The following is a 125,863-nucleotide window of genomic DNA, read 5'->3' as shown; positions in this document are numbered from 1 at the left end:
GTTGAGCTAAAATAGGAGTTTTGGTTTTTAGAGTTTCTCTGTTAAATTTCAATAGCAAATACTTACACAGCAGCAACTTACAAATTTAAACAACCGTAGGTGCCTTATTCAAATGAAATAAAAATTTTTAAAAAAGCAGGAGCTATAAACAGTTTTGCCTCCAAGGGTTTCTGTGTTAACAAGAACTTCTCACTATTTTAAAAAAAAAAAATAACCTTGCCCTTCCCAGTAGAAATAGCCGGGTCTAACTCTTAAAAGGGATTCAGGTGTCTAATTCTCATTGGGAGTTAAGTGCCTAAATATCTTTGAGGTTCTGGACCTCAGACTTCATCCTGTTGCAGATGATTAACATTAAACAGATGATAGTCCGATTGAGCTAAATGGTACTACCTAGGGCCTGATTCTAATGATCATGACTAGGTGACAACTATTAACATAAGAATGGCCATATTGGGTCAGACCAATGGTCCCTCTAACCCAGTATCTTGTCTTCCAACAGTGGCCAATGCCAGGTGCCCCAGAGGGAATGAACAGAACAGGGCACTTATCAAGGGATCCATTCCCTATGGTCCAGTTCTAGCTTCTGGCAATCAGAGGTTTAGAAACAACTGAAGGATGGGGTTGTGTGTCCCTGACCATCTTGGTTAATAGCCATTGATGGACCTATCCTCCCAGGACCTTATCCAATTCTCAGGGTGGATATGATTTAAATCACTAGTCAGAAAGACTCAATTTAATCATAGTTTTCTACTTAAAAGTACGTTCTTGTTGGTTGTTATAACCTTAATACATATTCTTCACAACACAGAGATAGATGTAGGTTTCATTTTAGAAGATACACTGTACATTTTTACAGGTTTCAGAGTAGCAGCCGTGTAAGTCTGTATTCACAAAAAGAAAAGGAGTACTTGTGGCACCTTCGAGACTAACAAATTTATTTGAGCATAAGCTTTCGTGAGCTCAAATAAATTTTTTAGTCTCTAAGGTGCCACAAGTACTCCTTTTCTTTTTACGTATACATTTTTAAACAGTGATTTATTTTGAAAATTTTTCAGATTAGTTTTACAGCTATATCAGAAAATGAATGATTGTTTGGTTATTTTATTTACCAAAGGTAATTGAAGCTGATATTTCTGAAGTCATTGGGAGGTGAACTATCTCCAATTCAACAGGATAATCGTTAATATTTGGATGATTTTCTTGCCATGCTGTATTAGGAGGAGAACATCACCAGAAAGGCATTTACATTGTTTCATTTAACTAAAACAACAATATTAAGTATTCTGGATTTTTTCTTCAACACAAACATCTAATACTTTAACAAAACAAGCATATGTCCCTCACTTCTCACATTTATTTCCAGACTTCTTCTCCTTGTCCAGATCTATTCTGCCCCCAACAATCTTCTATTTGTTGAACTTTTTGAAACTTTGCACTTTTAGAGAGAGGTAAGGGATTGACTCTGTGTACACAAATTTGCAGAGGGACAATAGGGTTGAGGTCTGTTATTTCTCAACTCTATATATTTATTTTAAAACATTTTTGCTGTTAACAAGTATGTAACCTCTGGAGATACAAATCCACAGTTTGAGAAATGCAAAACTAAGCATCTCGGATGGTATCTTCTAGACTGAGCACTGAGTCCCATTGGGTACATAGAAAGATTAACCTAAAAAATTTATACAGAAGCCTGTGAAACCCCATAAGACTGGGTCCCTAATCCATGAACTATTGGAACTCATTTATAAAACTTTTCTTAAACGTTACATGAATATATTGTCTAATACTATAGAATTAGAATTTATAATCCCTATTCTATGATGAGATATCTTTGAGCTATAATGTATCTTAATTAAAACTACCTTCAGATAATTTTTTTCCTCAAAAAGCATTTTATCAAAAAAATCCGATTTAAATAAAAAAAATCTGATTTTTTTTATTTTTTTTAAATCATTGATTTTTATCAACCCTGCTAATTCTCTTTTGAACCCACTTTTGTCCTTTACAACATCCCATGGCAATAAGTTCCACAGGCTGAATGTGCATTGTGTAAAAAGAAAAGGAGTACTTGTGGCACCTTAGAGACTAACAGATTTATTTCAGCATAAGCTTTCGTGAGCTACAGCTCACTTCATCGGATGCATTTGGTGGAAAATACAGAGGGGAGATTGATATACACAAACGGAGAACATGAAACAATGGGTTTTATCATACACACTGTAAGGAGAGTTTTCAGAGTAGCAGCCGTGTTAGTCTGTATTCACAAAAAGAAAAGGAGTACATGTGGCACCTTAGAGACTAACAAATTTATTAGAGCATAAGCTTTCATGAGCTACAGCTCACTTCATCGAATGCATCCGATTAAGTGAGCTGTAGCTCACGAAAGCTTATGCTCTAATAAATTTGTTAGTCTCTAAGGTGCCACAAGTACTCCTTTTCTTTTTGTAAGGAGAGTGATCACTTAAGATAAGCCATCACCAGCAGCGGGGGGGAGAAAGGAGGAAAACCTTTCATGATGACAAGCAGGTAGGCTATTTCCAGCAGTTAACAAGAATATCTGAGGAACAGTGGGGGGGGTGCGGGGGAGAAATAACATGGGGAAATAGTTTTACTTTGTGTAATGACTCATCCATTCCCAGTCTCTGTTCAAGCCTAAGTTAATTGTATCCAGTTTGCAAATTAATTCCAATTCAGCAGTCTCTCGTTGGAGTCTGTTTTTGAAGTTTTTTTGTTGAAGGATAGCCACCCTCAGGTCTGTAATCGAGTGACCGGAGAGATTGAAGTGTTCTCCAACTGGTTTTTGAATGTTATAATTCTTGACGTCTGATTTGTGTCCATTTATTCTTTTACGTAGAGACTGTCCAGTTTGACCAATGTACATGGCAGAGGGGCATTGCTGGCACATGATGGCATATATCACATTGGTAGATGCGCAGGTGAACGAGCCTCTGATAGTGTGGCTGATGTGATTAGGCCCTATGATGGTGTCCCCTGAATAGATATGTGGACAGAGTTGGCAACGGGCTTTGTTGCAAGGATAGGTTCCTGGGTTAGTGGTTCTGTTGTGTGGCGTGTGGTTGCTGGTGAGTATTTGCTTCAGATTGGGGCGCTGTCTGTAAGCAAGGACTGGCCTGTCTCCCAAGATCTGTGAGAGTGATGGGTCGTCCTTCAGGATAGGTTGTAGATCCTTGATGATGCGTTGGAGAGGTTTTAGTTGGGAGCTGAAGGTGATGGCTAGTGGCGTTCTGTTATTTTCTTTGTTGGGCCTGTCCTGTAGTAGGTGACTTCTGGGTACTCTTCTGGCTCTGTCAATTTGTTTCTTCACTTCAGCAGGTGGGTATTGTAGTTGTAGGAGAAGTAATTCCTTTCATTTGTTTTAAACCTGCTACCTATTAATTTCATTGGGTGATCCCTGGTTCTTGCATTGTGTGAAGTTGTCAATAACACTTCTCTATTCATTGTCCAATCCTATTCATGATTTTATAGACCTCTATCATATCCCCCGTTAATCATCTCTTTTCTAAATTCAACAGTCCCACTCTTTCATCTCTCCTCATATAGAAGCTGTTTCATCCCCCTAATCATTTTTGTTGGCCTTCTCTGTACCTTTTCCAATTCTATTATATTTTTTTTCAGATGAGATGACCAGAAATGCACTCAGTATTCAAGTTGTGGGTGTATAATGGATTTATATAGTGGCATTATGATATTTTCTGTTTTATTACCTATCCCTTTCCTAATGATTTCTAACATTGTTAGCTTTTTTGACTGCTTCTGCTCATTGACTGGATGTTTTCAGAGAACTAGCCATGACAACTCCAAAGTATCTTTCTTGAATGTTAAGAGCTCATTTTGTATGTACAGTGGGGATTATTTTTTCCAATGTGCATTACTTTCCACTTGTCAACACTGAATTTCATTTGCCATTTTGTTGCCCAATCACCCAGTTTAGTGAGATCCTTTTGTCACTCTTCATACTCAGCAGTGGACTTAAATATCGAGAGTCATTTTGTATCACCTGCAAATTTTGTCACCTCCTTTTCCAGATTGTTTCTGAGTATGTTGAACAGCACTGGTCACAGTACAGATCCCTGGGGACCCATCTATTTACCACTTTCGATTGTGAAAATGACCATTTATTCCAACACTTTGTTTCCTATTTTTAACCAGTTACTGGTGAGAGGACTTCCCCCTTGTCCTATTTCTGCTTAGTTTGCCTAAGAGACTTTAGTGAAGGATCTCGTCAAAGGCTTTCTGAAAGTCTAAGTGCACTATATCGACTGGACCACCCTTGTCCTCATGTTTTATTGACCCCCCCCCCTTAAACAATTCTAATAGACGAGTGAGGCATGTTTTCCCCTTACAAAAGCCATGTTGACCCTTCCCCAACATATTATCTAGGTTTCTGAGAATTCTGTTCTTTACTATAGTTTCAACCAATTTGCCTGGTTCTGAAGTTAGACTTACTGGCCTGTAATTGCCAGGATCACTTCTGGAGGCTTTTTTAAAAAAAACAAAACAAAACAGTGTTTCATTAGGTACCCTCCAGTCATCTGGTACAGAGGAGATTTAAGCAATAGGTTACATACAGCACAGTTAGCAGTTCTGCAATTTCACCTCTGAGTTCCTTCAGAATGTTTGGGTGAATCCCATTTGGTCCTGGTGACTTATGGCTGTTTAATTTATCCATTTGTTCCAAAATCACCTCAAGCTGGGACAGATTTGTCACCTATAACAAATGGCTCAGGTTTGGGAATCTCCTTTCTCCCTTGCAGTGAAGACTGATTAAAGGGATTCATTTACCTTCTCCGCAACTGCCTTGTCCTCATTGGCAAATGCATAATGGCCGTTACATTTAGCAACGGCATCACTGTGATACCACTTTTTAGCTTATTATTAATGCTTTGGGACACTTCTAGTATGACAGATGCTATTGTAAAGATAAATTCTATTCTAATGCAAAGCTAAAGGGGTGTGAAAACTGATTAAGAAAGAAGGGATTGATGAGAAAATAAACAGGATTACTAACAACTAGAGGCTCTCCCCTGTCTTCTTCCACTTTGCATTTTGATGAATATGAAATTTCTGCATCTGTTCATTATAGAAATTAATATTTAAGTTATATTCCCTCAGAACCCTGAGCAAAATACAGATCTGAATTAAATGTATTTTCCACCATAAATCACAGTTTAACTATTATATATCTAACAACAATAGGATTATACTGAAGACAGTGTGGTTCAGTGAAATGTGTGTGTGAATGCACATTTGTACATACAGAAAATCCACTTAATGTTAGTCAATTAAATTTGAAACACCTGATTGAAATTCCTAATAGCTAAGGTCTCCCAGCCTTATCACTGGATAATAAATCAAACATCATAATCTTGAGTGTTCTGAGTGTCATTTTGGGTCAATTGGTGAAAAATAATAGTGTACAAATTTCCTTCAAGAACTGATCTCAAGCTTCTCAGTCCAGTTTATTTGCTGATTTTGTCTTTGCTGCTGCAATGGGCTGGATTTATAACAAAGATAGATGAGGAAAATTGCACCTCTTCCCTTCATTTCCTCTTCACTCTCCAAGAGGAAATTGTTTGAAGACACACCCATTAATAATTACATTTGTTTGGCCTCAATTTAGAATAATTTAAGAATATCTGATACTGGAATTTTCCAGAGCAGATTCATCACCATCATTTATAGCTTGAGGATCTGCAGCCACAGACTTTTTCCCTTCATTTTCAACAGAAAGAACTGGCTGCTGCCATCTGACTAAGTCTTAAGTCTGGGTTCATTCCGCTTTCTTTCTAGGAGACAGTATTGCCTTATGCTGTAGGGCATGCCTGCCCTGTAGTGGCCCCTGCTGAGTTAGCATGGCACTGCATGTAATCCCTGCCTCAGTTTCCATTCTTACAAAGTCAATAACTTCACTTCAGGCACTCTTGGCTCAACAATACCCTCCTTAGGGCTCATTACAAAACTTCATACAAAAAGGAGACATAACACTGTATCCCAAATAAACAAAAGATGCTTCTGGCTTTCAGGGTTCCCCTGGGGTTGATCCACTAAACTCTGTTCCGAGTCCCCTCAGAATGCTCTTTCAATCTCTATGTCTCTCCTTATAGCAGGAGTCCCTGGCTTCCTCCTGGAGCTTGGGTAGCTTCAGCAATTATTGTTCCTCTCCTTACCAGGATCCCCAGCTCTTCTCCTAGAGCTTGGTTGCAATTTGTCTCCCTCAGCTCAGAGGGCTGGCAGCCTTCTCAGGCTGGTGTCTGCTCTTGGCTAACTGAGGACCCACCAACAACCTTCTTACTCCCTACAGTCATCTACCCTGCTGGCTACTGTGAAGGAGGTGGCAGCATTTATACTGGACCCTTCTCCCAGCTCCTTTCTTATTGGCTGAGAGGAGTCCCTGCCCCACTCTCTGCAAGCCTCCAGTCCTGGGCCCTTAAAGGTACAGTAACAGGATTCCTTCTAAATCTGAGGACCCCTTTCCTCATTTCTCATGTCACCTCAGGCTGTGTGATCACCCAAACTCGTAAAAGGCCCATGCCATGTATCAGGGAGGACTGACCAGTAGGCAGTACTGCCCTTAAAGGGCAAGACACCTCCCCTCACATCTTAGCCAGAAAGGATCCATTTTTCCATGACGCTGTTTGGATTGCAATCTGTCCCCTGGCTCAGAAGTGTATGGCAGGGTATCACATCTGAACCTCATCTCAGCATTCCTAAATTCCATTGATGACTGAATGGAGCTCAGGGCTAAGGAGTGTGGATGACTATGAGCCTGATCAATGGTGCAGTCAGGCCCTAGAGCACTATCGTCAGAAAGCCAGATTCCAGAAGCCTCACTGAAGCTGAGTGGTTTCAGAGTAGTAGCCGTGTTAGTCTGTATTCGCAAAAAGAAAAGGAGTACTTGTGGCACCTTAGAGACTAACAAATTTATTTGAGCATAAGCTTTCGTGAGTTACAGCTCACTTCATCGGCTGCATAAATGCATCTGATGAAGTGAGCTGTAGCTCACGAAAGCTTATGCTCAAATAAATTTGTTAGTCTTTAAGGTGCCACAAGTACTCCTTTTCTTGAAGCTGAGTGGGATCTTACCCCATCACTAGTCCCAACTTTAGCCAATCACTGAGTTAGTACTATGCAATGTGAGTCAGGGTGGCAGAATCTGGCCCTGTAATTGCAGAGATATAGGACAAAACTGTGGTAAACAAATGAAATACAGCAGAATTATTGTCTAACATTTAGAGTGTGCTGGTGCCCAGAGACCCCAGCTGAGATCAGAGTCCCGTTGTGCTGTACCTACACATAATCAGAGACTCCAAAGAGCTTACAGGGTAAATAGACAGGCAGAGTGGGAACGGACACCCAGGCCCCGAGGGGTGAAGCGACTTTCCCTGGTCACATAGCAGGTCAATGGTTCAGCCAGGAGTAGAACCCAGCTCTTTCAGTCCCACACCAGTCCCTATCTACTGGACTACTCAGAATATAATTAACTGTCCTATGGTGTTATTCACTTTATTTACAATTATAGGTCTCCACTTCAGTGAAACACTTAAGCATGTGCTTAAATCTATCCATAATCTGCAGCGCACCTAAACCCAACCTGAACTGTAAGCATGTACTTAGTAGTATAGTTTGCATTGTGGTAGCACCTAAGACCCCATTGTGCTAGGCACTGTATAAACACAGAGACTGTCCCTGCCCGAGAGAGACAACAGGTGAATACAAACAGACCATGGGGGAGCACAAGGAAATAAGGAGACTGCTGGCCAGGATGATAGGCAGTGGCTTTTGCATACTAACTGCTGCCTGTTCCTTTTTTTGCAGGCATCATGGCTTCTATGTCATAGAGTGGAAGGCCAGAAGGGCCCACCAGATCATCTAGTCTGACCGCCTGTACATCACAGGCCACCAACCCCACTCAGCAGCCGCACGCTAAACCCACCAAGCAAAATTAGACTGAAGTATTACAGCCCTCAGCAGACTAGACTATCATGCAGGCAATGCCTCCTGTTGGATTTAAGCGCTCCATTGAATTCAGGGCCATAGTTCACAGACTCTGAAATTAGCGATGGGAATGATTAGTAAATCACCTAGTCCATTCATCTTTCCAGCCAGTGCAGTATAGCTCAAGGATTGTACACTGTCCCTCCAGCATGGGGACCTCCCCTGGGAGATTATCCCAGTCACAGTTGAAATGTTTTGTAGATATTCCACCTGACTTTTCCTTTGATTAATTTCATCCCATTACTCCTAACCCCTCCGTACCAGCCTCAGAAATCCTCCTCCCTCTTTGGTCTTTATACCTTCAGGTCCTTACCTGGTTATCACATCCCTCCTTAGCCGTACTTTGGCCAAGTGTTCTATACTTACCTCTTTTAATCTTTCTTCATAAATCACTGTCTTCAGACTCTCGCTACACACAATCCTGCACAGCCTCTGGATTTCCCCAACTGCTCAGGGAGATTTAGTACCATTTTCTTCTGCTTCAGGGCTAACCACACAGCATCTCTGAGCTTTCTAAGGGTGGCGGGAAGCATTAGAATTGAATGCTTTGAAGTTTTGCCATTTCCTAAGCCTGTTTAATTGTTTTGTTTTAGGTTTCAACAGCCTTTTTTGTCTGAGACAAGGAGAACATAACCGCTGGCTAATAACTTCACTTCTGTAGCCCAGATCAAGGAAACAGGAGGGAGCTCTGCCTTCTGAGAACTAGGGCAAAGGATGGCAAAATAAGGGCCTGCAGAGTGACGGGGAATTCCCAGCAATTACAGTGCATGTGGAGAAAACTGGAAAGAAGGTAGAGTTCCCTCAAATGCCAAGCAGGAGTGGAAGAGGAAGTATGGTCTTGTGGTCATGAACCAGACTGGGATTCAAGAGATATGAACTCTATTCCCATCGATTTCTTGTGTGACCGAGGACATTTTTTCTCTATGCCTCCGTTTTCCCAACTGTAAAATGGGGATAATAATCTGTTCTCTACCTCTACATCCCATTCAATTTACATATACATGGGAGGTACTAAGACACTAGAGTATCTAGCTATATGGAAGAAAGAACTGGTGATCAACAAATGTCTGCCCAATGGGGAGGAGCTGGATTAAAAAAGCATTGAAATAATGTTTGTGATGAGAGATTATTGGTTGGATCAGATGGTTTCAATAATGTGGTTTAAAACTTCCAGGGCTCACTTTGGCTGGGAAGTGGGACGAGGGGAGCTTTCACTTAACTCAGACAATGCGGTGAGTACTTGTAGAGTACAGAATAACACAGGATGGAACAGTTCTGAAATGAGTACATGTACTCAAGTGTTTGGGTGACAAGCAAGAACTAGAAGTGATATTAAATGATTTAGTGGGCATTAACAAGGCCTGATGAGATAGGTCTCAGATCTAGAATGCCACAGGTGTATACATCATACCAGAGGTAGAGAGGCATCATACATCAGAAGCATTAGAAAGGCCATTAGCTCCTGTTCAGCAATGAAGAGCACGGCAGTGAATTCTTTGGAGAAGCAGCCAAGGAATGGAAGACAAAAGGAGAAACTGAGGGCATCTGCTAGAGATCAATTCCCCTTAAAAGGAGAGTGGAAAAAAAATTCCTGGATCTACGCTCCTAGTTCTTGAAATTACAGATTATACCACCAGGAGGAATTTTAAATATCCAGACATCTGCTGGGTAACAGAGCCAAAATTGCAGTAAGCCGAGTCTCAAGATAGAGGACATCGAAGATCTTTAAGAAGAACATTCAATCAGAGGCCATGATCTCCTGGATCTAATTTTTACTTACAGGTAGATACCCGCTGAAAATGTGAGAATAGGGAAGGAATTGGTGCCAATGATGACATGCTACTAAATTTCACCATGAGTTACCAAATGCCGGAGAACAAAGGTACTGGATTCCGGAAGGACACATTTTGGGGAATTAAGACATCTGAGTGGCCACATTTCCATTGACTTAAATGGGGCCAGGATTTCACCCTTAGGGAGCAAAATGTAATGGAAAGTTATATTTAAATCCCATGTATGTACACTAAAGAGTGTAAGTGACTGAAATGTCCCTACTAATGTAGGGAAGTTCTAAATGAGACATAGGGACAACACACTGGTCCTCTGGACAATGTAAGGAACAAGAAATGTTTCACATGGGGAAACCCTCAACACATTGTATTGGGAATGGAAAAGAAATAGGCAACAAAGAGCCCAGAGTCAGTAAAGGTTTGACTGAAAAAAAGAAGGGCAGCTGGACATAGTCCGAGTTAACAGCCAAAGGGGCTAAAATGAATGAACAGGATGTTGACAAATATATTGGAGATGGGGGTGAGTATTTATCAGGTAGCAGCATTAATAAATGAAGAGGGAGATGAAATTAAACACAGCTCAAAAATGACAGAGTGAATTGGTCTTAAGAAAAATAAAAATAAATGTATAAAGACCTTGGAAAAATGGTACCAATAAAGGCAAGGGCATATTTGGAAAATATGAACATACCAGATTCACAAAGATATTTAGGTGCCCAATTCCCACAGATTTCAATGGGAGTTCGACAACTAAATACCTTGTATGCAGTGTTGTTGTAGTTGTGACGGTCCCAGAATATGAGATAGACAAGGCAGGTGAGGGAATATCTTTTATTGGACCAACTTCTGCTGATGAGAGAGACAAGCTTTTGAGCTCCACAGAGCTCTTCCTAAGATCTGGGAAACTAAGTACCTTTGTGATGCTGTGATTCACAGATTCCAAGGCCAGAAGGGACCATTGTGATCATCTAGTCTGACCTCCTGTATAACACAGGCCATAGAGCTTCCCCGAAATAATTCCTAGAGTTTGTCTTTTAGAACAACATCCAAGATAACTCCACCTGATGGTAAAGACCCTAGAATGTGGTTCCAATCTTCATAAAAAGAAAAGATTGTGAGATGTATTTACATGGTAAACTCTTCAAAGCAGGGACTGTCTATGATTCTGTTTGTACAGAGTCTAGTGCAGTGGACCCCTAATCTTGGTTGGTCCCTAGGCAGTAGCATAATAAACATGATTAATTAACAACCAAAGAGGGATCTTGGTTCTGGAATTCTGGGCTTAAGTTCTGAGCATGTCATTACCAGAAAGATCTGAACAAATCAAAGGGAATTCAGAGAAATGCAACTAAAATGATTAGTGGGTTGGAAGGATTGATTTACAAGAAAGATTAAGGCCCTGATTCAGCAAGATGTTTAAGCAAGTGCTTAACTATAAGCACTTGAGTAATCCCATTGGCTTCAAAGCACTTTTTATGTGCTTTCCTGGATTGAGTCCTAAAGGAACTATGTAGTTCAGATAATAAAAAGTGAAAGGGCAAACACACTCTCCAAATATTTGAAGACTATTCTCCAGTATGGTAAGGAGAAGACTTAATTAGGGTAGAATGTTGCAGGACACAGAACTAATAGAACTGCATGAAATTCAGAAAGGAATAATTTACAGTGAATATTAGCAAAAATAACAAGGAGTCCTTGTGGCTCCTTAGAGACTAACAAATAAAAACAAGGACTCCTCATTATTTTTGTTGATACAGACTAACACTACTACCACAGTGAATATTATCAAACTCCCTGAAAGTGAGATCGGTTAGGCTGTGTTCCAGGAGAAGTGATGAATGCCTCATTGCTGGGGACATTTAAAAATAGATCAGCCATAAGGCTAGGTATCCTACTGAATTTCATTGGAATTTGGTTGCCTAACTCCCCTAGGTTCCTTTGAAACTCTCAGCTATAACAGACAGCAAGGAGCAATTCTGCACTGGCAGAGGGATGGAGTAGGAATCTGTGGGGCCTTTTCCATCTATACTTCCTATGATTCAAATAGCAAGACATTTTTACAGCCTGTGCTATGGAAGCATTTTATTTAAAGAAAAAAAATCTCAAATTGCAGCACAGCACATTTTGACTGGAAAAGGGCAAATCTAGTGCCCATCTACAAAAAGGGAAATAAGGACAACCTGGGGAATTACAGACCAGTCAGCTTAGCTTCACTATCGGGAAAGATAATGGAGCAAATAATGAAGCAATCAGTTTGCAGACACCGAGAAGATAATAAGGTGATAAGTAACAGAAAGCATGGACTTGCCAAGAACAGATCATGTCAAACCAACCTAATAGCTTTCTTTGACTGTGTACAAACCTTGTGGATAGGGAGGAAGCAGCAGATGTGGTATATCTTGACTTTAGTAAGGCTTTTGAATCCGTCTGGCATGACCTTCTCATAAACAAGTTAGGGAAATACAACCTACATGGAGCTATTATAAGGAGGGTGCAGAACTGGTTGGAAAATTGTTCTCAGAGAGTAGTTATTAGTGGTTTACAGTCAAGTTGGAAGGGCATATTGAGTGGGGTCCCAGAGGGATCAATTCTGGGCCAGTTCTGTTCAATATCTTCATCAGTGATTTAGATAATGGCATAGAGAATACACTTATAAAGTTTGCAGATAGTACCAAGCTAGGAGAGGTTGCAAGTGCTTTGGAGGGTAGGATTAAAATTCAAAATGATCTGGACAAACTGGAGGAATGGTCTGATGTAAATAGGATGAGATTCAATAAGGACAAATGCAAAGTGCTCCACTTAGGAAGGAACAATCAGTTGCATACATACAAAATGAGAAATGATTGCCTAGGAAGGAGTACTGCAGAAAGGGATCTGGGGGGGTCATAGTGGACCATAAGCTAAATATGAGTCAACAGTGTAATGCTGTTGCAAAAAAACCAACCAAACAAAAAAGACCATACACCATTCTGGGATGTATTTGCAGGAGTGTTGTAAATCAGACACAAGAAATAATTCTTCCGCTTTCTTTGGTTCATTTGGCCTCAACTGGAGTATTGTGTTCAGTTCTGGGTGCCACATTTCAGGAAAGATGTGGACAAATTGGAGAAAGTCCAGAGAAGAGCAACAAAAATAATTAAAGGTCTAGAAAAGATGACCTATGAGGGAAGACTGAAAAAACTGGATTTGTTTAGTCTGGAGAAGAGAAGACTGAGGGCTGGGGGGGGGAACGGGACAACATGATAGTTTTCAAGGACATAAATGGTTGTTACAAGGAGGAGGGAGAAAAATTGTTCTTCTTAATTTCTGAGGATGGAACAAGAAGCAATGGGCTTAAATTTTAGGTTGGACATTAGGGAGAACTTCTTAACTGTCAGGGTGATTAAGCACTGGAATAAACTGCCTAGGAAGGCTGTGGAATCTCCACCATTGGAGATTTTTAAGAGAAGTTAGACTAACACCTGTCAGGGATGGTCTAGATAATACTAAGTCCTGCCTTAAGTGCAGGGGACTTGACTAGATGACCTCTTGAGGTCCCTTCCAGTCCTATGATTCTATGATTTTTCAGTGTTGTCTGGTGAATTAATACAGAGATCCAATACCCACCATCTGTAACATCTTAAGCTTTAAAACAGTGGAGGCAAAACTCAATCTATCAAACCTGAAAAAAATCAACAGATTATATAGGAAAAATAAAAGACTGCCAGGATTTGGAATTCAATAACCAATTCTGCTGAAAGCCTTCCAAGGAAATGTAATAACGCTTGAAAAATGAAATGTCGGTTACAAGAAACTACATTTGTTTTTTGAATAGCTTTTTCTTATCTCTTTCTGTGGTTTATGTAAAAGTCAGGCAACAATCGACAGCCATTCTGCAAGCACTCGTTTCTCAATAGTGAAGTTAATTTATACTGGGCAGTACAGCTTACAGTTATTGGGAGTCTCATTTGTCTGAAACTTCCTGCTATATAAAATAGGGTCACGTCTTCCAGCGGTAAAAATTAGTGTGATCATCACAAATCTTGATTATGTGAGTTTATTCAGTGGTCCCCAATGCATTCAGATAACCAAGGTTGTACCATATTTCTTAATCAAATATGTAAAAAATCAGAAACCCCAAATGGGTGAAATTCTGGCCCCACTGAATTCTATAGCAAAACTCCCATTGCCACCAATGGGTCCAGGATTCAGAGATTACAAGGCCAAACAGGACCACTGTAATTGTCTTGTCTGACCTCCTGTATAACAAAAGCCATAGGACTTCCCTGAATTAATTCCTCTTTGAGCTAGAACATCAAACTTTTAGAAAACCATCCAATCTTGGTTTAAAAATTTCCAGCGATAGAGAATCCGCCCCCGTTAGTAAGTTGTTCCAATGGTTAATTACCCTCATTGTTAAAAATGTGTGTCTTATTTTACCCCATGCCTGCGAGTGAAGTTGCTGAGCAAGACAAAGGCATAATCTCTTCTCCGACGCGTTTCCCAGAATGTTTAGAACTGAAAACAATTCAAATGAATCATTATTGCTTTTTTTGCTTAAGCATATGTAAACCAAAGGGTTCCTCTTCTACATCAACACAAACAGGATACAAATCCTACAAACAAAACACATATTAAAAACAAATTCTCTTCTCAAAGTGGAAATAGATTTGCTAGGCATAGCATCTGAAACCCAAAGGGAAAAATTCCCCTTCCTCGAGCAAAACGACCACTGAAGTCAGAGTTCTGCCTGAATAAAGGCTGCCAAATGAGAGCCAAAGGGTACTGAGAAAAGTGAACCCAGAGACATCTAAGGCCCCAGTCCTTCAGAGATCCCTGTATTGTGGTAGTGTTGAGAAACCCCACTCATGGACCACGACCCCATTGTGCTAGGTGCTGTACAAACAGAACAAAAAGACGGTCTCTGCCCCAAAGAACTTAGGATCTTAATGCACATTCTTAACATTATTCATGGGAGTCGTTCCATTGACTTCCAAGAGACTGTTCACTTGCCTAAAGTTAAGCAGAAGCACATGTGTTTGCAAGACCATGAGCTAATCATTAGAAGATTTCAGATACAGACATTTGCACTCAATACTTTTCTTTGGGACTGGTATTGAGTAGCAGTCAGGGCACCTCGTTAAGGAAACATCAATAAATTTTACATTTACAGGCATGCTGAGTGGTTAACGGAAAGATCATTATTTTTGATGCAGCTGTTGAATTTCAGGAGGGAAAAATTTTTTATCCAGAAGTCTTTTTGACCTAAGAAGTATCATTTATTTTTACTGCAACATCTAAACACTTGTGCAGAAAGGAAATGTGATTCGTGTTTTGGGAAAGGAAAAATAACAAGAACAAAATCAAACTAGACAATCTGAATGAAACGCCAAGAATCTGTGTTAACAGAGTTGGAATGACGCTTTTTAAGACCTTGCCAGACAGAGTTTTGGTTACTCATGACATTTCTTAATCCGCTGCAAAAATTCTCTTGGGGTAAGCTTACTTCCCAGTATCAAAATCCCTCAGATAAAATGACTCACTCCCAAGACTCTTATTTACCAATAATCATCCCTCTGGGCCAAGCTTACCATCCAGTATCTTTACCCCTGGGATAAAGGGTAAGTCCTCATATGACAATCTTCTTCCCCTTTGAGACTTCGACAGGCATAGATTTAAAAGCACATTTTTCTTTCCCAAGTTGCTGAAGAAACCAATCAGCATTTCACAATATGAGAGAGGAACGTGTCTAATGCAAAGTATCAGGCAGCTTCTGAATGATCCAGAGCTGCAGGGGAAAGGTTGTCGATGAAACAAATAAATCAACTGAACAACTGAAGGGGAGGATACACAGCTAGGATCAGCTACTAGAGAGGAACAAACAATCAAGGATGTGAGTGAGCACAAGGTCCAATTCTGCAAAGTGCTGATCATGCCGAGTTCTCGATCAATGGAATTTGAGGGCACTCAGCCTCTTCCAGGATCAAGCCCATAACAGAGCCCAGAATTGTTCTGAAGCAGAGGATCTGTGATTCTCAGAGCCGGATTCTGGCACCCTGAATCATAGAATATCAGGGTTGGAAGGGACCTCAGGAGGTCATCTAGTTCAACCCGCTGCTCAAAGCAGGACCAATCCCCAACTAAATCATCCCAGCCAGGGCTTTGTCAAGCCTGACCTTAAAAACCTTTAAGGAAGGAGATTCCACCACCTCCCTAGGTAACCCATACCATGGTAAACCCATTCCTAGGTAACCCATCATGAAGGACTTTGGATGAGCTGTCCTCCTGAAAGTCAATGGGACAACCTACAAAGTAAGGTACTTCTCAGTTCCAAAACCAGGATGAGAATCTGGCTCCATTTTCTCCCCTCCTTTTTCTCTCCTGTAACTTCATCCCAGAGATAATTACAATATAATGAGGAAGAAACTTGGATGGGGATTTTTTTTTTTTGGCTAGGAAATAAGACATTTAATTGAGTTCTTGCTACCTCACAGTTGAACAATGAATAAGCAAGTTAGGAGAGTTGAAGAAGGTTGGAATTATTGACTATACACTTGCTTGATTATTCTTGAAATAAACATTTATTGTCAATTATTCTCAAAATCAACCGTTACTGTCAGCTATTCATTCCAAGAATAATATAGCAAGTCTTTGACAGTTATGGATAGCTGGTAATGTCGGATCAACCCAATTATGCTACTTATTTTACAAGACCTTTTATTCTATTTCACAGATTTGACTATTACAGCAGTGCAATTTATTACAAGTGACTCATAACATTTAGTTCCAAATAAAAGTAGAAAACCACAAACGTTATAAAGGAAAGTTACATGTGATGCAATGTTCTGTAAATGTGGGTTTAAGAGCACAGGAAAAAATATATAAAAATACATTTGAGTCAAGAATTTTGCAGACAATTTTTGTTTCAGTTACAATGTTGACACCACTTAGAAAGCACTGTACATTGAAACCTGTACTTAGAAATATGATAAAATCCAACTGTATATAAAAGGCAACAATCAAAAAGAAAAATGAAAGGAAGAACAAGGGGGAAAAAGTCTATTGTATGGCAAACTTCCCATCCTTTGGCCACTAGAAAGCAAAGTCAGTGGATTTCATATAAATTCTCTGTATAAAGGAATGTCCATGATCTGTTAATAATATGGCCCAGAATCAACATCTTGTCACCAGGCTAACAGATCTCCTCATAGAGGAAAAGAAGGTGCTTATGTCACAGTTTATTCTCCTCAATATAATACTGTCCGGAATTGGACTAGTCCCCCAAAATACCATTTTAGGAACATTGCTAATTCCTTTAATGGAAAGGAAATGCAGTAACCCGCTAGAGAGTGCTGCCGAAGTAGGGAGCTTGAGTAACAACATCATTATTGCACGCTTGCTTTAGCTTTAAAGTTCGTGTGGTTCACCGGCAGTGGGTGGGCTTCCGTGTTGAATACCCAGTCTTCCAGAGACAGCACATCATCGTCACAGAACAGAATATAGAGGTACCTGGAGCCACATGGCAGGAAGAGAGAAAAGAAAAACCGATAAATTGGATTACAGAAAGACTCTAATGGGATTCCAAGTGTACATATAAGGCCAGATCCTCAGGGCAGCAAATGGCATAGCTCGATATCCGTAGAGCAAAGTTGATTGAAATTGATTTAGCTGAGAATCTGGCCAAAACTCCTGTTAAATACAGTGCACAAGCTGAAAATGACAGAGCACTTGGGAAATTATAGAATTTTATCCCCAAACATGTTCACCTCTCTTTATGTAATTGTTCTGCAGAAGAGACACAAAAAGCCTGCTGTAGCCCATCATCTTCCACAGTTTGCTCTGCAGGGAATCCAATGCTTTCTAAGATGAAGCTATTGTATATTTTGCATTAAGATGACCCACACTAGAAAGACTTTTGTGCCCTGAGAGGAGATTTATTCTGAAAGCTTTCTCAGGATGCCAGACTTACTTTAATGTCTCTGCCAGAAAAAAACTCTGTTGCATGTTGTCATGGCTTGGGGTGGTGGTATAAACATCTCGGATCCCGGAGAAGCCTGCTTCTACTCTACAATATTTTTCCAGTGCCTGAGAAAAGAAAAGAAATCTCAGCGACACACAGCTACATGGAGTAATCCGTTAATCAGCATCAGCTGTGTTACAAGTCAGGTTTACAAATCAGATTCAGGTTTTATAGCAGCTTCACTCTCATTGAAGAGTTTGATCATTACCCAATAGTCCAGGAAAGATGCTAGTTCTAATGACAACAGCTGGAAAAAGGTAAACAATGTAAGCTTATGGATTGCTTGGTGTTGATGGTACCCCCATATCAACAACAGCTGTCAAATAGTAACTTTTTGCTTTTACACAACACCTTTCCAAGACACTTTATGAATGACTCAATGCTGCCAATGAAATGCAACCACCTCTGGGACGCAGAGGAGCAGCCTTGTGCACATCACATTAGAAAACAGTGATGGAGTGAGAAGACATTCTAGCCGGGAAGTCTTTATGGGATCTTTTGTGTCCTCATAGCACAGGGAAGATCTTGTCTTTTACAGTCTCATTCTGAAGATCCAAATATAATATTTGATGCTTATATCTCTACCTTAATACGAGAAGGGCTGAGTCAACCCTGCAAGAATATGAAATTATGGTTTCACAGAGCCTAGATAATTCCAAATGTGCGGCTCAATCCACTACATCTGACATTACTACATTCATAGCCATTACATTGTCTGAGGTCTGGAGCTCTTTTTTCCTCCAATCCCTGTAAGATTTATTATTATTTTTTTTAAATAAAGCCCAGACATTTTCAATGATCAGCAAAGAGACAAAAGCAAACTAGGTTTCTCTTTACGTTACTGTGCTTTTACAATACAATTAAAACTCTGCTTATCTTTTTCCTCCCCTAGGAAAAGATGCCTGTAAGAATCCAGGGCTCTGTAATGGTTAATACTGCATATTTCATGATCATACCTTTACAACTTCCCAGCCCCACTGTCTGTATTTCGGATCATGGGTCAGCCTCCACATGTACATGTAGCTTTCTACCACCTCAGGGCGCAGTATATAATAGCGCTCGCTGAGCCTGGTGGCCATGGCTTCCGTTCCAGAATCAAAGCGAAAAGCTTCAGGGCCAAGCTTGGTATCTAAGCAAGAAAGAAAAACCCCCACGCATAATAATCGCCTTTAAAAATTCATAACCAACACTAATGGGTTTTATAGGTGTTGTTATGCTGCATTAATACAGCCAAGGCTTGCTATGGGGTGCAACAAACAATCCATCATGTCAATGCATCAGTATAAATTCAGACATGGTGTAAAACAAGTGCAACTCTGCTGACTCAAAGAATGAGCTTACTTATCTCAGCTCTGAATCTGGCCCACCCTGTGCAGTAAAATATTTGGATAAATACCAAAAGTAAATTGAAAGTGCTTCTGAAAACAGCAGCCTGGCCCATGGCAACAAGATCAAAGAGTCACATTCAACCCTAGTGTAAGTGTGTGCAAGAAGTCACTGGATTTTTGCCTGGGCTGAATTGGGTCGTAAGACTCATGAAAGCTCTCAGAGACATCTCTCACACACAGTATTAGGGTCATAAGCCCCTCACCCTTCCACTGCAGTCAACAGGAGTTGAGAGGTGCTGAGCACCATTCTCAGGATCAGGCCCTAGTGAGAAACATCAGCTAAAAAGCTCCTACAGCAGAGCCCTAGAAAAGGAAACTCTTCAGAGACAATCGAGCCATGCTGTTGATACTCCAGTGCTTCTCATGTTTATAGGTTGTCTCAGGTAGGGGTTTCTTGACTTCATGGTCATTGGGCCCAATGGCCCGAACAATCATTAAAGGATAAATGTAAAATACTCCACTTAGGAAGGAACAATTAACTGCACGTGTACAAACTGGGACATGACGGCCTAGGAAGGAGCACTGCAGAAAGGGATCTGGGGGTCATAGTGGATCACAAGCTAAATATGAGTCAACAGTGTAACACTGTCACAAAAAAAGCAAACATCATTTTGGGATGTATTAACAGGAGTGTTGTAAGCAAGACACAAGAAGTAATTCTTCCACTCTGCTCTGATAAGGCCTCAACTGAAGTATTGTGTCCAGTTCTGGGTGCCACGTTTCAGGAAAGATGTGGACAAACTGGAGAAAGTCCAGAGGAGAGCAACAAAAATGATTAATTGGTCTAGAAAACATGATCTAGGAGGGAAGATTGAAAAAACTGAATCTGTTTGGTCTGGTGAAGAGAAGACTGAGGGGGGACATGATAACAGTTTTCAAGTACGTAAAAAGTTGTTATAAGGAGGAGGACAAAAAATTGTTCTCATTAACCTCTAAGGATAGGACAAGAAGCAATGGGCTTAAATTGGAGCATGAGAAATGTTTAGTTTGGACATTAGGAAAAACTTCCTGTCAGGGTGGTTAGGCCCTGGAACACTTTGGCTAGGAGGTTGTGGAACCTCCACCACTGGAGGATTTTAAGAGCAGGTTAGATATCAGGGATGGTCTTGTTATTACTTAGTCCTGCCTTGAGTGCTGGGGACTGGACTAGATGACTTCTTGAGGTCTCTTCCAGTCCTACAATTCTAAGGGCTTGGCTACACTTGCAGATGTAGAACGCTGGGAGTTAAACCAGCCTTCGCAGAGCGCAGCAGGGAAAACGCTGCCGTGTGTTTACACTGTCAGCCTCAGGCGCATCGGCGTGGCCACAGTAGCAGCTTTTGCAACGCCACAGAGAGCAGTGCACTGTGGTAGCTATCCCAGTGTGCAAGTGGCTGCAGCGTGCTTTTCAAATGGGGGGTGTGTGTGGAGTGGGACAGGGAGTGTGTTGTGTGTACGTGGGGGGAGAGACAGTGGGTTTGGGGGGGCAGAGAGTGTGTCAGCATGCTGTCTTCTAAGTTCAGACAGCAGCAGACACCCCCCCCCCCACACACACTCACAACAGCAGCATTCCACAGTAATGGCTGCTTTGTCCCGGAGCAGATAAGCAGCCGGCTGTCAGAAACGGAGCTTTGAAAGGGGACATCCACATGCCTGCAGCCAAGTTCAAAACAATGTGAAGAGTGGCCACTTGACTTCAGGGGATTATGGGATGTTTCCGGAGGCTAATCACAGCACAGTAATGCATCCCCTTGTTAACACTGACGCCCGGGCGTTTCAGCCGGGGCGCACCAAGCTTTAGGCTTCTTGTGGAGGTGGATTACCAGGAGCGCTCCAGCTGCAGAGTCCAGGCGCTCTACGTGCCTTGCCAGTGTGGACACGTCGGGAGTTAGGGTGCCCGGGGCTGATTTAATGCGCTCTAACTCGTAAGTGTAGCCAAGCCCTATATGATTTTATGATCATTACCGTACAGTCATGAGGGATGTTTTTCAAAAGGATGATCAGAAGTTAGCTGGAACTGTGTCTGCCACCCTTTTCCCTCCTTTAGCTTCTGGTACGTTAACTTTCCTTTTGAAAAGGAGATCACTATGAAATAGGATGGAGTTACTTTCAATTTTATTTTCTGATTACAAAATAATAAAAAAACTACTTCTGCTTTGTCCTTCTCAAGTGCCTTCCATTTCAGGATCTCAAAACACTAACACACACTCACAGAACCTCTATGAATTAGAAAATCTAATCACCTGTCACCTCTATTTTACAGATGGGAAAACTGAGGCCCAGAGGTTGCCTGAGGTCAAGCAGAACCAGTGACAGAGTTGGAAACAGAATCCAGATCTCTTGGCCCCATGGCTGGTGCTGTAGCCAAAAGACTATCTTTCGCATACACATTTTGTTTCTTTACACACCTTATTTGCCCTACCTGGACCATGTTATAAGAGTGAGAGAATGGGGATCTTACAGCACAAACATCTCCGCATTGTTTCCTGAGAACCAGAGAAAAGGTTAAGGGCACAGCCGCTGATCCGACAGCAGGGTAGCTGCTAATGGCACGCTTAATGCTGTCCTTTTGATGGTGACAGACACAGCTGAAGGTGAAATGGCTCCAGGCAGTTGCAGCCCGCGGGTTGTTAGCTCAGATGGCCTAGCTGCAGTTCTGTAAGCGCTGTGAAAGGAGTTTGAAAATCCAGTTCCAGCTTGGCTTGAAGTTTGTTAGAGCTGCTTTAGGCAAATGAGCTAGACGCAGCTCATAAATACGTGCTTGTTGATGCAGGTAAGACGTGAAACAATCAAAAGGAAGAGTTATCAACGACAGATACATTGCAGACAAGCCTCCTGGACAGCAGACTGCAACTGCACATACTCAGATGTGCTTGACAAATGCTCATAAAGAAAGGAACAAAGTCCAAATAATTACAAGCATGTTGAAGCTGGGTGTGTGTAGAGCTAACTACAGCTCTCGAGTCATCAGCAGAATGTTTTTGATATTTGATCTTGTCAAATTATACACTATAATAAAACCAATACCTGCCACTTTTATAAATGCTTTTAATCTGTAGATCTCAAAGAGCTTTATAAAGGAGGTGAGTGTCATTATCCACATTTAAGACGAGCACGTCTAGCTTGAACTGTGACTTGCCAAGGGATTGCCACATTTGTCCTGTTGTTAGCATGGTTAGTCTTTATATGCCTGCACTCAATGCCTTACATGAAAGCAAATATTCAACACTTTTTGTTTGTGAAGCACACTGTGTCAATGAGAAAGATTTTACTGAATATGGGGAAATATGGAGAGACTCGTACAATCTTCTCTTAGGAAGGCTGCAGTAGGGATTTATGGTTTGGGTTCGTTTTAAGAAGGAATAACAGAACTCAGTTCCCTGTTTCTAACACTCTACAATGCTCAACTGACCATTTAGCTTGTGTCAGTTGTATATTGTGGGAGAAATTAAAGGCAGATCAGTGCTTTACTCCATTTATTATGGAAATACCTCAAAGTGCTGATATATAGGAACTCAGATTACTCCTTTTATAGGGAGAAAGCGTGGCTTTGTGATTAGAACACAGGGACCGGGGTTCAGGAGATCTTGGGTCAGTTGCCAGCACTGCCACTGGTTTCTTGTATGACTTTGCAAGTCACTCAACCACTCTATGGCTCAGTTTCCTCAGATTCTCAGTATCTAAAATGGGGATACCAATATTGATTTTTCTCACAGGGGTCCGGCAAGGACAGATGAATGTTAAATGCCCTCTTATTTTGATGGAAGATGCTGCAGAAGTGCCAAAGAATTACTGCAATCCTTTCACATGCGAGATTCAATTTTTTAGCAGCTGTAAATCCTTACCTACCACAGTAATTTATCAGCAGTACTTTAATCCACAATGCTTACCTGAGCGTGCATAAGATTCATGACACGTGTGAGTAATCTCTGCAGCTAGATCCATATAATGTTGCTTTTTCTCTTCCACTGCTTGTTCTGCTCCAAGGGCTATCATGCCACCAGAGAAGCAAGCCAAATGGCCCATTTTGTGATCCAAGATGCCACCTCTCCATTCTGCAATGTAGGTCAATCCTCCGGCAGATTTTTTAACCAAATGTTTTTCTATAGCCTAAAATGTATTAAAAATCAATATCTGAACATATCTTGCAGGAAGGGAAAAACAAACTGTTTTGACTAACATTCTGGACGAAATATTCCTTATAAGAAATACAGCTGGAGAGGCAATCGAACTTACCTCTAGTGCATCATTATACATCTTTTTAGCTTGAGTGTCTCTCTTGTCTGACATCAGCCAGGATTTGATCAGATATTCATAAAAGCTGTCCCCAAGGCCCCCAATGGAGACGTGGTCTGCAGTGATGGAAGCCAACAAGAGACTGCTGCATAACTACTTTTGCACACGATCTACGATACACAGTTGCTTTACCAGACAGAACAATTCCACCCTTATTAAATAGCTTGACTCAATTCTCCCCCCTTTTTGGTTTCCTGTTGGAGGCTAGCATTACATTTTTTAGAAAATTAAGAAGGAAAGTGTAACCATAAGGAAAACATTCTGTCTTTTACCAAGTGCCAGTTGCCCTTAATAAAACTACTCAAAGCTTTTACTTGCCACGGTTATTTACATGATAAATTGAAGATGCTTCCTGTTTATGAGATAAAAACCATATCTCGGGCTAACAAACTGAGAGCAGACACATACATGGATGGATCTGCAACTATGCATGTCCACTAAACATCACAGGCCAGATCCTCAAAATATTTAGGTGCCTAACTCTCATTGAAAATAATGGGAGTTAGACACCTAACTACCTTTGAGGATGTGGCCCAACCTTTCCCTCTTTCCCTCATGGAAAGGGGGTGTAACAAATGGAGGAAGGGGAGAATACGAATTGGATATCGGCATCGCAGCAGAAAAACGATGATTGGACAGAACTGCCAACAGAGGGCACCCTGGCTGCTAACGGGGAGTGGCGGTTTCTAGTCTCTGCCTGGAGTGTAGAGTGCATGCAGAAGTCCTCGGTTTCTGGTATATTAAAATAAAGCCAGGTGGGGAGGTGTGCACTGAATATTTACTTGTGGGGAATCAGATTTCCAAGGCTGCCTGTTCTGACTGCATAGTGGTACGATCTTACTGAAGAGGAGAATGCTAAGCAATCACTATGGGAAACAGGTCTGACACCGCAGCTGCAGGTTTCTGCCTGGGGAATCAGCATGGGAAACAGCTGGACACATTTATATCTTTAAAATGCAATGGGGGAAACCCAACACTCCTTCTTTGGAGCAGCCAAATTCACCCTTCAAATGAGCAAGAAAAAACACTTCTCCTAGCCATTTAAATATGAATCGGACTAGACCTATTAACTAGGGGTTACCCACCTACATGTCTGCATGATTTCATTTTAAACGTTAAGTAGATACAGTAGGTTTTTCGGATTAGCTATGCTGTTTTTCCACTTTTCTGTGTGTGCATATCAAGTCCTGAGGTTTATTTTGAATACTAAATCCTATCTAGAGGCGAGATCAACAACCCCACATTTGACTGACCTGAAGAGCAACATCCAAGATAAATTTCAGAGTAGCAGCCATGTTAGTCTGTATTTGCAAAAAGAAAAGGAGTACTTGCGGCACCTTAGAGACTAACAAATTTATTTGAGCATAAGCTTTCGTGAGCTACAGCTCACTTCATCGGATGCATTCAGTGATAAAGTATGTGGCCAAAGAACTGCAGAATAATCCATGGCAAAACAATGAGATTAGAAACCCGGATTCAGGAAAGAGGACAGAATATTTTACAAATACAGGCTGCAGATTGTCTTTAATGGAAGCGTATGATCCTAGGTGTGTCAGAACAATCACCAAAGCAAGAGCGCTAGGGCAGAATTGTTTTCCTCATGTTAAAAGCAAGGCCAGAATTTGCCTCCCAGACCCTCTGTGTAAACAGGTCATTAATTTCAGCAGGGACGCTGTGCCTTAATTTTCAAAAGGTAACTACTGCAGCTAGCAGAGTTCCAGCATTCCTTCTCATTGGGGTGGTCTGATAATTTGCTCTGGGCACAGTTATACCATTTAGGGAAAACATGTCAATTCTAAGAAAAAGGGCTTATTGCAAACAGCTTTAACAAACGGAAAGAAAATGAGAGACTGGCACCTATGATAGTCCCTGTGGCAGGCAACAGCTACAGTTTCTCTCTACCTTGGCATCTGCCACCAGCTGACTCCTAGGTCCACCAGAGACTTCCTAGGCTGAGCAGTCTCTCAGCTCCCTGAATATCAGATTCGGATCATGAGGCCAGCTTACATAAGAAGTTTGAGGTGCCACCAAGCCAGCTCCTGGCTTAGCCAACTGGTGAATTTTAATCTTGTCCTGTGGCGTCAACTATGCCTCCATCTCACTCCAAAGCATCTAAACAGGCAGTTATTAACCAGTGTGGTGCCCCAGCAAACCCCTGGGGATCCCTACAAGCATTACAAAAGGTGGGAGCAGAATGGTTAAAATGGATTAAATTAGTGGATTTAAATGGAACTGAATTGGTGGCCAAAATGGATGAACACTGAATACCCAGAAGGTATTCTATACACTTCAATCTGGTCGCTTACAATTAGAAGAACATGGACACAGCTCTTTGGGAAGTGATGCATTAGCAACGAATGATCAGAATGAAAGACTGACAAAGGTGAGTCATATTATTTTCCCCCCTCTGTACTGCAAAGCAGCCAGGGTTGGCACTTTTGTCTGGGGAAATGAACCATGCCAATGCAAACAGTAATGACCTAAAGAAAATATCATCACAAGGATGTAGCACTAGGATGCAAGATTAATTTTTCCAGTGGAAACGTTGCAATAACTCTACAAACACAAATGTGAAGGGACAGGTTAAACCACTTACAAGGGGATCTGGATAATTCAGAAAGTCAATTAATGGGACGAACCGGGGAACTGACTTTTTTTCTCATTGAAGTTCTGGTTTACTGGGACAACTGTAATTGTTCAAGATGTTTTGCTGAGACTATTTTCAACACAAGCCTTGTCAATTACTGTTAAGAGGTGTTGCTAGGGCAGTTAAAGGTGATGGATTGATCACAGCTAGTGTTCTCTCAGTTATCTAATACAATGGCAGCTGTGCAACTGCCCTCTCAATTACAATTAGCACAACTAATATAGTGGTTAAAAAGGTCACAAGTGATCCAGAGGAATGAACAGAGTTGCAGAGACTTGAGGCAAAAATTATTTCAATGAACTTTGCTTAATTGGGACCAATTTGAATCCACTGAGGAGGCCAAACTAAAAAGCAGCCTCTACTTTACTTCCTGATTTACTGTAAATAGTAATGCCTTGAGTAAAATTCTGCCATCAGACCAGTAATACAATGGGGTGGGAAGGGGAGAGGCAGGGATTCTGCACAAATGGGGAGAAGTGGAACAGAGGTGTCAGGATTGACGTACAAACTGGAGAGCAAAATTTGGCCTTTGAACAACAGAAGAGATGTTGCCTGGCCTTTTTTCTGGATACTGGAAGGGTGAAGTGGCTTAGGAAGAGGCAGGATCAGAATAAAGACACTGTTCCTACTGTCCTCATGATCCCGCACGTTCCTCCCTCTTGCACACCTGTATTTTCCCCCGGACCAGTGTTGCATTCCTAATAGTGATGCAAGAGACAGACAGACACATACACTCATTGCATCAATAGGAAAATCCAACAGCAAATACCATAGTAATGGTAATGCGTTTGTGCATGTATGAGACTGGCTAGAGGGATAGCACGGCAGGCTTCCTTCATTCCTTATATTCCTCATTTTTTTTTCTGGGGAGGATCTCAAACTCCACTTTCTTACTGCTTCTCCAGATGATTTCTTACTTGATGCATTAAATATAGTAACTAACCAAATCTCTTTGGTCTCATCCTGTAGCTTTCATGTGTAACTCCCTGGGAAGACAATGGGATCACTGAAGTGAGGATGGGGGCCTTAAAGAGACGTGCTGCATAATCCTACCATGTGTAGGACTATGGGTCCTAAACCTCACTTTGGAGGTAAGATACTCACTCAGCTGGGAATAAGACTCCTGTGAAAGATGATTATACGGCATCTTCTCAATAAGGTTACCTTTATCTAATCACCATGGATAACGAGTTCCTTGACCAGCATTAGTGAGGGCTTTTATCAGGCAGATGAGAGATGTCCTTGGCTTGCTGTTCTTGCAGTTACAGATCACCTTCTAAAGAATAGCGTAAATGCTGAAATGCATCAGTAGCATTTCCTGAGCACAGCTCGGAATAAGAGAGCGATACTTACGCTGGACCCAGTTCCCAGTGACCGGGCTGAGAAAGTTAGGATACAGGCCCTGTGGTTTCTCAATTCTGTTCAGGACTTTGCGGATGTTCATCACCTACAAAGAGAAAATGGACAAGACACTTTCTATTTTTCCATTAAGAAATCCAACATTTCTGCACTATAAGTGAAACTAGCTTAACTCTGCAATTAGAATCATAGGACTGGAAGGGACCTCAAGACGTCATCTAGTCCTGTTCCCTGCACCCAAGGCAGGACTAAGTAATAACTAGACCATTCCTAACAGGTATTTGTCTAACCTGCTCTTAAAAACCTCCAATGATGGAGATTCCACAACTGTCCTAAGCAATTTATTCCAGTGCTTAACCACCCTGACAGTGAGGAAGTTTTTCCTAATCTCCAACCTAAACCTCTTTTGCTGCAATTTAAACCCATTGCTTCTTGTCTATCCTCAGAGGTTAATGAGATCAATTTTTTTTCTGTTGGCTTTAACATCCGGTTGGACAAGCAATGGTCCAAGGACAGTGTCTTTATTGTAAATGCTGCTATTGTTTTAGGATTGGGAAATAAAAACTATCATACCCCTTAGGGAAGGGTCCTCAAGAGAGTGACCTTTCTATAGGAATTCTGAGGCCCAGGGGATAATATTTGTTATTAAATTCTATAGGTTTTTAGAATAATTTCTAGTCTCATCTGCATCCCAGTTCCACAAGGTACATAAGCACTTGCTTAATTTTGAATTCAACAGGACTGCTCACATGCTTAAATGTAGGCATGTGCGAAAATACCTTGCTGAGTCAGAGCCTTTAATTCCTAGAACAGCCCCACTTAATTCCTATAGCGCCTTTGTTGGTTTCAACCCTATTAAACACTACAGGACTTTTATGTAATGGATGAAAATAAATTGTGTGCAGCATATATATTCCACTGTAACCTACCCATCAGCTTATATACTCTAAACCTTTTATAAGATTAGACAATTTATATGCCAAAAGCTGGCCACACAGATTTAAAGTCAGTGTTTCCAAGGAAGTTATCATGCTGCCCGACGTTTACTGAAGTTAAGTAGCATGGCACATTAATGACCTGTTTGAACAAAGATGCAGATGGCCATTATTCCCATTAAAAATCACACAAGTCCCAAGCTGCATGCTAATGAGTTGATTTGCTCCTCTGAAGTCATTTCCCTCCGGATGGCTGGCTAAGCCCATATCCTCCTGGGCTTCTTCTCTCACATGGGGTTATCTTTAACCCCATACATTTGCGGCGGAATATAAAGAGCATGTTCAGGGTGAGAGAAGCCACTACAGAAAGGTTCTCACCCTAATTCATTTGCTGGGGTTTCATCCGGAAAAGGGGAATTTGATTGGCGTCCGGGGAGATGTGGGGGGACAGACTGTGCCAATACAGCACAATTTAACAACAAGGAATTTGGGATTAATCCTAGATTTAAACACTGCCCCCCCCTTACCCACCCCTTGTGTTTTTGGCACACATCTGCCCTTCGGTTCCTCACTCAGCTCTCCTTCCCATCCACCCATTTTCCTTTCTTGTATCTCTCTCGTCTCTCCCTCCTCTTTCACTGTTTTCTCTCCTTTCTGCAATTTATCATCATCATTTTCCTCTGTATTATTAGCCTCCCTTCTTCGTTCTACATTTCCATTTTTTCCTTATCTTTCCCATTCGGTTTCCACTTTTCCTTCATTTTCTTCTTATCACTTCTATTTGACATTGTCTCTCTCCATTATTTTTTCATGGTCTCTGTTAGTTTTTCTCTACTACACTCCCCCATCCCCTTTCCATTCTGCATCTCTCTCCCTGACCCCAAAATCACTGAGCAAGCAGGGTGGCAGGCTAGCACTGCGAATCATCCTGTGAACAGGCTGTTCTCAAGCTATTTCCCTGGAAATACAGGGAGAACAATCTAAGTATGTTCACCACATACTGGTGCTCTGGGTGTGATCCGTTTTCATCAGACTCACAGGGGAAGGTCTGATTCTAATTGGAGTGATTTGTCTCCCTCAGAGTAAGTTCCTTAGGGAACACATGAGGAAAGCTAATGATCGCTAGTATCTTACAGTATATTAAGTTGCTCTCACATGCACTATACGATCACTTGGAAAAAAACCCTCAAGGTAACGTGTAATATTCATAGATTTTAAATTTAGAAGTTACAAAAGCAATCCAATGTGTCAACTGTCAGACCTTGCCCACATAGGAGACCTTTGCAGAAATCCTGATGGCTGGAGCATTGCATTTAAAGTCAGTTTAGAGTAGCAATTCTCCATGGCTGCAGTGCAGTAATATTAACATACCAGAGTTATTAACCATTATCGTTATGGGATGCACCAGACAGGTTAATATAGCCTGTGCCTCTGTATTTAGGACTAGCTTTTTGCCTCAACTGAGGCACAAAAAAACTGAGGCATCTGCCAGTCATCACCCACTGCAGGAAGCAGGAATGTGGAAGGGCCAAAAAAAAATGTAAATAGAAAAAAAAAAACTTAGGAGTCTTCCAACCCCAAGTGGAGCAACAGAACCTCAGACAAATAAGGGTGTCGTCAATGCACAGGACTGATGCATAGATATGAGACCTAGTCCTCAAAAAATATAATCAGTGCTCCAGACTCCATCACAGAAGGAGTAGTTAGACTCACCGGCATGGTGCATACGTGAGTTGTTCAGTAAATGCTCTCACACTTGCTGTAAAGACATACAGATCCTACAGTGGGACAGTCAGCACAGTGCATATTGAGTCAGGAGTTCTGCCACTGGAGGCTGGGATCAGCTGAAGTGTCTGTGCTGACAGGCTGGAGACAAGGCATTTGCAGTGGAGAGTCCCTGGCTGCCGAACTTACTCCCTCCAGCTGTCTGCCAGATCCCATTAGTGATCCCCCGCCAGCCCGCAAGGCACCTATTTATGGTCCCATGTCTGTCTCTGGATCGTCATCAGAAAGGTGTCTCTTATGGTGAGCTGGGGTGGTAGAGCAAGGATGGCTAGTTGCACTGTCTGCTCTGGGCAGCTGCATGCAACATGGTACTTTATGTCATAAGCCCAGAAGCCAGGGCAATGGGTACATAAGAATCATTTCAGTAAAGAATGAGTAGTTAAGTACTTGCCTTTTCAGTAAACACTGGGTTTCCAGAGAGCTCCGTGAGGTGCAGGAATTCTAAATGCAGGGTGCCAAATTCCGCTAAGATACTGCTTCCTGCAGAGGCCCACCCCCAACTCCAGCTCATGCCACTGCGAGGACAAAATAGGGAGCCTTCATTACCCAGCAAACACAGCCCGTTTCTCTACAAGCCTGGGGCAAAGCTCTCCCTCTGTATCCCCCAGGCAGATCCTGCATTTGCTCTGCGGTGTGGAACCCCTACTAAAGGCCCAGGGTGTGGAGAGTTTTGCTTTTAACCAATATGGCTACACGGCATTCGCAGGTTTGTAGGGAGCCTGTGCGTCGAACAATTAGTGGCACCGAAGAGTTCTTAGCTTTATAGGGGTAGTTTGGCCCAAAGCAAATAAGCCGACTGAGCAGGTCCACCGGACAAGGCAATCTCAAATAATCACAGTCTCCTACATAGAGATGGGCTTGATCCAGCCCCGCGGTGCAAACTCACCCAAGTGCTGCATTGGCGGGAGGGCACAGAGGGAGTACCGAATCTGAACCCAAGTTTCCCAGCTGGCTCATCCCTACGATGGGCTAAGCCAAAGCCCCGGATTTCTGGAAGTGTGGGAGGCTTGAAAGCCTAGTTTTGAGGTGCAGCACTACCTCTAATCTGACAGTTATACAGCGCCTTGCCCCAAAAGGAGCCTCAAATGCTTTGTACGCCTCTACATTCAACACCACAGGAGGGGTGGGTGGGTGGAGCAGCAACCGAATCAGCACACAGGCTGCACAACACTTGAGAAGGGAAAACACCCACAGGTATTGGGCCAGATCTAATATCCAGGCAGCCCAATGTTCTACTCTGAGACACCCTGACTTCCTGGGTCTCATTTTACAGATCTTGCAAAGACTGGAAGGGCCAGATACACCTAAGGAAAGCTAGCAGACACTGTATAAAGCTAACTGGTATACATTTGTTTGGATCTACACTCACCAGACCCTTCCCCTCTCCCTCCTCCCACAAGCCACTATTCTGTATGCTAATCTCCAGTTCTGCCAACTCCAGGCAGAAAGGAAAAAAATCCCCATCTCGTTATTGCATCAGCACAGTGTGAGTAAATGGGGAGCATGTTCTAACGGTGAACAGCAGTGCATACACGTGGGGGTCCTGTGGTGATAAGGCCTCACACTGGGTGGAAATGGATTGCCAAGGGGGGAGCTCTCTGATCACGAGTATTCTCATTCACTCTTTACTTGGGCTTGCTTTTTCCCTTGACCCTTTCCCTGCCCCAGCCCACTGCTATAAATTACAGCTCTCAGCAGTGATTCTGTCTCTCCCAAATCTACACAGACAAAAAAAGTGACCTATATCTTGAGGGACGGATCCCAAAATAGCCTCTGCAGGGAAGCTCAGCGGTTCTCTTTCCAGCAGTGACACAGGCTTGATCCCTCGAGTACCATGATCCTCGGTAGATATTGACAATATTGCCTATTTCCAAACACGCGTCTTCCCTTTTTACAGCAGCCAGAACCATCGCTGAAACTGGGGGAAACCACTAGATGCCAGAAGGCTTCTGTATCAGAAGATAAGGATTTCTGCTATTGATCAAAGGCTAAAAATAATGACTTTTCACCAGAAAAATGTTACTCTTGTCTGAAAAATGTAGAAAACATTTTTAGGTGCAGAATTATTCCTTATGCTGCCAGAGAAAAGCAGCAAACCTTTCAGTAGACAGCATATTCCCCTGGTAATTTAAACTGATAAGAGTATTCTTCTCTTTCTGTCCAAAGCTGGCTGCAAACTTTGTTGGGTGCAGTTAGAACAGCTGTCCCAGAAGTGATTGTATTTCAGCAGCAGGAATCCCACTGTCCATATTTGGAAGAAGCGCATGTTATACAGTAAATGCCAGCTCATTTTGAATGAGGTTAAATGCAGTATTAGTTTAATATTGGCTATATCTACCATACAAGACTATATCCTGCCGTTGAACAGATGCACTATTAAACGATCTCATGGGTGTTTCCTGTATCTGCCCACTAGGACCCTAATCATCATATTTTCTTTATCTGCTGCATTGAAAGAATTGGAAAATACGATCTCACAAACAGAAATCACCTAATAAGCCGCTGTGACAGATAGGGCAACTTCCTGCACAAACCTTCCTGAATGAAGTTTAAGTTCCTTAGATGTTCATTGTATTCAAAATGCAGATATTTATGTATTATTTTGGGATTGTGGGTAATGTCTCGAGGGGGGAGATAGCTAGTGTAAGCCTGGGATGTGCTATGACCTTCAAAGGACTCTTTTAAACAATGGCCTGACAAGAATGATTAAGTGGTTAAGTGGGTTTCCTAGGAAATCTCTTGGAGAAGGTGAACGGAAATGTAGCCTCCCATCTCCAGTTACACAGCACCACAGCCTTTTGAAGCTATGCCCTGGGGAAAGGTCTATTGTCTGCTGATCAGCTGCTCCAGGAATCTCAAGAGCAAAGACCCCCGCTATATAAAAGACAGGCCAACTTGTTCAAAGGGGTTCTTGTTCTGAGCAAGAGGTGTTATGAACTAGTCACCACAAGAACTTCTCTGTGTGTGGCTGAATGATTGACTCCAACCAGAGTCCTCGTTGGAGATGGAAATGATCTCTGGTCAGCTTATTAGCATGTGTTTAGATTCTTTTATTGTTTTAATATGTTTTCTCTGGAATGCTTTTCACCTTAAGAATAAATGTGCTTGCTTAGGAAAAGCTGCGTAGTACCTTACAACTGTGGGCAATTACACTGTTCATAGGCTTGGAAGAGAAAGTAAAGTTCAGCTGCTGGACATTTTGGCTGTCGGGTTTACTGGGGAAATAACAGGGCGTTGTGCAGCCTGGAAATACCCTGGTCAGTAGGGAGTGAGATGCATGTCTCACCTAAGACAGGTGACAGCTGGGAAAGGTTGAGAGTGGGTGTCATCTTTGGTGGACCAGGAAGAGAAATACAGGTGCAGTGGACCTGAACTGGGACAGCTGCTTCAAACTAGATATGTTCTGAATCAACTGGACAAGGCTAAAGACTGTGCTGGTTATGACAGAAGTACTCCAAGCTGTCAGGAGTTGAAAGAAATAGCCTTGAAAATCTCCTTCCCAAATGCTTTGAGTAGACCGTTGGCCGAAAGGCTGCTAAGGGTTGGTCCACCAAGGACTCAAAGTAGGACTTAGAGAGAGGTTTGTTAATCAGACGAAGAAGCACCATCATATAGAATCAGACTCCACCTTCACCAGCCCTCTGGATTGAAGACAAGCAGGAAGTGGCCCTCTACAGAAAGCATGTTCTAGCAGTAGAGCTCAAATGGACTTGGTCTTCCTTGCTAGCTTCTCTCCTAACAGCTGAAAAACATTCCTTCCAAAGACTGTCTTGACGATGACACTAGCCTTTAAGGTAAGGGAAGATGTGCAGCTCTAATAGTAACCTTATTCCAAAAATACATGCTGGTATTTAATAATGATCAAAAGTCTTTTAGCATCGGACTGGGCATCTCCACAGAGATTTGCTAACAGAGACTAAGACAAATCCCTTGCCCCGAAGTGCCAAAGTAGGAAAGAAACAAAACACACAAGTCAAGGCTAATCACTCAGAGAGATTATTGCTTAGAGAGAAGGATGGGGTTTTGGAAGCAGTGGGTTTGAGAAGAGATGTGAAGGGGGGATTGGGGTCTGGCAGGCAGGAACAGGAAAAGCCCAGAAGGCAGCAGAAGACAAAGCAGGAAGCCTGGAGTGCAAAAAAAAAAAAAAAAGAGACCAAGGGATCAACAAGGAAAGGGGACTGGAGGGAGTGTGGGGACCTACTTGAGGGGGGAGAAAGGAAGGATGGAGGGCCAGAAAGGAGAATATTCCAGTAAACAAGACGATCAAGGCATGGGCCTGGGTTTCAGTGGTGGGAATAGTGATGAAAGAATGGATTTTGGTGCTTTTAAAGAGGTAGGAGTTGCAGGATTTAGGAAGGGTCTGATCATGAGGGGAAAGAAAAGAGAAGAACTGAAGACTGCACTGAGGTGACAAACCTAGGACATGGGAAAGATGGTGGAAGTTGTTAATAATAGAGAAGGGGGAGCGTAGGAGAGGGACCTGGAAGTTCAGTATCAGAAAGAGTCAGTTTGAGATTGTGGAGGAACATCCAGGAGGAGACATCAGAGGGGGAAAGGGAGAGGTTGGTGCTAGAGAGCAAGTTATGGGAATGGTCTATGTAGAGAAACCCGTGGAAGTGGATGAGATCTCTAAGAGAGAAATGGCGCTAGAAGGCGGGGGGTAATGAGCACAGAACCTGAAGGTTCTCAACAGACAAGAGAAGAGTGATCAGCACTCAAAGGAGACGCTGGAGGAGTAGCCAGCAAGGTGGGAGGAGAATAAGGAGAGCAGAGTTATGAAGGCAAAGAAAGGACAAAAAGCTAAAGAAGTGGTGATCAACTGTGTCAAAAGCAGAGTTATCAAGAAGAACCACCACCCCTTGGTCTGAGAAAGGAGAAGGCTATTAGTGACTTTGGACCATAGTGTGAAGGCAGACTGCATTAGATCAAAGAGGGTGCAGGAGGAAAGGAAATGTAGGCAGCTGGAATAAACAGCATGCTCAAGGACCTTGGAGCCAAATGGGCCAAGGGCGACGAGATGGTAGTTTAGAGAGGCTAGTGGGTGGAGGGACGGATTTTTCAAGACATGACAAGACAGAGCATTCGATGGCACAAGGGACGGGCAGGCACCTTGCAGGATTTGAGAGTGCAAGGGCAGGAGGTGACGCTGAAGTGTGTGGAGGAGATAAGGCCCTGGGAATAGAAGCAGCCTGATTTCTCTTCACTTCATTAGAACTTCTACACAGAGCTGGCCTTGTGCAAGGTGTTATGTTTGGTTTGCTCAAAACTTCAGTAAAGAACATTCCAAGACAGGGTTTGTGAAACTTCATATGGCCTGGACACTGTTGGGTTTCTGTGAGTTAGCAGATCCTGGTTGCAAAAGTAGAAATAAAAGGGTTGAGAGACTGGGCTTTAGTTAGGGAAAAACCTTCTGTTGGTTTTGGCATCTGACTGGTTTGAAGTCTGTCCCGATATTCAGACTAAACAGCTCCTCTTTCAAGGTCATTCCATTGCTCCTACGTACACCTCCATGTACTGTATCCCACCGAACAACTCCTCTCATTCTGGGAAGCTTTCACCCTTCAGATGCAGGCTGTTCGTTACGTTCCAAACATAGCGAACCTACACACATTTAGCTCTTTTCATCTTTGCTCCTACATTGTTACTGGTGGCCCTCAATCCGTTTCAATGCTCTTCTCAGAGCTCTAGCCAGTAATGCAGACTCTTGGTTTTAGGAAGCCTCCGGCTATTTTGATTTTCTTTCATATTAGCCAAGATCATCAGCAAGATATTTCAGGACATCTGGGCAGATTCACTCTGTCAACTTGATTGTTTTTGCAAAGGGTAGCGTGAGATATGGCATTTCTGCAAAAGATTAGCCAGTGCTTGTGCTTGTATTGAGGAAGAGGCACCACCTGAGACTTTATCATCCAGCTACGAAGCAGAATGTCATTCCTGGAAGGATATAATTAAGGTGGTGGAGACGTTCAAAGTTTTCATTGCACGTAGCGTTAAGCAGAGGGCGACAGTGACATTTGAGCAATGGATCACCCCGGGTTACATGTTCAATGAAATCTCCCACTTTACAGGGAAAGGAACCCAATGGCAGATGTGGGGTAAAATGTCCCCAGCTGCTGCTCTGAGTGCTGTGGCAGGGAGGACGAAAGGGTTTTATTAACTCATGTTTCCTTGTCTCTGTGCTGTAGCCTGTGTGCAGGTTTTAAAATCCCAGGGACTTTAGCTAGTTGGCATCAAAATGAGCCAACGAGTCCTGATGGGCAGGAAGTGTTGTGTAGTAGTTAGAACTGGGGATGGGGAATGAATACTCCTGGTTTCTACTCCTGTCTCTTTGGGCAAGTTATTTAACCTATCTGCCTCAGCACCCCGCTTTATGTCACATACCTCAGAGGCAGTGTTGTAGCACTAAGGTCTGGTCTACACTGAAAACTTGCATTGGCACAGCTATGTCTCTCAGGAGTGTGAAAAATCCACCCCCCAACAAGAGATGGGCTATGCCAACCTACCCCAATGTAGACAGTGCTAGTTCAATGGAAGAAGAACCTAGCTACTGTCCCTCGGGGAGGTAGATTAGCTAAAGCCATGGGAGAACCCCTCCTGTCACTGTGGTGAGTTTCTCCACCAAAGCAGTTCAAGTGTAGATGACGCTTAAGTGAATGTTGTGGAGTCTAGGCAGGCAGAAAACTCCATGGGCTGTGGCTATTCATACACATTTGGATACAAAACTGACATTTGCCACAAAGTCTATTTCTCAGCTTCCATGCATGGAACTGCACAGATCCAAAAAAGTAGCCTCATGCATCTAGCCTGGCGTGCTGCAAAAACGTGCAGAGCAAGCAGAGTTCTAAATGCAGGGCCCACCAATAAAATTCAAAGGCAAATGTGAGTGGGAACATCCTGTTCCAATGGGGCGGCTCTGCCAGGAAGTGAAGGAAGAAAATGTGGACAGGTAAAAAATGAATAAACCACAGCTGGATTTAATGAGTCACCCTTGATTACAGCCAAGATGCCGCCTGGAGTTTGAGTTGCCAAAACGAATATCCTCCAAGAGTCAGGAAGGGAGATGCTACAGAAAAACGCTAAAAGAATAACCGGGTTAAACAAAATGAATAAATTCATGGAGAATAGGTCCATCAACGGCATTAGCCAAGATGGTCTGGGACACTATCCTGTGCTCAGGGCAACCCTAAATCTCTAATTACTAGAAGCTGGGTGTGGAAGAAAAGGATGGATCACTCCATAATCTCCCTGCTCTGTACACTTCTCCTGAAGCTCTGGCCCCACTGCTGAGACAGGATGCTGGGCAAAATGGACCATGGTCTGACCCAGTATAGCAGCTCTTATGTTCTTAGAGGCAAAATACCCCTCAGGAACAGTTGTTACTCCTTTACAAGTGTCAGTACATAAACCATAGAATCTCAGGGTTGGAAGGGACCTCAGGAAGTCATCTAGTCCAACCCCCTGCTCAAAGCAGGACCAATCCCCAACTAAATCATCCAAATTCCGCCCCCCCGATCCCTAAATGGCCCCCTCAAAGATTGAACTCACAACCCTGTGTTTAGCAGGTCAATGCTCAAACCACTGAGCTATCCCTCCTCCCCAATAAGACCCACTGCTAATGATGAGAAAATAATGAGGTGTGTCTTGCCTGCCCAGATTTATGACACCTCGTGGGATACCAGTGGGTGTGTTAAAGGCTGGTAGAAGTTTCTCTCCAAGTTCTAGAGCTTTGTTCTTGAATACCTGTTAGACAAAAAGAGTAAAAGAAAGTTAAAATATACATTGTATTGCTTGCTAGTATCAGTCATGCTGGTTTTCTTAAACTTCACTTTTCCATACACACCCAGACAAACACAGTTATAAAGTGGGTAAGAATAATGGGACATTACAGGGCTTTCATTTCCAAACAGTGGGGTAGCCCTAGGCCTACATATTGGGATGGGCCTGAACCAAACCCCATGAGGAAGTTTTGATCTGAACCAGAATTTATATATGGCCCCTGGAGATCCACAACAGACCAGTCTAAAATCCTGGATCCAAACGGGCCTCAGACTTTGGATCTGTCTGTGAGCTTTGCAGCATTGGCTCACATTACAGTAGAGGAGATCTCCCTTTCTAATCAAGTTACAGGATCAGTTCTGTTAACTTCTGACTCAGAGTCCTGGGTTAATGAGTTTGAAAGTTCCCAGTTGGAATATAACTGGCATTAGGACATTCGGCAGTTTCAGGGCACTGGGGTTTGTGTGAACCCTTTTCCTTTGGTTTTGGTTCTTATGGACACATTCCTTGTGAGTTTTACTTTGAACCCAGAAATTCAAAGTTAAACGGCCAAAACTGCCAAGTTTTTCCCTATTACGGGACAAACCCACCATGTTTTCCATGGCTTCCTCGTGAAACCAGAGATCATCCCAGGATCATTAAGTGAGCTCAGCTTGGGCGTGGGGTTTCATTGTCCTAGTTCTGCACAACTCTAACCACTCTCAAAGCTGTATGCTTCCCATTGCTTAGAGATCTTAGTGTCTGTATATGTACAGCCGCCCATTGCTACATCCAGCTGTTCTCTTGAATTTCTGAAACCTTCTAAGTACTTTGCCTGGGAACTTGAAGTCAAGTTCTGCATTAGCTGGGGGAATAGTAGATAAACTGGATTATGCATCTGTTTCTTGCTTTGGCACAGATCTCCAGTCCCTAAGCTACTGGAACTGCTCCTTTAACCTACTGAGCAAAGACCAATTTCTTGGGTCAAAAGTCTCCACTTCTAATGCTGCTGGCTGCTCTAACACCAATGATGGGCAGCAGGCTGGTAGCTTTGCTCAGAGTACTGTTACGAAAAACATGCCCTTTCTGGGCTGATTTGAGTTGATCCTGCAAAGCATGCCTTTGGAGACAAAGGGTCTCCTTTTAAGAACTTGTTGTAGGACAGTGGGAGAAAACAGAAGTGAAGACATCAAAATTAAAGTAGATTTCTAAGGATGAAGCATGCTATGGTTTACAAAGCAAGTTGCTGATAGCTCACATGACTTCTAATTTCAAGAACACATATTTTATACACACATACACACACACACACACACACACACACACACACACACACACACACACACACACACACACACACACACACACACACACACACACACAGACACTCCTTTAAGTGCAACTGATTTCCAGAGAGGATCCCTGGCCTCATCATGGCTAAGTTATCACCCTTTCCATTCCTAATTTCTGAGTTATGGGCTTTCTAATCAAATGATAGCTTATGGGGGCTGGTCGCACAAAGCCGCCAGACACAATTATTTTGGGACAAACTGATAGAAGCAATAATCTGTGCTCAAGAGATTTGTCTTGAGCAAGAGAAGCCTGTAAGTGACAAGAGATCAAGCACAAGCATTTTACCTCCCTAGTTCAGTCCAAGCTGTCACAACAGTTCTAAGAAAGCAGGACATTATTGCTCTGAGAAATACAGCATGGAGGAAATCCGAACTTGCCCATGGGCTTTGAGGCCTTTGTCACAGTAGAGGAAGGTATAGGGATCTGGTTCAGAAGGGAAAACCATGAGGAAGTGACTAGATTATTGAGGGGGGAGGCACTGAACTGACACAGGACAGACACTGACCTGTCTGATGAGCTCACTCTCTAGCCTGCTGCCCAAGCTTTACGGTTTCATGGCCTCTCTTCCTTCTCTGTCAAGTTGAAGTCAATGGAAGCTGTGAGCATGAGGGGCTGCAGCACAAGGCACTAGATCTTTGAGAGCTTTCCCAGCAGGGAAATCCCAGGAGGAACAAATTCCTGTAACTCATCCAAAATGCAGCCTTAATTATGGAGCTTCTCCCAGGTCTCCACAAATCGATGGCATCACAATACAAGGACCAGTCATTTCCTTCTATCATGGGCAGCTCCCTCCAGCAGAAGCTGCCGGCCTGTAGCAATATGGGAGTTGCTTGAAAAGGTTATTTACTTGTTGCTTAAGGCCCAATCCTGCAGCTGTATGCTAGCAGAACTCCCATTGAGATCAGTGGGATCAGGCCTTCTGTTTGCCTAAGATATTCAGGGTAGAGGAGTAATCTCTTGATCTCCACACATCTGGTTTTTAAATTCCAGCACAGCTATATTATGAGACAGGTTATGTGTTAAGATATGGCCTACGTTTGGGAGGTACAGGTGGGAGAAAAAGAGAGCCGTGTTTTCAGTGGGAACCTTCTGATTTAGCCAGAATTCATTGCGGGCCTAGTGCTCGTTGGAACGCTGCTCCACCACTCTCGGAAAGGGGTGCCTTTCCCCAGAAGTCAGCTCAACTCTGCTGGCTGAGTGGGGAAACCAGGGGTTGGGGCAGTTCTACCAAACATACTTGCTTGGATCAGTCCTTGTGTAACCCTGTGGTGAGCGTGTGTTACAAATCCCCCTCTGTGCTGATCCACATAGGATAGGAGTTGTTACCATCCTGACCTACGAAGCCACAGCTCTTCAGCTCAAGCTGCAATTCAGACAGATATCTGGCTCGATCCCCAGTGTGTTGGCCATGGGGGTGGTTGTCACATCAGTCACTACCTCTTCTTAAAGGAAGCTGATGGCTCAAATCCCAGATGAATCTCCATGTATGGCCAGCCCTCTGGGTTCACACATGGGGATTGAATCGGGAACCTCAAAGCTAAAAGTGTGAGTTTTGACAGTCTGAGTTAAAGAGCCATGGCCCGGTAGCTGGGGGGTTGTAACAGACTCATATCCACTGCGTACTGGCACAGAGGGGGGCTTGTAACACACACTCACCAGTCCATGACATTTGCACACTAAAGAAAGACTCCTTGCACATGGATGGTGTTAGCCACAACCTGGCCCCCTGTTTTATCAGTGCAAACTTTTGCTACACAAAAAATATAACACTAATTTGGGGTTTTCACAAATAGCTGCCACCAATAAGCTAACACTTAGCCTGCGGGGCTATTTGGAGTGACCCCAAAGCTTGAGCTATTGCCTATATTTAGGCCACAAAGTAACAAGGACTGAGGGAAAGGCAAAGATCACTGCAAATCCATTTCACTGGGGACCAATGCACCAACCTGAAAAACGATCTTGCTAAAATTGTCCGTTGGAGAAAAGATCTTTATAGATGAGCCAGGCATGGCAAGCATAAGGTAATTGTGCGAGGCTTAATTAAAAAGACTGTTAGTGGGAGTTCAATATTCATAAAAAAAGGTTTAGCCTCTTGTTACAGAGGGATTATTTTATGTTCAGTTGAGCACTGCTGGGAGCAGCCCTATCCAGCAATACACCTGCACATTCATTATTTGAGACCGTGAGAGATACGCAGGATGTGTAGAAACAAACCTCTTCACCGGTTAGGTAGTACGTCGTCAAGAGCCCTCCAACATAACGAATGTTCACTTCGAACAAGGACGCTTCTCCATTCTGAAAAGATCATCATCAGATAGTAACTGGAAGGTACAAGTGAAGCCTTATAGCAACCATGCGGACAGAGGGCCAGTGAGAGTGCCTTGGAATAATTCTAGGCACGTTCACAAAACTCTTCAATCCTTATTCACAGTTTAATAACACTTTGCCTTTTTATAGCATCTTTCATCTAGGATCTCAAAGAGCTTTATACATGAAGCCGCACAACTCCCTAGGAGGTAGCTCAAGTGAGCTATAGGGATCACTTTGCTACCACTGAAATGGTTTCTGGGTAAAACACAGCAACTGTTTAATAGCAGTGAAACACTACCCAAAAGGTTTCAGAGTAGCAGCCATGTTAGTCTGTATTCGCAAAAGAAAAGGAGTACTTGTGGCACCTTAGAGACTAACAAATTTATTTGAGCATAAGCTTTCGTGAGCTACAGCTCACTTCATCGGATGCATTTACAGCATTTACATCCGATGAAGTGAGCTGTAGCTCACGAAAGCTTATGCTCAAATAAATTTGTTAGTCTCTAAGGTGCCACAAGTACTCCTTTTCTTTTTACTACCCAAAAAGTTACGAAAGAAAGTGTGAGGAAGTGTACTTCCTCCATTTGAAAATGCAAAGGAAATGTAGGTAGGCAGAAAATAGTTACATACATTGAAAGCTGGACAGGACGCTGGAGTTAACACCTCTATTCTTACAAGAAGGGCAGAGGGATTTTGAGAGACCACAAGAAGTCAGGACTGGCTTTTAATGGCCAAAAGATGGCACCCTCCTGTACTGAGCCTTCTTGCACCATACGGGAGCATTCCTTCAGCACTGACTCAGTGGGCAGAGTGCCACCTTGTGCATCACCACAACAACTTCCTGGACTGTCCAGATGTTCTCTGGAGGTCTCCCATTCAAGGACTTACCAGGCTCAATCCTACTTCGTTTGTAAGACCTGACAGGACCACAGCCCAGGGTGGCACAGCTGCTGCCACACTGAGTGGCAGACAAACCAACCAGTGCCCATGTGCCCTGCTAGGAGATGGTGAACATGCAGTGATGTGATTCACTGAACCTCCCAGGAAGCCACTCACCTGGAACGAGTTATGATCTATTTTATTCCAACTCCCGATCAGCAAATGTCAAAGCAATTGCCTTCAAACTGTGCTTTTTAAACTGTGCTCCTGGACTGTGTACCTGCCAAGCAAATTATTTCTTCCCCTCTGATAAACACATAAAACTACCAACAGGAGGCTCTTACAAGAGTGCAGCAATTTCCGCGAATGGGATAGAGGGATAGGAATTCTTTACCCACTGCATTAATCTGGCTCTTCCAACAATCCCACTGGGTTACACATGAAAACAGATGTCTTCTCCCAGGGAAGGCTGGAAGGATCTGAGACACAATTTGCCATCCAGAGAGGGAGGCAAAAGCCAGAGGAAGCAGCTCAAGATCATGCAGGAAGTGTCAGTATTGTAAAGGGGGAGAGAGAGGGAGAACCTGAAAAAGGCTGGACCGGAAGGAGGAGAGAAAGCAAAAGATCCAGGTTGGGAAATAAAATCAGTGGACCTAAGATAGCTGCAAATAGCAATTAATGATTTGTTTGCTGGGCACTAGTTCTTAGGCTATAAATTAACCAGGATCATGGAGCACTGCTGTACACACAGCCTGCTGCTGGTTAACATGGTCATCTGTGCTGCATTCCTTTTAGAGTTTGGTGATTATTTTTGTTCCTCAGCCTCACTGTCTCATGCTTCTCTAAGCTAATTTGCACTTCCCACATAGTCGATGGTCTGTCTAGGTATCTACACCACACTTGCCACTAGTCAGTAAATCCAAATAGCTGCTCTGCCACAGACCTGAACTGTCTCTTCTTTCCCCACTGCCTGAGTCAGACCCACCCTGCTCAATCTAATTACTGAGAGTTCCACCACCCCTGAAGACAGCAGCTCTCCTGGGGGGGACCTTGGTTGCAGAGGGAGGGGCCGCCCGTCAGAGAGTTCGGGTCTAGCCCACTGAACACTTTAAATGCAAGACTGGTACCTCCAGCTTGACTGTGTTTTATGGGCAGCCAGTGGAACAAACAGCACTGGAGTGACATGTTGCTGACAGCTGATAATACAGCTTCCTCTGTTGAGACTCTTTGCTTTGCAGCTCTGAAACTGTTTTTACTCCCCATGCTGGCAAATTATCTCAGCAGCGAATGTAGCTACTTTTGAAATGACACCCTCTCCTTCCTCCTCATTTCTCTCTTAAGCCTCGCACTGAATTCCCCTCTCCAGTCAAGGCCACCATCCCACCCCTGCCTGACTAAGTCAGCTTCTTGTCTCAAAGCCCATTTTTAATTAATTTCAACCCTTCTCTCCCTGAGCTGCACATCTGACTCCAGTGATCAATCAATAACATTCATTTTAGTCTTTGCTGATCAATCTATTGTGTGGGCCAGGAGTAAAAGCTTTTGCCAAATCCAGATAAATGATATCCCTATTGATTTTGTCCCTTGTTTATCGATTCAGTAACATACTTAAAAACATTCAAGCTAATTTATCAGATGTGATCTTCCTATTATGAATCCATGATGGCCATCCCTTTCCAAATGATACTTTTCTAAAAAGGCAGCTGCATTCTTTTTTCACATGGGGAGAACCATTTTTTCCCAACTAGGACAGACATAAAGAAATTAAAATTTTAATGGCATTTTGAGCTTAATGGCCTCCATAGACGACCACGTCAGGCTGTGGTCCCATCTCGCAAGTGAAGAACGACTCCGTAAGTAGATGGGAGACCTTCAAGGAACGTACAGGAAGGAGTGCTGGCCATTCTGTAGGTGGAGCTCTTCATTTTTCATACTTATCCAGTGTCCCAGCAGTGTGGTTGGGGTCAGGCCTGTCGAGAGACATTTAGGGCCCCACCCCCTTCCCTTTCACTTTATTTACACAGATGTTACAGACATTTTGGGGTCCCCTAGAACTTAGGGCCCTGGCACAATTGTCCCTTTCCCCACCCTTCCCATTCGCTTTGGGGTCCTATGCTGCCTTTGTATAACACATAGAGGTACTGATCAATAATTTATAAGGAGAGGTGTCAAAAAAATTCCCTCCCTAAGAGCAGGGTGATCAGTCTATAATATGCAGAAAGAAAAACTGATATCATGGGGAGGGAGTTCAATCTGGGGGACATATGCTGGAGGTCTCCTGTTCACACTGATCAAACTTCCCTGGAGTTTCTAAAAATTAGAGATGGTAATTTTCTAACAGAAAGAGCATTACACCCTGTTCAGGCTAATTCTACTGAAGACCTCAGGAATTAAGGATGGCTGCAGGAATCACTGGGTGGAGTTCTATGCTCTGTGCTGTGCAGGGGGTTAGTTGGATCACAATGTTCCCTTCTGGCCTTGCAATCTATGAATCTGACTCATTTCTTGCACTGACGTTTTCAATTACTGACTCACCACATTCAAGTCCAAGCTCTTCTCCACCCAGCTTTTCGCTTCTTGGAATTCCTCCCCAAGCTCCATGATGTACAGAGTATCTAAGGCATCCACTATGGTAGCCCCTCGAAGGCCCCCTATATCGGCAAACAAAGAACAACTTGGTTAAATCTTATTCACCTTCCGTTTTTGGATATCAACTGATCAGATTCATCTTCATTTCACCCTTTTAACACTAAAGGTGACTGTGCACGTTGGGGAAGGTGTCAACACGCTCCCTCCCTGTTTCCAACTTTAACGATGGGGTAAAACAATAGCATGTTTGGATAGGATGAGAGCAATTGCTGAGATGACGTAAAGGACTGCAATGGTACATGGTTGTATACTAGACGCAGCCCACACACAACTCCAGGTGGGAACTCCGCTGAACTTTGGGAATGTTCCGCTTGGCATTTGGACCCGAGTTAAATGGACAGAGGCTGTGCAAGGACCTTGGACCAAAGGCTTTCAAACAGGACTAGTGAGTTTGGGATCTTTAAAAGGGGCCTGATTTTCAGAGGGCAGAAAAATGGGGCCGAAGTTGGGCACCCAAAATCACTAGTCACGTCTGCAAATCTTGGCCTTATTTTCCAGTCCTGGAATGTGCCTGAAATCAGGACAGCTTGTGACATTTCAGCCCATCAGATGCAGAGCCTTGCCCTGACTTGGCCACATACCCAAACTGCAGTCTCTCTCTAATCTGATTCTGAAACACAGTTGCCCAGCTCCCCAGTGAGGTCATCATCAAACATGCATAGTCTACTAGGGACCATTGTGCTAGCCAGAGTGACCACGGTGGATGATGTTGCAACAGACGTCATGCGGTGATGTTCCTGGATCTGGATCAATCCTGCAAATCCACCAGGTAGGGTCAGGGTATGCACCCCTTCACGCGTCAATGGTGAGTTTGAGAACACAGTGTGTGTGTGTGTGGGGTGTTTCGGTCCATCCTGGAGACACGGCTGAAGAGCACGCATGCAACGCAATAAAATGAATGACTGAAGAGAGGCCAGATGGCATCATAGTGTCCGTGTACAATGGCAGAGGATCTTGCACTATGTGTGGCAACTACAGGCCAATCTCATTGTTTTCGGTCCCTGAAAGGTCTTTGTTCATGTTCTGCTGGGAGGATACAGCTGCTCCTTCACAGACTTTGTCATCCGCAGCAGTCAGATTTCATGGCAGGACTGTCAACAATGGACACTGGACTTACCCTTTGGATTCTGGCTGACATAGAACTTGCTTAGCACCCACCGGCAGCCAAGCTCCCCTCCCTTCTCCCCCCAGTGCCTCCTGCCCATTGCAGATCAGCTGTTCTGCGGCATGCAGGAGGCACTGGGAGGGAAGGGGAAAGAGAAGGGATGGGGCACGCTCGGGGGAGGGGCAGAACTGGGCTGTAAGAGGTGGGTCTGGGGTGGAGCAGGAAGAGGTGGGGCGGGGTCTTGGGGGAAGAGGTGGAGGGGTGGCAGGGCCTGGGGTGGAGTGGGGGTGGGAAGAGTTGGGGCGGGGACTTAGCGGGGGTTGAGCACCCCCAGGGCTAGTTGAAAGCCAGCCCCTGTGTTGGCTGAACTGTACAGAAGATTTAACCAATCTGCTTCATGTGGCACATATAATCGACCTCAAAGTGGCTTTCGGCTCAGTCGACAGGTCAGCACTTTGGCTTGCACTGAAAGGAGTTGGTGTTCCAAATGTTTGGCTAAATCTAGTATATGATCTTCACACGGATATTGGTGTGAAAGTGTGCCTTGGTTCGTGACTTTTGCCACATTTCTACATAACCTCAGGTGTGCAGCAGGATGCATTCTCCCCCAGGCACTATTCTGTCGAGCTACTGACTAGATGTTAGGACTTGCCGTTCCTCTCATCGAAACCAAGGTTGGTCAAGAAGTGTTTCCAACCAATACTATGCTGATGACACTGCCTTGCTTGTGGAGAAGTCACAAAATTTCAGCCCCGCTCACCACGGTCTCCAAGACGCCACCCCCACTGTGAGATTGAACATCTCATGACAGAAGACCAAGGTCCAGAACTTTGGAGCTGGGCCACAAGAACCCCTGGCACAGGTGGGGTTGAGTACCATGGAGAACTGGTTGGTGAGGGCCAAGAACAATACTTTAATTTGTGAAAGACGACGCTCAAGATAAAGTAATATTAATATATTGTTTGTTCTGTGGAACACTAAGCCTACATTTGTGGCATGCGGTGACTCACGGTTTCCCACTACAAATGTATGATATATGGCATTAGGTGGCAGCAGCGTGATTAAAAATGAAGCCTTTGGACGCTTAACAGAGACCTGGTGAGCTCAAGGGACAGCTCCACTCACTTAACTAACAGAATGAATTGTTATCGAGGTGTACGCAGACAAAGCACAGTCCCTCACAAGTACGTGGATCTGCCATGTCAACCACATAAAAACCCATGTCAGACTTTCCGTATAAAGTAACTGGGACTACACAAGAAGACTTTCAACAAAAGACAGCGACACTGTATCGTGTGCTGAGATGTGGAATGGTGATATGTGGAACTGTATCCCATGCAAGCTCGGATCAGCGTGATTTAAATAGTTCAGTACTGTGAACAGCAGCAGAGATATGTTCTCACAGGATCTCAGTGACACAGTTTCATTTCTGCCCTTCTAGTCATCAGAAGGCAACGCAGCAGGGGAGGTGAAAGAAAACATGGGTCACTGCCCTGTGTGCATGGACTTTGAGATTGGAGGCCACTGTTTTCCTTTGTAACCCAATATACACCGCTCTTCACTTGGAAGCTACCCATTACCCAGCCCCCAAAGGCAAATTAAAGCTTCTCCATCATTTCCTGCATTTTTCTGAACGCCCACTGGAGTAGGACTTCTGTGTGAAGTTATTGGTTTGCCCTTGCGTCAAGACTAGAGGCACACAAACATTGCTTCATTGCTGCCACAGCTCTCTCCTCTGTCCTAAGAGAACCGGACGGCAGGGGTGGGTGGCCAGATTCAGCGTTCGTTTCTGCAGAGGGTGATGCTGCTGGTGACAACTCTCTTGAATACTGCGTGCAGATGTGGTCGCCCCATCTCAAAAAAAAAAAAGATTGGAATTGGAAAAGGTTCAGCAAAGGGCAACAAAAATGATTAGGGGTATGGAACGGCTTCCATATGGGGAGAGATTAATAAGAATGGGACTTTTTAGCTTGGAAAAGAGACGATTAAAGGGGAATAGGATTGAGGTCTATAAAATCATGACTCGTGTGGAGAAAGTAAATAAGGAAGTGTTATTTACTCCTTCCCTGAACACAAGAACTAGGGGTCACCAAATGAAATTAATAGGCAGCAGGTTTAAAGCAAACAAAAGGAAGTATTTCTTCACACAAGGCACAATGTCAACCTGTGGAACTCTTTGCCAGAGGATGTTGTGAAGGCCAAGACCACAACAGGGTTCAAAAAAGAACTAGATAAATTCATAGAGAATAGGTCCATCAATGGCTATTAGCCAGGCTGGGCAGGGTTGGTGTCCCTAGCCTCTGTTTGCCAGAAGCTGGGAGTGGGCGACAGGGGATGGATCACTTGATAATTCCCTGTTCTGTTCATTCTCTCTGGGGCACCTGGCATTGGCCATTGCCGGAAGACAGGATTCTGGGCTAGATGGACCTTTGATCTGACCCAGTAGGGCCGATCTTATATACCACCATTGCCCTTTCCTTCCCAACCACAAAGCCTCAGTCGACAAATACTCGACTGATATCCAGGAGCTTTCATGAGGGATGCTGCTGTTTTGGCTCAACTTCTTCCTCTCACATTTTAAAACAATTATATTAAACTAAAAATGGGTCTCAGCCACAAATGCCAGGTCCAGGTCAGAACTTTCCTATAAAGCATCCACTGTATTTTCCACCGAATGCATCTGATGAAGTGAGCTGTAGCTCACGAAAGCTTATGCTCAAATAAATTTGTTAGTCTCTAAGGTGCCACAAGTCCTCCTTTTCTTTTTTGCGAATACAGACTAACAGGGCTGCTACTCTGAAACATATTGGGACAGAACATTTTGAGTGCCCTCTAGTGGTGGTTCTATTTACAGTATTACTTAGTACGAGAAACATCGGTTGGATTACACCTAGAAACCTTCACAGGAAGTGGGGTATTTTGGTAAGTTGGAGAGTGGGGGAAACACGGAAATATGGGGAACAGTTAGTAACAAACCTTGAGATCTCAGTCTTTCTTTATTTAAAAAATAATCCCCTGGGCAGACGACATACCATATTTCCCAAAAGGCAGGTGATCAGATCTAGATGTTTAGTTTGGACCAATTTCTATTTTAAACATTCTATTTTAAACATTCTTGATCTGGAGAAAGGGGTAAACAGTGAGGTGGCAAAGTTTGCAAGATGATACTAAACTGTTCAAGATAGTTAAGACTAAAGCAGACCGTGAAGAACTTCAAAAAGATCTCACAAAACTAAGTGATTGGGCAACAAAATGGCAAATGAAATTTAATGTGGATAAATGTAAAGTAATGCACATTGGAAAAAATAACCCCAACAATACATACAATATGATGGGAGCTAATTTAGCTAAAACTAATCAGGAAAGAGATCTTGCAATCAATTGTGGGTAGTTCTCTGAAGACGTCTATGCAGTGTGCAGCGGCAGTCAAAAAAGCAAACAGGATGTTAGGAATAATTTAAAAAGTGATAGAGAATAAGAGAGAGAATATCTTATTGCCCTTATATAAATCCATGGTACGCCCACATCTTGAATATTGCATATAGATGTGGTCTCCACATCTCAAAAAAGATATACTGGCATTAGAAAAGATTCAGAGAAGGGCAACTAAAATTATTAGGCGTTTGGAACGAGTCCCATATGAGGAGAGACTAAACGGGCTAGGACTTTTCAGCTTGGAAAAGAGGAGACTAAAGGGGGATATGATAGAGATCTATAAAATCATGAGTGGTGTGGAGAAAGTAAATAAGGAAAAGTTATTTACTTGTTCCCATAAGAACTAGGGGCCACCAAATGAAATTAATGGGCAGCAGGTTTAAAACAAATAAAAGGACATTCTTTTTCACACAGCGCACAGTTAACCTGTGGAACTCCTTGCCTGAGGAGGTTGTGAAGGCTAGGACTATAACAGGGTTTAAAAGAGAACTAGATAAATTCATGGAGGTTAAGTCCATTAATGGCTATTAGCCAGGATGGGTAAGGAATGGTGTCCCTAGCCTCTGTCTGTCAGAGGGTAGAGATGGATGGCAGGAGAGAGATCACTTGATTATTACCTGTTAGGTTCACTCTCTCTGGGGCACCTGGCATTGGCCACTGTCGGTAGACAGGATACTGGGCTGGATGGACTTTTGGTCTGACCTAGTATGGCCATTCTCGTGTTCTCCTTTAAGAAAGGCACCCTGACTTACTTTGGTGATTTTACAAGATTGTAGTTTTGACGCTTTTCAACCAGTCAGCACATGACTGACTTTACGAGACGAAAACCAAGACCTGATTGCGCATCTACAGATTGCCGACTTCCGAATGCTGTCTGCAACAAAACCAGAGGTGGGGGGGAAGCATTGGAGCCAATCACTGGAACTTCATTCGCTCTGACTGGCTTGGAAAATGATCATCTAACTGGCACGATCTACATACAGAAGAACTGTAGCCGGAGTCAGACAGCCACCAGATCTACAATATTGGTCTAAAAAAAAAAAGCAAAAAAAAAGCTAATGGTTACGTAGCATGTTATAAAATGCAGTGACCATGAAAACCAACATCAGCTCAGTCAGAGGTGGTTTTGTCAACCCTAATGATTCTGCAATATTAATGATTATGTGATTTTTATGCGCTTTCCTATTAGCAGGGAGAAACGTACCAGCACTAAGTGACATGGACACAGGCAAAACAGTTTCAGAAGAAAAACAGTGAAACATTGCCCGAGGCTCAGCCCATTATTGTGATCTTCTGAGAGTAACACACTAATGGGCTCGATTTATTATGATGATATAATCCACCAAGACTTTCATAATCTGCGAAGAGACAGTAATAAAAAGTTGGATTTGCCGAAACTAAATACAGACAAAGAGACAAAGTCACCGTTTTCTGGGATGATTAATTTAAATGAAAAAAATAAAATAGTGTTTGAATTTACAGAGCCTTTTATGTTTGCCTTCAAATATATGAAACCCTCTGGGGGGGTTTAGAAATATGCTCTGCTCTTCGTTCCAGTATGATTTGGAGTTGCTTGGCTTTCCTTTCTGCCCCTGTATTTTATAAAAGAGAGCGTGCTTCACTGATCATTTGTCCCTTGCCTCGTATTAAACTGTTGATTTAAATATTCCTTGAACACAGGGATATTGGAAGAACTGCAGGCTGTGTCTCATACACGGGTCTTTTAGATGTTGCCTGTCCTCTGTGCCACGTCTGAAGTGATCTGTGGCATCTGCATGTGACTTTTTCCCTAAACCCAACAAACTTATTGTAATAATAAATGATACACATCTTGTAAATGAAAGTCATCTCAGAACAAAAACAAAATCTGAAACAATTCTGTGGCTGTCCAGGACTTCACAGTTGCATCTAAACTGTACACCAGGGTCTTGTGGCCGGATCACGAGCAGCCAGACCCAGTAGTCGGAGCCGGAGCCAGAGCCCACAGTCACAAGACAGGGGCCAAGAATCGGGCTGGGTTAGGATCCTGGGAGGTCAGAAGCAGGAGACAAACGGAGGTTGGGAATCACAACTCAGATGCCAAGAGTCAAGTCAGGTCGGAATGCTAGGAAATCAAGCCAGGAAAGAAGGAGCGAGTAGTGATAGCAGGAAGCACAAGCACCCAGTCCAGTGCAGGGTGGAGAGCAGTAGTTTTGGACAGCTTTCTGTTCCTGGTACTGGCGTAGGACCAGTGGGACAATCAGCTGCTCTGGGACTCCACCATTTGGACCTCAGGGGCAGAGTCTGACACTGGGGTTGGGCTTTGTGAGTCTCAGATAAGCTATTGCCAGCAGGCTACGGGTGGAGGGTTGGAGCATGGTGGTTCCCATGAACCTTGGGGGCCCAGGTGTGAGATCCATGGGTCACAACACAGGGCCATTCAGAACTTGAGAGGGACCCAGATCTTTTAGTTCCAAATACACAGGCCACTATCACTTTTCCCTACCAGAGTTTCTCAGAATGGGGGGCAGACCCCCTTAGGGGCACAGAATGTATTCTGGGAGGGCGTGAGACGCTTGCGGGAGTGGTGGTGGGGGACTTACTGTGCACATTTTACCCATAGCAATGAGTAACTAGCAAAGCTGATTGCTCCAGACACATCGGGTCCTCAGATGGCACTGTGCAGACGAGACAACTTTCTAAATTGCCGTGGGGGGGGGCCTCGACCCCCTCTCCACCCCAGGCCCAGCCCTCACTCCACCCCTTCCCTGAAGCCCTCTTCCTCCCTCTTCCCATCCCCGCCCCACTCCATTCCGAGCGGGCCCTGCCCTCACTCCTCCCCCTCCCTCTCAGCGCCCCACACGCTGCTGAACAGCTCATCTGCAGTGGGCAGGACGTGCTGGGGAGAGGGGAAGGAGCTGATGTGGGGGGCTGCCAATAGGTGCTGTGTATTTGACTCTAGATGGTGCTCTGCATTTTGATGGATTTCTGTGAAGCTTGCCTAGCATTATACAAAGTCGTTGCCATCTGTCTGTTAATCCATTTGCTACGATGTGGCGTGCACATTTAATTGTAAGCATCGACCACAGTCGTAGTTTTACTTTTGCTCTTATTACACTGGATCATTGGCTCATTCACGCAACAGAGAAAAAAAACCCCAACTCAACCGAAAAACAAGCTGAAACTGATTCAAGTGAAGACCAGTATCTGTAGTTGTGTTGGGGGAGGGGGTGTAAACTACTACACACACAAAGAAGGGGGGTACAATCAAATAAATTTGAGAATCACTGCCCTATAGGAGAATATTCATTAGCAGTCAGCTGTATAGGGCTTACGACACACAATCCAGTGGTTGTGATTCCATCCAATATACAGAAGACAATGTTACCTATATGATAGCCCGTTTGTTATAATACACACAGACACACTTCCAAAGGTGATATCTTGGCTGATATACTGCATATTTTGAGACTCTGCGAGACATTTTCAAAGAATATTTCACCTTTTCAGAGCTATAGATCTAATGCAAGAGATAGAATCAAAGCAGAAGCAACTTTAAGAGGAAAAAGAAACCAAAATCCTAGCCTGTCAGAATCTTTATACACTTGCTGTCACCCCCCTCTCTAAACTACTGGTTTCACTTACTCCCTTTGTTACAGTGGCACTGGGACACTTTTAATAGTGGGGGTACTGAAAGCCAGCCCCCATACCCCTGTCTGGGGACAGGAGCAGGTCCATGTCTCTGGAAGTGGGGGACTCAAGACAGGAGCAGGCTAAGGCTGGGGCCACAGCTGGGGGAGGGAGCGGGGCTGGCAGCCGGTCCCCGGAAGCAGGGCGGACAGCCAGAGCCCTGGGCATGGGGCCAGCAGCCACAGCCCCGTGTAAAACCTGGGGGTGCTGCAGCACCCCCCACACCCATAGTTCCCATGCCTATGCTTTGTTACGGGGTTTTTAACTAGAACCAAAAAATCTGCTTAAGAAACACTAGTGCATAGAAATGGCAGCTCTCATTTAAAAGCATGAAAATACCTCATGGACAAAGCACCTTCCAAATGGATTATTTCTCACACAGACTAGGTCATTAAGGGCTGGATCATGTGTCTTTTATTTAAGTTATGGCAGCAGAATCAGGTCCCCAGAGGAAAAAAAATTCCTACTTCTACCATGCCACCAACAGCCAGCAGAGAAAAGGAGAGACACACAGCACTGCCATAAAGAGCCTGACCCCTAGGCATAACTCCTGCTGAATTGGACAGGCCAGACTCAACTCTGCAGTAAAACCTTTGCAACTTCCATTGATTTCTCTCCTGCACCTCCGGGGCAACCTATCAAACCCCAGCCAGGGTTCTGCTTTGCTCATTCATGGAAGGTCATCTTTAATCAGTGAGCATACTTCTCAGATCACTACCCACTCTAGAGAGATAAAGTATCTGATTAATCAAACACCGGCTGGCTCCAGGGTAATCACAGGAAGATTACAGACAGGCAAAAAGAAATGGAGTACTTGTGGCACCTTAGAGGCTAACAAATGTATTTGAGCATAAGCTTTCGTGAGCTACAGATCACTTCATGCATCTGATGAAGTGAGCTGTAGCTCACGAAAGCTTATGCTCAAATAAATTTGTTAGTCTTTAAGGTGCCACAAGTACTCCTTTTCTTTTTGCGAATACAGACTAACACGGCTAATACTCTGAAACTAGACAGACAAAAGACAGCTTCGGAGATTGGGGTATCCTGCCTCAAAGCTAAAGGCTGAGAGCAATATGAAAGAAAGGGCCTATTCTTACCCTGGGGAGATGTTTTAATGTTACTGCCCTTGGAGTCAGATGGTGATTAATCCTTTGGGATTTCCCACCACCACCACTCAGACCCTCCTAATCACCAGACAGAAGCCACCACTTCTTTGGGGAAGGGGAGGAGACACTGAGGCATTCCCTCTCCTGTTAGAGGGAGGAGGAGAAAAGACGTTAGTGGACTCTCTCTCTCTGCCCTCTGACCCAGAAATCGTCTCGAGAATGGCTAGATCCAGCTCTAAGCAGGAGCGTGAAAGGGAAGATGTTTGGGGCCACCTGGCTTCTCTCTCCAGCAAGAGGAATTTGGCTGTCTCCAGAGATAGGTGTGGACTACAGACTGAACTAGTCGTTAGTCAATGGGCTAAATGTCCAATATTTTTGTTGGCTTGAGACAGATTCCTTCTGCTACCTGCAGCAGTCTCTTCCTCCTACAGCCATCATCCGGGTCCAGTCACTGTGCACTACTACTGCTTGTGAAAGTAATGGCCAATTATTAATCAACAGGTAATATTTAATTTAATATGGAATGAAAATTTAATTATAAACTATTTGACATCTCTCCCCCCCACAGAAATGCAGCCACCTGGGGGATGAAATGTGACAACTACTTAATACTGCCGGCTAATAGAATACAACAGAGTTTAGGTGCAGGACTGGCATGAAAAAGCACAACACTTCCAACTCAAATGATGGACAGAATTTGTAGGTAGGTAGAATGCAAGCGAACGTGGCTATAATAATTGAGCTGATGCTTTTCTCACTAAGAGGCCATGGCCGTTTTCATGACTACAAGAGCCTCTGTTTTAAGTTTTCATCTGAGAGAAGACAAACAGCAATCCAGAAGAAGTACTGTATAGTCCTAATACAAAGCTTCAGCTCATCACTTCCAGGGAGAGCTTGTACCACCCCGTTCTAAGCCTCAAGTATGTTTAATCTTTTAAGAGAGAAGAATGGAGACATACAGGAAGGCAACAAGACAGCTCTGTTTCTATTTTTACTCACCCAGAGAGCAAATCATTCATCTAAGCTCGCTACTTTAGTTGCAAAAATCACCAACAAATATTAAGTTAATGCAACGATCGTGACAGGTGCTGAATGGACAGCTCTGGAAACGGGATCCAGTATTGTACACACCAGGCAGTAACAGTACAAAAGTCACTGGAACACCCAATGCTAACATGCCTCAGAACTAGCCTGGAAGGAACCAAATCCAAGGACGAGAGGAGGGTGGAATCTCCATGGCTAGTCAATCATAGCAGAGTCTTCATGGGACTTGCTGGAAGCTCCAGCTTTCAAACAGGGTGGATAAAAATCAATGATTAAAAAAAAATCGGATTTTTTTTAATTTAAACCGGATTTTTTGGATAAAATGTTTTTTGAGGGAAAAAATGATCTAAAGATACATTATAGCTCACAGATATCTCATCATGGAATAGGGATTATAAATTCTAATTCTATAGTATGAGACAATATATTCATGTAATGTTTAAGAAAAGTTTTGTAAATGAGTTCCAATAGTTCATGGATCAGGGACCCAATCTTATGGGGTTCCACAGGCTTCTGTAGAGATTATTTAGGTTAATCTTTCTATCTAACCGATGGGACTCAGTGCTCAGTCTAGAAGATACCCATCCGAGATGCTTAGTTTTGCAGTTCTCAAATTGTGGATTTGTATCTCCAGAGGTAACATGCCTGTTAACAGCAAAAATTATTTTAAATAAATAAATAATATATAGAGGTGAGAAATAACAGACCTCAACTCTATTGTCCCTCTGCAAATTTGTGTACACAGAGTCAATCCCTTACCTCTCTCTAAAAGTGCAAAGTTTCAAAAAGTTCAATGAATAGAAGATTGTTGGGGGCGGAATAGATCTGGACAAGGAGAAGAAGTCTGGAAATAAATGTGAGAAGTGAGGGACATATGCTTGTTTTGTTAAAGTATTAGATGTTTGTGTTGAAGAAAAAATCCAGAATACTTAATGTTGTTGTTTTAGTTAAATAAAACAATTTAAATTTGTGTCTGGTGATGTTCTCCTCCTAATATAGCACGGCAAGAAAATCCTCCAAATATTAATGATTAACCTGTTGAATTGGAGATATTTATGAAGTCATTGAGAGATGAACTATCAGCTTCAATTACCTTTGGTAAATGAAATAAGCTAACAATCATTCATTTTCTGATATAGCTGTAAAACTAATCTGAAAAGTTTTCAAAATAAATCACTGTTTACAAATGTATAGTGTGTACCTTCTAAAAATGAAATCTACATCTAGCTCTGAGTTGTGAAGAATATGTATTAAGATGGTAACAATCAACAAGAATGCACTTTTATGTAGAAAACCATGATTAAATCGAGTCTTCCTGACTAGTGATTTAAATCAAATCCACCCTGCTTTAAAAACATTTAAAATTATACTAGACAAGGCACTGGTAAGCAATACCATAAGAAACAGTCCTGCCCCAGCAGGGGTATGAACTGGACGAGTTAATGGGACTTCTTCACCCTGAGTTTCACTGTTTTTAACTGCTGGCCTCTCTTGAGCCGGTCAAGAAAGGTGTCAGTTAGTGCCAGCAGCGGTGATGGTTCGAATACACTGCCAAGGGCTCATTAGGAGGTTTAGCTTGTATCCTTTGGGCCATATGGGGAATGCTGTGGAAGACATATGTCAAACAGCACATTCAAAGATACTAACAAGTTTAAATGTCTGTCATGTAACTACAGCATTAAACTTCTAAGAGACTGTCTACACTTAAAACACTCCAGCAGCACAGCTGTAGACACTACCTATACTAACAGGAAGAATTCTCCCACTGGCATAGGTAATCCACCTCCCCGAGAGGTGGTAGCTTGGGTGAAAGACGACTTCTTCTTTACCTAGCGCTGTGTGTACCGGGACTTAAATTGGCTTAACTACACTGCTCAGGGTGTGGATTTTTCAATTAAATTTTCAATTTTTCAGTTAAATCAACCTCATTTTCTACTGCAGGCCTAAGTAACCACTGACCAGGGTGCTCTGCAGTACAGGCAACAGTATCTGAATACAATCCATAATTTTTCTCTTACTTCCATTGCTTAACAGTGAAGCCTCAGGTTTACTTTTATGCTAAGACAGAGATTTGCATTGATTATATTCAAGATGAGCCCAGGGATTTAGGCCAACCCACAACAGATGTGTCGTCCTAATAGCAAGATGAATGATAATAATCAAAGTGGAAAAGAAAAAAACAGGCTCCATTCACCCAAGTGAAATATAAAGAGAACAGAAATAGCAGCTGGGATTGCCTGGTACAGACACCTTAACTGTTGGTACATGGGCTACTAACATGCTCTTCTTCGGGGTCCCAGCAAATAAATGCTAAGAAGAGAAGTGAACAGTGCAAGCTTTATTGGCAATGTACAGTATAAAAACAGGAGGCTGGGGCAGGTGGAATGAACTTGGGCCTGGGAACCAGGCTAATTCTGGCTCTGCCAGACTCAGACACGCATTCATCAACTTCATCCCAAGTGTAACTCCACTGATGTTAAAGGAGCAACACCAGCAATTAAATTGGCCTGCTGAGGTTAAGAGTCTTGCCCAAGGTCACAGCTTCCCCATATATGCCAGCCACCTGCCAGCAGTGTTAGAACGCATTAAGGCTCAAAAAGGACTTGGAACTAAGATAACTATAGCAACAATCACACCCTATACTGCATCTTGAGTCTCCTTTCCGCTACCTAGCATCAGCAAGCAAACAAAAACAAATCCCCCACCACTTTAACAAACACGGGCAGGCCTAGATCATCAGCTCCAGGCACACACACCATGCAGCCTCTCCTCTGAATATAATGTCGAGTACTAGGGGTTTAGCTCTCAGTCCCAGCAGCTTTTATAACCACAAAGTTCAGGTCTGATATTCAACCGCTGCAAACTCAAACTAATCTGCACAGGTTTAGGGTTACCTTCAGGGCCTCACTAGGAATTACAAGGTGCTCCCACAAGAGCCTGTTGTGCTAGAACATCCATTCGGATGGTGTTCCCACGAATTGGTTGCTTGCCCTGGTTATGAAGAGACCCATGGGCAAAGTTCAACTGTCCTAGTTTTAAAAATGTATCAAAGAAAAGAAGAAAATCTTCCCCCAAAAGCATCTCCCTTTCCCCAGACATTCTGCCAATACCTTTGGCTTTGCACTTCTGCTGTCTCTCTGGGAGCTGACACATAGCGAGGCAGACACAGCACGAAGACAGCCTCAAGCCTTCAGAACACTGCGGTTTTATCTTCTGGATCCAGGCTCAAGTGCCCGAGGGTGGCCATGCAAAACACCTCGGCTTCTTACTTCCAATGCTCCACATGCAGACAGACCAGCAAGATGTAATTTACAGTAACAGGTGGATTTCCCTTTGCTGCTTTACTTGCAGGTAGGTGGCTGGGAAGTGAGCAGGAGTGGAAGGAGGGGACAAAACCAGGGAAGGAGAGAGAACATGAAGGGAAAAAGGAGACAAATACAGAGAACCTTTTGTGCTCATGAGATCTTTAAGTATATTGTGAACACATTCCCCTGGCCCCACAAGACTTCCAGAAAACGTATTATGTATTTGTTGCACCCAAAGGGCTGCAGTCTCCTGCTCTGGAGCTGTCTTATCAGATCCAACTGTTAAAAAACACAGCCCATAACTCTGGCAAACAACCTTCGGTTTTCCTAAGCAGTGCCTTTCAGTGCAGCCAGGTGCAGAATTTCCAACCCCTTTGTCGCATTCTAAACAAACCCTTCACACAGTAGTCCAATTCCCTGGGCCTTGCTGGCTGTTCTAACACGGTGCGTGCCTTACTGGGAGAAGAAAGAGCACAAGATGTTGGCTAGCCAAGAAGAGAGCCCACAGAGTGGATCATATGTTCACAACACAGACTGAATTTCGCTTTTCCCTTTGTCACAGAAGGTTTAAATTAAGTGGGTATGCAAAGTAACAGCCCACTGAGAAAGGACCCCTCATTTTAGCAGTTCTGCTTTCAGGGACCCTTTATAGAGAGAAATACCTCAGATCCTCCACATAATCTGAGCCATTTATCTTCCCTGGAAACCCGCCTATTTTTCATATGCAATCCTCACAGGTGCTAACCAACTGATCTGTCCTCCACTAGCTCCTTATAGCAAATGACCACAAAGGTCAGACTTGAGAGACTCTCAACTATGAGTGGTTTCAGAGTAGCAGCCGTGTTAGTCTGTATCCGCAAAAAGAACAGGAGTACTTATGGCACCTTAGAGACTAACAAACTTATTTGAGCATAAGCTTTCGTGGGCTAAAACCCACTTCATCAGATGCATGCAGTAGAAAATACAGTAGGAAATACAGTATATATCTTCCTACTGTATTTTCCACTGCATGCATCTGATGAAGTGGGTTTTAGCCCACGAAAGCTTAAGCTCAAATAAATTTTTTAGTCTCTAAGGTACCCCAAGGACTCCTGTTCTTTCAACTATGAGTCTGTCTCCCAAGATTCATTAGGGGAGATCTACAAGTGACGCTTTCAGCAAACATGTAGGTGAAAAGGCCTCGCTTATTAGCCAAAGAAAGAGAAGCTGCCATTTCCAAAGACTCCAGCTGGCTCCCGCACTTGATGCTGATGCCAGGAATTAGATCACCATGATGAATAACAAGTTTATGATCCCAAGAAGTGCCACCATGGTGCTACTCCAAAGACTGCAACACTTAGTTTCGGAAAGGTGTTCTCTGTCTTGTGCTACTTAATGTGAGCTTGCGTCCGGATACAGAAAAATGGAGCATTTCACAGTTAAATAGAGGTCTGCTGTAGTTGCAAACACATGGTCAGATCTGCTCTAATTCACCAATCCTGCTCCATGGATGTTTTCAGAACGTGGACGGCAGGATCACTTGCCTCAAGGGTGTTGGAGAGGCACTGAGAGTATCAATTTGATCTAGGACTAATGAAGGTGCTATAATACCCTGCTAAACTGGGGCCACTGCAGACAGTTAAAGAGCACAAGGACATACCAAAAGGAACACCGTACTCTGCTTAGCAGGTTGCTGTTCCTGAGGACATGAAGAATATGCTCATGCACTGGTATATGCAAAATGAGAATCTTCTTCCCCTGCGCTAGCTCTCTTCAGCCTTGCATGATTTTGCCATGAGCTTCCCACAATTAATATGCATTTTGCCCTCGGCACTAATAGACTTGGGCTCAGCCTGATTTCTTCTGGTCAGATGTTTCACAGTCTAGGACCCTCCTCCAAAAATGCCCTGCCTTCAGTTTTCAACAGCCTCACCCTTGTACTTCATAGTTACATCATCTTCTTCAACACAGAGAAAGTGATGACATGGTATCACAGCTGTCAGATCTTCATCACACAGGAGCGGGCATGGATTGTTTCTCCTAGCATTGCTATCTGTGTGGAAGAGGCAGTGCTGAGACTATGTACTGCCTTTGCAATGTGGAGAATGGGGCACGGTTGCCCTGCGCCAGGCAAGGGATGGCATCTTAGCCAACTCTTGGAAGTGCTTCCCTTTATCAATTAGCTCTACCTCTGTCTTGTCTAAATTTAGCTGGAACCACGTATGCTTCATCCATCCATTTCTCTTTTGTAGGCACTGTGACATCTAACTGCCATACCTACCAGGTTTTATAGCACCTTGCTGCATCTGCTGAGAGAGATGCATAACACTGAATTCATCAGCACACTGATGACTTGAATCTGCAGTTTTTTACGATGGGTAAAGTCATGAATTAAGTTTCACAGCAGCCCTTGGAGACGGGGAAGTACTGCTCCCTTTCTAAAAGAGAGGAAGCTGAGAGTTTGAGACTTGTACAATCTCATACACAGAATGAGCAGCAGAGCTGGGAATAAAACTCAGAAGTCCTGACTCAGTTGCCTAGTCAACATTCTCTTCTGAAGTTTCTCACTGAATAGAAACTGAATCTTTTGTTTTCAGCAAGGCTCTTTAAACCCCCCCCCCCCAGTAATCCATTGTGCCAACGCTCAACACGAACAGCACAAGTCATTAAAAAGCTATCATACTTAGTCTTGCATATAGCAGGGCTGTTTAAATGCTACAAAGCGAAGAGTTTTCAGATGGCTTCTTGCTAACTTTAATAACCAAGCCTACAACTGAAAGGAACAAGAGAGGGAGAGGAATTGAGATCATAGCAATGTAAACCTAGATCAAAAATGAAAGGCCCTGACTCCCACTATTCTTATGTCAAATCATATTTGTCAAAACAAAAATTAGTACCGACACCTTGTTTGGAATAAAAGTTAGGATGCTGGTTCCATGGAACACGATGAGCTTGTTATTTGCTCGTCACAGAAGAATTCACTCATGATACATTACTCAGCTTTACCTCTTTGGAGTGACGCAGCACCTCAGAGGGCAGAAACCAAGGACTGATACACTGACGTCCTTTCTTCTGGTAACTGTAGCTACTGGAGGCTTCAACAGATTGAGTTGGTTTTGATTAAAATCAATGCCTTGATAGAATAAAATCTAGAAAAGAAGCCGTTACATTGGTTTAGCTTATTAATATTGCTCTGAGACCACACTGAACTTCTGACCTTTTTGCCCAGTGACTCAGGCAAAGGCTTTGGTAGCTGCCTGAGATCATGTCATGAGATGAGATGCAACAGGTGGTTGCAGCTCATTACAGAACTCCGAGGAGGAGGGTCTCCGCAGATAGTTTTATACCGTTCAAGATTATTTTGGCAACAAAGCAAACTGTGAAGATGGTTAGGCCTTGAGCAATTCTGCAAAAGCTCACTGCACAATCACAGAATCATAGAATCGTAGGACTGGACGTGACCTTGAGAGGTCATCTGGTCCAACCCCCAGCTCTTATGGCAGGACTAAGTATTATTCTAATCTAGATTATCCCTGACAGGTGTTTGTCTAACTTGCTCTTATAAATCTCCAATGATGGAGATTCTACCACCTCCCTAGGCAATTTATACCAGTGCTTAACCAGCCTGACAGTTAGGAAGTTTTTCCTAATGTCCAACCTAAACCTCCATTGCTGCAATTTAAGGCCATTGCTTCTTGTCCTAGCCTCACATGTTAAGGAGAATAATTTTTCTCCCTCCTCCTTGTAACAACCTTTTATGTTCTTGAAAACTGTTATCATGTCCCCTCTCAGTCTTCTTTTCTGCAATCTTCCCTCATAGGTCAGGTTTTCTAGACCTTTAATAATTTTTGTTGCTCTTCTCTGGACTTTCTCCAATTTGTCCACATCTTTCCTGAAACGTGGCACCCAGAACTGGACACAATACTCAAGCTGAGAGGCCTAATGAGCCAAGCAGAGCAGAAGGATTACTTCTTGTGTCTTGCTTACAACACTCTTGCAAAGACATCCCAGAATGATGTATGCTTTTTTTTTGCAACAGTGTTACCATTGACTCATATTTAGCTCTTGGTCCACTATGACCCCCAGATCCCTTTCTGCAGTACTCCTTCCTAGGCAGTCATTTCCCATTTTGTGTATGTGCAACTGATTGTTCTTTCCTAATGAATTTCATCCTATTTACTTCAGACCATTTCTCCAGTTTGTCCAGATCATTTTGAATTTTAATCGGATCCTCCAAAGCATCTGCAAAGCCTCCCAGCTTGGTATCATCCACAAACTTTAAAGTGTACTCTCTATGCTATTATCTAAATCACTGATGAAGATACTGAACAGAACCGGACCCAGAACTGATCCCTGTGGGACCCCACTCAATATGCCCTTCCAGCATGACTGTGAACCACTAATGATTACTCTCTGGGAATGGTTTTCCAACCAGTTATGCACCCACTTATAGTAGCTCCTTGTAAGTTGTATCTCCCTAGTTTATTTATGAGAAGGTCATGCGAGACAGTATCAAAAACCTTCGTTTACCACTTCCCCCCATCCACAAGGCTTGTTACCCTGTCAAGGAAGGCTATTAATTTGGTTTGACAATGTCTTGGAAAATATAGTTTTGAACCCAAGGCTGAGAGCATCATTCAGCAGAAAGGTCTAGGGGGATGGAGTGTGAGGCTGGGAGCCAGGAGTGTCCAAGATCTAATCCTGTCTTTGTCCTAGACCTTAGGCTGCTCAGTTAGTCTCTCTCTGTCTCCATTTCCTCTACTCACAAAAGGGCAGAAGGAGTTAATATTGACCAATCTCCTAGGGGTGCTGTGAGGATTAAATTATTTATGAAGTGCTTTGATATTCTAGCATTGAAATCACCAAGGAATTATTATTATTCAGTAAATTAGTCAGAACCAGACCCTTACTCATTTCCAAATGAAAATTGAACAATACAGACCCAATTGGCTGATTGTTAGACAAATCCTATTATTTACTTCTTTGTGTTCAGATTGGGAATGAATAAACCAATATCCTTGAAGCTTTGGTAACACAACTCCCCTTGCCCAGACCCTCCCCCTAAAAAGAGCTTTGAACTAAGCTGAATAATAACAGCAGCAGTAGCTCTGACATAGCGCTTTTCCTCCAAACACCACCAGGCTCTTCAATCCCATTTTACAGATGGAGAGACAGAAGCACAGAGAAGGGAAATGACTTGCCCAGGATCCCATCGGCTCAGCTGCAGAGTCAGGAATAGAACTTGGCTCTCACTGCAACGTCCTATCAACGGACCATGCTGCCTCGTCCAATTTAGTATTTGTGCAAAGTGCCTCACTGACAACCCCAGAAGCTGAAACCCTACTTATCCACTGAAAAAGGACACCAAGGGAAGCAGCAGAGGAGGTTCCCCCACGTGTCTCACCAGTGGAGCCTTAGTCTTGAGCTGAAGGCCGATCTCTAGGGCCGAGAGGAGAATTTAGTCTCAGTGGCCCTCACTGCTGAGTCTGAAAGCAGTTGAATCTATCAGGCCTCTATTGCTGATGGCAAGAAGGCCCATCACGTGTGTAGGTGGTTTTAGAGATGTCTGCTAGGAACCACGGGACTCTGTCAACTCATGTCAAAGAGGTCTTGGAAGAGCCTGTAGCTCTCTGATAAATATAATTACTAAATCTCCGTTTCGGCTACAACAATGCAACGAATAAGGCTCAACAGTAAATGAGAGTCACAGAATAATACCAGCCATGACCCTCACTAAACATCTGTTCTTGTATTGGCTTCCTACCAAAATCTGGTCAACTGTAGTATCAAGTTCCCCATCTTTACTCCTCAGTCATCTGAACCGGCTGATCTTCACTCTGCCCTTCTCAAACACCTCAAGATTGGCAAATTAGCTACTTATTCCCCCCCTTCTTCCCCATGCTGGCATATACTGGCAAAAATAAAACACTCTGTAGCCTTCAATTTTAACTTTACTTTACAGTCCAAAGGTCCCATTGCTTCAAGTTTAACTTTTCCACTCTGTTAATTACACTCTAATATGGAAACTTTTTTCAATAAACCACTGTTGAGTGATATACTCTGATTCTAAAGCAGATTTCAAAATTTAAAGAGGTGAGACAAGAGAAAATAAGTTTGTGATCAAATAATCAGAAGGATCAAATCAGTTGCTAATGATTTCTCTCCCATCACTAGCTTTCTTGAATAGAGGCACAGTGCTTGTTCAGCTACTGTAAATTAAACAGAAAAGCTAAGTAAATGTAACAAAGAGGTTTACAGGTTTTTATAAATTGAAATTCTGAATTAAGGCCTTATAAAATTGTCCCTTTACATCCTATTACTTTAGCAATCTATAAATTCTTTCTACCACATCATCAAGACAATATTATTTACCACAAATTCTGCTAATCCTAATGACAATAGATCACAGTTAATGCCTTAACTCAATTTATTTTCTATTGCAGTTTTGTCTGTGAATTTAAAAGATATAACACTGTGTAACTTTGTTCCCTTTTAGTTTACATTACCTTAAACAAACTACATAAGAGCAATAAAGTACCACTACAAAGAGATAAAGGAGACAAAAATTAGCCTAAAAACTAGAAAAGATCCATTCCATTCTTATCAGCACATTCTCCTGCAAACTAAAAATCTATTTGCTTTTGAGTAACTTCATTTGGTTTTGCTTTCCAAATAAACCATTCTAAATATACACCACTGCTTGAGTTACAAGACACCTCATATTCAGAATGTTTCTGTCTCCTCCACATTGATTCTCCTTGCTCTATTTTTTGTGCATAAGTCAAACCTACAACCCCAAAATATTTTATATCCTACACACATGCTAAAAATACAATCAGATAGATGGACATTTGCAGAGTGACAGCAGCAGATATTAATTTTCTTGCAACTACCTGATAATTATTTAACAGATTCATCAGAAATCCATCCACTTCACTCCAGTCAGTGTATGCAGTCAAGACCTTGCAAAAGTGACTACCGCCCCAAACAGTGCACACCTATGTCAAGCTGAGAACTAAGAGGTAAGGATACATACTTCTGAACTAATTATGTCATTCATGCCCAAAGTGAGAAAAATTAAAAGCACAGATCATTTCCTGCAAACCAGCATAGAAAACATGAGGATAGATAATCCTATAGTACAAAGTTTGGGAATGGGATGTTTTATTGTACAGAGATACAAAGTGTCGGCAAAACTTTGAGAGAACAGTTTGCCAAATGAGGATACTCCACTTCCCATTGGAATAAGAAGAATTCTAAAGACCACATTAATAAGATCAGCCCAAACATCTGGCTACAAGACATCTCAATCTGTTTTTCTTTGTTAACATGAGTCGATCCTCTGAATGCCCAGGAAGTGTTAATGAATCTCAATACCACCTGTATTGTACAATGTGTGTCAGCATAAGTGCTACACAGTTACTAGGTAAACCTGGCACCAAATACAGAAGATCCCCATGAGATTTAGCTATTTGGTTGCTAAGGTCAAATTCAATTTTGTACATGGATTCCTCCAGCTGGGAAGGAAATTGTTTTTTTGTATTATAAACCATTCATGGTTTTCAAATCTCAATCTCCCCCGAAGAATTACGTCTGTTGTTCAAAAGAATTTTCTGCTGTCTCTCTCTGAACAAGGGCAGTTGAGTGCCAGGGAGGAATAGAAAGAAAGATATTCAGTTAATTTAGAAAGTTGGATATGGCAAGGTAAACTACAATGGGAAGTCAGGGTGACCAAAGCTATCTGACAAGATTCTTATTGTGCTCTGAAAAGGGGAGGCACTCGATATGAAAGTTAAATGCACAGCATAGAAATAGTATCTTTATTCCCAGGCATGGCTCGACAGTGCTAGTGGTGTCTGATCCCAAAGTTTAATCCATTGTGCCTCAGTTTCTTCATCTGTAAAACTCATTTCAGGTGTGTGGAGATCTTTTGCTGACAGGCATTGTGCATTGTGTAAAGTATTATCAAATCACCCAAAACTTCTTGGAGTTCAAATTGAACTACTTTCTATTCAAGAGCTTCTAAAGGGATAAACTGGCTGTATTGGACCTTAAGGGCCTACTGCAGCAAGACTGCACATCTGCTATGGAGAGCTCAGTGAGACACTGAAAGCATTAATTATACAAATACTCCTTTGGGAGAGAGGTTTTTTGTTTCATTTCAGCAACAGCGATTGGATGTCGTGAAATTGACATGATTATTTCTTGCAAAGTTAGGTTATTTGATAACCAGGGAGGCGTAAATCTGGATACAACAGTTTAAATAGATTAAGGGATGGGGACAACAGACATACAATTGGAGTGAAAAGCTTCTAGTTTCTCTTCTGTCTGTCTGAAATTACTTTTAGACTGGTTAAAGGTAATAGGATTATATACTTTTTATTTTTTCTTCCCATGCCACCCTGAGTGACTGCATCAGTTAATGAGAGGTGCCTCAGCAGGCCTACTGAAGTGAACACACACATTCCATCTAAAACACTTATCCATGGACTTCAAGAGACATAGCTAGCAGTTAATGAGCAGAGGCTGCCAATTCATCTTATAATTCAAGAGAGAGAGACTTTGATAAAATAATCAAAAAGAAGGTGCCCTTCCAACTTCCAGATACATTTTCCAAAAGGCGGTGGCAGATGTGTTATGATAGGAAAGGAGAGAAGCAACTTGTAACTCTAGACAATATTTCTTCCTCAGTGAATGATACAGAAGATTCATTTGGAGGAGCTTCTTAGAGCAGATAGAGCATTTTAGTTTGGGAGCGGAAAAGTACCTCTCTCTTATGCGATGCTCTGTAACCCAGGGGGCCTGAGAACTCAACCCTTGTGATGGTTTATAAATGAACATGCTTAGAGCTGAACCAAAGGGGCAGGTAAAAAGCTTCCCTCTCCCCTCAAATACAAATAATTCCGTTTTTCAGTGTACAGCTGAATGGGCGGTGCAGTGCCTGGAGATGCTAGACACTTTAAAGATGAGTCTCTTCTTTCTGGTTAAAACTGCCAGTATTATAAATGGCTCTAGGGGCACCACCCAGCAAGGTTCCAAATACCCTCATAACTCAGTGAAGCCAATGGAATCATGGGACGCCAACAAGTATTTCACAGGATCAGACTTTTAGAGATGGACTAGAGTGGAGGGAAGGCAGGAACTTCTATTTAAACGGCTTTCTGACTGCTCGGACATACTAACTGCAAAACCAAAAGGCGACATTAACAAGCAGCATGTTAGACTTAGAATTTTGGTTGTGCAGAGGAATCAGGAAATTCAAAATATTGATTCCCACAGCAACCAGAACCCAGCCCGCCTGGAATAAGAAACACTTTATGCTATTATAAGATGCGAATTCTAATACCTACAGGCTAAATTTTATCCTCAGATACCTGGATAGAGCTTCAGTGAAATCAATGGAAGCCCTTCTACCCTCAGCCAAGGGGAAAACTCAATTCTTAGTTCCTACATCCTTGAATTATTTGCTATCATATGCAGAAAGCACCATGTACATGGCTTTTAGGGATTCATATGTGCAATATGGCTGAGTTATGACTTCTGTGAACACCATCGCTTGGAATTTAGTGATTTTGAGTGCAAAGTTTCAACCAGAACGTTGACAGGTTTCAGAGTAGCAGCCGTGTTAGTCTGTATTCGCAAAAAGAAAAGGAGTACTTTTGGCACCTTAGAGACTAACAAATTTATTAGAGCATAAGCTTTCGTGAGCTACAGCTCCGATGAAGTGAGCTGTAGCTCAACAAAGCTTATGCTCTAATAAATTTGTTAGTCTCTAAGGTGCCACAAGTACTCCTTTTCTTTTTGCGAACCAGAATGTTGTAATCACATAGTATTTCTCCCAGAAGAAAATACAGCTGCATGTGATCATATGTTCAAATAAAAGCATTGTGGCAAAAAATGGAAATATACGTAGGTGTTTTTAACTGCATGTTTGTAAATCTCAGCAACCATATGCACTGTACATTGCAACTGGTATGGAAAATGAATCATGCCTGTATGACACCATTTTCATCTACAGCATCTTGATTTTCCTCAATCAATTTTTAACTCAAGTCCAGCACAATCCGTTTTTCCATTGGGGAATCACATACAGCATGCATTATGGTGCATTAGAACTTTTGAGAACAAAGTACCACAAAATGTCTAAATGTTTTTATTAAGACCAAAAAAATTTCTGATAACTCAAGAAAAGGCTGAAGGGATTTTCTTCAAACTTCCGCAAAAAATATTTTTTCCCCTTTTTATCTTTTGGGGAGAGAACACGTCCAAGAAGTTTAATCTCAAAAGAGAATATTTTTAAAAAGTCGTGAGGATCTTAGAATTAAAGTGCCTGCCACCTGAAGCTAACTTTGAAATCATTGACAAATCAGATATGAAAGTCGATGCCCTGTGGGATGATGCTAAATAGGTATTAAACAGGACAAGTGATTTTCAGCTCTTTCATGCCAAAAGAAGGCATGTTTCAGAAAGATGAGAGAATACAGGGAATGAAGGAGGATACCTAGAGAAATTACACAGAACACAATGCTGTAAGAGAAGCAGTTCTACAGGGGATCACCTGGGAGGCGAATGAAAAACTGGCAAAGTCTAGCACTAATCTAGATGAATATTCTATGAGAAAAATAATTCAAGTTTAAGGCACTTAGGTAACACCACAAAAAAACATGAGAAAGGAGTTAAGCCCTAAAATTAAAAGCTAACATAGCAAGACTAGTTCTGACCCTACCTAGTTTCTTAGAAGTTCATTTTTGAAAAAGACGGATAGCAGTGAATTAAAAATAAAGAGAAGAAATAGGTTTCCTGATACATAATTTATCTCTACCTCTCCTTTCTGAATAGACAAGGGAAAGTCAAATGCAGAATTAAAAAAAAAAAAGATGCAATGCCAGAGGCCACAAGATATTTCTGATTATTTATATATACACACACACATACACCAGCCCAATAAATAAATAATGTTCTAAATTTGTTCCAATTTTCTGACGAGTTTCTGATGTTCTTCATCTTTTTTGGCGGGGAGGGTGGTCTGGTTGGGGAGGAGGCAGAAGAGAACAACACACAATGCCCATATTTCTAAAATACCATTAGGGACATAATTCATCTTCAGGAAGTCAGACGTCACCCAAGCTACAGCTCCATTCATCCAGTCAGCTCTGCACAGGACAGATCATTCCTTCCATGTAGGCTCCTTGGGGCTGTCTTTTTTTGTTCTGTGTTTGTACAGAGCCTAGCACCATATGGTCCTACTCTGTGACGGGGCTCCCAGCCACTACAGTCATAAATAAATAATGATCTATAAGAGTCCTGGTGACTTCACTGAGAGTCTAAAAAGGCCCATCCATGCAGATTCAACTGCAGATTAGGGTTTATATAATGACATGTACAAGAGATAATGAAAAATACAGTCCATGCTGAGGAAATGCACACACTCAGGGGTCACGTTCCGGTTGTTGTGTGCACAAGTGAGAAAAGCAGCAGGCATAAGTGGGCAAAAGCAGACTATAACGGTTATACACTTATTATGGCTCCTCTAATATCCAAAGAGCTCACACTTCATAGCTCCTCCCCAGGACTAAACCACAGAGGAGAGTTTCAGGGAAAGGTTTATGGGCCAGGACAGGGGCCATTTACTGCATTCGGAATCATCACCTGCCTATGTATCTTCCCCCACTGGGATCACTCAGCACAGCCAGCTGTGCATGGTCTGTATGGACACTCCAGGGCTGGCCCAAATTACAGGTATGGAATAACACAGCGTATACTCTTTCTTCCCCACACAAAATATACTAATTCACTGAATTGGGCAGCCAAAGTGCCTAACCCACCAATGCAATGTGTAAAAAGCAGTTACACCGGACGCCCTGATCCACCCGTCAGTTCTTCTTTCAACCTCAACTGTCTCCCTATCAACCACCCACAGCCCCCACATTGAGCAATTATTGTACAGCCTTAACTCTGATGTTCACTAATTCACTAGTTCACTGTGGCTTTTGATGATTAATATAGGGTTGATATGACTAGCCTAAGCTACACTGTATGTGTTTGTGTATGTGTAAGTTAGGTATGTATGGCATCTGATTGCACACAGTGTCTGGAAGATAAGTTTGCCTAAACAATTAAGAAAGAGATACAGTAACTTATGCATGGGTGATCTATGCTGTCAGTGACTTGTTCTATTTTTGCCATTCGGTTCTGCAAATCCTGCATTAAAATTAAGTCAGCCTTTGGTGCGCTGTATATATGACTGGCGTTGATGTTGCAAATCTCAATGCTGCCAGAACCACTACCATCATCTCCATAATACTGAAAAGAATCAGTCCGTAGTCCAACCATCCCCATTATCAGCTGGCCACCTTTTAATCACAAGCTTGATATCGGTGAAGATTGGACAATTATTTCTAGATAATTAGAGTCCAGAACAAGGCACAAACAACATCCATAAAAGGATAATTTTTCTTTAAATATTTTTTAAAAACTGCATTTTAAATAAGCCTTTTAGGGCTGAGACAAAGAAAAACAGATAATTACAGCCCAGCATTAGTTAATATCCTTGTCTACAAGAGTGCAGGGCTGCTATAACACTGCTCCTTTCTTGCATACTAGTATATATTCTCCTGCTTCATAATTCCCAGTCATCTAGAAAAGAGCCTGGATACTACTCTCTAGTCACAGTCTTTGAACAGGAATTTCTTCCTTTATAGGCTTTTATCTGCAAGTTTATATGAAGACAGAAAATGTGATGTCACTATATAAAATCACCTCAGATACTATGTGCAGTTCTGGTTGTCCCCTCTCAAAAAGACACATTAGAATTGGAAAAGGTGCAGAGAAGGGAACAACAATGGTTAGGGGGGTGGAACAGTTTCCACATGAGGAGCGATTAAAAAGATGGGAATTATTCATCTTAAAAAAAGAGACGACTGAGGGGGGATCTGAGAGAGGTCTATAAAACCATGACTGGGGTGGAGAAAGTGAACAGGGAAGTGTTATCTACCTCTTCACATAACTCAAGAATTAGGGGGTCACCCAGTGAAATTCATAGGAAGCGGATTTAAAACAAACAAAAGAAAGTATTTCTTCACGCAGTGTACAATCAGCTTGTGGAACGTGTTGCCAGGGGATGTTGTGAAAGCCAAAAGTATAACTGGGTTAAAAAAAAATTAGATAAATTCATGGAAGATGATCCATCTAAGGTTATTAGTCAAGATCGTCAAGGATGTAACCCCTTGCTTTGGGTGCCCCTAAACGTCCAACTGCCAGAAGCTGGGCCTGGATGATAGGGGATGGTCACTCGATAAATTGCCCTGTTCTGTTCATTCCATCTGAAGCATCTGGCATCGGCCACTGTTGAAAGACAGGAGACTGGGCTAGACAGACCATTGGCCTGACCCAGTATGGCCATTCTTATGTTCTTACTAGCTGTTTCTTTGAGGATTTTTTCTGTGCAGAATGTTTTCAGCAAATTTGAAGATACTTTCCTGGGTTTTGGCTTCATTACACTCAAAACTCAGTCCAGGGTCATCGGATAGTTCATAAAGCTCTTGAGGAAACATGGGATGATTAATGGCTTTATGCTGATGTTTTTGTTGCCTGGTTTTCTACTATCAAAATCCTGCAGTCAACACTTCTCAGCTGTCCCCTGTATCTAAAGGGCTGAACTAACACTCCAGATCCAAGCATGCACAACCTTCGGAGTTTGCATCTGAACTTTGCATTGTGGGCCAAAATCTTAAAAATCTGGGTTCTGGGGTTTTGTCTGAACCTGAAACTCAAAGCTAAATTCAGGGGAGGGAAGGACACATGGTTCAAATCCAATGTTTGCACAACTCCCTGTAATATAGATTCGTGCTGGCTCTGATGCAAAGCCCACTGGAGTCAACTGGAGCTTTGACTTACCAGGCTTTGGATCAAGCCCTAAGATTGTATGTGATGTTAGCACCATACTTGGACAATTTGAAAGTCTTGCAGGGTGGCTTTGGATACTGGGTTATGTTTATAGCAACACATTTTTGCTTTGAAGTATTTTATGGCCTGTTTATGCATAAAAAGTCCCCAAACATGCTGGGAAGCCTTCAGAACATTGAGAGTCTCGAGGCCTTTGACTACCAAAGAAGAACATGGTCACATCACAGTGCCCACAATATGAACTGGTTTTAAACGTGGGGGAGTATTTTAGTTACAATATACCACAGAACAGCAAAGGCAGCCTGATTTCAATAGATGTCATGAATTTTTACTCCCTGGACCACCAGGGCACAGAAGCACCACAAAAGCAAGGATTTTAGCCCATTGCGGGGCAGTGGGATGCTGATCAGCTAATGATCACGGTCAGGGCTTTTAAAAGGCATTAGTGTGTTTGAGGGAATCACCACCCTCACCACAATCTGGAGAAGAGAGTTGTAGGTATGCGCCTGATGGAAGGTTAAAGATGTGCCTTGTTTATCTGGAAGGCGCAATATCTGGCAGGTTGGGGGGTGTGGGGCAGACACAGGGATACATGTCAGTTCCAATATGAATCATTAACAAATACCCACTGACTCTGTTGTTTGGATGGATAGCCTGAATCACTGCTTCATACTGACAGGAAATAGGTTTGTTGCTACGGATTTCAGTGGCAGCAAAAATAGTGTAAATACAAAATGTCCTTCCTTAAAAACAACACTCAACTGGGTAATATGCGACTGAAAAAAACAAAAAAAAAAAAGAGAAAAGGCTAACAGTGTTCCAGGAAGAGCGGAAACATCTTCATTAGCACTGCGGGGGGGCAGGGGGGATGTTTCTCTCCCTAAAAAAGCACATGAAGCAAACTGCAAAATGTGATAGTCAGAGGGAATAATTCTGGATGCAATTTCTGAGAACTATTATTTGTTCAATCAGATAAAACGACACTCCAGGGTTTTTCACTTTTGTGATCACAGGGAAAGAGGCACCTACTTGAGCCAAAAAACTCCACAGAGCGAGCATGCATTTCTCTTCTTGTTGCAGGAATGTCTCCAGTTAATATTTTCATCCTGTTACCTTTCCTGCATTAAATACACATACATGAACACCTATTGCTTCTCATTGGCTGATTGCTCCCTTCCCGTCTCCTTGCTAAAGTCACTGACAACTAAATATGCTCTGTGTAAGCTCCAACGCTCGTCTCTTTCCCCATCAGAAGTTGGTCCAATAAAAGATATTAGCTCACCCACCTTGTCTTTCTAGTATCCTGGCACCAACAAGGCTACAACAACATCACAAAACAACAAAACATGCAGCTATTAGGAAAATGTGTGGGTCCAGGTGGGCAGGGGGGACGACAAGATGGATCAAGTGACAGATAGTGGAATACAGAGCCTTTTATATCTAAGTAGTCTGTGTGAATTCAGCTGTTCAAGTTGGTGGTGACCAAAAGTTGCTACGTTCCATAACTGTTCAGGAGTCCATGTGGAATGAGTTTGGTGGTCTTAGGCCAGTGGAGAAGTGTCCGTGTAAAAAAACCCGCAATAAAATTGGCATTCATTGATCTTTAGGGCGGCCATCTCAGAGGGACCAAGGATCAAAAGACTGCTTGATGCTGAGCAACACTGACACCTCGCCTGGTGATCAATCTATCCAGGTTAGGGCTGAGGCATGGTAGAAGGCAGGGTTAGAACGCTTGCCTTGGCACAGATCATGCTGTAATTATGTCAAAATCTAGAGGACCTCAGTCTCCAGAACCTTCATTTGGGCACCATTCTAAAGCACTAAATTAAATAAGATGTATTTTTTTAAAATCACCCTCTCCCCTCCCCCATGTCATTACAACCCTGCTCAGCCCAGGGACTCGAAACCACACCATTTCTGAGCAGCTGAGGCTGACAACATCCCATCTGCAAAGCAGGCTGTCAATACCGTCCAGGCAGCTCTCAAACCTACAGGCCAAATAAATGAACTGAGCCTATGCAGCCACTCATTTCCCAGGAACTGTTGATGCAGTACCTGGTACGCTGTTGGACTCGGTCGCCAAACAGCTGAGCATGGAGCAATCCCAGGGCTGTCTGCAACCCGCAAGGACGAACTCGGAAAGTTTTACATCAAGACCTAACTGCCGTCAGATCCTTGCCGTCTAGTACTGCTGACCTGACCGTGTCCTCAATGTGACAGTCCTCCCATGTATTCACATCAGAGAAACTTGCAAAGATTCACAAAGATGGTACAAATTCAGGAGATGCTGAAAGCAGCAGAAGCCCTGACAAGACAATTTTAGGTACTAAATGCAATATCCAGATAGAGAAAAAAGATCTAGTTAGAGATGGCTATTTTTGCACCAAAACTAGTATATTAAAATGCTGTTAGATTCTGAAAAGTGGCTATTTAACAGCATTGTCAAGTTCCATATTTATTTCCTGTCAGTGATTGCAGGGCAAATTGGCTGAGGTTACAAATCAAAAGACGGATTTTTCTAGCTGCCAGCACTGCATACACCATGAAATATCTAAAAATCAAACTTCCTAACTTATCACTGTAATAAAGATTCTGCAATTAAAATTTAACTGACAATTCAAGTTGATGCATGTTGTTGATCCAGCTTGTTTTCCATAGCTATATAAACTTGGCAAGACTAACAGGTTTTAAAAACATTTTGTCTAAAAAGTAAACTGATATGACAGACACAGCAGCAGACAGAATAATAATTCTGTTATTTAATGCGAGTTATTACCGTGACAGGTGCATCAGAAATGCCTCACTAGATAGTAACTCTGCCCTTCTTCAGCACTTTTACTCCAAGGATCTCAACATGCTTTACAAATAGTGATTAGTTCGGGCTCATAACACCAAAGAGAGGAACACCGGGAAGCAGAGAAAAAGAAGGGTTAAATAACTAGATCACACAGGTCTAAGCTACAGTTGGGAACAGAATACACCCCTGTCCCTATCAATTTGTAGCCTTAGCTACATCCTCTTGCATAGCCATACTTAACAGACATTTTTTCTAAACAAATATGCTTTGGGTCTGATCCTGAGAGGTGCTAGTAACTTGCAGTTCAAACTCAAGTCAAGGTCTTTAAGAATTGAGAAAAAACTATGGAGAATAATGAAAATCCTGAAGTTGTAGAAAAAATTAGAGTGCAGGAAATTTAGCATGACATGGGATTTATTCATTTAACACAGAACATTCTCCATGCCCTCAGCAGAGTGATTCAGCAATTCTGATGGCATTCATTTGAAGTGATACCACCAAGTGGATGCCAAATGGCAGTATGTTCTAAAATGAGTTCACCCCCTCCCCACCACAGGTGAGCATGGGAGGTTGGGAGAGCAAAAAAGAGTCTTTACCAATAGCCCCTGGCTAGTGGTCTCGAAAAAGATCATTAGTTATTGCAAGGGGGGGGGTATTATTTGTACAAATGAGCTGTACATAGAAAACTGGAAAGTCCTGGTACAAGCTGGTTATAAGAGAAGGATTTGGTGCATTATTTACCCACGTAAAAGTGTAAGAATAATTTGTCATGTCTGATCTCAGTCATGTCTGTTCTCAGTGGTAGCAGATGACAGAACGAGGAGTAATGGTCTCAAGCTGCAGTGGGGGAGGTTTAGGTTGGATAGTAGGAAAAACTTTTTCACAAGGAGGGTGGTGAAACACTGGAATGGGTTACCTAGGGAGGTGGTGGAATCTCCTTCCTTAGCAGTTTTTAAAGTCAGGCTTGACAAAGCCCTGGCTGGGATGATTTAGTTGGGGATTGGTCCCGCTTTGAGCAGGGGTTTGGACTAGATGACCTCCTGAGGTCCCTTCCAACCCTGATATTCTATGATCAGACCATTGGTTAAATAACATTGGGACCCTGTCTCCATGTCTATGCCATGCATGCTTCAGAGAAGATAACCCCACCACCAAACCTGGCCACTGGTGTAATTCTAGAGGTCAGGAAGGAGTCTCTCTCTCCCGGATCCCCATGTATGAAGGGGCATCATATGGAAGACAAAATGGGCAGAGAACCTTTCACAGTCCTAACCTGCCCCTTCCTAAGCAGAGCTGGTTTCCGGGAGAAGGAAAGAAAATAACAGGTCTGGAGACCGCAGAGGAAGAGTTCTACTCTGCTCATTACTGGGTGTGTGGATGGTCAGGCAGGGGCAAACACATCACTGTTCTATCATAGCAGAAACCGAATCATCAGAAGGTGAATGTTCAGTTTGTATTTCTATTTTGACTTGCACGAACATATTTGATGAAAAACAGGTCCCCTGCTTTTCTCGGGGTGATGCTGCTGATAATTGACGGTTCAGCCGTAAGTGAGCATCACGTACAGAACAGGGAAAAATCTATCACTCTTAAAGAACTGGAATATTTTTCAGTCACACAAACATATTCTAAAATAGCCCCCAAAAGGTGTCCTTCCTCCCACATAGAAGCAAGCAGCTGCAGCAAAAAATCTCAGCTGAATTTCAACACCTCAGGTCAGGAGAATACCAGGATTGCCTACGGTACATCTGTGGTTTGGAATAAAAAGGCATTGTATGAGAAAAATCAGTATTCCCCTAATTTCTAAATGCATTTTAATATGACAGGGACGCAATACTCTAGCAAGGGACTGTTTAGTCCTTCATTTCTTTACTAAGCAGCAGTTTAGAAAGGGGCGAAAAAAGCATATTAATAGCATGAAAGGCACCATGTAGCGTCTCTTCAGTGATTGTCTGCAAACCCTTCTGCTCCAGAGAGTATTTTCCTTGAGAGCCCTCACAGACATGTTACAAGCAAGCATAAGCATCAGCAATTGTTTTAGCATGATAAACACATTTAAAACCTATCAATATCTTTTGTCTGTTTACAGCTGTGTTCCTAAGGAATTCCGACAAGTTCACCAGAATGGAAAATGCCAAACTAAGTGATACAGCAAATGTAGATTCTAAACGAAAAACCAAGCTGTGGCAGGATGTTCTTGGTATTGCTGGAGAAAAGGGAGGAAGGGGGAACGGCTGGGTGAAACCAGTGCTTCCGAAAAAAGGGGTTGGGATAGCAATGACTGGACCAATGAGGCACAATGCAAGCTTCCCCAAGCTGCTCTGTCAGTTCATCTCTGGCTTCCACCCAAGAAACGTAAAGAACTTCACTAATATTAATGAAGTAACCCTTCCCGTACTCTCCTGACATAAGTATTATCTCTGTTGCACACAAAGAAGTGGGCACAGAAAAGCAAAGTGCCTTGCCTAAGATGACATAAGAACTTCGTGGAGCACTGCAAATAGATCTCCTGACTTCCAGGCCTGCAACTAAGCTACAAGACCATCCTTTCTGCTCCTACCATCTGCTTCTGCAGTACTGGGATCCCCACAGAGCTCTACCATTAGGTTTTAGTACTGAAATTATGCAAACTACCACTCCCCCCACCCCTCAAAAATCTAATGTGCTAAAGAGAAAATATATACAAGCCAATAAACACACAGTGTAAAGAGTCTTTAATATTGATTCCCTTATTCAATATTTCACGAAGTCTACATCCCCATTCAACAATGGAGCAGTAAGAGAGAAAACAGAATTTGGTCAGAACCTGACGTTTACCAGTTGAGACAAAGAGTAATGTCTTCAGGCTGAGATTAACTTTATGTTTTAGTGCAGAAATTGGTCAGTTTTGTAATTGCTCTGCATCTCTCCAAGACACACTTTGTGCTAAATATAGTAAAAGTGATTGAGGCTGGGATTTTCTAAGGAGCTGACGGGAGTTTGATGCCCAACTCAGTGGTGGATTAGCCACTGGGACAATGGGGCCCATGCCCAGGGGCCCTGGAAAAATGGGTACCCCCATGCCCTGCTCGGTGCTCTTGGTGGGAACTGGGGTCAGGGTATGGGGGCTTGCCCCGCTCCTCCCAGCGCTCCTGCTGGGGAAGCCCCCACACCCTGACCCTGCTCCTTGCCAGGAGTGCTGGGCATATGGAGTGGGGCAAGCCCCCATAACCTGACCCCACTCTCCACTGGCAGGAGCACTGGGCGGGCGGGGGAAGCCCCCACGCCATGACCCTGTTCCCTGGCAGGAGCGCCGGGTGGGCAGAACAGGGCACGCCCCCATGCCCCAACCTTATTCTCCCTGGCAGGAACACCGGGTGGACGGGGGAAACTCCCGCACCCCAACCCTGCTCCCCAGCAAGAGCGCCGGAAGGGGGGGGGAGGGGGAAGCAGGGACCGCAGGCGGAAAGGGTGGGGAGGGGCCTCCACTTGCTCTGGCCCAGGGCCCCACAAAACTGTAATCCACCTCTGGCCCAGCTTCAACAGAATACCAATGAGAGTTGGGCACCTACCTCCCAGAGGCTCCTTTGAAAATCCCAGACACCCACTTTGTTAAAGGGGAAAGAGGTTGAGGTTACGCAGGCTGCTTCCCTGCAACAAGGGGAAAGGAGAAGAAATGGGAGTTTGCAGCGCTATTACTACTTTGCATTTACACGGTGGCAACTTACCGAACATGTTACCAATGTGTCCATTCTTAGTTAGCGGTCGAAGTTCATTTTTTCCGAATGCATATCGTCTGTAGTTATCCCAAGCAAACTTCATCATCTACAAAGAAATGGGGGGGGGATAATTAGACAGATTATTAAAGTGAACTAAATTTCAGACTTAATGCAGGGCTTGATCCCGATCAGTGCAGAGTCGTGCATCTTCTGGTGACCCACTAATTATGAAAGTCTACACTGCACTGAATACATAAGAATTCTGCTTGAAATTCTCATTCGGTACCATACTTTTATTATACTATGGTATTTCAGGCTTGACAGGATGGACCCATCAGTTCTGGGGTACAATTTGGGATTGTGATAATATAATAGGTCCGCAAAAAGAAAAGGAGGACTTGCGGCACCTTAGAGACTAACAAATTTATTTGAGCATAAGCTTTCGTGAACTACAGCTCACTTCATAGTAGGTTCCTGAGTCTAACTTAATATCCCATACTTTGTTGTCAAACTAAATGGGAGTTTTGTATGAACATCAAATTATTTGAATTATCCCGTTTCAGCCAAGAACTTCTAAAATTTCAAAATGCTAATTACAAATGGGAAAAATATAAATGCTAAGCTTGATGGGTCCAAAATTAATTCCCCAAAAGAGATTACATTTTGAGTTTTAACATTTCCTTATGATATTGATAGTGAACCATTCATCAGGTACAATAGTATTAAAATCCTACCTGATCATTTGTCAAACGCAGATATATAAATATGTATTACATTGAAAAGGAAGCAGGACTGGGATGAATCATGCACATAAGAATACGGAAGTGAGCAAGAGAAGAAGCTGATCTTATCTTAAAATAAATGTTACTCGGATTTAAATTTTCCCTAATGTTCAAGCTGAACTTTCATTTTTATTAATAGCAGATCTCCATGCTTTTGGGGAAGAGGATGGAATCCGTGTCATTTTGAAATCTTCCAATCAAGACTCAATAGCATCTTCTCAAGATGGTTTTGTGGGAGCCCTTCCCCATCAGGAAGATCGATGTCTGAGAGATCCCTTCCAAGTCAAACAATTCTCTGACACAAAGCTGTCTGTGTTGGGAAGAACCTCCTAGAGGTCATTGAATTTGCCTTCCTGGGAGGATTCTGGGCACTGGGTTTGGTACGATTCCAACACGTACATGCAAACATTGTTTCTTCCTTCCACTTGCCCTTTTTGCTCTAGCTGGCAGGGAAAATAAACTGACAAGTATCCTCTCTTCAGACAGGAAAGACCAGGACTTTTGTCAGGTTCCAAGCAGTCCTTTAAACAATGCCTCCTTTGATAAATCCACACAGTTCCAGTCAGATTGGTCTAAAACCTATGCTTTTCTTTGACTCCAGCCCTGTCATGAAGTCATACGGTGGATCTGAAGGTGGCTTTGGAGGATCAACAGTAATCTCTATCTCTGCCCAACTAAGATACGATTGTTCTTGTTAGAGTGAGGGGTTTAAAGACTGTAGGTGAACTGTGGAGAAGGAATGATTAAAACAGTCACGCCTATGTAACAGTGGCCAATGTCTATCTGTCCAGATTAGGGATTCTTGGACTATTTATTGCCCAAATATACAGGCTTCATTCATCTAATATTCTTCCAGCTGTTTTGATTCCCTTGCTGTCCATCCCTCTCCAGCTGTCCATTTCTCAAACCCAATGTAGCGAGCATCTGCCTTAATTAGCACACACACAAAAAGCCACATCACCAATGTTTTTTTTCTTTTTTAAACATCCAGCTTCCAAAGTAAAGTTTCACAGGGCTAGTCCTAAGAATGAGGATAAACATTTGCAGAACTGACTGATAACATTCAGACTCCAGCACTGCCAGAAGGAGGAATTTTGGATGAATAAGTGAAGCCATTTTGGCTTTATGCATTCTGTGTGGGATGAATTAGTCACTAGAGCTCATTGATTCTTGGAAGCTAAGACTTAACGACCAACAGAGCAACAACCTCCTGTAAAAGGCACTTAAGTATGCATCAATCATATGACTCAAGGTTTTCATTTTTTCTAGGTTGATGCTGTTTTCCAGTGACAGTATTATTTTTAATAGGACATTTTCATTATTTTACTATTTTTGTAGCAATGCTTTTGGGGAAAGCTGGGGCATTTCCTGGATGATACTAAGCAAAGCTCCTTTATCCTCTTCTAGGGTATGATCCTGTACGCCACTGAAGAGAGGGATGGTTTTGCCAGAACTTTTACCAGGGGCTGGGCTCTCACAAAAGAAGTTTTCCTGTGCTGGTGTCATAAATATAAAGAGAAGGCTAACCACCTTTAAATCCCTCCTGGCCAGAGGAAAAACCCTTTCACCTGTAAAGAGTTAAGAAGCTAATCTCACTGGCACCTGACCAAAATGACCAATGAGGAGACAAGATACTTTCAAAGCTGGGGGGACAAAGGGTTCTCTCTGTCTGTGTGTTGCTTTTGCTGGGACCAGAGCAGGAATGCAGGTCAGAACTCCTGTAAAGGGCTAATAAGCAATCTAGCTAGATATGCGTTAGATTCTGTTTTGTTTAAATGGCTGATAAAATAAGTTGTGCTGAATGGAATGTATATTCCTGTTTTTGTGTCTTTTTGTAACTTAAGGTTTTGCCTAGAGGGATTCTCTATGTTTTGAATCGGATTACCCTGTAAGGTATTTACTATCCTGATTTTACAGAGGTGATTCTTTTATTTTTTTTCTTCAATTAAAATTCTTCTTTTAAGAACCTGATTGCTTTTTTAATTGTTCTTAAGATCCAAGGGTTTGGGGTCTGTATTCATCTATGCAAATTGGTGAGGATTTTTATCAAGCCTTCCCCAGGAAAGGAGGTGTAGGGTTTTGGAGGATTTTGGGGGGAAAGATGTTTCCCAGCGGGCTCTTTCCCTGTTATATATTTGTTAGGTGCTTGGTGGTGGCAGCAATAAAGTCCAGGGGCAAAAGGTAAAATAGTTTGTACCTTGGGGAAGTTTTAACCTAAGCTGGTAAAAATAAGCTTAGGGGGTTTTTCATGCAGGTCCCCACATCTGTACCCTAGAGTTCAGAGTGGGGAAGGAACCTTGACAGCTGGTGATAAAACCGACACATCAGAGGGTCAAGAGCTTGCAGACAAGGGAGGTGAGAGATTGAGGAACCCTTTTGTTTCCCCTTTTAAATCATAACCAAGGAGGAAGGGAACACCCTCTTGGCAAACACATGCAAGTTCCACTTCGCTGGAAAGTTTATGCTTTGTTGCTGAAAAATAAGCCAACTACATATTGACTGTTATAACTAATATTCTGCAACGTGCGTAACTAAGACTGGGATGAAAATCAGAGAGGGGGCAGAGTGGGTATCTTCCCCTGGATTTTTAAAATACCTGCTACTAGGTCTCTCTGATCCATTCCAAGAGGCAAAACATTTGTTTTTCAAAGTATGTTGGAGCCCCAGGATCTGTCCTCCCTGGTGCAGATTGATTAACAGTATCCAGAGAGGGTGAATTCTGCCAGCAGAGAAAAGGAAATTGCCCCAATTACATCTCCTTGAATTTGGTGGCAGAATTTTAAAAGAAGACACCCCCCACCCCCCTTCCACCACCGGACATTTCATACAAGTAAAGTCAGAGGACTTCAAGAATAATCTCCAAGGTTTGCTCACATTCACATGCCACCCCAAAATGCTGTTTATGGAGAGAGCTTCCCCACTCATTAGGCTAGATTGGGTCTTTTCTCCTTCAAAATGGTTGACCAGGCAAATGAAGTTAAATTTGTCATGCAACTCTGAAGAGCCTCAGAATAAAATGATTTCCTGCTGGCTGCAATGCCTGAAACTTTCTTTTGCTGTTATGTTCTGGGCTGATAATCAGACAGAGGCTGGACTAGATTCGGCATGCTGCCTAGAGATATTGAAGGGCTGCTGCCATCTCCTTTGTGTGAGAAAAATTTCACTTGCTGTTTTTAAACTCTGGTATATTTCTGTGATAAGAGCCACGATGTGGCTCTATCTCAGATTCCAGGATCAGGATTTCCTCCCTCTGATCACTGGTCCAGAAGCAGTGATTGGAAAAGTTTAACAGCGAACAAAGTTCACAGTTCTACCAACTCAGCCCTTTTGCAGCAGCCGTTCCAGGCCAAGTTTAGCAGCACATCTCATGAACCCCTAGAGTTAAGAGATTAATTGCGCCTCAGAAAGTGGGGATTCCACATTTTCATATCGTATAGACTGAGGACTGGTATGTAGCTCTGAAGTTTTTAAGCAGTTAGTGGCCATTAAAGGCTAGCTGGAGTTGAAATAGGAAAGAAAAAATGCAAGATGAAAATCAGACCCATGTGGCAAATACCTATCAGGGATGGTCTAGAATAGATAATACTTAGTCCTACCTCTCGAGGTCCCTTCCAATCCTATGATTCTACAGTTTTAAAGTCTGATTTCTGATGAAATGCCAAAGTTAAAAGAAAAGGAGTACTTGTGGCACCTTATAGACTAACAAATTTATTTGAGCATAAGCTTTTGTGAGCTACAGTTCACTTCACTGGATGAAGGGAGCTGTAGCTCACGAAAGCTTATGCTCAAATAAATTTGTTGGTCTCTAGCGTGCCACAAGTACTCCTTTTCTTTCTGCGAATACAGACTAACACGGCTGCTACTCTGAAACCTGTCAAAGGTTAAAAGTGAATGTTTTATACTATTCTAGCCATGGAAGCTCATGATATATCGAGCTTTAAAACAATGTCTATAAATATAAAGAGTTTTATGCAAACTGGTTCATAGTTTTAGATTTTAATCTTTACTGGTGTGCTGCATGCCACTTGACAATTATCGATCTGACCCTGAAGTACAAACCACCCAGTCTTTCAACTGATTTACAGCACAGATTCCAAGTCACAATTAATCTTGTCAGATTGTCTTTCTTCTGTCTGACCTGTATAATCCACCCTATTTTCCACAAAGAAATCCAGCTACACATTTAAATGGCACTGTCAATTTAAATGTGTTGGAGACAAATACTTCCTTACCTATTTTACTAACACTTTGGATTTTTAAAATTTTCACTGTTGACATAGTTTACTTCCCCCAGTTTATGCTCTGAATACTTTTTGCACGCCTCTCAGGGTAGATAATGGAAATCAATTATGGCCTCAATCCTGTAAACTGTTCCGTCTCAGCAGAGCCGTGTACCCATGTAGAGCCCCGCTGACAGTGGGTGGAAAGGTCGATTTGGACAGAACAGCTCGTGGGAGTTTCACTTGCAGGTTCCTAACGTTGCAGTAATGGGGTTTCAAACACTGCAGGGGAAAGACTGTCAGACCTGTTTTCATTGCGTTTTTTCTTCAATGTGAGATGACATTTTTATTAGATGTAGGTTTTATAAAAGCTATTTTTAGAATGGTGGGCCAAATTTTTCTCGGCAATGGTCCTTTAAATATTGCAGCAAGATATATTACAAGTGTTTAATATTTATACTGACAGGTCACACGCTTCTAATTCTGCTGAAGCTGAATGAAGATACCATGGCTGCACGTACATTGTTACCATATTTCCTCTGATTCACTCCCTTCCTTTAATTTGTTTCCATTTGTTTGGCAAGTCTTGACTCAGTAAGAATTTGCTTATATGACCATCACAACACCTGGTATATATTTATTTAGTGAATCAAATTCAGGGGTAGTACCAGTCAGTGAGGGGGAAGGGGGGCAAGATTGACCAGAGAGAAAATTGGGGGGGGCTGTGCCCCCCCTTGCCATAAGCCCCACCCCTCCATGGCTCCACCCCCTCTGTGACCATGCCTCCTGCCCAGGTCAGAGGCCAGCAGCTGGAGCCAGGCAGTGTGGGGCTCTGGCTGCTTGCAGCTGGTAAGAACTGCCCAGGACGGAGGACCCAGCTCTGGGGCTGGCAGAGCCCTTGGGGAGCAGCATGCAACCACTAGGGGTGGGGCCCAGGAGCCCGGGCTGGAGTGAGTCAGTCCAAGCTGCTGTGGGGAGTCCCGGACCTGCCGCCTGCCCTGGGTGGCACACCCCAGTCGGTGGGGATATGGACCAGGGGCTGTTCTTGGGCACCCCAGCCCTCTACCCAGGCTTACTTCTCTGCTGCCGCTCTAGAAAGCGGCAGCTGCTACGAGGCAGCTATGAGGGCAGGGGGGGTCTATGGCAAATTTTGGGGTGGCTATAGCCCTTGCAACCCCCCCCCAGCACTGCCCTGATCAAATTATCAATAAAGTTCTATTAAAAAGCCTACCGTGCCAAGCTTCCATTAGTTCCTTGCCTTCGCAGTGCTTTAGCAGCCCAGGACTGTATGCCACAGAACACGCTGGACAAGTGTAACGGGCAAGTCCTATCCCTAAGTATTGGGGAGCTTGGGTTTCCGAACTGTTGAAAGTGTAGATTCGCTGACTTCAAATGCAGTTGAGGGTACTCAACAGATGTGAAAAGTCAGGCTTTGGGTTTCAAAGGGTATCATGGCGGGGAAAGAAGAAGGCCACTAACCAGAACTTTACACAACGAAAGCAATCGGGCCACTTGTTTGAGCTAAGCACTTTGCTAACACACAGAAGAACCCTCAGGGTATATGATGAGGAAACAGGGTCCAAGATAAAAACTTCACCAAAGAAATGTTTTACCAAAGAAATATTCTACCATGGCAATGGGCATGCACAATACTTCCAATGTGATGTAACATATGCAGTATTTAACTAATTAAAAACCCTAGGTTAAATCTGCTTGTAAAAGCAGAGAGGATCAACGAGAAATCAAACTCACGTCTGCCTCCTCACGTCTGCCCTGTATGATTTTAAAATGCAGAGCATTTCCAAACAGCTATTTGATTAGTTTTATCCATCTAGGCTAGGATAATTAGTAAATGCCTAAGAGATGAAATTTAAATATGCCAACCAATCAGTCCATTTCAAGAGCTTCCCATGAACATTATACAAAGCAATTATCTTTACAAGATAACCACTTTCATGGCTCTTTTGCCTTTAAAAAAATCCTTACCCATTAGCGCCCTATAAAATATTTAAATGATCACACTACCTACAAAATTCCAAGTTGGGGTTCTCCAACAGCAATTCTTTTTGTTGCTGCTCATTTTTCAAATTATTATTAACATAAGCTTCCCACTGTTTTGCAACTCAAAACTGGTAGGTTTTTTTCCTCTTTGTCTTTTTGGTGAAGATCAGTGGCAGTATCAGATAGGACCTGACCTTTTCTGCCTCTAGCCTGGTAGATCATATGAGACTCAACCTGACTTTTTCTGCCGCAACCTTTTAGGACACTGAAATTAGCTCCCGTTCCTATTTCAGATTTCTTACCTGCGGTACATTGCTGTATATTTTTCCCACCCTGCAAAAAATAATTTTCCTGACAAAACTATATACTAAAAGGTATAACTTGCTGTCAGTGTCTTGCAGTAAGAGTAAAAGATAGGTGTGAGACCTTATTCTAATCTTACTTGTTTACACTGGTGTAAATCAGGAGTAATTTCACCAAAGTCAAGGGAGCTGTACCAGTGTAAACTGGTGCAAGATCAGTATCAGGCCCTCAGTTATATTTTTAAGACAGTTATATATACACCCAAACTCCAGTGAAGAATCTAATGATGAACTCAAATTAAAAAGCTTTACCACAGAGCCATTGTCATGCTGAAAGAAAAGGAGTACTGGTGGCACCTTAGAGACTAACAAATTTATTTGAGCATAAGCTTTCGTGAGCTACCAGACCTACTTATTTTGAAAGCATCCTTAGAAGTCATTCTACATAATATTTTTATTGCTAAATGTTGTGGCACTTGGCTAACAGATTTCATTTAACCAGGCACTAATAACCACAGGCCATTATTTTACAATTATAAAAGTCTGTAACTAGCAGAACAGACACTGCTACAGCAGATTAAGAAGTTACTAGGCAACATGCAGAAATGGACAGCAACACTGATAATCCATTCTAAAGTAATTACATTTTATAATTAAAGATTACTGTAAATCCAATAGATCCCAACAGGAACTTGAGCAATTTAGAGACACCCTGGCTAACCTGTCTGTTTTAAAGCAGTCATGTTAGCTTCTAATCTTGAATAAAACACAAAGAAAATGGATATTTTCATTTAAGCACCTGACAACCATAATGTGCGTCATTTCTTTAGTCATTAGTTGGATCTTTTATTATATAACTAACTTTCACAAAAGCTGCACTCATCTTTATTGGCACTGAGGAGGTGAGTACCAGGGATTAGAACTGGGAATGGAAGTTTGAACTCCTGATTGGAAAACTTGTTACCACTGACGTCAAAGAAAAATCCATTCCCTACTCTTCCATGATGAAGTGAGCTGTAGCTCACGAAAGCTTACGCTCTAATAAATTTGTTAGTCTCTAAGGTGCCACATGTACTCCTTTTCTTTTTTCTAGTTCCTCTGTGCCTCAGTTTACCTATCTGAAATATAGAGCTAATCATTTCACAGGAGTGGTGAGGCATAATAAATAAAAATGAACTACTACTATTAAACTGAATTTGAATAGCATTCTGCACGTTCAAATGTAAGTAACACGAAAGGAATTAATTCTCAACATTCAACAAAGTAAAAATAATCATCTCAAAGATTTTACAGGTGAGGAAAAAGCAGGCAGAGAGGGAAAGTGACTTCCCCATCATTACTCAAGCAGTCAGTGGCAGTCAGGTTTATAATTCAAGACTTAATTCAGCTGCAGCTGCACCCCACTGGGACTCAATTCAGAGACAGGTGCTTAGCATAATGGGGTCCTTGATTGGTAATGTATGGATTATTATGCTATCGTATCAAGAGAGTGATACACCCCTAGTCATATAGTTTATCTACCACAAATTAACACCTGGGATTATAGCCTTTGTTCACATATGTTAAGGAAAGAAGGCACCATTGCAATTATCTATCCAGCCTCCTGCATAACATAAGCCGTGGAATTTCACCCCACAAATTCCTACATGAAGCCCAGTCACTGGTGATTGAATCTGCCACAAAGGACACCCAATGTTTGGGAAAGCCTCAAGTATTTTACAGACCCCTCTGCAATGATCCAGCTGATTCTTCCTCAGTTATTCAGTACATCATCACGGAGCCATGCCCAGAATCTTGAGCCATTCCCATGCCCTTGAGTGCTTTGAAATGGGGTTTAAAGCTGATCTTGAAACTCTGCCAAATCTGCCCCTGAAGTGTAAATACACCAGCAGATACTTAAATTTATTAGTAGACATTAAGCAGATGCTGTAAATCATTTGCTACATGTATCTTTATTATCTATAAAGTAAATACAATAATGTCAAACAGGCAGTGAAGAGCTTTCTCCCCAGGACTTTTGTTGCAGTCTTTAGCGTGCATCATCAAGCTACTTATATTAGAGATTTTTTCCACCATTTTCATCACTATTGAATAGGAAACACAAACAAGGCAAAAATTGCAGCTGGACTCTACAGTTGGAAAAATCTACAGTTGGAAACACCAGATGAATTAATTAGTTAACTCTGCATAAGCAAAAGCAGAGCTGTGAGGGGGTGAGATCATAGACTGAAAAGGGGTTAATAGCCAGTTAATTACAGCACAGGTACAACAGGTGTACCTAATTAGTTGCTTCTCAGCCAGAGGGGCAGGACCCGGAGCCATCAGGTGATAACATAATGGACATCTGGCCCTTATAAAAAGGGAGAACATTCACTCCTAAAAGGAGGAACCAGAGGCACTTCTATGAAGTGGCCTGAGCCAGAAGCTGTAGGAGAACATGCACCCCAGACAGATGCCGTCAGAGGGGTCAGTGCTTGATGATGGATCTGGGGAGAAGGTTACAGAGCAGCTAAGAAGAAAACTGAAGACCTCAGAAGAAGGGCAGACTGGTTGAGAGACTTTGACATTAGTGTGAGTTTCTGTCGCTTGACAGATTGGATTTAGCTGCTTCTCAACTGGAAGGCTGACCAGCAGGAGATGCAGAAGACTGAGACCCCTGATGCCCAAGGGGTATGCCAGTGGTGAACATGCATCATGACAAGGGCTGATACCAAGTTCATGAGTTTGGGTTCACTCTTAAGATAAACCAATTCAACAACAATTCCATCATCATGAACTAGCTGAGGTGAATGTTTAAACCTGGACTGTATCAGAAATGATCAACTGTATCTTATGTCCTATATAGCTCTAACTGCTAATTGAGGTTCTCCTTTCATTTAGTTGGTAGGGGTTTGCACTTCTGCAGCAGAAAGATCCAAATTCTATCCCGCCTGCTGCTGTGACATTCTGAGTGGCTGATATACACAATATAGTGTCAGCTGTGAAGCCCCAGGTAGCTGCAGATTTGCTATGAAACCTTAACTTTACAGCACCTTTCAGCTGAGGACCTCAAAGCACTTTACAAACCATAAAACTGAGCTTCACCATCACTCCCCTCCTTCCACTGAGACAGGCAAATATCTCCACGTACACAGGAGAAGACTAGGAGCAGAGGGGTAAAAATACTCAGCACTTATCTTAAGAGGACTTTACAGATATTTAAAGTAAGCCCTACCACATTCATGAGAGAAAGGCAAGTATTCTTCCCATTTTACAAACAGGGAAACAAAAGCATACACCGTTCAGTTGCCCAATGTCATGTACCAAGTCAGTAACAAAGCCAGGAACAGAACCCAGGAGTCCTCCTGACTCACTATCCCCTGCTTGGAAACCTGAAAAAGGAAGAGAACACATCTCAAAACACAATTAAACTAACTCTTAATTCAATTCCAAACACAACTGGGTTTAACTGTATCAAAAGAAAAGAAAAATCTTTCGATGGGGCATTAAGTCCCACTGAGTCCAGCTGTTTCTATATTAGGAAACATCTCAGCAATAGTGGTTGATTTTGCAGTTAAAGTTTCTTAATGAAACAACAGGTTGCAAAAGGAGAACAATGGATTTTTCAGAGTAGCAGCCGTGTTAGTCTGTATTCGCAAAAAGAAAAGGAGTACTTGTGGCACCTTAGAGACTAACAAATTTATTAGAGCATAAGCTTTCGTGAGCTACAGCTCACTTCATCGGATGGATTTTTGAGAATGAAACTGAGTCTAGGGCAAACTGTAGAGTGCTTTAGTCCTTGAGGAGGGGGAGAGCTACATTAAGGGTCCACTCACTTACCCCATCTGAAGCTTATGGAGAATTCTATTAGAAATGAAAGTATCTGTGTTTCAGGTCTCTCCAGGACAGCAAAAGGAAGAAGGAAACCTTATTCGTTTCAAGCTTCTATAAGTCATCAAGCATACCAGATTCCAATGCATGACCAACACTGTTTCAGCACAAAAGAAGCAGGGATAAAAGCAACGGTCCTTTGTTTATTACCTCTTGCTACTATTCAAGTACTTGAACTTGCTGTCATAAGGTTTAGAGAATTTTCACAAGAGGCTTTACATATTCCCAATTTGCACAGGCCTGGAAGAAGTGATCCTATTAAACTGGAGGGCTGATTTCTTTCGCAGATTGGTGCTTAAATGGTCATTCTGCATGCTGCAAAAATTAGGGTCAGCTGCTAAAATCAGACATAACTAACTATAGCTTCTGTGATGCAGATGAAACTAAAGATTTCTTGCCAAACAACATGCAGAATATAAATGACTGGGAGAAGACAAGAGAAACTAAGGACAAGGAGAAATTTCTCTGCATGCTCCTTCATAAGAAAAGAATTAAAAACCACCTGGGTGATAATTAGTTCCTCGGTTATAGTTACTGAAAGGTTGGATAAGTACCCCTTTCAGCAACTGCTATGTTATGAAGAAATTATAAAAGAATGTTGATTTTGGTTTTCGTTGCTTGTGGAATGCTGCCTTCACTCCACCACACACAACATACTAAATTTAGTACAGAATTTGAACCAAATGTGCTGGATTCGCACGGATTTGGGGTCACTCATATGCATTTAGGAAGTGTATAGAATATTATTCCCCCCCTCCAAAAAAAAATGCATTTTCTAAATTGGCCTTAAGGTTGTAAATACCTATCTATAACGTACAGTAAAAATGCTTGAAGAGGCTGTTGTGTGTGTACACACACAGACATGCTGCAAAGTCAACAAAAACCCAACACAGCCGATATTGGAAAGAGCTACTCCCAACAGTGCTCTACTTCACCATCATTGTGGTTTCAAGAATCCCTACATCAGCTAGAGTTTATAAAGCACTCTGAAATGCACAGAAAATATTTCCCCCTATTATCTGCAGAACGGTTCAAATCATTAACTGTACAGCCCAAATTTTATAGAGTACTTTCACTTTTTAAAACTAATTTTGCTGACACAGTTGCAAATTAGATGACGTTTGCAAGATACTGTGGCTCCATAAAATAACCCTTTTTACAGCTATTGCGACGGGGTGCAGAAGGGGGCTGCACATGCCTGGGGTCTGAGACAGACTCAAGAGGCAGAGTGCTAAACTTCAGAGATTGCTTTATTATTTAGATTTGTCAAATGCTTTTGACTATGAATTGTTTAGCTTGGTGCTAGCTCTTGAATATTAGGCACTGTTATTCCCGCAAGCTTTAAATAAAATAAAGAGGGGAAATTACTTACCTTGTAATTTTGCTTTTCTGAAAGCATCCTGCAAGAGTACCACTCCTGGGTCTTGTGCCTGAAGCATAAGCCATTCAGGAAATTCCCATAGCTTTAAGATATTTGGCTCTGGGATGTATCTATATATAGGCTTCCTTAAAGACTCTGACTTAAGATGACAACTTGTTTTGCACTTCTTAAATCTCAAACTACACACAAAGAATACCAAAAGTTCTCTCTAAAGTGACCAACACCCAGATGAGCAACAGACAATCACTTAGGGGGTAAGCCCAGAATACCTCACCTCCTAATCAAAAAATCTAGCAAAGGTAGGTGGATGAGTATCTTGCAGGATGATTTTTTCAGAAATGCATTATTACAAGGTAAGAAATTTTCCCTTCTCTAAAGATATCTCTGAGGAGTCTCACTTTTGGGTAGGAAGAAGCCCAGCAGATGTCCCGAAGGACAAAGCAGCAGGCTACAAGAACAGGCAAATGCCAAGGAATTTTTTCTGCCTTTAAAAACAAAAAATGAGTAGGAGAAATTATGCCACCTAAAACCTATCAGGCCTAACTACTTAATCCTGGTGTATAAGTCATGAAAGGAACACCTTAAAGAAACAATACAGAGGGAGCAGGAGACTGTGGTCTTCTGCCTCAGACGCAGAATCACACCAGGAACACTCCCAAGGTACTGAATACAAGTGGTGAAGAATAGACAGACCATGCCCCTTGGAGCCTCCATGCACAAAGTCTGTCATGGAGCCTCCTGAGGCAAGTAAGTAATGTCTGTCTGGCCTCAGACCAGATGACTCCTGACTGGCTCTCTAGCTTTAACTTAACCAGATCACAGTAGCGTAACAAAAAAGAAAAGGGAGGACTTGTGTCACCTTAGAGACTAACAAATTTATTTGAGCATAAGCTTTTGTGAGCTACAGCTCACTTCATCAGATGCATGCAGCCAGAGAGCCATGGTCCTCTCACAGCAGTATTGCTTAGGGCACTGCTATTGAATGAAACCAAAAATTGCTAGCTGGGCTGCTTGGTTCAGGAAATTAAGCTCACTGACTGGAATAGCCACAGGAGATTCCTAGTTTATCACAGGGTTTACAACAGTAAAAGCTGGAGGTACACGGATTAGAACTAGAGCTATATGTTTCAGAGAAGGAGTTCCCTCATGGACTACAGTTGGGATGATACTGAATGGAACAGTCCAGGGCCCCTGAAGTACCTGAGATTGCCCTGCAAAGCATGCTCAACAGACCTTTAATTGGCCTACAGATCTCTCAGAGGATTAACATTCTGCAAGGTGAGGCATGTTCCCTACATGAAATCCACGGAAGCAGAAGACCCAGAATCTTCCTTTACATTGAGTGCTTCTGGTACTAAGAACATGGTCTTAGCCTGTAAACCCAGGACTTATTATATGTATTAGCCAACTGCTTGATGATCTGTGTTGATCATCTCCTTTGTTTTAGAACTGGGCATCTTAAATTTCCCTTTCCCCATCAGTGGGAAAGAACTAATTGCTTCTGGCTCTTGGATGGGACCAACAACGGGGGCTTCAAACCACACAGAGGTGCAAGCAGGTGGGATAGTTGAGGGGAAGGGAAAATACAGGCAACAAGTTGCCTCCCCTCTGCTCCTGCTCTGTATAAGGGGAAGGAGGGAGGGAACAGAAAAAGAAAGGAACATTTGAGGTAAAGTCAGCTGGTCTCCAGTCCAAATGCTGGAGTGTGGGTGAGAAGAACCCAGAACAGCCCACAACTTCTGATCCAGTATGGGCCTGAAACAGTCAGGCGTATCCCTTGTGCTTCAGCCAGATCCTAAATACTTAATATGAGTGATCTGAAGGATGAGCTTTAGTTTAATGATTTCTTGCTGGTTGACCTGCTAGCCCATCTGTCTTTGTAGTTTTGGCTTGGAGGCATTGATTGGAGCATTACTGTCCCCTCCCTTTCAAGAGTTACTTGTGATCTGAACTTCTGAAGCGGGGGAAGGAGCAATTCTCAAGCATTAACCAGTCAGCAAGGAGTAATCTGACAGTTTATTACAGGTACTAGTCAGTAATAGATACAAGAAAATGATCCCACAAAAGAGACAAGAAAGCTATCCTGCAGCCTTCCAAGAATCCAGGGTTTGAGTTGTGTGTCACTCAAGGAAAGTGTTAAGAAATACTTGGAGCACCGTAACAAATTTATTAGCCAAAAGCTGATAAACTCCTCCAGGAGTCTCTTGGTTAACAATAAATCAGAGAAATCGGCTTTCAAATACTGGATCTTTAATAAAAAATAAAGCACACGGAGTGGATGTTAGAACAGTGTTAGAATTCAGCTGCCAGAACTAAGTGGACTTGCTTTCATTCAGTCTGACCTCCCATCATGAGAGGTACCTTGGTACCATGAGAGGGTTGGCCCTGGCATAATTCCAACATTGCATTAGAGGGTCATCACACTGCAATGATTAATGAACTTCTGAAAGAAAAAAGCTATGAAAAGGAAGTTAGATTACATGGATAATAAACTAAGGCAAACAAACATAAGGATTCATAGAAATAAGAGATAAAGAGACCTATTAGGTCAGTGAGTCCATGTCCCTGACAGTAGAATTGTCTCCCACAATACATTTTTGAATACTCTTTCTATCCTTGTTTTAAACAACCCAAGCAACAGATTCCCCCCAAAAAAGTGGTGGAAGTCTATTTCAAATCTAATTTTTAAGAATTTCCCCCCTAATATTCAGCTTAAAATTTTCCTGTCCTTAAATTTTGGAAAACCAGAGAGTAAGGAATGGGAAGAAGAGAAGGTCTCTAAGACTCTTTCCTGCATCTTATGGAGGATTTATTGGAGATCAGTAACCCTTTCAAAAATATATAGTTTGAACCAATCCACCAAAGAGAATGGAAGATTCTATATACATCAGAGAAGCAATATGCTGGTTATATGTAATTCCACTAAGATTCAGCACAGAGGTCTGATGGGTGCATGGTCCAAAGCAACCACGATGTTTAGGAATTGGAGAATCACGTCCTGATTCCATTGCTGGAGGAAGGCTTTTGAGATGGTTAAGCAGCATCAGAAAAGTTAACTGGGGATTTGCCTGGGTATAGCTAGCGCATCTGAAAATAGCTGTGAAGAGTAAATTTTCTATTTTCATAACTCCAGAAAAATCAGGCTTTGTTCCTCAACTCAGGACTGCCAGCACTAAAATTTGAGATGGGGGGCCTTCTGATGAGGAACTGGAGAACTGAAAACACTCCAGTACTTCTATTGGAGGCTTTTTATCATCAGCTAGCGGGGCTCATTTATACACATGGCATTAAGGTAGAAATAGTATGAGCTGGCCCTACAGCATTATAAATGTCTTTTTGTTACTTTCCAAAGTACACAGCTATGCACTTTCTTCACTGGCCAGGGAAATCATGTTAACACAATTATAGCAAGAACGCTGTTTTAAAACACTGCTCTCTAGAAAGATACCAACATGGTTTCAATTCTCAGTATTGACAAGCATTTAGGACCTCACCTGCTCCCAATGGAGTCAATGGGAGTTTTGCATTGACTTCAACTGAAGCAAGATAGGGTACTTAAAGAACTGACACTTCCTATAGAATACTGAAGATATTGTTGTTATAGCAAGTTAGTGTTTGTACAGCACTATGAAAATGTAAAGCACCATCAGTTGTACGGCTGTAGCATTTTCCACGCCTTCTACATAAATTATTCTTCACAATGCTCTTATGATTATCCCCATTCTACCATATAAGGATCTGAGGAACAGAAAGGTTAAGTGATGCATCCAAGACCAGAGAGTGGAAATGTCAGAGGCAGGATTAGAACTAATGAATTCCTGGCTCCCAGTCAATCTCACACACAAAAAACAATTAACTCAAATAAGCAACTAAAAGTTATTTTTAGTGGGACTTCAGTTTGCTTTTCTTTTTAATCCCCTTTAGTCCTCTCCACTGACTCAAGTACACAGCTTGGTTATATCCAAGGGACTCCTTGTTTCAGCTTTCAAGACAAATGTATGGAGAGGGAAAGCAGTAAAGTAGTTTTTGGTTTAGAACAATCTCTAAAAATAATTTGCATTTATAAAGCTCCCCAAGGAACACAAAGTGCTTTGAAAGAATTAGTTATAACACACTAGCTGAATTAGGTAAGTACAGTAATACCCATTTCATAGATGGACATACTAAGATAGAGAAGTTAAGAGTACAATATTGTATTTTTAAAGATTTGATTCTTTATGCATCTAATGCCACAGATTGTTCAGGTTAACACTGAAAGATTTAAAAAAACAGAACAACCATCTACTTTTCACCATTTCTGCAATTTACTTCTGCCATGTCTTTCAGGGTGGACAACGAAGGTGAAGTAGTCCATTTCACTCCTATTTTTAGTAAATTTCACCTTTTGGTTCTGTTATATTAGAACAATAGTTGTATTGTTTGGGTTAAAAACTACAAGGGAAATTTTTTGGTAGTGTTTATATTAGACATTTAAAAGTAGAAATATCTATCATAACAGGTTATGTAAAAGTTTATTAAAACCTTATTTTTACAAAATAAATCTAAATTTTGGGCCATATTTAATCCAATAATGTCCTTTTATTACTTGCCTAAGCCCACAAAGTGAATCTGTAGCCACAAATGGAACCCAGAGCCTAGTGTTCTGTTGTCCTTAATAGGACATGATGTGAGTCTCTAATAAATATGTAAAGGTCTAATAATTAATATTATCCAATCCTCCTCCGTTCCCACTATGCCTCCTTCCCTGAGTTTGTGTTAGGTCCATCATGCACAATATACCCATTAAGAAAAGGAGTACTTGTGGCACCTTAGAGACTATCAAATTTATTTGAGCATAAGCTTTCGTGAGCTACAGCTCACTTCAGCTCACGAAAGCTTATGCTCTAATAAATTTGTTAGTCTCTAAGGTGCCACAAGTACTCCTTTTCTTTTTGCGAATACAGACTAACACGGCTGCTACTCTGAAACCTTTCCAAAATACTGTATCATACAATAAACTATAACAGCTAAGGCAACAATTATGGGCGCATGTCAACTCCATGCACCAAAAAAGTCTTCTACAATTCTAAGGTACTTGTTGGGTCTATACAGTCATTGCTTTTCTAAGTTTAAAATATGATAAAATTCAAAATACAGGATTTCTCTTCTCCCTACAGTAAAATAGTGAATAGTTCACATTTTTTAGACAACTGCATGTAAATGTTAGGTTTAGAAGCAAAACTGCAGACCCATCTAAGATTATAAAACATATTTTCTTTCCATCCTTCATTCCTTTAATTTAAGAACAAGCTAATTTTAAGGATTAGATACATATTTAAAATGTAAAGAGTAAGAAGAGCGTTTCCTGTGAACTCTTGCAAAGAAGCAAAATGAAAGAACAAACAGAAATAATCCTCCCGGTAAGGGAACAGATTTAATTGTTGATTACAAGATTAATCAAGAACCTATAAATATTTTGCACAGGGAATGAGTCAAGTTGGATAAGATCCCGTGTTTTAGCAAATATTTGTGACATACAATTATTGAGAAGATTAAATGATTCAATATATGGTAAAGTGTTACAGATGAGGTGATGCCATTATCTAACTATACTGCTAGATTCTTCTTCTCTTTGTATTTGAGGCAACCCAATGAGTTTCCATGCATTTACTGAACTAATTCAGCAATATGTAGGGCTTTGTGCATAACAGACTTGTATGCATCCTGGAAACCTGTTTAACCATGTCCAGCACTTGTGTTCAGTCATTATCTGTAATCTGTCTGGAGAGGTACATGCTCTAGTAATTTTGCTTGTGTATGAACATGGCACTGTCTTTAAGCAGCAGTTTACAAATCAGCTTTACACCACCTTTAGTTGTTTTGGAAAAAGAGCTCTCAGTGTTTGATATTGTAGCCAAGAGCAAACATTTATTGACAATTATAATCCCCTGAAATGCTGAAATAACCTTAACTGTAGCAACACTAGTGTGTACTCCTATACCATTACGATCTTGAAGTATACTGTACAGTAGCATGGGTTACAGAGGTAGCAATATTTTCTGTATTCATACATCAATCAATAGGACAAATATTTTTAGTCAATTAACCATATACACGAATGGTGCAAATATATGTTTAGTACAGTTAACCATATACCACGTGTGCTGAATGAGGAATTCACAGTCTCAACATACACGGGTTAGGTCTAAATTTTGTTTGCACGAATCCACAAGAGGCTAGTGAAGCACAAAACATACTGTACGCACCATTTGGGGAATTTACAGTATAGTGCCTTTTCAAAGGTTCAGTAAATAATGCATGAGAAAAGAGACCACAATATAAAGGAAAATTTCAGCAGGCCTTGATCTAGCTAGAATTCCAAAATACAGCAGGACCCTCTCATAGCAAAGCTATTTTTTCCTCTACAGCTGGAATTATGATTTGATCACAATATACTGAAACAGTTTGGAATCTTCATTCTATTTCACTATAAAGAGTTTTACTATAGCAGTTTTCTCTTTAATCAATTTCCAGTGTACCTCTCTTACAAGGTACTTGACTAATGTTTGACCACCACAAAGGACTAAATTATCTGAGTCCAGGCTAGACAAGTGGGTTCAGAAAAGTACATTTCCATCTGGAGTTGCTATTAGTACTATGAAAGCTTTAGACCTGACAGTATGTGGCATTTAGTTTTAAGGCTGTCCTCAGAATTAGGGAGAAATAATTGCACCACACAGAAGAATACGGAGAGAGAGGGAGCTGACACATTCAGGACTGGGAGAGGAATTGTCTCCAGAACTGATACTGGGTTATGGAGCATTTCACAATCAAGCCAGTTGTAAGTTAAAACCAATGACTGTTAGGAGCTCTTTGCTACTAAAGTTGGTGGTCTCAGTCCAGTTCCTATTGGCTCAATATACATCAAATGCCATCATTACTATTACCAGCCGCGCTGGTCATGTCTGCAGAGCCAAGAACTGAGTGAGCTTGAGAACTGAACTCTCCTCTTCCACCAGGGGTCAGGATTGAGGCACTTTTTCAGAAGGTTTCAGAGTAGCAGCCGTGTTAGTCTGTATTCACAAAAAGAAAAGGAGTACTTGTGGCACCTTAGAGACTAACAAATTTATTAGAGCATAAGCTTTCGTGAGCTACAGCTCACTTCATCGGATGCATTTCGATGAAATGCATCCGATGAAGTGATTATGCTCTAATAAATTTGTTAGTCTCTAAGGTGCCACGGGTACTCCTTTTCTTTTTTCAGAAGGATGATACAGGGCACTTACTCAGCAGCTACCTGTAATGTACCTGTTGTATTTTATCCACAAATGGATTACTGGGTAGGATTTTCAAAAGCATCTAAGGGAATTAGGCACCCAACACCACTGGCTTTCAATGGAAGTTGAGCACCTAATCTAATGTTTCTAATTCTTATAAATTATCTGCTAGAAGCAAACTGCCAAAAAGCTGTTTAAAAATTGATCTACCTTGATAGTTGTCTGCTGTTCAGCCATATGTTATATCTGCAAATGACCACTACAACAACTGAAAATATAGTATTTTAGTGGAGGGACTTGGTGATAGTCTCATCATTAGTCACAAAGATTAAAAAAATAACATTTTCAGGGATGGCAACACTTTGTTTGGAAGAACTGGGGGAAACCATATGGATGGCCTCTGAAAATAAGAACCTGAATAGAAGAAAACTGTCAAATTAAATACATATTTAGAACTATGTTAAAAAGGACAAACAGAAGGCCAGGTGAGGTAAATGTGAGTGGAGGCAAAAGAAGGAGAAACTATGATGAAAAGAGCTACAATATAGAGCAAATACATCTTAATTACTACCAATAAAAACAATCTTAATATATAATCAGAGAAGTACAGGACTTAAGCGCAAGGAACTCCTGAGTTGTGATCCTAACTCTGACACATTCCCTCATCATGCCTTGAAAACTCAGATACAAGGACATTGTCAGGTTAAGATCCCATTCTCTTATAATAGGTCAAGACACATTTCCTTACTTAAATTACTATGAATGCCTTTGTTTATTAAACCTGAAGAAACTGTAAGTCTCCTTTATTTATGCTGCTTGTTTACAGTTTGGATTTTTCATAGCTTTGAGAGAGAAGGCAGGCTAGTCAGTTTCATTTTTGTTTATGGCCAGTTTCCAGTCAGTTATTGGTACCTATTCTCGAACACTAGCACATTGCTGCTTTGGTTGGGTTGAAGGCACTTCAGGGTAAAGTTGTGTCCTTTCCATTGTTCTCAGGCCCCACTAAGTTCCCCCCTCAATTTAGACCTGCAGAGCCAATGCAGCAACAGGAGAGAAATCTGCATTCTATTTTGCCTCATGCATCATCAGCAACACTGTCAGCTAAACTCAAATTGCGAAACATTTATGATGCAAGAGGCAGACACCACACAGCTTGATTTTTCCAGATCCCAGGCTGAATTTTCAGTGATGGCAGCTGGGGAGTTAGGGGAGAGGGAGAATATTTCTGACTTGTAATTGAGACAACTTGATCTGAAAATCGTTGAGAGAGAGAGAGAGAGAGAATAAATATGGAATCCCACAGTGTTGTTTTTACAGTCACTGTCTGACTATAACCACATTTTGACTTTGAACATTAATCAGTATTTGGCACATGTTAAAAATTAACCATTCCCTGAAACCATGCATGATTGATCAGTTATACAACTCATGTTTTTCAGAGCTCAGTTTAGGAGATGAATTATTCCAGGCCCTTTCAATTTCTTAACCCGTAGCACTGGGAATGCGATGATATGGTTTTATCGCAATTTTCTCCAAAGGTCAGAACTCCTGTTGTACTCAGCTGTCAAAAGTAACACACAGCAGCACATCCTAGGCAATTCTCCAGATGACACTGACCTTTTGCAGTAAAAAGCCTGTGAAATACAGGTGCTTTCTTTTTGAAGAAAGAGACTGCTCACTGACTTTGGGATTAAAAAAAGAAATGAGAACCTTCGTAACGCGCCCACGATGCTAAGGTTTACAGCTTGGCATTCATTGGGAAAATATGCTAGCCAACTAAGTTCACTGCAATACTGCAATTACTTCTAATTAGTAACACCAACAGCAGTCTACCTTATATTCCAATTTGAGAGTCAAAACATCAGCAAATATGATCCACTGTGCACATGATTCAAATACCGCAAGACAGTGAACTAGATTCACTGCTGGTGTGACTCCTGAATCTGCAAACAGCTTCAGTGCCCCTGCTGCTGCTGTTCAGAGCTTTCCCAAACAGCAGCATAGTTAAAATGACACCAATCTGGGCAGTTTTATCCTGTGGACAGCAGTAAATTTACAGTGGGAAGAGGCTGGAAGGACAAGAGTAGAACATACACACACATACACAATCACCCTTGCAACAGCCAAGAAGCTGTGGACACACCCAACTGTCAACAGACTCTGAGGTGGGGCGAGGAAGGAAACAAATCTAACTGCCAGCAGCCAGAGTGGCCTGAAAGATGAGCAGATTTTAATGTATCAGATCATGATTAAAAGAAGCTGACATAGAAGATGGAGCCCCTGAGCAGAGTTCCAGGAACAGAACCTGGTAGGCCTTTCACCCCTTCCTTCAACTGCTAGAAAGGGGAAGCTCCTGGATTTGACCGAGACATCATCTCTGGTCCTTGATGATGTCCTAATTCTCTGTCTCATCTTTCACGCGGCCTCTGGCTCACCAGTGTCCACAATTTTTTTCAAGCCCTGTTCATACCCATCCTCTCTGTGTTCTTACAGTGCACTAGGTGCATTCTCCAGAAGGAGCTAGGAAAAAAAAGACTTGAACAACCAGAACAATCTGGAGCAGATTTTAGCAAATTGCGTAGCTTGAAATTCTGGGAGAAAGAAAGAAAGGGGACCGGGACATCATCAAGGATCAGGTGTCTCAGTCAAATCCAGAGTCCTGTAATTAACATATACATCTGAATGTGCAGTAATTTGATCATTCATCCCTGCAGAATGCCACTGCTATCACCACTCACCCATACCCCACATTTCCACAAAATGTACAAATGAAATGTATTTTGACAATCTAAATGCTGTGTCATGACTTTGCTGGTTTCCTCTTTACCATTTATTACCCTTTCTGCTCTCCCTTTTATATATATTTTTTTATCTTCTCCCCTCTTCATTTCCTTCCTTGTGTCTCTTCTATTGAAAAGAACAAGTCTTAACAAGTTCAGTACAATAACCCCTTCCTGTTTTGTATAATCACTTTTGTCTTCTAGCTCCATTTTTGGACAGAGAGGAAAAAAAATGAGTTCAGGCACTTTTCATGATTAAGTACCCTGCTGTTCAAAGTATCTTTGGGCATGAAACTTGTATTTATGAATTCTGACCCCCTGAAAACCTAACTTTGCCATCATGCACTAATTATGAATGTATTTTAAGCACTCAGGCCTGAATATGTTCAGGTTGCTAAATATTAAATGATGTATTAAAAATTAAACACAGATAAATGATCTAGTGACACAGTTAATTATTTTAAAAACAAAACTGATGTTAGCTTTGCGTGTGTGCATCATGTTGTCCTAGTGTACTTTGGCACTGGAAGCCCACAAGATATCAAAGTATACAAGAATCCTTACCTTGAAGTGTATGAGAGAGCAAGATACTGGTATATTCTGATACCCTGCTGGCTAACAACAGTGCAGCAGACAGGCAGAGGGAAAGGATGGTTCAATCATGCCTGGGATCATAAAGAAACCTAGCACCCCTGGGTGTGTTGTGTGTGGCTGCCTAGCAGAGAAATTGGAATTTTACCAGTACTGCAGCCTTTGTTTTGAGGACAGCACTCTCAGAACCAAAAGGAGAGCTTAAAAAAAAAAGTATATTTTTTAAAAGATAGGTTGCATCAAGGGCTTGTCAACCTTGATATTATCCATTTATCCTTTCATTTTCCTCTCTGTTCAACTTGGGGCTGTGTAAGTACATGCTAAATGCCTACAGCTTTACTAAGGAACAAAACCAGGAAATTAATACTCTACATCATTAAATCTCTGTGTTTTCTTTATTGGCATTTTTTGATCTATTAAGATTTGCTCCAAGTTTATCAGTCATGGCAAAAGACAGGATACATACAATCTAATATTACATTGATTCTATAGCTCTTGGTTAACTAGGTCACAGATTACACTGCAATGTTTGCAAGGCAGCCAGGCTTTATGCACAAACTGTAGGCATTAAGCCAAATTCTACTCTCAGTTACACCCGAATAACTCTGCTGATATCACCAACACTGTGTGGGGCTAAATCAAGGCCAGAATTTGGTCCTTTGTTTCCAGGTAAAAAGTCCTGAATCCCTGCTTCCCCAAGCTAGATGCCAGAGTAATTTACAGATGCAGAGGATTTAGAAATCTGCGGGAGAGAAAGACCTAGTAGGTCACATCCAGTCCATCTCCGTAGGCTAGTGTAAGTTTGATAATTTTCGAATGCTTTATCCACTCCACGTTTTAAATATCTTAAGTGACCAGGTTTCCACTATTTCCCGGGGAGGGGGGGAAGACTATTCCACAATGTTATACACCCCACAGTTAAAAGAAAAGGAGGACTTGTGGCACCTTAGAGACTAAAATTTATTTGAGCATAAGCTTTCGTGAGCTACAGCTCACTTCATCGGATGCCTTTGGTGGAAAACCCCACAGTTAGGAAGTTTTTCCAAATAGCCAACCTTCGTATAATCTCATCTCAATGCTCCTAGTCACACCTACCCGAATACATTTCCTCTGTTGAGTGTGTAGAAATGCAGAGGCATGTGCCTTGTGTCACATTTGAAATACACATGCCTTTTCCAGCACGGTAAAAAGAGACCCCATTGGAAGGGGCACCCTGGGTCTGCACTAACCTGAGAGATTGGGAGAGCTGCACAGAGGAGACAAGGGCAGGGATGGAAAAGCCAGGAGACGTGGGTGATAAAGGGAGCATACAGGGAGGCTAGGGACTAGGATAACACACACAATCAGAGAGTAGTGACAGGGACCCTAGTAGAGGAGGGATAGCTCAGGGGTTTGAGCATTGGCCTGCTAAACCCCGGGTTGTGAGTTCAATCTTTGCGGGGGCCATTTAGGGATCTGGGGCAAAAATTGGGGATTGGTCCTGCTTTGAGCAGGGGGCTGGACTAGATGATCTCCTGAGGTCCCTTCCGACCCTGAGATTCTGTGATTCTATGAGAGGGCTGGCGGAAGAGCCGAGGAAGGGGTCAATGAAGGGACACGGGGAGGGAAGAGGGCTCCCTCGGGAAACGCAGCGTGCCGGGGTAGGAGACATGGGGGCTCCCGGGAGGGACGCAGGATAGCTGAGGAAGCCGGGAGGGATGAGGGGGGTGAGCAGTGACGGAGAAGGGCAGGAGGGGAAGGGAGCCGAACAAGCGCGAAGAGCTGAGGAGCAGCCGCGGAGCCTTTACCTCTCTGATCTTCAGCCTGCGGGCGCGGGTCTCGGGCTCCTCGCCGCCGCCTCTGCCCAGCACCGGGTGGCGAAGGCGGCGCTGGAATGTCGCGTAGTCGAAGCCGAACGGGGCTCGGGTCTGGCGGGGGGCGGCAGGCGCCGAGCCCGTCCCCGCCTCGGCGCCCCCTTCCCCGGGCGGCACCTGCTGCGGGCTGCCCGCGGCGGGCTGGGCGCCCAGGCGGGCCGCGGCGCGGAGCTGGTCCCGGAGGCGGCGGGGGGCGGCGGGGCTGGCATGGCGCGGCTCGGCGGCGGCCGGGGGGCTGCGGGGCAGGTCGGGGTCCCCGGCGGCGGCGGCGGCGCGGCGGGGCAGGAAGAGGCGCTTGAAGCGGGAGGAGTCGGGCAGCAGGAAGAGGGCCCCGAAGCAGAGGGTGAGCAGGCCCGAGAGGAAGAGCAGAAAGAGGAACTTCTGCGGCAGCCGCAGCCCCAGCGCCGCCGGCCAGCCCGGCATGCCCGGCAGCTTCCGCAGCAGCAGCATGGGCACGGCCGGGGAGGGCGCCCCGGGCACCGGCTCCCGGGGCGCTGAGTGGGGGGGGGGGCGAGCACCAGCTCGGGCGGGAGGCTGCTGTGGAGCCGGGAGGCGCCCGTGGGGGGGGGGGATCAGGCAGAGACAGGAGAGGAGCCCCGGGGCCCAGCAGAGTCAGGGCAGAGGGCTGGACACTTGCCCCTGCGCTGCCCGGGGGCTCCCCGCTCTCCCGGGCCGGCAGCGAGAGGGGCTGACACGTGGATCAGTCTGGGCAGAGGGGAGCTGCTCAGGGACGGAGCTTCACACGCCCACCGCTTGGGCTCTGTCGCCGCCGCCGCCAGGCTCCCGGGGCTGGGGACGGCGGGAGCGGAGTTGGCAGGCTGGGCTGGGACGCTCGGCTGCGGCCGCCCCCTTCCCTTCCCCGCGCACAGGCGTCTGCAGGGCGCTGGGCAGCGAGTCAGAGTCCCCCGGTCTGGCATGAAGCTGCCGGCAAATCCATCATCCCGTCGGACCGCGGGGATGGGGTGAGCTCCCGCGCCGCTCTCTGCCGCTCTCCCAGCCCGGGGGCCGGTGTCAGGCTGGCTCCGGGACTAGACAGGAGGCGTCCGGAGCGCTGCGATCCCCGCTGGCTCGAAGAAGGGGGATTCACGCTGCAGCATTTTCCGCAGGAGGGGACCCGCGGCTCGTTCAGCACGAGGAAAGGCTGTTGCGTGCAGGACGCTCCTTGCCTTTGTCCCAGAGCGCGTCTGCAGCCCCCCCTGGCAGCCGCTTCAGGTCTCTCCCCCGCCCCCCCATCAAGTTCCCGTCCCCTCTCTGCGGACTTGCCCTCAATGCTCTGTGTTGGGAGCAGCTCCCTGGCGCTGCACCACCTCCCTGGATCCTCGAGCTTTCACATCCTCTCGGGCTCCTCTGGTAGCCGGGAAGCCCCCTTCAAGGTGCGGGGTGAAAGCTCCACAGCCTGAGGAGCAACTGAGAGAAAAGACAGGAAGAACAGTCCCCAAGAGCAAGCAAACAAGGAGGGGCTGCTCCCCTCCTAAGCAGGAATTGCCTTTTGCTCACTTAGCTCTGGCGATGGGCTCCAGGCTGCAGACAGTCCAGCCCACACAAGTCTTTCCTCACAATAAGTTTCCTCGCGAAACTAGAACTCTTGCTCCTTCTAAACCATCCTAGTTAATTTCCACTTGCTGGTAAATTTCATCCTCGGTGTGTTTCCCCCTCCACACACACACACACACCCAACCCCCTTCCAGTCGTTTTTCTTTTTTGCCCTGGAGAGGAGAGAGATGCACAACTTTCAGATCGGTGCAAAGCAAGCTATGGTTAAAAGAGCAGCCCGCAGATGAGATCTGTCTCTACGCCTATGAAATGCAATTCCCCACATACAATTTGCTTGGTGCAATTCAGTTCAGCGCTCCCGACCCCATGTCCTCCACCCCTCTCAACGATCCCGCACACGGGGGTCCTCAAACGTCTCAGACATCGCAGTCTCGTCTCAGATCTCACTATTACCTGGGTCTGTGGGAGCTCAGGGTGTTTATACCCTTTGCTGCTCCCAATGCACTTAAGCGCCCGTTCAATTAAGAGGAGAGAGGGTTGCTGGTAGCTAAATTCTCAGGGGTGGCAGCCCTCTTCACCCCCCCCCCCGCTTCTCTGCCCATCAAACCACCAGAGGTTCAATGCAATTGCATTTCATCAGCCTAACGCATCAACCCCGCCCCCCTCCCCGCTGCCAGCCTGCATCCGCTCCCCCCAACACACACACACACCCCGACTGCAGCTGCTCTTGCCTCCACCACAGCTCCGCTCTCACTGCGACAGCTCTCCACTTGGCCCCGCCCCCCGCTCAGGCCGCGCCCCCTAAACAGACCACGCCCCGCAGACCCTCCTCTCTGGGGCCACGCCCCCTTGCCTCAACGGTCGCGGCCAGCCTAACCGTCGCTACAGGCGGGGGAGGAGGTGTCATAAGCCAATCGCAGCCGAACGTTATGCTCACGGCAACGACCGGCTCCGCCCCGATCTCCTCCCTCACTTGCCATTGGTTCTTGGCTTAAGTCTGCCCTCTCTATTGGCTACTCTATGCATCAGGCAGGCGGTAGCACCGCCCAGTTGTTTACCACAGAGCCCGGCTCGAGCTGGGGGAGGGGCTGTTGCCCCAGCAAGCATTCCATTGGCCGTTAAAGTGCCTCAGCTCCATTGTGATTGGCCTGAGAAGCCTCAGCTACTTTAAATGGAGTGAGCTGAGGGAATTTAAAGGGTGAGGGCCCAAGCCAGGGGCTACCAGGGGTGTATCTTTGCCCCAGTGCCCATGCAATGTTCTAGCCTCCCCCACCACCTCAGGGCATGGCAGTACCCAGCCTGCAATACATCATTCCCATTGAGTCCCTCAAACCATGCAACGCTGGACTCATGCCAATGGAATGGGCAGCTCCCAGCATGCAATGCTGCATCCTACCCATTGCACCCCAAAGTCCAGCACCTCCCAGCATGCAACATTCCACCCCATCTTAAGTGCCCTGAGCGGAGAGTATCTTCCAGCATATAATTCTCCATCCCCCCCACAAGCACAGTAGGTCCCAGCATGCCGTGTTCTATCCACCCCGCTCCCAAACACCAAATGGGGATAACATCTCCCATCATGCAACATTCCACCCTATGTCATGGGGATGGCCCTTGGCCACATGCACCGCTCCATGCTGCCCTGAGTGTGCCTTAAGGGAAAGGCATGTTTCAAACTGTAACACTTCCTCTCTGCCTAGTCTCTGTCTCACCTTGAGCTCCCAGCACACATCGCTTCATTTGACTCTGAATGCCTAGGGGATGGACCTTCCAAGGATGGCATTCCTTCCAAGCATTCAATGCTTCATCCTACTCAAAGTGCCCCCAGGGGGTGGCAGCTTCTACCATGCAACATTCTGGTCTGAGCAGCTTCGATGGAAATAAGAAGTCTCTTCATTGCTCTGTTCTAAGTGGGTCCCTAACACCATACTTTATTATGAGCTGACCTGCCTCAATGGAGCCTAGGAATGGCACTAGGGTGACCAGATGTCCCAATTTTATAGGGACAGTCCTGATATTTGGGGCTTTTTCTTATATAGGTGCCAATTACCCCCCACCCCCATCCTGATTTTTCACACTTACTGTCTGGTTGCCCAAAATGGCGCAACATTCAATGTTTTTAATCATGCTCCAAAGCTGCCTGCACAGATGGAATGGAGAGGGAGCTGTCCAGCTTTGGACTCCTCATCTTCATCTTTCAAAGATAGCAAAAAAATATACAAATTTGCGCTTTTATATATTTCTATACTCTGCAAAATACTTTGGGACAAGGGAATTCACATACTGGATCACAGCAATGGTCTATCTAATCCAATATCTTGGTTATGACAATAGACAGTACTAGCTATTTCACAAAAATATGCAAGAAACTCTGCCATGGAAAGTTATGGAATAAGCTGCCTGTAGAGAAAGTTTCTTCCTAATCTCCATCATATGGTATTGGCTTATACCTTGAAGAACAGGACCTTATATTCCTTCCAAACACTTGATGTTTTTTAAAAAAAAGTATTAACTCCTTTTTATCTTCAAAGGGCCATGCAAACATTAATACATTCTCTCTACTCCTTGCTGAGATAGGTAAATATTACTGTTATGCTAGGGATTGGGTTAAACCTCACAGAAGCTGGTTGGTGTACTCATCACTTTTCATTTGGGACAAACGTAAGAAATAATCAAGCTCCTTCATAGATTATATCCCTGAAACAATAGAAGCCACTATCCAAAACACAGGCCATGCACAGATGGGCAGCAACTGATCTATTTGGGGCACGGGGTATTGTTTATTTTGGAGCTCTGTGTGAGCAAGCAAGAAGTAGAGAAACACCATGGGAGAGGACAGAGAAGACATCAACAAAGCACCAAACACAGCCACAGAAGGACGGGTAGTGTGGCTCTGAGAAAAAAACCTAAGAGAGAAAGAGCTTTTAGGCTAAGTGCTGTCTGGGAGGGGCTTAGAACTGTGAACAAAGAAACTTGACTCCTACTGTGTTCAAAATCCTGTTAACCTTATATATTCCTGGTAAATAAACAAGGCTGCATCAAAGAAATACCTGACTCTGTGATCAATTTCTTCCCCCTAACAGAAAGAACCTGCAAGACCCTGAATTTTGGCTAATCACTTGGGTGAAAAAGGGTAACATTATTATCCCTATGTAGGTGGGGGAAATGAGACAGAGAGGTGAAGTGGGGCATCCCTGAGATTAGGGCTCAGGAGAACCTAGCTACCAGTCACATGCTCAAGCCACTTGGTCATTCTGCTTTATCCCTCACTACACCTACCTGGTGGCTGCAATCCTGCTCCTAACCAGCATTTCACCTAGTTCAAAAACAAAAGCCATGTTTTAGACCAGTGGCGTCCATTCTATGGCCCTCAGTGGTGACCGTGTTAAGAAGAAAATGTGCATTTTATTATTAATTTAAAATGTGTTCGCTAAGCTGTACCCCCAGGAACATCTGATTCAGCCCTGTTACGCCACGGAAGAGATAGGGGCACCATTTCCCCAACTGCCTCCCACTGTTTCCCCTGAAGCCTCAGGGGCAGCTCTGGTGTGAGCCAAGTGCATTCTGAGCAGCTGCTCCTCCTTCCCTGCTGCAGCTGGCTTCTGGCTGCACGGCAGGGGAGAGAGAGTAGTTCGGGCAGCTCTATTGCCTGCTTTTCCACCAAGGTGTGGGAGCCCTAGAGAGAACAGAAAAGGAATTCAACAGGCTCTGTCCGTGGAGGGTAGCCTAGGAGTGGGAAAAAGAAGAAGCTGAGAACCAGCTCCTTCATTTTGTGTTCCAGCCCAGCCTGGGTACTGATCTAACTTCCGCTAGTTGGCAACAGTCCCTGGTGGACCATGCACCAGCAGGAGAATAGCCATAGCCCTGTGTCCTCCAGCCACACCTCCTCCATGCACTAACTACCCTCCCGAGGTTGGGAGGTGTAGCTGGCTCCCCCAAGATCATTCCCAGGAAGGGACTTGTGGATGGTTTCCCCTCCTTTTCTTGCAGCCTGAAGGCTGCAAAGAGAATGAAACAGCAGAAGGTGCCCCAATGTAGCAATTGTGGCCCATTGGCCTTTTTTTGTCTGCCCCTTCAGCTGAAAAGGTTGGACACCTTTGCTTGATGATTTGGGAACATCAGAATGGGCAATAAAACACTAATCTGCAACACAAAACTGATGTGACATGCTTAGTTCTCCATTTTATACAACAATAACACCAGAGAAGTTGAAAGGTTCTTCTTTTTTTAAATTAGGTTAAATTAAGATATGCTGCTTTGTGTTTTTGTTTTTCCAGACAGAGCACTGCCTTCAAGGTGTTTAATTACATTTCTAAAACAATTTAGCACATGTAGGAACACAGAGAACCCAGCCTCTCTACACAGCCATAATTCAATCAAGGCATAGTCAGCCTAAACTTGAGAAATGGGCATTGAAGGAGTTATAAGGCAGAAAATTATTGAAAAGATGGGATCCAGCTGGATTATAATTCTTATTTTTAGCAGGACTGGAAGTAATAATTTAAAGAAAATTACTCTTTTATGGCCATAAGAAAAATAGAATTTAATATCTACAGTTACAGAAGGAAAACTAGAGTGCGTTGGATAGTACTCACGGCAAAATAGTTTGGCAAGATAATTAAGTTTATTTGTAGAGCCTCCAGCCTATCTTTTAAAGAAGACTGAATTTTTCTCTCACTCCAGAAAGCACTTCCCTCTTAGCTGCAGGAGCAGTTAGGATACATCTCTTGTGCTGGAATTTCATTCCGGTTTGCAGACAATAAGTCCTCTCTCTGTTTAGAACTCCTAAAAACCTATGATTTCTAGACACAACAGCAAGAAGAGGCTATAGAAGGCAGATGGAATAAAGGAGTTGTAATGCTGTCAGACAATTTTAGGTGTATTGTTGGTGGTATTGTCAAAACAATCCTGTTTCATCTGGAAGGAAGAGATACTAGATTTAAGCATATACTTAAAACTCTGTGTAAACCAGAAACCTAGTGTGCAGATATTAATTGCAATGTAGAGGTAACGACAACAAAGAACAGGCAGAAATGCCACTTTAAAAGAAATCCTTTGCCTCCAAAAGGACGGTCACCATGGCTGACAGAAAGAGGTGCTATTTTTCAGTGCAGTGTTAAAAGATTTCTGTCTCTTTATGTTGGTGTTTAGCCTACTTCATTGTGGTTCAGCTTTTGGGGCCTGATCTTCTGAGATGCTGAGTGTCTGCTGGGAATTAAGGGCTCATGCTGTTCTCCAGCTTCTATGCTATTCCCAGTTCATGTTTCCTTTCTCCTGTAGCCCAGCCACTGCAGAGGGGAGCAGAGCATACCCACTTAGCTGTCTTCTCCTTCATGAAGCTCTAATGTGTCTTTTTCTTCCCACACAATGTAGAAAGGCTATATTTGTGTAGAGGCCTAGATGAGGGATATGGACCTTCCAGGCCAGCCCACAGACACCTCTAACGGAGTCCATAATTTGATCTGGTTGGGAATTGGATAAAGAAATCAACACATTTAGACAGACTGGTGTATATGCAAACCATAGCCAAAATTTCCACAATACTGAGATCCAGACACCCTGGGAAGGAGAAAGATCACTCTGTTTCACTAGAAAGACAAGCCCTGAAAGCTTATAGTCACTGAGAAAGTAGAAGGCACCTGGATGGATATTTGATGCATTGACTTTGGCGATGGGGGATACATAGTCATGCCAACAAAGTTATTGAAATACAGTTGGCATTTAGAGCCCTGAGGCAGCTTCTCAACTAAAGAATTGGCCCTTACAACAAATATACTGGACATTCATTTAGTTCGTATGTAGTTATATAACTGTTATAACTTGGTGTTGTCTTTATGGCCCTTTACATTCCTACGGCATTTTGCCAGTCATAAGGAGCCATGAAGTAGTATTTTATTAAAGAATAGTACAGAATGAGTCACTGTGTTCGCTCTCCTCCCATAGGTACCTTATATTCATTGTTTCTTTGTGCTTATTCTTAACCTGAAATAAAAGCCATGTAAACTAGGAAATACATGTGTTGCTGTATGTGCAGAGAGGGGAAAACCAATGGGCTAGATCCTCAGTTGATGTAAATCAGTGCATCTTCATTGCTGTGGATCTTGCCCAGTGGGTCTGAAAGCTTGACAACTCACAGAACAGAAAGCAGTATATTTGAGACCAGAACCTGTGAATTAAGGAGTATCTGTGACCCTAAGAGCCCCTTAATGCCCACTGCAGAGGACACCCTGTACTGTAACTCATATTAGGACTGACACACTCACTAACCCCAAGGCTTTATTGTCATAATATGTATCCAAAAGGTATTGTGTGAGATATATATAAACTGTTAGCACACTGGTCAGGAATATCATTGTGTGATGGATATATGGGTTGTGTATAAAGAATTATATACATGTGCTGGGAATATGTTCTTAAAATGTGTTTTGGAGGCAGTGAAAAATTCAAGTCTGCCCTAAAAAAGGATTGTGGATTTACCTGGCTAACTGACTTGAATACAGGTAGAAGATAATAAAAGTACATTTACATATAAGGTAAATAAAGCAATCATGTTAACAACTGAGCACATTGGGGGACAGAATCCACACCCACAGGAATTCTTCCTGACTCCTGAGGCAAAGACAATGGACTTTGGGGAATTGTAAGGAGAGCAAAGACATTCTAGTTATCCATCACCTATGGAACAAAGGGTTTGGCACCTTCTGATTCTGTGAACATTGGACCCTTTAACCTGGAGGGCTAGAGATGCTGAGAACCTGATGTAAGTGAGAAAACTGCTTAGGCAAAGTTCGTAACTTGCTAAAACAAAGTTTTAGTCACGAGAAAGCACCTTGTTTTGTTTGTAACAAGGCCTGTTTCATTTTCTCATGCTTAGTATAACTTACATCTCTGTTCTTTATTAATAAACGTATTCTTTGTTTTACTATAAACCACCTTAGTGCTCTCATATTGAAGTATAGAGTGAGTCCCCAGATAACCTGACACACTGGTGTGCATGCTGTCTCTTTGGAGGCTGGTAATTTAATAATTTCTATGAGTGTCACAGTGAGAGGGACTGGACACTACAGAGAGATGTCTCTGGGGAACTTGGGAACTGGGGTTCACTGATTGTTACCTGCAAGGCAAGGTTTAGACTGGCAAAGTCTCAAGGAGTTTGCTGGTAAAGTGGACAGATGGGTATGGCAGGGAGCTGCCACTCAGTCTAATCTCCAGTAAAGCTCAATCTTGCTAAGGCAGAGAGGTAACAATGGCTTAAGTTTCTGGGCTGCCCTGAGGAGAGCGTCACAGCACCATCATGAGCTAACATGTCTGCACTCTACCTTTGGTACATAGAAGAGATCCAGAGTCTGAATTTAGACTCAAGTCCAGGGATATGCAGTACAAGCCTCACTAAAAATTTAAATTGACATTTTCTGCTAGCAGAACAGATAGACATTTTCATGATATAAAAGGAAACAAAAAACAAAACAACCCCTCCCACTGTCTCTCCCAAGTGGGCTCATAGGTGCTGGAACTAAGGGGGCTGGGGGTGCTGTCGTACCTCCTGGTTTGAAGTGGTTTCCATCATATACAGGGTTTACAGTTTGGTTCAATGGCTCTCAGCATCCCCACTATACAAATTGTTCCAGCATCCCTGAGTGGGCTTATCAATTTCACAAGCAAAAGGAAAAAAAGTCATTCAACAGCTGAGATAAAAATCTGTTCCTCTTCTACAAAATTCTGGTTTTGGAGAAATCAGATAAAGAGCTTTCGTAACAAGAGGAGCCTTGCTTAAATATGATGAAAGACTGTGTCTCAGCAGCTCCAAATTGTCCCTTGCCAGAGGAAATATAAAACAACAATGCAGAAGTTGTGCAAAACCTGGTACATAGCAGGGGAAATTGCATGGAGGAAATAATTGAAATGGCATTATTTCTTTCTCTCCAAGAAATACAGTAGACTGCAAGATTCTTCGTTTTTAGAAGTGACTGGTGAATCTGGATGCTGCAATTTTGGGGCGGTCCCATTTCATACACCCTGCATCTGATTTTTTGGAAGTGCTGAGCACCTACAATTCCAGCTGAAGTCAGAGGGAGTGGCAGGTCTCTGTATGGACATGAAAGAGATTGGGAAGTCTATAAAATCTTGAATGGTATGAAGAAAGCGAATAAGGAAGTGTTATTTACCCCTTCATATAATATAACACAAGAACCAAGGGTCACCCAATGAAATTAGCAGGCAGCAGAATTAAAACAAACATAAGGAAGTACTTCTTCACACAACACACAGTCAACCTGAGGAACTCGTTGGCAGGGGATGTTGTGAAGGCCAAAAGTCTAACTGAGTTCAAAAAAGAATTTGTTCATGGAGGATAGGTCTATCAATATCTATTAGCCATGGTAGTCAGGGATGCAACTCCATGCTCTGGGTGACCCTAAACCGCTGACTGCTAGAAGCTGGGACTGAACAATGGGATGGATCATTCCATAATTGCTATGTTCTGCTCATTCCCTCTGAAGCATCTGGCACCAGTCACTGTCAGAGACAGGATACTGGGCTAGATGGACCATTGGTCTGACCCCGTGTGCCCATTCTTATGTTCCTACATACTTTGCAGCTCTGGCAGTCTTGGTTTTTCAGCATGACACGGTAGAATCTGAAAACCTTGGGTCAAATCTGTGTCTTCCTAGCGTTAATGTTAAAATGCCATTTAGGGGGACCGGGATTAGTCTCCCTGTCCCAGGGTGACTAGGCATCCCAATATTATCCAGTCCATCCCACTATTAGGGGCTTTGTCCTATATAGGCAACTATTCCCCCCGTCTCCCCCCCTAAAAAAGTCCCGATTTTTCATACTTGCTATCTGGTCATCTTCCCTTGTCCCTAAGAAGTTGGTGTTACTAGCTATGTACCTGATTTTAATCTCACAGTGCCATATCTCAGGATCAAGTCCAATGAAGCCAACTTCCGCCCCTTCTAAGGTCCCTTTGTGCTACCTGAGTGGAGTAAAGGAACATGAACCAGCTCCAAAGGGGGTGTTGAGGGTTGCACTAACCTGGGACGAAAGGCGCTACATACTGTAAATGAGAGATCATCGTCCTCACTGAATGTGCCCCTTTGCAATGCAAAGAGATCCATCTTTCAAAGAAAAAGATGTTTTTCCCCCTTCAACTGCAAAGCGCATTTCCCTTAAATCTTAATGGCTTTGAACTCGACTGCTATGATATATGCCAAAAGAAATCAAGGTACCTAGGGGCAATCAAAAGGGATGACTTAATATTTCCATTCCAGAGTACATCTTAGGGAAAAAGCAGCACTTCCAAAAAGAGTTAAAAGTCATTTAAACCCTACATTGCAGTTAAAATAGCAGGGTAGAGTGCTATATACTGACTGTCCTCAGGTGACCACTAAAGCTCTGTTAAAATCATTTGTCAACTTTACTGTAACTTCTGCTGCAGGGCAATGCAGGTCAGCCGGTGCCCTTTGGGCAATTATATTAAGATTAATATACAGTTCCAGAGTATTTCACAGCTCAGCTGATCTCAGCCTCTTTCTTTTAGTGATCTCAAACTGCCAGAGTATTGATTAGAGTAAATGCTTCAGATGTGTTGCATGGATGTTGTAGAGTGAAGTAGGAAGAGCACTTGAACCAGAGATTTCCAGTGTAAGCAGAATTTAAAGTTGTTTCAGTGAGGCCAGAAAAGCCTGAGGGGGAAAAAACAGATAAGGGGAGTAGGGCAGATGTTTCACCAGCTAAATATATTTCTTTTTCCTACAGAGGAGAGCAAAATAGACAGACATTAAGCAACACAGTAAAATAGATACACTGTGGAACTCACATTTCCAGAGTGAGAGTTCCTGTATCAGATCATTAGCATCAAGAAGAGACATTACTTAAGATTTAAAATGATCAGGATGAAGCATAAGCCAAAGCAATACAAGAAAAATAATATCTTTATTTCCATATCTCCATAGGCTGATATCAAAATCCTCCTTTTGTCCGGTTAAAACAAAAAATTTGTATATTCAAAATACAGGGGATGTTTTTATTTTGTAGTCAGCTCTTTTTAGTCTTTGTAGAGGTGTCAGTCCCAATGTGCTGGCCAAATTCCAACTCAGCTAATTATATTCTGCCAACTGTACTCAATTCCTTCTATAGCTTCAGGTGGGTTTGGGATTTTTCACTTCCTGTCATGAATAGTGGCAGCATTGCTGCATACTGTTGAACAGTGGCCATGTTTCACCCCAGAGGTGGATGCACTCCAATGGTGGGCAAAATAATTCTTTGGATTACTATATCTAGGGACAAATGCAGACTGGAATGAGTGGGTGCAAACACTCATGGATGTCTCTGGGCCACATTCAGTGGCAACACAAATATGTACATGCATTTAAATAGGTTTAAGTGGGAGAGTCGCATATGCGGCACTGATCTGGCATTCAGTGGCTGGGTAAATAAGTGTACTTTGCTCACAAAGGGAACGTAAGGGAAAAGGGATACAGCAGAAAAAGCAACAGAAAGATGTATAATAAACGACTACCACACACACTTAACTTATACCCCCACAATCTCCAAACTGAACCTTGTTCTAAATCCATTAACCACAAGAAAACAAAGATCAAAAGCTGCTCTCAGTTACACCGGTGCAAATCCGGAGTAAATGAGAACAGAATGTGCGGCAGGAGCCTATTCATAAGGTACTCGTAGGCAGAAGTTCAAGGAGTCCATTGAGGAAGAACCCTTGGCAGGGCTGGCTGAGGAGGAGTATTGGACTGGAGGAAGAGCGTATTGGAGTGGGGGCTGGGCAAAGCGTTGATGGATCACTCTAGGCTCCAGTTACTTTTATTCCACTGTTGTTACACATCCCTATGCATCATTGTGTCGTTTGCTCTTTACACTGCAGGGTTAAATAACTGTGCTTAGTAACTAGACATAATACATAGAGTCTCGCTTCTTACACACACTCCTGCTCTGGAAAAGTTCTCAGCAAAGACAGAGTGCCACAAAAGGGCTTACATGCTGTTTTTAATAGGATACTCCCCAATTCCTATACATGGTATGTACGAACGGTTAGAGATGGTGACTGGAGTCAGGCGTTTCGTGTTCTAGCTCCCGGGGTTGTCACTGACTCAATACATGACCTTGAGTCCATCATGATTTGGGGATTGGTCCTGCTTTGAGCAGGGGGTTGGACTAGATGATCTCCTGAGGTCCCTTCCAACTCTGATATTCTATGATTTTATGATTCAACTGCTCTGTGCCTCTGGGAAGTGGGGCTAATACGTAGATCTTCAAAAGCAAGGTGCTATAAAACAGTAAAACCCTTTTCCCTCGCAGGAATCTCCAGATGCAACATCACACCCAGTACATAAAAGGTCCCCTGGAATGCGTAAAACTTACATAGCTTGACAGATGTAACCAATTAAACTTCATAGGACATTTCCCTTTCCCAACGCCACCCAAAGTTTATAAACAGAATGATGCAGGGGGAAAAAAAACTTCCAAAGATCCCTGCTTAGTCCAAACAATTCCCTTGTTAGAACCCGAATAAAACTGTATAAGGCTGGGAATTTTATATTATATACATTACAGCCAGAACTAGTGGCCAGGCAATTGAGAAGACACACTTAATATGTCTATGCTTAAAACTGATGTGTGTTAGAACACATTTTTAAAACCAGTCATCTACTGGGCTGCATCATTCATGCATGCTGCACTCTGATTAAAAAGAAGCTCAGGCTAGATTGCCAGGCTGTAAAATAGAAAACCTGAACTGAAGCAGATTACAAACAGAATTATAATCAAAACTGACTAGGCACCATGCACAATGATAGTTCCATTCAGTCTAGCTAAGAAAAAAAAAGAGAAAAAGCTGCAATGTATTATCCTCCCTGGCTTTCTTTAAAAATCAAGGGAGTTCTAGCCAGGACACAAAACACATTGTACATACCTGGTTGCATAATGTCCTGTTATAGATTGATAGATTTCTGATAAAGTTGGTTATAATCAGTTCCTCAGATGCTTGGAGTCATCAATATCCCTCTTAGGTTTTATGCCTCTTTGGATTCAGAGAAATATAAACCAGCTGGGAGTCCCTTGAAATGAATGCCTTCATCAAAGAAAGGAAACACTGGTTATATTGGGCCAGATTCACTTCTGGTGTAACTCCACTGATTTAATGTTACATCGGATGTGAATTTAACCCAGCATGTGTTAATGATGCTCATGTGTTAATCCTTGAATCATTGCACTTGAGGCTCTTCACAGGGGCTAGTTAGCACTGAAAGCAGGGTGTCTGTTGATCATTTTACTACCTGTTAGTAGAGGAAAAGCAACCTCACCTACTTCAATCTTTTTTTGTTTTTTTTCAGAGCATGTCCACTCAACAGCCTTTAATCTCAACTCACGTTTCTCTTCCCTCCCACCACTTTAACTCTGAAGTTACAGTGCATCGAGGATGTTGTTAATTTTGGTGACCAGCTCCTGGTGCTTGTTGGAATGCAGCTTCTCATTCTCAATGTACGAGTCCTTCTTAAGCTTGCCGGCCACCAACCACTCTGTCTCAACAGACGATTTCAGAACCAGCTCCTTGCCTTGGCTGTCGAGCTTCTGAATCTCGCTCACCTTATCACACATGTCAGAGCCTTCTGTCTTCAGCTTGGACTGCAGAGAGGCTACTTCATTGGTCAGAGCCTTATGCTCTGTCTCCAAGGTCTTCTTGCCACTGTTTAGAGTGGAGATGTCCCATGACTGCTTGTACTTATTCACCGCTTCATCAAAGTAGCGGTACAGGCCCAGTCTCTTGTTCACCAAGGTGAGAACTTGCTCTGTTATGCAGGCCACCTTCATCCTAGCTTCAGCAGCTGGATCCTTGGTGATGGAAAAGTTGAGCCTCACATAGAAGATCACTGTGAAGAACAAGATGTAAAAGGCTCCAACCACCAACAGCGGCTCCTGCAGCATCAGGATCTTGGAAGGTTGTTCCTTTGTGTCTGCGTCAAATGTTTTTCCAGCTATCACTTTGACGTGAGCTCCAGCATCCACGATAACCCTCAAGGGTTGTGGGACACAGTGACTGAGTGTAGGTAGGCTGCACACCATCGATATTCAACACATGTGGTAAAGGACCTCACAGTTTGGCTGTCCACTGCTGCCCTTTCAACAACCTACACCAGTGGTAAGTAGCATCTGCACCTGCAGACTCTAAGGCCTAGTCTACACTAAAAATGTAGGTCGACATAAGCTACATTAAGTCGACCTAATAATGTTTGTTTCTACACTACCAAGTCCCATCCACCGACCTAAATGGCCTGTAAAGTCGACGTCAGTACTCTACCTCTGTGAGAGGCGTAGCGCTTGATTTGACATCCACGGGTCAACATGGGTATAGTGTAGACACTGTGTTGTGTAATTCAACTGAATTGGCCTCCAGGAGGTGTCCCATAGTGCTCCACTGTGACCGCTCTGGAGAGCACTTTCAATTCCACGGCATGTCAGCCAGGTACACAGGAAACAGCCACTCCCCTGTTAAAGCCCAAGAAACTTTTGAATGTTAATTTCCTGTTTGATCAGCTTGGAGTGCTCGCCAGTACAGCTGATCACGGAGACTCAAGGCCACAAATGCACTGCAGCATGAAGTACACAGGAGGTGGTGGATCTTACTGCAGTGCAGAGGGAAAAGTCTGTGCAGGCAGAGCTCCGATCCAGCAGGAGAAACGCTGACATCTATCCCAGGGTTGCGCGGAGCATGGGGGAGAAGGGCTACAGCAGGGACACGCAACAGTGCCACATGAAAATAAAGGAGCTTCGGCAAGCGTACCAGAAGACAAGGGAGGTGAACAGTCATTCTGGTTCTGCCCCACAGACATGCTGCTTTTACGAGGCGCTGCAGGTGATCCCACCACTACCCCAAAACGCTCCTTGGATACCTCCCAGGAGCCCCGGGCGACCTGGAGCAACAGTGAGGAGGACGTTGTTGATGAGGAAGGGGAGGAGAATGTGAGGCAGGCAAGCAGAGGATCCATTCTCCCCGACAGCCAAGAACGGTTTCCAACCCTGGAGCCCATCCTTTCACAGGACTAGCTGGCAGCGGAAGGTGATACCAGGGAAAGCACCTCTGTTGAGTACACATTTCCAATCAAACCTTAGGGCATGGGTGGCGAGTATCATAGGCAGGGGGAGGCTGTGCCTCCCCAAACACCCTAGCATGGCCCCACCCATGCTCTGCCCCCCGGCCAGGCCTTCTCCTCCTGCAGTTTCCTGCCAGTGCTCTGCCCTGGCTTAGGCTGGCTGCGTTGGTGCTGCGTTGCCCGCCTGGCACTCGGACTGCACCACCTGGCGCACCGGAGCAGGGGGCGCTGCAGCCACACCACCCGGTGCTCTAGGGCTGGCCGCTCGGCCCATAAGTGCTGGGAGCGCTGCAGCCACGCTGCTCCGCCATCTGGCGCATGGGGGCTGGGGGTGCCGCTGAGACCTTGCCTCCCCGGCACTGGGGGCCATGGTGGGGGTGCTGGGCTCCTGCGGGGGAGGGGATCAGATGGGGAGGGACAGGGCCTCAGGCAGAAAGAGAGGGGCCAGGGGCTAGCCTCTCCCAATGGCTAGGTCACCGGCTGCCCATGCCTTAGGGGTTACATGCTATTATTTTTTATGTTTAATCTGAACAAAGAAGTGGGTGCAGTGGGTATCGGCGGCCACTCCGGCTACGCTGAGGGTGCTCTCCGAAAGACTGTTTATGTGCACAGGGATGGCCCAGGAATCCTCCATGGAGATCTCTAGGAAGCTTTCATGGATGTACTCTGCAATCCTTTGCACAAGGTTTCTGGGAAGGGCTGCCTTATTTTGTCCACCACGTAAGACGCTTTCCCGCGCCACTCCAGTATTAACGCTGCTGGCATTATTGTAGCACACAGCATTGCAGCAGAAGGACCAGGTGTGTACCCAGACACTTAAAGCATCTGCTCTCTTGCCACCTCTGTTACCCTCGGGAGAGTGATATTGCATGTGGTCACCTCAGGGAAACGGGGGGATTTTCAATGCTAGCCCTTAAACCTCAAACAATTCAACAAGTAATCTGCCCCGTTTGGTGAACTCTGGATCACACAACCATGGTGTGATGGGGTGAACCTCCCTGCTGGGGTGCCACCTGATGTGCTGGGTCCCACTGAGCCCGCCCTTTCCACCAGCCTGGGTTTCCTCACCCTGTTCTTGTTGTGCTAGGCTCTCAAGCCTTCTCTAGCATACACACAGGTAAGGACACACCCAGCTGTAGACACAGAGTGAAATCAGCTTTGTGTGGGAGGACTTAGCTAGGGGAATAGTCAGCACTCACATACACACCTCCTTTGGGGTATACACCCCAAATAATCTTGTCTTGCACTGTATAGAAAGATCTGCACAGGGCAAGCTCATAAAAATTTCCCCCCTCCCTCAATGTGGAGGGAGATATGCACAGCTTCCCCCTCCTGATATGAATTGCACAAACCAATGTTTTAGTCCCATGGGGCATTGCAAGCCCAATCCAAAATTCTGCTTGGCTACATGCACTGTGGGATAGCTATCCAGACTGCAGTGCTCCGTGCGTCAATATAAGCCCTGCTAGCGAGGATGCACTCCGCTGACACCATGAGCGTAGTGTGGACATACAAGATCAACTTGCTTAAAAACTGGTGGCTCGATGTCAACTTACATGAAGTCGACTTAACTTTGTAGTGAAGACATGGCCGAAGTAGCAGCATCCAGTAGCCTCTCAAAACGTAGATTGGAAGAGCCCTTTAGAAAGTTGCAAGTCCCAGCAAGTACTTGCCAAAGGCAACTTCTGGTCGGCCTTGAATGCCCCATAAAGGTAAGTAAGGAATACCAACTATGCGCTTTATAAATCTCCCCCAACCTAAGGCTTCTGCCTTTTTAGCCCATAAAGTGACTCCAGTTCTGGAATCAAAAGTTTTGAGAGACCAAAGAAGAACTCCTGTGCTCAGACAGGCATTGCTGGGAGTAGGGACAGCAGTAGAAGAAAGCACACTGGTGCAAAGGGCTGGTTGCATGCAGAATGTAGACTTAGGGGTAAAGGAAAATCTCCTATAATTCTAGTGTGTGGAGAATCCATCCTACCTCCTGCTCACTGAGCTGGACCTGTGCCCAGCTTTGAACCTCAAATTTTGTGAGACGAGGCACATTTTGCCACAGGCACAGAGCATTTGGTTTCAGGATGCGGTGAATTCGCCTTCAAATAGAAGATTTAAGTCAAGCCTGGGCATTTTTCTAAAAGCATTTCTGTAGCTCAAACAGAAGCTAAGGGCTTGATGCACAAATTGTTGGGGAGGTTCTCTGTACTATGCACTTCGGTTCTCTTCTGGCCTTAAAATCTATTCTCATTACACAGCCACAAACTACCCTTACCGTTGCATTATTATTTTAATAACTGCCAAGAGTGTTCTAGAAATGCAGGGAAAGCATAAGCCAAGTGGCATAATACTAGTTCAATACTCAGATTCCAATTGTGAAGCAGCATTTATTAGAAAGCACAAGGAAGTTTTTTTTTTCCCCCCCACCAAATGCATCCGATGAAGTGAGCTGTAGCTCACGAAAGCTTATGCTCTAATAAATTTGTTAGTCTCTAAGGTACCACAAGTACTGCTTTTCTTTTTGCGAATACAGACTAACACGGCTGCTACTCTGAAACCTGTCACAAGGAAGTTGTGACTTTCTTCACATTGCTTGAAATTAAGATGCTCCCAGGACTCTCATCAGTTCCCAAAATGCCATGGTGCAATACGGTGCTTAGAATAAGAGTCTGAAAGTGAGTTCATAAAAAAAAAAATCATTTCACAGAGATTTCCTTCTACCGCTTGCTCCTGCAGTTTTAATTAAGTGAAGTTGAGTCCAAATTTTTGTGGAACCAGAGGTCCAGGACTCCACCCCACCCACTCTAAGGAGAGCAACAAATTACAATGATTATATAGTCAGAGCAAGGTTTCAGAGTAGCAGCCGTGTTAGTCTGTATTCGCAAAAAGAAAAGGAGTACCCGTGGCACCTTAGAGACTAACAAATTTATTAGAGCATAAGCTTTCGTGAGCTACAGCTCACTTCAAGTCCTTGTTGCTGATCACAGCTGTTTGTGGAGGCAGAGGATTATACAGATTAACCCTTTCCCAGATGTCTCATACATCTGTGCAGCACTTATGGCAAAACACAGAGAAAAGGTATGATTTTAGGCAATTTTATGATGCTTTGGGTCTGCATTAAGGAAGCTCACATGATGGCTGCAATCACCAGCATCATGCAATAGGCATCTAGAGTTTCCCCAGGCCCTTGGCTAGCCAGATGGAAAACATATGTTTCTTACTCTGGCTTTTGCTGTGAATAAGCAATATTCCTAACTTGTTTACAGCTGCCTCAATCATCTGCTGCTTCCGGGTCAGGTACAGGATTAAAACCACCTGATTTTGAGCCCAGCAACATTGCACCTCCTTGTACAAGATGTCTAAAGAGAATTGGAAACACGTGTAACTGGGTCGATTTCCTTGAGCCCACAGTGGTGCCTTTGTATCCCACATGAGCTCAACCAGATTACTCTAGCTTCCCTTAGAATAATCATAATATCGACTTGCGTGCCATTATTCAGCCAAGGCACTTGAAAACTTGAAGAGTAGTTTGTACAGGTGATTCTGTGCAAGTGAAGATACAGAAACTGAGGTCAATCTTTAGACGGGAGACCTTGAAGCAGCAAGTGATTCAAGACACGTCATTCTTCCCCAGAGTTAGTACCAAGCTGCTGGCTCACTGCATTGCTAGAGGACACCGCACCATCAATGTTGCCTCTTAACTCAGATGCAAAACCTATTAAAGATTGCATGGAATTTCCCAGCTCTGTCCCAATAGTAATAATACTAGTATTCATTATTAAATAATGCCTAGCTCTTATTGATATTTAAAGACACTTTACAAAGGATGTCAGTCTCATCCCTATTTTACAAATGGGGACACAGAGCAGGGAAGTGTCTTGTCCAACATGGCACAGTGAGCGAGTGGCAAAGCAGAATTAGAACCCAGACCTCCTAGGTCCCAGTCCTGTGCTCTGTTCACTCAACCACACCGCCTTTCAATAGGTGGCTTACCCTTACCCCTAGTCAAATGCAGATAATCATATTCTGCTTATTTACACTGCCTTTGTCCTTCACTTCTTGGCTTAAATGGTAGAGCAGTACTGCTGTGTGTTACGAGCATCATGCTCATGGCATGTTCCTATAGCCTACTCATTCAATAAACAAACTGCATTTTTAAAAAATTAAATCAAACACTCTTAAAGAAGCCCATCACAGGTACAGAAGCTCTCGCGTATGCAGACATTGGAGCTTGATATCCAAGCTCCATAACCAGAGGATGCCCTCTGCATTAAGGGAGGCTAGGGTTGCCATCAGCCCTCCAGCTGTCAGGATGGGCACTCATCTACCATGAGTTACGATCTGCAATGATGCTTAGAGGCACAGGTTGAGGAAGAAGCTAGGCCAAACCCATGAAGGATTGCAGCAAACCCGGCTGCACCCGAGTAGCGCGTTAAGCCTCGTCCAGGATCTACACTCAAGCAGACAAGGAGGCAGGTGCAGGAATGGATGCCTGACTTTATCGAGTGCGTTAGATTCTCTTTCCCACCCAGGATTCCACTCTGTAATGACATTTTCCGCTGTATGGCGACACTGATTGGCCATGTACAGTAAAGGGCAAGTAGCACTCTTGTCTGAGAACACCTGAGCTGCCATAGCAAAGGAGTGGGGATAGATCAGTTGTGGTCTTGACCCCCAGCCCACAGGAGTGGGGTTTCTGCCCCCGACCATGAGCAGAGCTTTGAGTCAGTGCAGCAAGGCACCAAAGGAAAGATCCAAGGACATTCAGCTTAAGTGACAGAGTAACTACCACATGTAGAGATACCACAGTAGCTTATTTATTAATTATCTGAGTGGCTGGATCTCATAGGAAGGTGTGGCTCTTAGTCAAAAGAGGGACACCTTAAAAAAATGCATAATATACTCTACTTTTAACACTGATCATCAGAGGGAGGCTAACACCTACTTGCATACCATTTCTTGTATCATTTCAGGATCTGGTCCCAGTGTTTATTATTCTGTGTGCTTACTTTTAAAAGCTATTTTATATGTGATATGAGCCTGTAGAGTTAATAAAACCAAGAGAGAATGAGCTGGATTATTTTCTGGCTCATGCATCTTCAACAAAATTATAAGTCCCCATTTTAAAATCTTTATTAAAAAGGTGATGCTAGGTGAGCCATAAGGAAACAGAGGGACTTACAGATCCCAGCCTGATCTGCAGGTCTGGCAGGGTTGTGTGTCATTCACACCCTTCTTACTTGTCAATCACCCTCCCACATGACTTTGTTTCCTTTTAGTTGCAAACTGAACACATTTGATCAGAAAATCACTGACATAGAATACACATTGTTCCCATAACAGCATTTGTATAGACATCAGAGACTATAACCACACTCTAAAACTGAAAGCTTCATCCATGAAAACTGCATCCTTGAAACCTTAGGTGCCTTGGCCACACTTTTCTATTGCTGCAATAATTACTCAAACCTTTACAAAAATAGCACGCTTCTCCTGTACTTTGAAGATTGTGTTTACCTTTCTCAACGACAGTCACTTCTCCCTGAACGAGATTTTGTTCTGCAAGACTTGAGCCATAAGTAATATTTATAAAGCTCCACTCATTCCCCAGCAATTTGCAAACAATAGTCAGTACAAACATCACCTCTGAAATGCAGCCACCATGGGGTAGAAGTAGAATGCAGTAGACAATTAGTGTAATGCACACTTCACTGGGGAAGATACAGGAACCCCAGGGGGACAAGCAGAAGCCTCTGATATTAAATATGCTTTAGGTTTGGTTTAAGGTCTCCTTACTATGCACATGTAGATTTATTAAACCTGCTTTCTTAACCTAAACTATCTAACGGTGCCTATAAATCCTTTATTACGGTCATTTCAGTTACAATACAGTAACTGAATGTGTTTCAAAGGGACACTATCAACTATTTTTGAAAAATCATCCCTTTGTGTTTGAACATTTCCAACCTACTAGTAATACAAGTAGCACTTATGAGTCCTTACAAGTGAAAGAGATTAGAGAAAAACATCTCCCTTTTCCCTCCAGTGTCT

General features: G+C 43.2%; 2 protein-coding genes across 4 annotated transcripts; both read right to left on the bottom strand.

The window, feature by feature from the left end:
* Positions 1–16,347: 16,347 nt before the first annotated feature.
* MAN1C1 (mannosidase alpha class 1C member 1) lies at positions 16,348–106,521 on the bottom strand. Of its 3 annotated transcripts, none has more exons than XM_038377423.2 (12): positions 106,424–106,521; positions 79,193–79,289; positions 45,027–45,142; positions 41,517–41,597; positions 37,840–37,934; positions 30,586–30,709; positions 27,469–27,562; positions 23,409–23,524; positions 23,063–23,282; positions 18,762–18,934; positions 17,755–17,870; positions 16,348–17,294 (listed from the first exon to the last, which is right to left on the bottom strand). In XM_038377423.2, exons 2-12 carry the CDS (start codon positions 79,287–79,289, stop codon positions 17,171–17,173), a joined length of 1,356 nt encoding a protein of 451 aa, XP_038233351.1. In that variant the 5' UTR covers positions 106,424–106,521; the 3' UTR covers positions 16,348–17,170. The 3 variants fall into 3 exon arrangements, with proteins under 3 accessions (XP_038233351.1, XP_038233350.1, XP_043361996.1); XM_038377422.2 differs by lacking the exon at positions 106,424–106,521 and adding an exon at positions 104,154–106,332; XM_043506061.1 differs by lacking the exons at positions 16,348–17,294; positions 18,762–18,934; positions 106,424–106,521 and adding an exon at positions 104,154–106,337.
* An 11,559-nt stretch (positions 106,522–118,080) lies between these two features.
* Positions 118,081–118,808, bottom strand: LOC119845263 (dolichyl-diphosphooligosaccharide--protein glycosyltransferase subunit 1-like). The gene has a single exon (XM_038377250.2). The coding sequence runs from the start codon at positions 118,791–118,793 to the stop codon at positions 118,134–118,136; it is 660 nt and encodes a 219-aa protein (XP_038233178.1). The 5' UTR covers positions 118,794–118,808; the 3' UTR covers positions 118,081–118,133.
* Positions 118,809–125,863: the final 7,055 nt, after the last annotated feature.

The sequence above is a fragment of the Dermochelys coriacea genome, chromosome 19 (assembly GCF_009764565.3).
Source record: "Dermochelys coriacea isolate rDerCor1 chromosome 19, rDerCor1.pri.v4, whole genome shotgun sequence".
NCBI lineage: Eukaryota > Metazoa > Chordata > Testudines > Dermochelyidae > Dermochelys > Dermochelys coriacea.
Note: the sequence above shows the minus strand (reverse complement) of the source record. Positions and strands in the feature narration are given on the sequence as shown.

What these genes read in the sequence shown, in the direction of transcription:
- MAN1C1 (XM_038377422.2), bottom strand. Translation starts at nt 104,669, where the DNA reads ATGCTGCTGCTGCGGAAGCTGCCGGGCATGCCGGGCTGGCCGGCGGCG. An exon ending in CACTGGGAACTGGGTCCAGC is followed by an intron (nt 23,525 to 27,468) that starts GTAAGTATCGCT and finishes CCATCACTGCAG; the next exon opens with ACCACGTCTCCATTGGGGGC. An exon ending in TTTCTGGCAGAGACATTAAA is followed by an intron (nt 17,295 to 17,754) that starts GTAAGTCTGGCA and finishes ATGTGGCTCCAG; the next exon opens with GTACCTCTATATTCTGTTCT.
- LOC119845263 (XM_038377250.2), bottom strand. Translation starts at nt 118,793, where the DNA reads ATGGTGTGCAGCCTACCTACACTCAGTCACTGTGTCCCACAACCCTTG.